The 144,179-nt window shown below is 37.1% G+C and overlaps 2 pseudogenes; both read left to right on the top strand.

Moving 5' to 3' along the window:
• The first annotated feature begins 35,055 nt into the window (after window positions 1–35,055).
• LOC149263364 (uncharacterized) lies at window positions 35,056–136,485 on the top strand (annotated as a pseudogene).
• Window positions 55,032–56,498, top strand: LOC149263365 (uncharacterized; annotated as a pseudogene).
• Window positions 136,486–144,179: the final 7,694 nt, after the last annotated feature.

Genomic DNA, 144,179 nt, shown 5'->3' with positions numbered 1-144,179 from the left:
AACTACCCTTTCATCGCTTCATGCAGAGGTTTGAAGATGATAGATAAAACCATTCCAACACTCTTGTTTCCATTGTTTATAGTAGTCTTCACACCAGGTTCATTGATTTGTACTCTGAGGCCATGGTTTGGGAAAGAGGTAGGGAAAGAATGGGAGGTAGAGACCACAAGAATCCTCCTCACAATCCCTTGCACGACAAACACATGGGATTGTTGGACCTTGATACCCCTATCAACATTTGACGCAGGGTAGCTTCAGTAGAAGTAGAAGAACTAAGACGATTGGATGATGGCCATTAGCTGGTTTAGAACCTGATCACATGCCACTTTTGGAAAATAGAGTTATCTAGAGAAAATGCAGAATTAAGGGTGGATGAGATGAATTTTTAGCTTAACATAACTCACCTCTCACTACCCAATTTATCTAGGTCTATTGGTATTGACTTTGCACTTGCTCCTGTATCTTTGACGTCCTCAAGTTCCTTGGATAGCTCTAAGAACCAAAAATCTTCTCACTAGCCTGGCTCCCCTCCTCCCGCTGATTCCCCAGCTGGAGAAATGCTTGGTAGTGGTCTAGTAATTCTTGGCTCTCCATGCTATAAGCCTAAAGATACTACAAACAATTTGAAGAAGCCCTTCACTAGCACTGACCAGTCTGCTACATGAGTGCCATCCTGTTGAGAAATCTAGGGCAACATTTAGATTAGGGTTTATTAAATGATTTCTCTTAACTTGACAAGTTCTTGTGATGTATTATGGTTCTTATTCATTATATTAGTATTATTTCCATCATCAAGACAAATTCCAAAACAAATGAAGATCACAAACACAAGAAAAAGGACATAAGATGTAGGCACTCAACCAAGGCAAAACCCCTAAGAAGGGGAAAACCCAGTCAAACTCTTTACTAGTAGAACCAAATGAAAATGAGACAGAACATGATCATGACACAATCTTTCCTCCTTTCATCAAGTCCGCCTCTTATGAAGATAAGTATAACTTCCAAATTCAACAAACATATGCTCCTTAGCTATTGATTTTAGTTGCTTCAATACAAACTTGAACCTTTGACTTCATCCTCTGCAATTACATTGTTTTATTGTAGACTTTGATCCTTGTAATTTCATTATCCTGTTATAGATTTCGACCCCTGCAATTTCATTGTCTTGTTACATAATTTGACCCCTGCAATTTGGTTGACTTGTTGCAGAATTTAACCCTTGCAATTTTGCTGACTTGTTGTAGACTTCGACCCTTGCAATTTCCCTGACTTGTTTCAGATCCGAAATATCATCTCTACCCAAATTAGGTCAATTTCACTTTTCTATATATAATTGTTTCTATTTTTTCTATTGGGGCCGACATGAATGGTAGGAGAGGTCGACCTGATAGAGGGCACATCCGACTTGATGGAGGAGGATAAGACATAATTTTTGACATGTAAAATTTTCTTTATTTGACACAATGGGCCCAAGAAGGGTCTCTTATGTAATGAATTTGACTGAACAAAAAATACTAGAGCACTCAATGGGTGCTTTGACCTATTGACCCAACCATGAAACCCATGCTTTAATAAGTCAATTTCTTTTACAATAAGAAATTCCTTTTCCTTTCTTTTGAGAAATACAATTATGAATCCCTACACTAGTTACATTCTTCAACACTCCCTCTTAACTAGGGAAGTATTCATAATTACATATATACGTAGGTACAAGGAAGATCTCAAAATGATAGGTTCTAAGAAGAGTCATAGCACACATAGTGCTACCGATTAGATACTTGACCAAGGAATCTAATCGGGTGGGACTAAGGTGTGTTCCAAGCTTCTGCCTCTATAGGTACCATTAGGATCCATTTATAACACCAACCCAGGGATATAGGTATCGTATCAAAGGTCAGAGATGCATAAGGCCAACAATACCCTCCCTACTTCAGGATCTAGACATCATCACTGGTTGTCTAGATGTCCTCCCAAGCATCTTGTCACCCCAAGATGCTTCATCTGTCCTTATCAACTAAATCAGATATATCCACAAGTCCAAGCATGCTTCAAAACATTCAACCTTCTCATGGAGATATCCTGCATAATCACAACCCCAATTAGTAATAAACTTTCAATATATATATAAGTTAACTCAAACTTCTAGGGTTCTCAAATATACTGATGCTTCTTAGGTCATCATCATATTTTCCAAACACATCTTTGTTGGAAGCTTTCTTATTTAACTTCTATAACAACACCAAACTCAACCTTAGCACTTCTTCCAAAACATCCAAGTCTTGTTTACAACTTTTCAACTCATGAATATATATTTGTAATTCTTCAGCCATGATCTTTATTCTTTCTTCAAGGTCTTAGTTGTCACATTATGCCCTCCCTCTCAACTAGAGAGATATACACTTTCTTTCATCCAAGCTCCCTCTCAACTTAGAGAGATAAACATCTTCATATCATCGTAGAAACTTTATTCTTTCTCATGGAAACAAGGTCATCTATTCATCTTTTATGTCATCATCATTCCCTTTATTCATCATGATTATTATCAAGTCATCTTCAATTATGAACATCTTCAACATCTTGAAGATTATGTACCTGCAAATATTCAACAACAAGTACAACCAAGTACAAATATACAGAAGCATGAAGTCAACTATATCAAAATCATGTCATTACAATGGAAGCATCAAAATAATCAAGCTTTAGACATCAAATACCTAAACCTAGTTAGGTTCATAGTCAACAAGGGTTACATATTTTATATTCTAGACTTCAACAACTTTATAGAGTTTTTATTGTTAACCCTAGATTCCATCATCGAGACTTAAAGTCTTGGATATCGGTGACTAAATCAAGATATCATTCCTATCATAGCAATTTACATCAAGGGTTCCAATATTATGCTTTTAGAATTTCATGTCAAATTCTACTAGGGTTTTGTCACAAACCCTAGATTCCATTACTAAATCATATATATCAACAATCAAGTTAGCATTTTATCATTTCATTTCTAGGGTTTCATTATTATTCCCTAGAAACTTATATCAATCTCTACTAGGGTTTTATCATAAACCCTAGATACAAACATCAAAACTTTAACGTTAGTTATACAACAACTTGACCAAGCTAGGGTTTCAACGAAAGCATATATACCTATGGTTTCATTCCTAGGAATTCTTTTGCAAGGGTTTTGTCCTAAACCTTAACTTATCAAACACTAAAGATCTAGGGTTTCGATATATAACTTGAAAGACTAGATTTCTACCATAACATTACCAAAACCCTAAACATTAGAAGAGTAAGATTTCATCATGAGTTCTAAACCCTAAGAAGACTAGAGCTTCATTATTAACATACCCTAAGAACCAACATGCTAGGGTTTTGTAGCCAAACCTAAAGCTTAAGGTTTTACTAAAGTTAACAATATATAGAGAATATAACAAAGGTTGATTTAATCTGAAGATTAATCACCTTAAACAAGAATCTTAATGATTCAAAAACCTAGACATGAGAAGGTTAGTAATATAAATTTAAAAATGATCGCACCTTTTTATATGAAGAGGACTAGTTACAAATCTTTATACATAACTTGAGTTTCTTCCTTTACAAACCTTGTAGGATTTCCTAATTGAAGGACTCCCTCTGAATTTGTTCCCTTTTGAGAGAAGATGGAGGCTTCTTCTTGAATAACTCCTTTATAATATCAACTTTTCTATATGTACCTGCAACCCTTGTTTGACAAGTACTACAAAAAATATACAAGTATAAGAATCTGATTTAACCTAGGGTTTTCAAATTCATACCCAAAAAAGATTTCAAATCTAGGGTTTTTCAATTATATATTAGGGTTTCTATTCAAGAATCATCTAGGGTTTATAATTCAAAAGTCTTTCAACAATTCGAGGTTCATAAAGACATGTATCAATAATCTAAAGCATCCTATATACATTTGTTCATAAAAAAAATTATACATACCTCAAAGAGAATGATTACATACCACAATTTTCTTCAAGATGCCACGATCTTCTTATTTTGAAGACTTCCAAAAGCTTCCTTCAAAGGTACTGCAACCTTTATTGTTTGTTATGATTTTTTCAAGAGTAATGCTAAACCAAGATATTCTTTACAAGGTGGCCAATTGTATCTTCTCAAACTTCTAATGATTATACTACAGATCACAACCTTACAACATACTTCTTTTGTAGCGAGCTTTCCTCAATGTGATGGACTACTTTTATCATGATTTTCTTCAACGAATTTGTATTAATACTGCAATCTAGATGATACTGTAACTCTCAGATCCTTATGTTGAGGGTGGCTTGCAATAAGGTCTTCCAATAATGGTTGATTGTTGTAGATAATGGATTATATACAAAAAAATTCTTTTTGTATCATTTTATTACAGACTCGTCCTTTAAACTAAGGCTTTTTATTTTTATTAAACTGTTAGTCTCCAATGCTGCTTTGATCATTGGAATACAACTTTAGATGGAGCTCTACAATTCAGATGGAACTCTGCCTACACTTCAAATTTATTAATATGTCACCTCCTGTTGTATACGGATCTATATTTGATGTTTCTTACTATAGTTTTGATGATATGTAGTATTGATGTGCCTTTACTTAGAATTTTTATTTTTTTTGGATCTCAGAGGTAAAATAAAATTAGATTTTGATAATAATTTTTAGTCCTTGTAGATTTGTCTTAGACCTTCATTATTTTTACCAATATTCTCAGCCTTTCATACCTCTAGGAGAGATCCTTTCAAAAATTATTTGCTCTTTTTGTATGGGTCTGCAGTTTAGTCATTGAGGTGAGGGCTAATATATGTGCCTAGAATTTGGTTTTCTTTCCACTAGGAACTTGGTCCTAGATAATTTCCTTTATTTTCTTGTGTTGAAGCTAACATGACCTTCTTACTACCCTTTATGCAAGTGAACCAAGCTCTTATACCATGTTGAGAAATATAGGGAAACATTTAGATTAGGGATCTTTAAACAATTTCTCTTAACTTGACAAGTTCTCATGATGTCTTTCAGTTCTTCATTATATTAGTATTCTTTCCATCATAAAGACAAATTCAAAAAAAATGAATATCACAAAAGCAAGAAAAAGGACATAAGGTGTAGGCTATTAGCCAAGGAAAAATACCCAAGAAGGGGAAAACCCAGTCAAACTCTTTACTAGTAGAACCAAGTCAAAATAATACAGACCAAGACCATGACACAATATTTCCTCCTTCCATCAAGTCAGCCTCTTATGAAGATAAGTCTAACTTCCAAAGTCAGCACACATTTTCTCCTTAGCTCTGTAATTTAGTTGCTTCAATACAAACTTGAACCTTTGACTTCATCCTTTGCAATTACACTTTTTTGTTGTAGACTATGATCCTCGTAATTTCGTTGTCTTGTTAAAGTCTTCGACCCCTTCAATTTTGCTGTCTTGTTGCAAACTTCGACCCCTGCAATTTCACTAACTTGTTGCAGATTTTGACCCCTGTAACTTTGTGACTTGTTTAAGATCCAAACTTTTTTCTCTATCCAAACTAGGCCAAGTTCACTTTGCCATATATAGTTGTTTCTATCTGTTCTATTGGGGTCGACATGAATGGTAGGAGATGGCGACTTGATAGAGGGCACAATCGACTTGATGGAGGAGGATAAGACATAATTTTTCATATAGAAACTTTTATTTCTTTGACACAATGTGCCTAAGAAGGGTCTCTTATATAATGACTTTGACTCAACAAAAAATCCTAGAGCACTCAATGGGTGATTTGACCTATTGACCATTGACTCAAGCATGAAAACAATGCTTTAATAAGTCAATTTATTTTACAATAAAAGATCCATTTTTCTTTGTTTTGAAAAATATAATTATGAAGACCAGCACTAGTTACATTCTTCAACACATCCTAATAGGATACAAGCTCATATGGCTGCTAAATAGTTGAGGAAAAGGAAGATGAAGAAGGCAACAATGAAGTGCAACCTGCTCCATTTGGCTCCAAGGGTAAGTAGGTGATTTGATCAAATGCAGGCCTAGGTGGAAAAGTCGGACCAAAAAGGCATCAACTCAATCCTAACTTAGCCCAAACATGACTTCTCTCCAGGTTTCGACTCTCTCAAAAGTTGCTTTGTTTCTTCTTTATTGTTGATGCCAATTTCTGGTAGCATCGGATGTGCTCTAAGCCTCAAAATTTGTAGGGAAGATTAGACACATGCATTCTCCAATACCCATAAATCATTTTGGGAAATTCCACTCAGAGACAGTTTTATTGAAATAATTAACTAATTTGAATGGGACCCTAAGTCTAAACTTAGGAAATTAAAATAATTAATGGGTATTAATCTAAATTGTGGGTGAAATTTCTAGAAGAAGGCAAAGATTAAGTCAATATGATCCTAGCCATTGATTAGGATCTAATCTGGGCCATTGACTAATCAACGAGAAGATTATAAGAGGAGGCTTGATGGGCACTTGGAGAAAACACCAGAGGCAGATACTCAGTTACCTGAGTAAGATCGATTTTCTCACTGGTCGAAGTTCGGCAAGAGAAAATCTAATCAGAGGGAGAGTTGTAGGTGAGAAAGAAAGAGAGGGCATCAACATCAGTGGAGAGTGCAAGACAAGAAGAGGTAGAGTAGGGAGAGATAATGCAAAAGCTGTGACACAAAAAGAGGCAATGTAGAGGTACGTTGATGCTGGGACTGCGTGGGTAGTTTGACACTGGGCCAATGTGTGAAAATTGATGCAGAGGGATGCATAATGACTCAGAGGAAAATGGGTACTTCTCCAGGATCAGAGATTTGTCAGGAAGCGTCTGTAAATTTTCTCACTTCTGTTATGCTAGATATAACTTGTACATGAGATTTTGCAAAACCCTCATCTGTTGCACCGATTTTCCCACATTGGGTTTTTTTCAGGGACGATTGTCCAAAATATCTGTGTCATTGTGATTGTATTTGTGCCAGTATTTTTCTTTGCATTTACTTTCCGCAATATTTTTAATTGTGTGGGTTACAGTAGAATTTATTTCGATATTTGCCATAAGAACACTGTGAATAACTTATTTATGAGTTAATAAGTAGAATAAATAATACTAATCACTGCAGTTGGATTTCTATTTAGATTTTTTCACAGTTGCATCATCGTTCTTGTAGGTATAGTTCTAGTTATGTTCATTTTGAGTTTTGTTGCCTATGTACTATATCTGAACTTTTTGGGAAGCCATTTGGTTTCCCAGTTTCTGGCAGATGGCTCTAGCATCAAGCTTCCTAGTTTATTTTGTTTCTATGTTCACAATCAGACTCTAAGTTTTGTGGGAGATCGCCTAGTTTCCCTCTTATGGGCAAACAACCTCCCCTTCATTCCCCTACTTACAGTAAGATGTACTCAGAAAACTCCAAACATACATGCCTATAATCTATTTATATTTTTGATAATATTATATATATATAGAAATTATTTAAAATAATTTTAATTTAGATACCTTAATAAAAGATCAAAAGAATTTAAATATAATAGAAAAATAATAAGTAAATATTTATTATAAATTAAAAACTAATAAATCAATATCATATATTTTTAGGCCCCTATAATACTAGTGATTCCCCCATTGCTATTGTCATTGTATCCCTTATTGTTATTATTGTGCCCCTATTGTCCCCATATTGTTATTAGTATGACCCATAGAAACCCATTATTGTTATTTTTGTGCCCTTATGTTATTACTGTTATGTCGGCTTGATTATATTATGACCCCTTAGACTCCTATATATAGAAGGGAGGTTTAGTCATTTTTATCATCCAAGAATTGTTCATTTGTGTAATGTAAAGGAGGTTTCCCCCTCGAAGAGGCTGAATTCTAAGGCATTGATCTATATTTTCTATCTTTTTGTGAGTTGGTTTCCTAGCATTTGGTATCAGAGCTTTGAATTCTAGGGTTTCGTTGCTCCAAACAAGTCATCATGGCATTTTCGCTATAATTTTTTATGCGACATTTTAGAAGCTACAAAAATAACCCATTTGAGCCGAAATCATTCTGAACTTCGGTTTCGAATTTCAGAGCTTGTATCGCTATATTTGCGGAGATATGATCCGAGGAAGTTAGGGTTTTTGCAGACTCCCGAATTACATTCCAAACAGGTGACCTGGGGAAAATCATCATAACTTTTGTTTTGAGCATCAGATTGAAATTTCATAAGAAGTTTTAGAAAGAGGACAAACAGTAGTTTTCTGTGTATTAGTTTCAGGTACTAAGGTTGAACACTGACACGTGGCACGTCGTACAAGTTTGCTCTACTGAACTAGTCTATAATCAAGTCACTGTGGATGAGATTTCAAATATTTGAGATCTGCAGCTACAGAGATACAACAGATTCAATATCAAGCTCTTACAAAGTAAAAAAAAAAAAGGTGTGTAGTTTTTTTTAAATTTTGCATAAGATTGCCTTGAAAAATTAGTTTGAAGGAATTCAAAGGGAATAGTGAATAATTATTAGTATTAATTAATGCCTCAAAGAAAGAAAATAGAAACACCTAGTAAGCAACCTGAAAGCTCTAGCATGACTCGTGAAGAAGAGGAAGAAATGCAACATGATATATCAAAATTACAAGACCAAGTACAACAAATTTCACTCTCACTAAAGGTAAATGAAGCCAAGATGAATGGTGTGGAAGCTAATATGAATGACATGCAAGTTAATATGGATGGCGTGGAAGCTAAGATGGATGGCATGGAAGCTAAGATGAATGAAATGGACGATAAGATGGAAGAATTGAAGATAAATTTGAATAAGTTGCTACAAGAATGGTCACTAATGGTGAAACGGTAGTAAAGGAAACTCATGATGAGAACAAAATAAATGTAAACATGATTTCATAGACTCTAATGTTGGATTGAAGACCCACCATGTTCCAAAAATCGATATGAGGAAGTTTGATGGCAAGGATCCTGGAACATGGATATTACAGATGGAGTAATTTTTCGATCTCCATAATGTGAAAAACACACAAAAGGTACGTATTGCAACTTTATATTTGGAACCAAATCAGTTTGTATGGTATCGATGGCTTTTCTCTCGTAAACAAATTGTCACTCGGGCAATTTTTACGAAAGAAATTATAGCACATTATGAGGATACAAAAAACAACACTTTTTTAGCCAATTGATAAATCTCAAACAAAAGGGTTCAATATGGAGCACATTGAGGACTTCCAAAAATTAAACATAAGGGTAAAATATATTCCAGAGGAGCATAGGATTGATGTGTTCATAGGGACTTTAAAGGATAATATCCAACATGAGGTCCGCCTTTGGGAACCTGATTCATTGGAGAAGGCATTCAGGTTAGCAAGAAAAATGGAAAGCAAAATTATGGCAACCAGGAAGCCTAACACTCACAACTATAAAGATGGAAGTGTTGTTGCCCCTAGCCTTCCACAACCTACAAGGTTGACACCACAACAATTGGAAGAAAAAAGAGCAAAAGGGCTTTGTTACAGTTGTGATAGCAAATACCCTAAAGGCCATAAGTGTGCTGAGAAGAAATTATGCTACATAGATTGTGAAGAGGAGGAATAAAAGGAAAAAGAAATGTCAAAAGAAGAGGATATACTCCAGGAACAAACCCTAGATAAAGAAGAAATGAATCCGACCATATCTTGTAATGCATTGGCTAGAATTACCACTCCTCAAACTATTAAGATAGAAGGACATATCAAGAAGAAAAAGGTAATAGTGTTGATTGATTTGGGAAGTACCCATAATTTTATTCATTGTAAGATAGCAAAGGAATTGAATTACTTCCTATATCCAGCACCAGAGTGTCAAGTGATGGTTGCAAGTGGAGGAACCATAAATTTCTCTGGAAAGTGCCATAATATCAAGATATCCATGGGAGAATATGTATTGAATAGCCCAATGCTTTCCATTCCAATGGGTGGTGCTGATGTTGTACTAGGAGTCCAATGGCTACAATCCTTGGGTACACTAGCTTTTAATTTTCAAGAACTTTTCATGAAATTTTGTGCGGAAGGAAAGGAAGTTGAATTAAGGGGTATTGCAAGGAAACCGAGAAAGATAATCAACTCTAATGGTATTGTAGAAATTTTGAATAATATAACACTTATTCACAGAGATTATCTTGATTATACACTATTTGCAGAATTCATGCATAATACATAACCTCCTCTACGTTGATCATCAATTTTGTGGAATTAAAAACAATGAAACATCAATCGCATGCACACATTAACACAATATGTACTAGGGAAAGAATACAGCTGAAAACCCCCAACTATCTGTATATTATAATGATAGAGAACATGTAACAATACATAGTACAATACTCCTCACAAGTACTCAGTGCTATCTCCACCTGCTACACACAAACTAGCTCAGATCTGAGTCAAGTCACAGGTTCAAATCTCCTCCGCTGTCTGCCAGCCTGTACTGTGCAATCCAATGTGAGAATAGGTATGATCCAAGCTCGTTTTCCTTTGCTTGTACTGCACAATCCTCATTGGTAATCTCTATCACTGATTGTGAAAATCTCATGCACAACTATAGTCACAACTGATAGCAGTCTCACTCTTTCACCCACCTCTAACACTTGTCTCCACTGAACTGTCCATGCATTGAGTTAACTGATGTATTCTTTAGTTGATTTATGAGTTAATAATTAGTGAATTAATTAATAATTAATTCACATCACTCATCACTAGTGTATTCTGCAGTTAGATTAAATACAACTAGTTCAACCAAGTCAAACTGAACACAACTCCATCAACTCCTCAATCAACTCCACCAAACTTAATCACTTGAGTTCTAATTGAATTCCATCATGCAATAGCTCAACTGACCCATAAGAAAAGTGTATTTCCTTCTGGCAGTTGCATGTACCACATCCGTAACTCGAACTGAAGTGCTCCAAGAGGATAAAATAATGTTTATAGTCCAAATATTATTAAGAGCTAATAATATTCGACTGTTCTATTTTTAGCCTGGCAGTCTAAAAATAGACTCCGCACATATGTCTAAAAATAGAAGTCCATCTATTTTTACCAACATGACCAATCATCCACAAATAGCATCCTGCAACTCATAGACCATGATCCATATGTATAAAAATAGACATAGTCTAAAAATAAACTTTGCGCCAAAAATAGCCTGCGGGCCCACTTAGTGAAGGCGACTTCTTTTCATTAAGCTCCATCGTATTGTTGCATTTTCAACAGGTATGACAAAGCTTCTAAAGAAGGAACAACGAGGTGTAATTGCACAACTATGTTCGCTAGAGGTTCCCACATCGAAATCATCTATTTCTCTAGATCTCCAAAAAATCTTAGACAATCATTCCAAGGTATTTGAGACTCCCAAAGGTCTCCCACCTATTCGTGATCATGATCATGATATTCATTTGATTCCAAGAAGTGTTCCTCCAAACATCAGGCCATACAGATATCCCTATGCCCAAAAGAGTGAAATTGAACATATGGTTGCAGAAATGCTAAAGGCTGGTATAATTCAACCTAGTCAAAGTTCTTTATCTGCTCTAGTAGTATTGGTGCACAAGAAGGATGGATCATGGCACATGTGTCCGGATTATAGGGAGCTCAACAAGCTTGCTATTAAAGATAAATTTCCCATTCCTATCATTGATGAATTATTGGATGAATTGCATGGATCAATTTACTTCACCAAGTTGGATCCTCGTTCAGGATATCGTCAAATCTGAATGAAGACTAAAGACATTCTGAAAACAACATTTAGAACTCATGAGGGTCATTATGAATTTTTGGTCATGCCTTTTGGCCTTACCAATGCACCTTATACATTTCAAGGTTTGATGAATTCCATTTTCAAACCCTTCCTTAGAAAATTTGTGTTAGTATTTTTTGATAATATACTAATCTACAGCGAGTCCTGGAAAGATCATATTGAACATGTTGACAAGGTGCTCAAACTATTGGAGGAGAAACAATTGTATGCAAAAAGCTCCAAATGTTTCTATGGAGTGCAAGAGGTGGAATATTTGGGTCATATTGTATCTCATGAAGGTGTTAAGGTAGACCCTAGCAAAATTAAAGCCATTAAGGAATGGAAAATCCCCACAAAGCATCTGCGAGGATTTCTCGGGTTGACAGGGTATTATCACAAGTTTGTTAAGAATTATGGGAGAATAACAACGCCTATAACACCATTATTGAAGAAAGATGCATTTTCATGGACTCCAGAAGCAACAAAGGCCTTCGAACATCGTAAAGAGGAAATGTGCCAAGCACCGGTCTTAGCTATGCCGGAATTCACAAAAACCTTTATTGTGGAATGTGATGTTTCAGGAAATGGAATTGGTAGCTGTTTTAATGCAAGATGAAAGACCCATTTCTTTCGAAATTCATCCAACCAAGGGAAAGTATTTACACAAAGCTATTTATGAGAAGGAAATGTTGGCAATACTACATGCACTTAAGAAATGGCGACCCTACCTAATGGGAAGACACTTCAAGGTAAAAATAGATCATGATAGTCTTAAATACTTTTTAGAACAAAAATGGGTCACAAAGATGTTGGGTTTTGACTTTGAAATCATCTACAAAAAAGGGAAGCAAAATGTTGTGGCAGATGCACTCTCAAGAAAGGATGAGGATGTTGAAGCATTGTTGTGCACCATTTCTATTATCCAACCAGATTGGATAAATGAAGCAAGGGAGGAATGGAAGAATGATGAAGAAGTGTGGGCACTCATTCGAAAGTTACAACAAGATCCCAGTACATCTGATACATTTAGCCCTAAAAATGATTGGTTATGGTAGAAAGATCGCTTATACCTATCTAAGAATTCCCAACTCAAATAAAAGATTCTTATGGAATTGCACACTTATCCCTTATGAGGGCACTCAGGATTTTTAAAAACTTACCACAGGGTTAAGAAGATTTTTTTTGGGATGGCCTTAAATCGGTTATTCAAAATTTTGTGGTGGAATGTTTGGTTTGCCAACAAAATAAAGTTGAAACAATTAAGACCCCATGTCTATTACAACCTTTATCCATTCCAAGCCAATGTTGGGAGGAGGTTTCAATGGATTTTATCACAGGTTTACCCAAGTCTGAAGGAAAGAGTGTCATCATGGTGGTAGTTGACAGACTTACCAAGTATGCACACTTTTGTGCATTATCACATCCATTTAAATCCAGTACAATTTCTATTGCATTTATGGAAACAATTCAAAAGCTACATGGAAACCCAAAGATTATTGTAAGCAACAGAGATCCCATTTTCACTGGAAATTTTTGGACAAAATTATTTTCTTGTCTCGGTATTCAGTTAGCTCATAGCTCATATTATGATCCTCAATCTGATGGGCAAACAGAGATAGTAAACAAATGTTTGGAAGGATATATTTGTTGCTTTGTATATGATAAACATACACAATGGGTCAAATGGTTGCCTCTGGCTGAATGGTGGTATAACACTTCCTTCCATACTGCAACCAAAATGACCCCATTTATGGCTCTTATGGATATCATCCACCATCAATCACATCATATTTAAGAGAAAATTCTAAGGTTCAAGCAGTGGAACATCACATCGAGCATCAACAACAGGTTCTCCAACTCTTAAATGATAACCTCACATTGGTGCAAAAAGAAGTTTTGATGTAGGTGACTGGGTATTCCTATGGCTACAACCATATAAACAAATGTCCCTCAAGCAAGCTAAGAAGGATAATAAATTATCAACAAAGTATTATGGTTTGTACAAGGTGTTGCAAAAGATTGGTACTATGGCATACAAATTGGAGCTTTCTGCAGCTTCCCGAGTGCACCCACTTTTCCATGTTTCATGTTTAAAGAAGGTTATAGGTGAAAAGCTCCTAGTTCAAACAATATTGCCAGAACTTGACGAGGAAGGAAAAATCATATTGGAACCGGAAGCAATCATAGAAACAAGAACTCGACAGCTACGAAATTGATCAATTTCGGAGTATCTCATCAAGTGGAAGAACTTATCCGCTGAAGATTCCACATGGGAGGATGAGAATTGTATATAGAAGCATCCATAACTACTCAAGCGTTACGGACAACACTTTTCGGAAGGAGCGGGGCATGTTAGGCCCCTATAATACTAATGATTCCCCCATTACTATTGTCATTGTATCCCTTATTGTTATCATTGTGCCCCTATTGTCCCCATATTGTTATTAGTATGCCCCATGGAAACCCACTATTGTTATTTTTGTGCCCTTATGTTATTACTGTTATGTTGGCTTGATTATACTATGACCCTTTAGACTCCTATATATAGAAGGGAAGTTTAGTCATTTTTATCATCCAAGAATTGTTTATTTGTGTAATGTAAAGGAGGTTGCCCCCTTGAAGAGGCTGAATTCTAAGGCGTTGATCTATCTTTTCTATCTTTTTGTGAGCTGGTTTCCTAACATATATATTTATTGAATTTATACTAATTTTTTTATTATATATGTTTGTATTCTTCTATTATCATATTTTTTATAGTCTTATTAATTAACTTTCACTTCAAGTTTTGTGACTATTAATTATTTTTTTGAATTTAATGTTGGTTATATATTATATATTAAATTAAATTTGTACCAAATAAAAATGTAATTTTTAAAATTTTGAAATTTAATATTTATAATTTTTTATGGCGTAGTCTAATTTATAGACAAAATGATTTTTTCGTCAGAATGAAGCAATATAATCTCAAGCAAGATTGTGATTTTGTTGTTTAAAATACATTTTTGAATGCATAAATGGATTCAACACCCTCAAAAACTTAGGAGAAACTTGAATTTTACAAATTAAACAAATTAAACTCAAAATTTTAAAAATGTTTGCTAAATTTTGATTAAAATTAATTAGAAATGTGCTCTGAAAAATGCCATTTCATTTATATGTTAGATTACGCCATTTTTAATTGATGAAATACTATATTGTGATTTGACAAATTTCTTCTATTTAATAAAGTATTTGTTAGATAAAAAAATTAATTTAAAAATATAAAACTTTTAAACTTTTAAAATTTAATTTAAAAATACAAAATTTTCTATGGGACAAATTTTAAATTAAAAAATACAAAATTTTCTATGGGACAAATTTTAAATTAATTAAAAAATATGAAATTTCCAAATATTCTATTGGTTCACAATTTCCTCTAGCGTTGAGGGGACAAATTTAAATGACTTTGGATTTTTTTGGATTTTTCATACAAGGGATGACATTGAACCAAATTGATTTATATGTGACATGTACTTGAGCTCTTGACTTTGGTAAGTTGGTATTGATAGAAAAAGTATATAATGGTGTTTGGGTGGATTGGAATCCGACAAATGTGTTCTACTTCCACCTCAAGCATTGTGATAGGCATGTGATTGGATGTCCAATATGAGCATCAAATGGTACAATCAATGCATAAGATACATGTGTTTTTGAGCAATTATAGTATTACTTTGTCAATATCAAATGTGAATATTATGCACTGGAGGATATATTCTAAAAGGATGGCATTGCCATTATTTGGTTTTTGCAATGAGGCATTAGAAACAATATCTAACTAAACCCTTTTCTGGTATAATTTTGAACCATAGATGAGTTGATTTTTTTACATATTTCTCATAGTGATGAGGTTTTAAAAATATACTTAATCACCTAGAAAGTTAAGTGATGAGATTTTAAAATATACTTAATCACCTAGAAAGTTCAGTAATGTATATTTAAGGATTAGGCTACCCATTAGTGATCTAAGTCATTTAAATGGTAGTGTTAGAAAAAATAAGAATTTGATAAATATTATGGAATATAAAATTAACAAAATTTCCTTATAATCTTTAGGAAATATGACTTTAGTTATCTTGATTTATCTAAAGTTCTAAGTGGATCTGATTTCATTTTATCATTACATTTTTTTTTAAAGAATGTATCAACTAGTAGTGTGACACTTCTACATTGAGATTGTAAGTCTCAATTTAACTAAAATTATTGATCCTTCAAACCAAGTGAATCTTTTATCAATTTTAGCATTTTTAACAAACAATTACTTATTTCTTAATAAAGAACAGGATTTATATTCTAATAGCCTACCAAGCTAATTATTATGTCGATAAACGTGTTTATTTTGGAATAAGGTTTATAAAATTTAATTTAATTATCAATAATTATTAGGTGGAAGGTATGGGCCTCCAAATTAGACATAAATTAAGGCCCATCTGTCCATCCTTCAACACATTAAACCTCTATTTTTTGCATTAGATGACATATTTTTAGCTTTTATATGTTCATTTGGAAGGTTTAGAGATAATTGCATATTTGTGCCTAATATTATTTATTTTTGTAGAATATTGTGAGAATATTGGGAAAATTATGAAGATTTGGAGGAGGAGATAATCTAGGGACTTGTTCCCTACTAAAAGAGGATCAAGATTGGATAATAAATGAACAAAATATCATGAAATTATTGCAAATTCTAGAGCTCTAGTGATTGCGAAAATCTAGGAATGTGTTCCCTATCATTAAATGCAGGTTCCTAGTGTTGGGAACCAAAATCCACTATTTGAGGGATTTTGGAGGGGAAAGCTTCATCCTTTCAAGGATAATGCTTCCTCATCATTTTTTATAAGTACCAATTCAAATTTTCCTCTAGAGTCATGTATTTCCTAGTCTTCCTGTGGAGAAAACTTGTTCTTTAGCAGCTCCACTTTCATTTCTAACAGGGATGTACTTGGATTGATTCAAATGATGGAGTTTGGTGCCATTTTTAACTTCTAAATCTTGGTTTCCTTTATAGGACTCTAAGTTTCCTTGGGCTTGGACATCCTAGGAGCCTCAAAGCCCTCTTGTATAATTTCTTGATGTCTTTTTCACTTGCATTTCTTATTTCTACATTTACTATTCACGCTTCTTTTGTTGTAGGTTACATTGATTAAATGATTGAAATGAGTTTTTTTTCAGGTTACTTATAGATTCACAAGAATGATGCATCCTTAGAATAGCTTTGAAAATTCATCTTCATCATTAAGCTACTTGGATTGGGTTATTAGTTCATGAATATAGAATTTCTGGAAGTCCCTTGTAGAAAAATAGTAGTAATTTTATGATATTTTTTAGAATGTGTTAATGAACTTCATTTGAGTTGATTACACTTGCATTGGATCATAAAAACATTCAAGTTAATAACAAAATTTACCCCATAAGATTTTCACTTGATTAGGTTAGGAATTTGGTAGGTTAACTAGCTCATTATTACTTGAATTTCTAGTTTTTAAAGTAGTATTTTTTTGTTATTTTTTAGCACGTGTTAACAAGGGTATTTTGGAGTGATTCCAGTTGGAATAGAGTCCTAAGACATCTACTTAATAATTTTTTTTCCCATCCAATTTTCATTTGATTTACTTTGGGATTTGGCAAGTTATCTCCTCGTGTAGCAAAATAGGGTCTCCTGTAGCACCTCCTGTAGCATGTGCAAACTTGACCAGATCTTCTCCAAAAGCTTGGTTTTTGTCCCTTAGGCTTGAATAGTGACATCTAGGCTTTGAAACATGATCGAGTAAGTCCAAAAGGCCTCTTAAGCTCTCTATTGAAATTCACCTTTGCAGTTATGGTTAGTGGACAAATCCATGACTTGAAGAGCATAACGATGATTTTCATGATTACCTTATGAACTCTGTTTTGAATGCAACGATTGAAGAATTTTTTCATGATTAGTTTTTGTTTCATACATCTTAAGCTAGGGTTTTCATTTCTAACATTGTTATTTCTATTACATAGAATAGGTTTCTTTTCTATGCAACAATTACATTTTGCAAATAGAATAACATTTACATTCATGTAAGTAGGTTAACCTTTACATTTATGCAAAGTAGAGTAACATTTCCATTCCTGCAAATAGATAAGAATTTCCATTTCTACAATTAGTTTAGGCTTGATTCCATGATATTCACTTCATTTCATCATATCAACGAAAGAAGGAAAAATTGCATGTTGCAGATATAGTGTCGACATCTCTTAAGTTTGTACGAACCCTAGGTTGATAATTTAAGTTGGTAGCCTTGGGAGTTGCAACATTCTTGTTGCAATACTGGGGCTCATCAGATGATAGTGATTTGACCTCCACAAAATATTTTAGAATATTCTTAGTTGTAGTTAGAGATCAAAGGTTTATATTTATCTCAAAAGTAGTTATGTCCCTTTTTCCTTTTTAATTAAATCGATTAATTAAAAAAATGTGATATGGATGATTTATGGTATTTTGGGCATGCAATATTAGTAATGTATTGACCATGGAATTGTAATGAAGCCAATTTACAATTTAATGATCTCCATGGTTAATAATCTTGCTACATGTATTTTTTTTTTCTAATGTATATATGATTAACTCATATTAATTATTTTCATAAATAATAATAAAGTGGTAATTTAATTGATTTCTATGATATTTTTCAACCTTCACAATGTGAGATGTGTCATGAGGTAAGTGTTTTGATACCTATAAAAGTTTACCAACCATTTAATTTATATGGTTGTGTGATATATTTTTAGTGGCCTAATAGTTAAGAATGTGGGTTTTCTTCTCAGAAGTCACATGTTGAATTCCAAAGTAGGGTAGGGCCTATACACATGAGCAAGCTATTGTTTGCATGTATTTGTGTGGTGCTAGAAAGGTACCAATACTCTCATTCTCACCTTTGGGCTATATTATTAGATGATTTATATTTCTTTAAATTGAGGAGATGCCAATGCCCTAAATTTTACCATGGAAAAAAACCTACCAAGTGAGTCAAACTTTTATGGCCAAAGTAAATTGTCACCCAAGAATGAAACCTTCCATGAAATATGGGAGGGTAGGAGTTGATTATAGACATTATACACCAAGCCCAAGGCTGATTGAGCAAAATAATAGAATCCCTAAACATGTTTGATCGTATCATTCCTTAGATAGATTTAGCACTCATGGTAAGAAATCCCATATGGTGGAGTTTATGGTCCAAAGCTAATCCACCCAACATTAGAGATATAATTGTTTTTCTCTCGTTTGGAATTGATGAGAGGTTTCTAGAGGGATTTAATGTATAAAAACTGAATCTTTTACTTGGAGATGGTCTCTATAGCTAGTTGAGCATATGATATCAAGAATTTGTTAATGATGCAAGCAATAATAATCATCAAAGAGCTTATAGTTTTAAATGGAAAAGTAAAAATTAGCCATAAGCAAGATTATACTTTTTAAATGCCTTAAAGTGTTTCTAGCATCATCAATAGGCTTATACTTTTAAATGTCTTAAAAGTGTTTTTAGTGTTAATTTCTAAACCTAGTAACCTAGCAATTTATTTCCTAACATATTATCTTAGATATACCAAATAAAAGCACGACTTGGATCTTAACATAAATAAAAGTATTTAGTGGAAGCAAATAATACAACCAATATCAATCACATAAGCACACAAATTATCTTCCTAATAAACATTTCTTCATTAAATCTTTAGAGCCTACTTTGGCTCTCTTACGAGGAAAATGTCCCTTTGAGGAAATCACATATACAACAAAAAACGTGGAGTTATCTAATTAATCAATCCCTAGATCTATTCTTCAATCTTCCTTGATTGATCTGGATCTACCTCCCTTATTTCTCCTTGCACGTTCCTTGAACTTGGAACACTTGAATGGAAGTCCTTCTCTAGATAATCACTGAGATGCCCTTCTTTCAATGTCTTATGTTCTTTGTGCATTTTTCTTGCTTCCCCCATTAGCCTAGCCACTCTTTTATAAGCTTGATCTATGATTGAACCCACAACCTCAAATTTCAAAGTGATTAATGGTTGAGATTATATCTCAATATAACTTGAGATAAACTCTTGAGATTTATTTAATTCACTAATGAAAATAACCTTTTCATTAGATTACATTAACTCATTTTTGTCTTTTAAAAGAATTATTTTATTCACTAAAGTAATTACTAAGGTTAAATATCTATTAGGCAACTTCTTCATGCCTAGACACTTAATCGTATGCAGAAGTACTTACCCAAGCTAAAAAAATCAACACTCCCACTTAACGAGGGAGGTACTTCCTAAAGAGCCACTTGGAACTAGTTGTTCCTCCAATCTTGGCCCAATGTCCTCCTTTAGAGGTTTCTCCATAAATGTGCTCTTAGGAGCCTCCACATGCTCCTAAACATCCCTCTACACCAAATATTTTCTCCAAACCCTTTAGTCTCCTACCATATCTATATTTATAACCCATGTGATAAATCCTTAGAGAGCACTGTTGTTAGTTTATAGATCCACTAGAATTTCCTTGTGGATTTGTGTTTCAATCATTTCCTTGTGGATTTGTGTTTCAATCTTTGAAAGATTGAAACACCCATGAATATCTATTTCTAATCCTTCAATTATTACGATCTCCCTCTGAAGGTTACCTTTGCCAATCCTGTTGGGTGCACTGACAGAAAACAAGGTAGTAGTCAAGACTCAATATTTCCCCTTTGTCCCTGTTTCCCACCATACAACTATAATGGTTGTTCTTATCGTCCATATGACTGTTGCAACTTATCACCACGGCACTCTTCTTATCTCATGACACACTCTGGCACCCTCTTATGCACTTTGGCCTGGCATTGACAACCCACAACTACCTGACTCATGCGTGGGCCTCGTACTCAACTCATTTACATGGGCCCTTCCTAGCCAAGTAGTGGAATTCACCTCGCACATTGATTGAGTTTATCCCATGAATGAAAACTAATAGTGGTTGTTGGCTTCATGTCACTGTGGCCAGTCTTTATTAGCTGTTGGCCTTCTACTAGTTGCACAATGGATGCTCCAATTGAGTTTGAAAGCTAACCCGACTCATCTGTTGGTATTGTCCTGTCATTTCCGCCTTGCTAGTGGCTCCCACTTGTAGCATCCCAATGAATTTATTCTCTACTCCTTGTAATGACCCCGCATTTAGGGATAAATATTTCTATAACCCTCGACTCCCGTTCAGCTCTTGTGGCCTATCGACTAGTCCTACAATGCAACCACTGACCCTCATGCGCCGTGGCTCACTTGCGGTTGTTTTTTATAACGACTGTTGGCAAGGGTTGCAATAGTCCCTCCATTGATGGTTGGGTATGAGTTACTTCAATGGATGTCGACTGGTCCCTCGTGGGTCTTGTCGTGAACCACTTCCACTCAGACACCAAAACTTTTATTTAATAAAAAAAATTAACCCTGTCTCTGCTTGTGACTTGTGGTTTTTGACCTTGCAACTAGCCCTTTGGCCACTTAACCCTTCTAATCTTCAATTGTTGTGCATGCAGACTCAACATAGCTATGTTTTATTTTCAGTCCACTATATAGTCCATACTCTCAGTCTACTGAGAGAAGAATTTCGTAAGATGTACTATTGTTGAATAGCCTCAAGGGTGAAAACTATGGCCTGCAAGTCAAGCTGACATTCTGTAGAGACAATTCTCAACATCTTTTGATAATATCATGTATTTACATGTCATTCATTACTGCTGTTAAATTTTACAGTTCACATATTTCCATGTATTTATCCTTGGGTTTCACCAAGAGTACGCAGACTTCCTTCAGCAAATGAAATTACTCAGTTGTTTTTTGCAATTGAATTTGTAGTTGTTTATTCACAAATGTATGCATTCACAATTATATTTGTGAGGTTTAAGGTCAGAAAGCATGGTGACATCAAGGGATGAATGCCATGAAGTTAGGATGGTGTTCCTAATGTGGAAATAGGGTCACAGACAGTTTCTCACAGTCAATGCCATGGATGCCTATTTTGTGAGGCTTAAGGCAACTAGAATAAAAAATCATGATGACATCAAGGGATGAATGCAACAAAGATAGGATAGGGTGCCTATTGTTGTTGAAATAATGATAAAAATTAATGAAAATGATGCAATTATGGGTAAATCTATTTTTACCATTCAGTTAGTTTTTGTAACGATAATAAGTTATGTAATGAAGTAGCCCATATTAATTGGTGAGTGCTCGAGAGGCTTGTGACATGGAAAATCATATTTGATTAATAAGATTTCCAATCCCTTTCCCTGTGGAGGTTTCCTTGACACACTGTCAGGGTTTTACCACGTAAATTTCTTGTGTTAATGTGTGTGATTCAGTTTCTCGGTTTTACGCATTTCTTGCTTATTTGTTTGAATGATTAATGGATCTCCATAGACCAACAAGTGGTATCAGAGTAGTTGGGTCATTGAAGTAGTTGAGGAAGTCGTGAAGTCTGTGTAAAAATCAAAATAGAGTTGAAGCTGCCGAAAGTGTAGAAGCCCAGTGAGAAAGGATTGTTACTGCTGCGTTTGAGCCGCCCATTCACCGTGAATTAAGGAGCCATGAAAATAAGAGAAGCTTGAAGGTGGGTTGGTCATTGAGAATGTTGAGTATGCTCGCTCGATGAAGATGGAGTTTGCTGCCGTTTAGGAGCTTGTCGCCATTGTTAGAGGAAAAAGAGAGAAAGGGGTTTCTGTCGCTGCTGATTTCAATTTTCGAGCCTTGCTGCCGAGGACACTGAAGAAGAAAATGTCTACTCTTCTACTGTCGCTAGAGAGAAAGGACGCTTAAGAAGAGAGAGCTTGTCCCAAAGTTTTTTTTTAAGAGTGAGCCAGAGTCGCTGCTGATTTGTTAAACGCAGATCTTGCTAAAGTTGCCAATTTTTTTTATGTAGAGCTGCAGAGATGCTAAGTCCAAGAAGAGGAGGCCGAGTCAAAAAAATAAGAGGCCGTTGTGGAAGAGCCACATTTATGGAGGAGTCCAGTCTAAGAAATTCAGGTATAGAAATGAGTTCACACATAAATTGGTTTACTTCATATGAAGTTGTGAATGGTAGTTTTGTGTTTATGGGAAATAATGTATCTTGTTAGACTGTTGGGATGAGAAATATCAAAATTAAAATGTATGATGATACAATTAGAACACTAAATGATGTTAGGCATGTATTTAAATTAAGAAAAAATTTGATTTCCTTGGGAGTGTTGGACTCAGAAGGTTATAAGTTTACAGACTCAAAATGGAGAAGATTAGAAACCTTTATAGAATCAAAGGAAGTACTGAGGTCATTGAGGCAACAACTCTATCTGAGAAGGCAAAAGAAGGTACTCGCCTATGGCACTAGCGACTGGGTCACATGAGCGAGAAGGGTCTTCAAGTACTGATGAATCACAAGTTGCTTCTTGATTTGAAATCCTTGAAGTTGGATTTTTGTAAACATTGTGTGTATGGAAACACTGTAAACATAAATTTAAAACTCTAAGTCAGAATAGTAAATAAATTTTGGACTATATTCATTATGGTCTATGAGGGCCATCTCCTACTATATCTTATGGAAGTGCATTATACTTCTTAACATTTATTGATGATTTCTCCAGGAAAGTTTGGGTCTATATGTTGGAAAGAAAATCTGATGTAATTAATGTTTTTAATCAATTTAAAGCTATGGTGGAAAATAAAACATGCAAATCAATTAAATGTTTAAGAACTGACAATGGCGGTGAATTTAATTCCTTAGAAGTTGAACAATACTGTAAGGGTGAAGGGATTGTTAGACATAAAACTATCGTTTATACTCAGCAAAATGGCGTTGCTGAATGTATGAATCATACTCTTATGGAAAGAACCAGAAGCATGATCAACAATGCTAACCTACAAAAGGAGTTGTGGGTAGAAGCAATATCTATTGCTTTTTATTTAGTTAACAAATCACCTTCTGTTTCCATTAATTGTAGAATTCCTGAAAAAGTTTGGTCGAGTCAGTCTTGTGATTATTCACATTTAAGTATTTTTGGTTGTGATCCCTATTCTCTTATTCCATAGAATCAACGTTCAAAGTTAGACCCAAAATAAAAATGTTATTTCTTTGTTGGGTATGACTATGTAGTGAAAGGATATAGGTTGTGGGATCCTTCTTCATGAAGATAGTCATTAGTAGAGATGTAACATTTGATGAATCTTCTCTTATAAAATTAGATGTTGAAAAAGTTGAACAGGAACAGGTATCGCCGAATCAACAAATTCAGTTGGAGGCTGAATCTTTTTCAGAAAGTCGAAAGAAAGGAGAGAATTATGAAGAAAAAGGTGAAAACGATGCAAAGGAAATTGTTGAAGTTCTAGAACCAGTTCAACAACTAGTCACTCTAAGAAGGTCTATAAGGGAAAGAAAAACACCCAAAAGGTATGAAGATTCTGCTTCATCTATTTCATTGATTACTAAAGATGGGGAACCTTCTTGTTATTAGGAAGTAGTGGATGATGCAGATAGCGAAAAGTGGAAAAGGGCTATGGACGAAGAAATGGATTCCTTAGCCAAGAACAAAACCTGGGATCTTGTAGAACTTCCTGAAGGGAGAAGTGTTGTCGGATGCAAATGGATCTTCAAATTGAAGTGAAATGCTGATGGAAGTATTGAGAGATATAAGGTGAGATTGGTAGAAAAAGGGTATTCTCAGGTTGAAGGTATTGATTTTCATGAGATTTTTTTAGCAATCGTAAAACTTGTTTCTATTCGTACTATATTGGCACTAACTACATTACTTGATCTTGAGTTAGAACAATTAGATGTTAAAACAACTTTTCTACATGGTGATTTGGATGAAGAGATTTATATGGAACAATCAGAGGGTTTTTTTTTTTTCCAAAGAAAAAAACGAACTTTTTTATAAGGAGTAAAAAAGTTACATGCAGATGAGTTAACATTCTGTAATGTCTGCCTAATAAATAGGCCAGCCCCTCTAGTGAGGATCAACAGCGCACCTACATCGTGCAGCTCAGAAGGATAAACCAAAACACTCGGCCTAGACAGCCGAAGACAAAAAAGAGAGATTTTAATCCAGATGTCCAAGATCCAGCTGGGCCTCCTTTCAAGAGGAAAACGACCCAACTGATCCGAAACCAAGACTCATAAACCAAACAGCTCAACAAAACCGGAGCATCCATGTATCTGAAAGCAGTAATAAAATAGAGGATTTTAGCCTATGTCTACCAGTTCATGAACAACAATAGAAAAAACACTAGAGCATGAGTCATAAGGATGAAACTATGAATATGGAGGGAGATCCGACACACGGATCTGTTCCTGGATCTGTTCAGCTATTCTCCACGAGCCCATAACTTGTTGTAGACCTGCCTTAGAAAGCCCATCTGCGACTTCATTGAATTCCCCGATTGATTGCAGGCATTTTCGACCGTCGGCGGCTCCATTGAAATGGCTTCCATCGGCTGGCAGGTTGAAGGACCCATCGTAACTTCTTCCTCCTTTGATAATTCTACCACCGACTGATGCGGCATATCCTCCCCTTGGTTCCCCGCGCGCACTGGTTCCTCTGCCTGAACCTCCTCCTGCCTATTATGCTCGTCCCATCCCTCTGGCTCCTTTTGAATCCTTCTCCTTCTTCTTCCCAGCGGGCAATCGCGCGCCAAGTGACCATATTCATGGCAACAATGGCAACGAAACGGAAGATGTTCGTAGTCAAGTTTTTGCTCAATTCTGTACTCCTTGTAGCGTAGAGGAATGGTTTTTGCAAGGCCTTCCTTCGGATTGAGCTTAACCAGTATCCGAGCCACCCTTTTCTCAAAAGTTTGCAAGTATGATCTATCTGCGTCCAAATAAGTCCCCAACACATTCCCAATTGACCTGAACACCGAATCCGCCCAGAGGTATGGGGGCAGATTTGGAATTCTTACCCAGACTGGAAATTCGTCCATCCTCTCTGTTTCAGCATCAAAGAGAGGCGTCCACCTTTTGAAGAACACCGGCCTGTTTCCATATGCCCAATTCTGACCTTCGACCCACTCCATGGCCTCTTTACAGTCGAATTTGATCATGAACCAACCCTTGACCAAAGCATTCGATTTGAATGTGGCCGCCATAGAACCTGCCCACTGATTCTCCGCCCAGCGCCTAAATGCGACACCAGAAACAGGCTGGCCTCTGATTCTGCCCACCAGCGTGACCCCATCCACATCTAACACCTCCTCGACCTGCATATCCATCTCCAGAACCACCTCTTCAAATTCCCTTGTCTTCAGAGGTCTTGATTTCTTTCGCTTCCCCCCTAATCTTCTAAACTCAGAAGCATCAGACATGCCTCCAGGCTCCTGTGTTTGCTCTTCCACCCTTCTTCGGCCTCCATCAACCGCACCTTCAGCATGTTCGATCCTTGACTGGGTCTCGACCAACCCCTCAATCGGACTGCCATCCTTCCCTTTCCCGGCTTGATCATGAGATAAGTCAATACCCTCACCCGAAATGTGCCTGGTTTCTCTGGCCGCTTCCCCTACATTCGGCCCCGAGAAACCCTGATCCGAAACCTTAGGGAACAGATCCCTGATGATCGCACCCTGCTGTGGTCTCTTCCCAGAATCATTCACGGAGGATTTTAACCCCCCAACAGGCCTCCAGACGCCAACGTTTTGAACCGAATTTATGATATCTTCCAAACCCCCAGATGGGGAAAAAACTTTGGATGGAGAAAGAAACTTACCAGATAGCGGATTTGCGCCCTTAACTTCACAGGATGGCTTCGCATCTAAGGGGGGGTCATTCGCAGAATCTTTCCCAGGAATTCCCAACAGCCCCGACAGGTCCCAGCTTGTTTCCGGCAGCACTTCGACAAAACTTGGGACACTGGTTATATCCCCCACACCCGCATCAGCTCCTGACCTTCCTTTTTTCTTTCCAAAAGACTCACCGAGAGCCTGTGCAGCGAACTCCCTTCCCCAAACGGTTATCAGGTCTTCCGGCGAGGGTTCCAACTCCAAAGCTTCACTCGAGTTTACCATGGTTTTTGATAACACCGAGAATAAAGTCTTTCAACCACAGCCCGAGACCGACGCTGAGCAAACCGCTTACAACTTGTGCTCGTAGGGTAGCAGCTGTCCAGAACAGTGAAAATCTCCTCGAAAATTACTGAAAGGTAAAAAGTCTTGAAACCGCCCCCGTGACCAGGAAAAACACAAGCGCCAAACCGCTGGTTGAAAAGAGGGTTTCCTTTCCTAGCTGTCGCCATCGACTGCCTCCCACGCTGAATGCTGTACTGACGCCAGCTGCCAACGCCGTACCTGCGTGTCGCCTGGTGCAGTCTGCTCTACCTAGGCCTAGGGCCTAGGGTTTCAGTAACGAAACCCTCCCCTACCATCTCCTCTCCGAATTCATCTTTGGTGGAACTTGTTCAAGATTGGAGGTGTTTTAGATGAAATCAATTTAGTGCAATTGCGAGCTTACCAACAATCAGAGGGTTTTGTACAAGGTTGTAATAGAAGATTAGTTTGCAGGCTCAGGAAATCATTGTATGGCCTAAGGCAGTCTCCTAGGCAGTGGTACAAGAAGTTTGACTCCTTCATGGTGAGCCAGAACTTTACTATAAGTGAGTATGATCATTGTGTGTACTTTAAAAGTTTCAATGGCATATTCATTATCTTGGTCTTGTATGTTGATGATATGTTTATTGCAAGAAAAATCATGGAAGAGATCAACAGGTTAAAGGCTCAACTCTCTAGGACATTTGATATGAAGGATCTTGGAGTGACAAAACATATATTGGGCATGGAGATACACAAAGATAGGAAAAATGGAAAGATTTGGTTATCACAACAGAAGTATGTGGAAAGAGTACTTGGAAAGTTCGGTATGAACAATGTAAAACCTGTTAATGTTCCATTAGCTTCCCATTTTAAGTTTTCTTTGGTTTTGAGTCCTAGAAATGATGAAGAAAAGAAGTATATGTCTCATGTACCATACGAAAATGCGGTAGGCAACTTAATGTATGTGATGGTATCTATAAGGCCTGACATTTTACATGTAGTTGGAGTTGTCAACATGTTCATGGAAAATCCAGGAGAAGAACATTGGCGAGTAGTTACATGGGTGCTTCGGTATTTGAGAGGCACAAGTGACCATTGTATCATCTTTAATGGTAGTGAAGGTTCAGTCTGTGGATATGTGGATGCTGATTATGCATGTGATTTGGACAAGAAGAGATCTACTACATGATATGTCTTTACTCTTGTAGGCGGAGCAATTCGCTGGATGTCAAAGCTTCAAGAAATAGTTTCTTTGTCCACTATTGAAGTTGAGTATATAGCTGCTTCAGATGCCAGTAAAGATGAAATCTGGTTTAAAGGTCTACTTGATGAGACTGGAAGGACGCAGGAGAAAGTGAATGTATTTTGTGACAATCAGAGTGTTATTCATTTGGCTACAAATCCAGCTTATCATAGAACTACCAAACACATTGATGTCAAGTACCATTTTGTGAGACATGTGATTGATGGCAGAAAAGGAGAATCGTGCATACATATTCATGAAGCCAATTTAAGTAGAGAAGATGCGATGACGTTTGGATTCTCTTGGCTTGTAGAAGAGATGATGAATGGGCACGGGCAAGAGATTAGGAAAATTATTGTCAAGGTGGAGATTGTTGAAATAATGACAACAATTAATGAAAATGATGTAATTATGGGTAAATCTATTTTTACCATTCGGTCAGTTTTTGTAACGAAAAGAAGTTACATAACAAAGTAGCCCATATTAATTGGTGAGTACCCGAGAGGCTTGTAACATGGAGAATCATCTTTGATCAATAAGATTTCCAATCCCTTGCCCCGTGGAGGTTTCATTAACACACTATCAAGGTTTTACCACGTAAATTTCTTGTGTTAATGTGTGTCTCAGTTTTACGCATTTCTTGCTTATTTGTTTGAATGATTAATGACTCTCCATAAACCAACAATTGTGTAAACTGGGCTACATAATGCTAATGTTTTCAACACTCTTGTTATGAATGTCTATTTTGGAAATGGGGATTTGCATCTCATAGTGGAATTACTTAAGTTAGGCCATGACATGTTTGAATTTTTAGTTGTTGATAGGTTAGAGCATAGTAAACTATGTCAGTGAGATAGCCAAAAGATGATCTCATTTAGATATTGAAAGATTTGCCTCTAAGATGAGGGTGCCACATAAACTTAATTAGCAGTAGTTACATTTCAAGAGATGAGCTACAACATTAAGATAAACTAAACGTTAGCTAAAATATTACCCTTGTGCTGCATTATAAAATATCATCAAAGAGTATAAAATTTCTGTGCTAACTGCAACAGAGACATCTCTCATGAGAATAGTTGTATTACTATGATTGGGTGGTGAGCTGTTGCCGACATTTCCATATAATAATAAAAATTCACATAAAAACATTACTTAGAAAAATTGCCTACAATACTGCAACCTTTTATCTAATTAAACCCAACACAATCATCTCGTCAACATTTTTAAATGAAGAAGAAAATCATGCTATGCAATTATAGCTACATTTCTTAATGGTCATAATTATTCACATATCTTATACAAAGCTAGTAAAGAAAGGGCTATTCATCTTTCAAGGCATGCTAAAGGTCAAAAGAGAAAATCAATATTATAAAATATATTACAAAATGTTACATATTCAAATCCAACATCACATAATTTTTATGTGAGACATAACTAATTCAACACCCATCCACCAACCACATACTTATATTATGGGCACTGTTCATGCATGGTGGAGTAGGGAGGGGGGCCATTTGCATAGTTGATTTCCCTCAATATATAATAACATTAAAGAATCAATATGGGGCCATTCCGTTTGGAGCAGCCACAATACCCTTATGCACAAAGAAGAAAAGATAATATCCTGGAGGAGCGAAGAGGTGATATGCAACAAACTTGATTCTACCTAATAAAAACCTCTAATCCATAGAAAAATCCTTGGCTTTGCATGTGCAACGAAATTCCCACATAGCTCTAGAGGGGTCGAATAGTGAGCACCTCTCTCCATCCACATGTTCATAGTATTTAGTACTATTTATATATTAAAGGTTCCAAGTACATCCAATGAATAGAAATTTGGGAAGATCAATCTTGAAAAACAAACCCATTATCTATATATCTATATCTATATATATATATATATATATATATATATATATATATATATATATATATATATTTTAATGATGAACCACACTTGTTGGTTCGAAACGCGTTGGCCAAAAATTTCTCTTATGTGATTTCTATCGAAATAATTTTCTTAATTCATTATGGATCACAGAGGCCTAAATTCATAAATTTATTTTTAGTTAGAAATAAATAATAGGCAGTAATAACATACTGTAATATTGTTATTTTTGTATTGTTAATGGAAACTTTCTCCTCTATTGACCAAAAGAAAATGCATTCTTAATTAAGATATTGAAGACTTATCCCTTTTTGAAAACCACAAATAATATGCTAGAGGTATAAGTTTGTATTCTCTCAAATCATTTCACTAGATAAGTTATAACTTAATTTCCTAGGTTGGGAAAGAGCCAAAGAAAACCATGTAATAGGTAATGTAAGACACATGCATTACAAAACAACAAATGTACATGACAATTATACAAGTACTCTACAATTATTGTGATTAAACCATTATGTATAAGAAAATTTGGTTACATTGAGATGACATATCATGTTGCAACATATTTTCAGCTAGTAATTAGGCTCAAACAACGACTAAACACAACCACTAAAAGAACAAAGTGAAGTCTCCTTGGTTTGGAGTGGATTTGTTTGAAATTTAAATTTCAAAGAAACATGCAGTATACAATGACTAAATAGAGCATAGAATAAGTTTATATATCCAATTCCAAGAAAATTTCATCAAAATGTCTTTTAGATCAGTGGGAAACGCAAAGCAAAGAATTAAAACAAATAATAAACATTACAAGTTTCTTCATACTCAAGGATTATACTCACAGAATTCCAAATAATTGCAATTGTGGTTGCATTAAAAAAAGACTATAAATGCCTAAATTCATATCAATATCAAATGTTTGGGCAAATCACAATTTTGCAAAAAGGTAATTGCAAAACTTGAACTCAAAATTAACAACTTGAATGTTACTATAATTTAGCTTGGTATATCCAGAGTTAAATGGATCTAGGTTGGTTTTAATATTAAATTGTGCTCAAGCTAGAACCATCTCTAATGTTAAATGAAAGCATAATGTGTCCAAACACTAAATACTATCACCAAATTATGTAAAAATTGATCAAATTTGAACAATCCTATAAATAATATAGTTACCCTGAAGCACTTGGCTTTCAACCTCAACCACTCAAATTTAAATCTAGATTTGAATTAATACCTCATAAAACTAAATCCTTTTTTTCAAACTATCTTCTTTTCCTCATTTTTTTCATTATTTTATTAACTTTTAATAAGAAAAAGGAACATAGGAAAAATTGTTCTTTCTTAGTGATAGTAAAATTGTTTTTCGTTCACTTGTATAGTTAAAAGTAAGGAGGAATCATATTATTATTTCTTAGTAAATATATGATTATCATATCATTATTTCTTGATAAATATATGTGATCATGTTTTTCACATCACCCCAACCTACTTCAAATTGGTTTTATCTCTTGGATAATTTGTTTTTTTAATTTATTTTAATAGTTATATCACATAATATTTCATGGGTAATTCAAATGATCTCTTTAGTTACCTAGTTAAATTCTTGGCAATTTTATTTTGTATTCTCTCTTGTTTTATTGTAGCTAGTTTAATACCTTTTCACACGTAGATCTTGTGCAAGTGGTTAAAATATAACATTCTGTTCAACTTTGATTGAAACTATAAACATCCTCTACCCTCCTTGCCTCAAGCTCTTATCTTTCTACCATATATCAAAGGTGCCATCAATCATACCTCAATTTTTTTTTTTTTTTTTTTTTGGGTAAAACCAATATTAAAAATAAATTTAATCCTTTTAGGAATATGCAATAATTATTTAAAAGTGCTAAAGATAATTTTGATCCAATGCCTAGTATGAACGTTTAAAAGATTCCTTGCTTTTATGGAAAACCATAAATAAATGGATCTGGGAATTTACTTAAATCTCATCTTATGGAACATATAGCTAATATGACCCATAACTACATCTCCAAATCAAAGATCACTAAGAGCTCCTTTAAATCCAAGCACCCAATTTCTTTAATGCAAACCAAAGTCTAGATACTATTCTACACATCTTGCATCATTTGAGAAACCTTCCGAATTGAAAAAGATCCCATAAATTTAATGTGGAAAATATCCCCTTATTCAACGTCTAAATCGTTATATCTCCTCATTGATTTATGTTCATCTCTCTTACCACATACTCTTGACATACACCCACCCCATCTATTTGGGTTTTACTCACTTTCTTATTCCTCTTAGTCCGCCTTCATATCTCTCTTGCAAATTCATAATCCTTGTTTTGCTCCTCCCTCACATGAACTAGGTTACCTAATCAGTTTTTACCTTATAGTCATTGATTAATTAATTATTAATATTTCATACATTTTTCATGATTTGGCTTCCTCTCTTGCTTAGTATTAACTAGTAATAATTAATATTTCTATATTTTCTTGTTTTGCTTTCCCTTCCCTCTCCAAAATAGTACTCAAAGTTAATCATCTCCCTCACCTATATTTTCACCTCTTTGCACACTTTTCAAACATTACATTTTTTAGACATTAAGATTCAATACTATGTGATAATATAATAATGGATGGAATGTCTATTTGAAACACTGAACTTCCAAACTCAATACACAATAAAATTTCAAAAAAAAAAAATTCAATATGTTGGCTTATTATGAAAATTTACATACTAATTTTTTAATTATATACATCAATTTTATTGAAATTGATACATCATATTTAAAGAGAAACCATAATAATAAAAAAGTTTTAATATAAATATTTAAATAATAATAGTTGAATATAAAATTTTAATAATAATATTTTTATGTGAAATATTATTATTATTTTTTTTATATGAAAAGTAATTATAAGTGAAATTAGTAAATTCTTTATATATTTATATATTTTGAAAGAAAACAAAAAACAACCATCTTCTTAAAATGAAAACATAGTTTAAACGAAAAAAAGAATAGTGAAGACAAGACTATACATTTTTTAATCCTTTTAACTCATTATATATTTAGAGTGAATAAATTTTAAGTTAATAACTTTGATATTATATTTAAATTAAAATGTTAATAATGTATTTAAAAATTTTAAATAACATATCTTTAATTTTAAAGATAAATAATATATATTTTAATATTTTTTAATTAAATATTTATATTTTTATTAAATTACAAATTTAAAACAAATAAATCACCAGTTTAAAATAAATAAATAAATTTTTGTCTTGAAGATAAATTATATTAGTTAATTTGAAAGGTCCACCAAATTTTAATGATATAATTAATCTAAAAAACATTTATATTTACAATATAAAAATCTAAAATCTAACAAAAATAAATTATTTTCTATAAATCATTTAAATATAAAAAATACACAAAATCACAAAATCACTAAAAATATTAGTATGCCACTCCATTAATGCTCAAGTAATATGAAAAGTGTTCAATATAATAAATTTACACAAACAACTCACACCACACATACCATTCAAGTCAAACCTAACATGACCAAACCTATAACAATTCGGCACTCTATCAACAATTTGGCACTCTAACCAGACTTGATAGGACAAAACCTAGAATAGCTCAAACTTTAAACAATAAAACTTAACCAAATAGCTACAAGCAGGGATCAAAATTGAACACATCAGAGCCCTTCAAAGGGTCTCTGGCACGTCAGAGAAGTAGGGAGAAAATTTTACCAGTCAAAAAAATTTAAAAATTGATTTTTGTCATTTAAAAAAAAATTGGAATAATATCTTAAAATTTTTTAAGAAGTGTTGTCAAATTGTCAATTTTTTTTTTAAATTTCATTTTTTTTGAAATTAGAATTTTAGGAATGTTGAATTTGTAAATTTTTTTTCATGTTAAAACTTAAATCCCATTTCAGAAACTCCCATTTCAAAAACAACAGTTTTCTTTTGAGTTGTTTTTTCTAATTGTGCATATGATGCAAGTTCTTATTAATTATTATGTCACAATTATTTTTTCATACCATTACATTTGGCAGTTTCTGAGTTGCTCCCATTTCAAAAACAACAGTTTCTTTTTGAGTTGTTTTTTCTAATTGTGCGTATGATGGAAGTTCTTATTAACTAATTATTATGTCACAATTACCCTTTGATACCATTACATTTGGTAGTTTCAGTTGAGAACGACTAGATGTCAATATGGGCCATGTATTAGGTCTGTAATTTCACTGGGTTGTGCTTGAAAGCTGCCCAAAGCAAGGTTTGACGACGATTTAAGCTGGACAGGAGCATAGATTCATCATTCAGCAAACGCCTATCAAGCAAGAAAGATTTATGATTGGAGAGGAGCGCATTCAACAGGCTTCCTAACATACTGGATTTGACTTGTTTGCGGATTCCCAATTCCTGGTATGTTTTCATATTAAAAAATGATATACCAAAATCATATACACCTTTGTACACTCTTTTGTTGAATCCTAAACCTGTTTAGAATTTTACTGAAATTTTTTCATTCATGCAATAAACTTAAATTTAATTGAGCTACTTGTACATTGGCTTGGACTTTCTGGTCACAAAAATTTCCTACAAAATTAATCCCTATCTGAACTGGAGAGGAATATAGGTCTCCTATTTATCCATTAATGGTAAATGCATCCGATATATTAGTTGCGGCTCATATCAACCCTGCCTTATACACAACATCCACGGGGTTGTTGTTCCACCATTCTCCTGTGAAAAAATAAAAAGAAATTTTAAATAATTCACTGTTGTCAATTGAATTGCTCTTTTTTTTTATGCTTTTCATTATAGAAGTGCAACCTGAATATGTGCCCTTCTAAATGAAATTAAGACATGCCCTTCAAATTTGATCATTGACTACAAGCATACCCAAATAATACAACCCAACTTGATAAAATAAATGTTGAATTGCTACGCAAATGACCTAGAAATCTTATTTGCAAAACCTATTTTTTTTTTTTTTTTGGGCGCTTATCGCATTCCCTTGCTTCTTTCAGCGAACATAATTTTAGAGATGGGAATGTGTATAACGGGGAGTTTGCTTCATGGCAACATTGATTCCTGCTTCAAATCGTCGCATGGCAGCAGAGGTCAAGCAAACGGAAAACAATATTCCATCCACGCCGCTTGTATTACGAACAACGATGAAGAGGTTGATGAGGCTCGACACTACACCCACTCCACATTTGGTAGTTCCTGCGGGGAATCACTGGCTCTTCACGTTCGTCAATTCATTTTCAGTGTCCATTCCACACCACTAAACTAGTGAATGGTTTTGAAATTGTTGTTGTCCTGCAGATTATGAAATTGCAGGAATATAATATGGCTTTGGAATGACTTAGAAAGTCAACGGAAGCATCTTTGCTCGATGCAAAGCCCTTTGACAAAGGCTTCAATGGTTCATGGTCTTCAAAACAAGAACCAAGAACTAGTGAAACAGATTGAAATTGTCAGGTATTGTTTCTGTTGCAGTTTATTTATCAATATTATGGAACTGTGCAATGTACTTAATGTGAATGTTGTCCCCGAATTCTTTAAATTAAATTTTAGGTATCTATGGTACAAAGATAACAAAATTTTAGACAAACTGCACCGTGAAAAAGAAGTAGAAGCCAAATTGTTTGTGAGATTGAGGAAGTTGTTCTTGCTAGGGGAGCTGCTGCAAATCTAGTGTGTGATTATCAGCGGAAAGTTCAAGAGTTGAATGTAAAAGGATCACCTTTTTGTTTATTCTGAATGTCATTAGCTCTGAGCTATAATAGAATTTAGTTTTAGCAATTCCTATATGCATTCAAAATTTATTTTGTGTTTGATTTGTTCCTGTGTTATGTTGTTTAGGAAGAGAGGAAGACGTTGGATAGCAAATTGGCATGTGCAAAGTTTATACTGCGAATCGAGTTGCAGTTGTAGTTACAAATGAATGAAAGGATGCCAGTGATAAAGTTATGCCGGTAAAGCGATGGCTTGAAGAACGACACTTCATCTAGGTGATTTATTCAGTTCAATTACAGTTCTTTCTTTTAGGAATTTAAGGGTTGTTGTTCTTGTCTTTTTATGAGTTTAATGCATGGAAACCCAGAAAAATAACAATGCATACCCTCTTGCACACAACACATTTCGTTTGTAACTTTGATACCTTCAACTGCTTTCTATGGGTAGAATTTTAAGGTTTCAAAGGTTGGCATTAATTTAATTTCAGGGAGTAAGTATAATTGACAATGAAAGATGAATAATACACCCATGTGAAGATTTAAAGGTCCACTAGGCTTGTCATTTTGCTTTTTAGGTCCACCTTTCATATGAAGTTACTGAATGAAGTCTGCTTTTTGCTTTTTAGTTCCACCTTTCATATGAAGTTACTGAATGAAGTCTGCTTGATGATGTTGGGGAGTATACAATATATTGAGGAAGTTGTTTTGATAGCTCAGGGTTAAGCACCTATCTCACACAAAATCCTACATGAGTTTCTTATCAAAATAACATACTACCAACAACTACATTACATAACTATAAGACAACATCTAGGTGGTTTCAAACCTTGGATGCGGATGTTATTGGATGAATCTGCTCACCAAATAATTTGGGAGAATATGACACACATTTTGGCATGTTTGGGCATATAATTACACATTTTGGCACTTCAAATCCGAATCAAAGTTTTTGTTAAAATTCCCGAGGAATATTTAAAGGAGAGCTCAAAGAAAGCCAACATGTATTACATAGACTTGTAGAACAATTCAACAACAAAACAACTGTTACAACCAAGTGATTTTTCCAATTCCTTTGAAGCATAATCAAGACAAATGGCAATCATATTATTCCCAGTTGAAGGAGTGCCCACACCTATTGTTTTGTCTATCCATTTGAAGAGGTCAATCTATCCACATATATGAAGATCTGTTGATGGTTATGTAGGACAAGGTTTCAACTTTGAGACCATGGTTTTATCCTTGTAATGGAGCCCTCTCATTGTTCCTGGGATGTTTACACACTCATGAGGGGTGATCTAGCTTAAAAGGTCCACTTACCACATCTTTTGAGCATTCATTCATGGAGTAGTTTGTTTCTACTTGGTTCATATGTGGATATATCACCTATGATGACGCACCTATGACACTTGTCGTGTCTAATCCTCAATAAAAAAAAGTTGCCAATACACATCTTCATGCATATCCATAAGGGCATCCACCTATTTCTTTTGTCTATTTGGTAAAACAACACATCATCTACCTTGGATGAGCCACACATGCCATCTTGGCTCATTACAACACATCTATTGAGATCGTTCCATTAATCTGTGCATGTTTATCTCACATGTGGACTCACTTCTCGAAGGGCCACACATGTGGACAAGTCATCTTTTGCTATTTTTGGATCCATGACTTGGTCTCTCATCAAATAAAGGAGGCACCCTTATCTATTGGCTCTATATTTGGAAAATAGTAGCAACTAACTCCTTATTTATTACACAGACCTCTAGAACAATTCAACACCAAAACAATTGTTACAACCGAGTTTTCTCCAATTCCTTTGAAGCATAATAAAGACAAATGACAATCATATATTTCTGGTGTAAGGAGTGCCCACACCTATTTGTATCACACATACCTGTAGAAAATTCAACACCAAAACAACTGTTACAACCAAGTTTTCTCCAATTCCTTTGAAGCATAATAAAGACAAATGGAAATCATATTATTTCCAGTTGAAGGAGTGCCCACACCTATTTTTGTGTCTATCCATTTGAAGAGGTCAATCTGTCCACAAATATGAAGATTGGTTAATGGTTTTGCAGGACAAGGTTTTAACTTTGAGATCATGGTTTTATGCTTGTAATGGAGCCCTCTCAGTGTTCATGGGACGTTTAAACACTCATGAGGGGTGACCTAGCTTAAAGGTCCACTTACCACATCTTTTGAGCATTCATTCATGGAGTAGTTTGTTGCTACTTGGTTCATATGTGGAAATATCACCTAGGTGGGTGAACATATGACACTTGTTATTTTTGAGGCCTAGAAATGGTCAAATCCTCAATCAAAGGAAGTCACCTACACACATATTCATGCATATACACAAGGAAATCCCCCTATCTCTTCCGTCTATTTGGTCAAACAACACATCATCTACCTTGAATCAGCCACACATGCCATCTTGGATCATTCCAACACATCTATTGAGATTGTTCCACTACTCTATGCATGCTTGTCTCACTTCTAGAAGGGTTACACTCGTGGACAAGACATATTTTGCTATTTTTGGATCAATGACTTCGTCTTTCATCAAAACAAGGGGGCACCCTTATCTATTGGCTTTATATTTGGAAAATAGTTGCAACTAAATCCTTATTTATTACACAGACTTGTAGAACAATTAAGCACCAAAACAACTATTACGACCGAGTTTTCTCCAATTCGTTTGAAGCACAATAAAGACAAATGACAATCATATTATTTCCAGTTGAAGGAGTGCCCACACCTATTTGTATTACATAGACCTGTAGAATGATTCAACACCAAAACAATGACTACAAATGAGTTTTCTCCAATTCCTTTGAAGCATAATAAAGACAAATGGAAATCATATTATTTTCAGTTGAAGGATTGCCAACACCTATTATTGTGTCTATCCATTTCAAGAAGTCAATCTATCCACATATATGAAGATCGGTTGATGGTTTTGCAGCACAAGGTTTCACCTTCGAGACTGTGGCTTTATCCTTGTAATGTAGAGCTATCATTGTTCCTGGGATGTTTACACACTCATGGGGGGTGAACTAGCTTAAAGGTCCACTTAACACATCCTTTTAACATTCATTCATGGAGTAGTTTATTGCTTCTTGGTTAACATGTGGACATATCACCTGACAGGGCACACATATGACACTTTCTATTTTTGAGGCCTAGACATGGTCAAATCCTCAATCAAAGGAAGTCACCAGCACACATCTTCATGCATATCCATAAGGGCATCCACCTATCTCTTCTATATATTTGGTCAAACAACACATAATCTACCTTGTATCAACGATACATGCCATCCTATCTCATTCCATCACATCTATTGAGATTGTTCCACTACTCTACGCATGCTTATCTCATCCATGACTTGGTCTCTCATCAAATCAAGGAAGCACCCTTATCTATTGGCTCTATATTTGGAAAATAGTTTCAACTAACTCTTTATTTTATCATTGCAGGCTTGTCCATTGGAGCTAACTAGATATGGTCTTCACTGAGAATTGTTTAATAGATTATTTATAGTAACTTCCTAGAGGAGATTATGGATCTCAACAAACTCTTTCTACTTTTAGTAATACCTTTGTTGGAGACAATTATTTTATCATTATTCTTAGGAGAACTAATGGATATAGGGAAATAATTCATAGTTTATTCTATGAGGGAGATTGAGCTTAAACATATATAAAGGTTTTCTCTCTCTATTTTCAACTCCAAGTATTGTAATGGAGGTAATTTTTGTCTAAGTTATCTTTGTCACTTTTGTGTCATAGATATGTCATAGGTGCAAAAATGGTAAATTTCATATGCAAGATGCGAATGTTAAAAAAAATTCTATGAGAAACCTTGTCTTGAGGAGAGGAGTTAAAGTGTTAAGCATTCATTGTGGTTAATAACTTGTGCCTTACCTTAGAGAGAGGGGGTTTAAAGCCTTAACATCTTTTGTGAGTAAAGTTTAACTGCCCTTATCCTCAATTTAACTATGGAGTTCCTATTATGAGTTCCTTCCTTTCTCACCTTGTGACCCATGGTTTACCAAGTTAGGGGTTATAGTATTTGTAGATCGATTTATTACTAACTAACCCTTAATCCATTTTAGAACAATTTCTTAGGTTGCATGTATGACTTAATAGCCCAAGCAATAATGCATTTGATTCCCTTTCGTCCATCACCTACAAGCCCAACTCTTTTAAATTTCTCTGTCTTTCATTTTTTTTGTATTTGTTTCTAAACTCCCTTTACTCACATTTCACACTATGTGAATTGAGCCTAATAGTCATAGCCAAGCCCCCCTAACTTAGGTCCACTCTTCATTTAAAATGTAGAGTAGTGTTGGGTTAGGTAACAATGTTTAATTTCCCAGTTACATAAATCTCCATTTAGGTGCTCTGGATTTTCATCTTTGGTTTTGAGATTTTGTGGTAACACCACCCTTCCCCTCATGTCAAAACTTTAAAAGCCATTCCCCAAAATAAGACAAAAAGAGTAGTCATTATGTTACCTAAAGCTGCTGCCAACACTGATATCAATGCCAAAGCTAACAATATGAATGCATAAATCCAAGGTATGCCATGAGTGTTACAATTTTTTTTGAATGAATCTATAAATTTCCAAATAAGGTTAGGTGAAGGTAGATGAACAATCAAAATTTTCAAAACTTAAATAACTATAAAAGGGCAAACAATAACAATAAGGAATTCAACATCTCCTAGAAGAAGGCTTTCTGCTAGTAAATTGTCTCAGGCTATTAGGGATTGCGGTAAGAAGAAAACGATGGTCAATGGATCGAGGGTGATGATGGGCCAACCTCAGAATGCTAGGCCATTGCAAAAAAACTGGGAAGGTCCCACCCTGGGATTGAAAGAGTAGAAGGAGAAGTGTTTTGACAAGAACAAAGTGGACCTTAAATAAACATTGTGCACTAGGGTTAGTTCATACATGGTTTTTTAAATCCTTTTTCATTGTTTCAAAGAAACGTGTTGCAAGGGTTGTGTTGCAAACAATGGACTTCCTGAGGATTAGCTTTGTAGGATTTTAGGAATATGTGAAATCTTACTGTTTGTGTTTGGGGGTGTTGGAACATGGCTTAAATCTGCAGTCTACTGTAAAAATAATGGTGGGTGGGGAGCTATTTTTCTTTTTACACTAGTAGAAAATAAGAAATTAGTGACTAGGTGACTAAAAAAATTAGTCACCACATCTTTTCCAAGTGAAATAATACCAAAAATGAACAATATTAAGTGACCCAACTAAAAATGACTACATAAAAAATTAATTTAGTCCCCAGTTAAAATATATGACTAGCTAATAAGTAATACAACTAAGAATGACTAACACAAATGACTAATTTAGTGTAGGAACAAAAATATAACTATCTAACAAGTAATACAATAATATGAATAAGTTGTTTATGTTAATCATTTTAATTGTGTCACTTCAACAATCTAAACTTACAAGTGATAGGGGATTCAAAGGCTATTATAGATTGGCTAAAAGATTATACTTCCTTAAACACTTCTTTTTGATAGCCTAACGTTGTACTTGAGCTTCAACATTCTACAAACTAATATTAACTTTAAAAGGTCATATGTTCGAATCTTAAAAAACAAAGAAAAACACTATTAAACCAACATAGAAGTTTCCCATAATTTTAATAAAATGATTAACCACAACACATTAACATAGTCAATATCCTTGTCACAAACAGAAAAAATAATATATATATATATATATTATTTTTCTGACTAACACAAAATGACTAATAATGACTAACAAAAATGACTAATTTAGTGTAGGAACAAAAATATAACTATCTAACAAGTAATACAATAATATGAATAAGTTGTTTATGTTAATCGTTTTAATTGTGTCACTTCAACAATCAAAACTTACAAGTGATAGGGGATTCAAAGGTTATTATAGATTTGCTAAATGATTATACTTCCTTAAACACTTCGTTTTTATAGCCTAACGTTGTACTTGAGTTTCAACATTCTACAAACTAATATTAACTTTAAAAGGTCATATGTTCGAATCTTAAAAAACAAAGAAAAACACTACTAAACCAACATAGAAGTTTCCCATCATTTTAATAAAATGATTAACCTCAACACATATTAACATGGTCAATATCCTTGTCACAAACATAAAAAATAATATATATATATATATATATATATATATATATATATATATATAGATATAGATATATATATATATATATATATATATCTATATATATATATATATATATATATAATATATATATATATATATATATATATATATATATATATATATATATATATATATATATGGGTTTCTTCTCAATGAATATCATGACCATCCCATTTTCACTCTAATTAATTAATATTGATTCAATCCAGGGGAACGAATGGCATTTTGAATATCACAGTGCTTATAGTTCACTATTATATGCACAATCAAGATTTCTAAATCAACATATGTTCATTCTAGCAGCAATCCCCTGCCCAATTTCAAGCAATGGGGATTGCACCATTGTGTATGATGCATGGACCATGTCCTTGACTAGGAGGGCCCCAATGCTCTTCCCAAGGAATAATTTTATGTATTGTGTGATTTTAAATAGGATTTTTGTTGTAGGAGGTGCCCATATAAATGACTCACCCAAAGCAGCCATTGTGGATAAAGAGGAATATATTCTAGGGCTTGACATATGGAAGCCCATTGGAAATATGCCCCAAAAGAGGTATGGTTGTTTAGGCGGTGCTGTGAATAACATCTTCTATGTTATTGGTGGGCTTAATTTTGGAAATATGAATGCATTCTCTATACATTGTTATGCTTATGTGAATTCTATAAATTCTTTCAACCCAAAGACAAATAGTTGGCTTAAGATCAAGGTGTTCGCTATGGGGATTTGTGTGGTTGCTTGTGCAATGTTTGTGTTATCTCTTAGAGGAAACTCAGCTGCGGGAAAACCTCTAAGGTAATCTCTAACCTCTTTGAGGTTGAAAGCTGACCCTTCAACCTAGAGAGGGATCTCTCCCTAAAACACAACTACTCTAGGTCACTGTAGTAGTAGGTTTTACTTTAAGCTCTATGGCCAAATTTGTCTATGGAATGATGAAATTTGGTTGGGTTGTATAGAAAATAAACCATTGGGCATGGAGTCTAGGCTTATCAGATGATGCTACAGATTTAATGAGCAAGGCACAAAAATCAGGGTAGCAATAACTCCTTTGACAATTTGAGAAATTTGGAAGAAGAGAACTGAAGAAAACAATATTTTATCTATCTAAATAACAAATACTAATGCCCGACAAACAACGAAACCAGAGCATAAAGAATCCCAATTTCAGATACTAATTTTTCCATACATGAAGAAGGCTTTTAAATCAGAGAAAAAATGGGCAGGGAACTACCACACAATAATTTTTTGCAAATGCTCATCAAACACTGTATATATTTAAGATTTGCTTAAATAATACACTAGAATGCTATTATTTCTAGTAAAAGCCAACCCTCTTCCATTCTTCAGAAATTGTCTTTATAGACATTACATCAACTGATCACAGGATTATAGTTTCAAACTTAATTACAATAATACAAAAATATCAAAATATTCTAAGTTCATGCATGTGGAAAATATCTTTAATTACATTAAGCTTTTTCTAACATGAAATATCTGCTAGAAAATATGCTAACATATAGGCTAAGAAAAAGTATCTTCAGAATCTCGTCTTCGAAAATAGAAATAGGTCCCTGACTGATATAATTGAATCTTCGCAGCCAAACAGGTCCCTCTGCAAGCTAGTTTAATCCTTCACCAAAAATTTCTTTTCTATTAGAGTTCCTTTTCCCTCAGGCTTCCTGGTGAAATTTGCTGATACTACCATTGCCAGCTTCTTTGGTTTCCTGAATTGAATATTTTGTTGATAGACTGAATGTCTTCATTTCCTTTCTGCCTATTTTTTAGAATTAGCTGACAGTGGGAATGTCAGCATTTCTCTTTCCAAAATTCGCTGACAACATAGATGTTAGCGCTCCCCTTCAAAATCGCTGACAACAAAGATATCAACTCATGTTCCTGAAAATTGCTGACAATGGAGATGTCAGCTCCTGCTTCTTTGAAAATCGCCGATAGTGGGAATGTCAACTACTCCCTATGCTATTGTATGTAAAAAATTTGTCAAGCACTTTGTCAACGATAAAGCCAAAATTGTTGTTTAAGTGCATAACCAAAATTTTAAAAATGACCCAAAGCCTCCACGCTGAGGGTGGTGGCTGCTTTCAGAAGCACATTTAATTTCTCCATTCTCTGTCTTTTTATTTTCCTAGTTTCCATAGGACCTTTCCCCTTGGTTGCTTTATCTTTGTTCTTTTTAGAAACTACAATCTTTTCCTCTTGATTATAAGGTCCTTTCATTAGGGGAATTTTGAGATCTAAAATGGACCTCCTAAGAAAAATGTACAAACAAAATAAACTTTGTAAGAACTAGTAGGATTCAAGATGATGAAGTCAACCATGGGGGATGATTCACCATTTTTGGAGTAAAAAGGTAAAAACATAAAAAAATAAAAAAATAATAAAACTACTTTTTGAACTCGTATTTTCAATTTATCTCCTTAAGTTTACTCAAATTTCGAGTGAGAGTACTCGTTGGATGCAAAATTTAATTCCTCATCCAAGGAGTACCCATGTTGCATACTTTTGATGGATCCTACTACACGAAAAATGAGAAATACATGAAAAAACGTGATTGCATTCATGCTTTTCATGTATTTCTCATTTTTTGTGTAGTAGAAAGTATGCAACATGGGTACTCCATGGATGAGGAATCAAATTTTGCATCCAATGAGTGTTTCTGCTCGAAATTTGAATAAACCCATAGGGAGATAAGTTGAAAAAACGAATTGAAAAAATAGTTTTTCTTCTCTAAAATTTGATGATGTAATCTAATATTATTTTATTATTTCCACTATCATTTTATAACTTCCTTATGAGGCCCATTTTAGACCTCGAAATTCCCCTAATGAATGGCAAATTGTCTACGTCAATTACCTCCTTAACCAATTCTGGAATTGCTTCTCAGCTTTATTTTAAACCTTAATTTGTTTGTTGGCCTTATATGAGGTCTTTTGCCTCCTTTAAAAGTTTCAAACAATGGAGTTTCTTCAATTTGACTCTCAACTTCAATTTCCTTGCCTTTAATATTTTGTTGTACATTTTTGTTTGCAGGGAATGCTTCAAGGGGCAGACTTACAACCTAAGGAGAACTGATAGCAGAGGGTAAATTTTCAGGGGATGCAGGGTCTATTTTCTTGAGCCTAGTACTCTTCCTTTGATAAAATTTAGGGATCTTAGGACCGGAGGATGATGAAGGGATTTTTGTGTCTTTGTGGCTAGGGGTTGGCTTAGTGGGAGCTCCTACATGAGTCTTCCTCCCCTGTTTAGTACCTTTCTTCCTTCCTCTTCGAGATTTAGGGGGTTGAGGTTGGAAACCTCCCCAAAACAAGAAATGACTCCAAGTTCTCCCTGCTTTGGCTAATTGGTTTTCAATCAACAATTTGATCAGAGCTTTATGGTAGACAAAATGAGGAGAAGGGTCGTTTCTAGCTCTAAAACGAGCGACCATGTGTTTTAAACTCTCCAAGTGTTCATCCTAACCTGACCAACTAAATGTGTTAGGAAATGAAAGTGGTAAAGATTTACCTGGTTGAAACGCCCCTCACATGTGAAGTACTGCTGAGTAATGTGAAGCAGGCCATGTCATTTATCCTCCAGCCACGATCTTTCCACCCGTGTCTTCCAATTTTTGTCTTTGAACTCTGTCTTCAAGAAAAATGGGACATCGATCCCAGCTAATACATGGCTTCTAAAAACTCGCTCTCCATCTGTAGGTAGGGTCGTAGCCTCTACTATTAGCTCCTCTGTAACTGAAAAAGAGAGACCACCAATTTCCACCTAGTTTCCATCGAAACCTTAGTCAAAGATATGAGATATGACATTGTGATAATCTATGCATCGGTGGAAGAATTATTCCCACCTTGCGTGCTGAAATTGCTGTTAGATGTTGGGATAGATCATAAAAAGGTTAGGAATCTTAGGCTTTGTTCTGTTAGCCTTGCTGCTTTTTCCCATTTTTTTGTGTGCTTAAACAAAGGAAACTTACCGATATTTGATCCTGGATTTCTATGGAAAATTCAGATGAAAATCTTGCCGAGTGTAACCAATTTTCAAAGCAAAATAACCAAACTTACAAACAAAATCACCGATTTACAAAGTGAAATGAGTTTAATCGGTGGAGAGGGGAAATCATTACAATTTGGGGAAATAATTACAAATCAGGGTGAATTCACATTTTAAACCATGATTAATTGATAAAATATACTGATGGTGATAGACAAATCAATGATTTAACATTACACTTACCTGTGCCTCGCTTGCAAACCTTATCATTGTTGCTGACGTGGTCATCGTAATTCCAAAATTTAAATTTGAAATTCATTTTTGGCATTGGTAGTTGATCTGTCAATTATATCGGAAATGCTTATAAGCCCGTTGTCAGCAAATTTATTCAGAAAAAATTATCGAAACATTAAAGCACTAATAGCCCCGCTATTGATGATTTCCCTGTTTATTACAACTAAAATGATGACACTGAAACTGTCAACATTTTTTGAATTTTTTTAAAAATAGAGTTAATGTGATAACAACTGGCTACATGGGGATGCTGTCGATCAATGATGGCAGCAAGAACCCCATAGACCAGTTGCCTATTTATTACAAAAAGGTTGGTTCAAAACAAAACTTTACTGACTTAGAAATAAAGAACTCATCTTTCAAAATATGCTCTTTTTACAGACTCTGAACTTTAAAAACATAATTTCTTATAAAACAACTTTATTCTTTGATAAACATTATCAGAACCTCAGGGCCTTCTCTTCGGGCTTCAAGTTCCTCAAAATGCTCATCCACACTTGCAAGTTTTTTCAAAAATATATGGATATGTACAATGAAATTTGAAAATCATTCTTTGTTTAGGAGATGTAATGTTTTAGGAAACGTCCATTGACTGGACCTCTAGGCAGTAATACTCCTTGCAGATCTTCTAGGATGAAACTGTTCTTACCACGAAAAGCTGCAATTTTGTATGGTCCTTTCCAAATGTTGTCAAACTTCCCATGCTTACCCTTGTCCTCAATTCGAGCATCCCATTTCAAAACTAAATCTTGGCATTTAAAGTCATCTTCTTTTGTCTTTTTGTCAAAAACATTCTTGATCTGATCTTGAACTTCTTGAGATTTTTCATAGACTTTCTCTCTATTTTCTTGTACCTCTATTAATTGATTTATCCTCCTCTGCAGATGATTTGGTTCTTCTCCTAATTCCTGTAAATATTTCATAACAAGAATTCCAATTGAAATAGGAAATGTTGCATCGACACCATATACTAACTGGAAAGGAGTAGTGTTGATTGATCTCTTAGTACTAACTCTATCTGCCCATAAGGAAAACTTGAGTTTTGTATGCCAAGCCTTCTTGTTGTCTTCTAACAAATTTTTAATAATTTTGATTAGACTTTTATTTGAGGACTCTGCCAATCCATTACCTTGAGGGTAATAGGTTGTGGAATGGCTAAGCTTGATATGGTAGTCTTCACAGAATTTTACTAGTTTCTTGGATTTGAAACACTGTGCATTATCAATAATAATTCTCTTTGGACAACCAAACCTAGAAAGAATATTTTCTAATAATTGAATAACCACGAGATCAGTATCTTTCCTGCTTGGAAGTGCCTCAATCCATTTTGTGAAGTAATCTGTCACCGTTAAGATCCATCTGTGTTGTGCTAATGATGCCAAATGAATTTCACCTATGAAGTCAAGGCCCCATTTCTGAAAAGGAGCCTCCACAGAGATAGGTTTCAAAGGCAAAGACATTAATTTTGACTTACCCTCAAACAACTGACATTTATGACAAGTTGCTGCTTCTTTTCTAATATCAGAAAACAAAGTAGGACAGTAAAATCTAGCTCTCAAGATTTTATCTACTATGGTTTTCTAGTAATGATGTCCTCCACATACTCCTTCATGAAAGAATTTACTCATTTCCTTGGCTTCATCTTCTAATAGGCAATTCAATAAGATACCCTGAGGGTATTTCCAATATAAATAACCATTTAAAAGACGATAATTAACAGATTTTAGTCTAAAAAATCTAGCTCAAGTCTTATCTATTCCTGGGGGTACTTGTAGATTATGCAGAATGTAAACAACATCATCATACCATAGACATTATTTGAAACAATCTTCTGCTTTAACCACTGATTCTTCACTTGACAGATCTGATAATTCAAAAAAAGAATTTATACCAAAAGTGTCAAGATTTGTTTTAGTCATTAGTCTAGCCAAACCCTGTCCTTTAATTAACTTGGTAGGCTTGATTTCCAAGTCAATCTCTAACATCTTAGCAATCCATGTCCCTCTACTGCCATCACTATCCGACTAAACTATATACTCTTTATTGTAGCATTTGACACATATGCAATTACGTGAGAATGCAATATAAAGACTCTACAATTTTTAAGTGCCTTGATTAGCACATATGCCTATTTGTCCAGTATGTTGTACTTCAGTTCATCATATCTCAATGCGCTACTGAAAAGGAAATGGGTTTTTCTTGACCTGCCTCATTCTTTTGAAGTAAAACACCAAAGATGGTGTGCTTAGAGGCAAAAGAAAAAATCACAAATTCTTTTGAGAAATCTGGACTAATGAGTAAAGGTGCTTGACCTAAAGCTTTTTTGATATCATTAAAATAACTCTTTGCTTGTTCAGTCCACTTAATCTCACTTCCTTTCTTAAGCATGTTTGACATTACTTTCAAAATTTATGCAAAATTTGGGATAAATCGTCGCAAAAAATTTACTTTACCTAGAAATGACTACACTTCTTTCTTGTTTCTTAGAATTTCAATATTTTGTATTTTCGTACTCTGCTAGGATGTATTAGAATTCCCTCCTTTGATACTATGTGTACCAAAAACTTGCCTTCTTTGATAGCAAAATGGAATTTTTTCAGATTCAAAGAAACTTTGAATTTCCTGCACTTAGTGAAGACTGTCCTCAAATGCTTTAAGTGACCAGATTCAATATTTGAAAAAACAATTTAGATAAATTACAACAAACTTATCTCTTTCATCAACGAAAGTGATATCCATCGCTCTCTAGAAAGTGCCTCCGACATTCATGATTTTGAAAGGAATTTTGGAATACATAAATTCGCCCCAGGATGTGGTGAAAGTAGTCTTGCCCTGATCTTTTGGATTAACCAGGATCTGATTATACCCAAAAAACCCATCCAACATGGAAATCCTTTCTGAACCAACCACCTTTTGCAGAATGTGATCCATTTTCGGTAAAGGATAATTATCCTTCAATGAGGCTTTATTTAAATTTTTGAAATCCACGCACAAGCGAATTTCCCCGCTCTTTTTTTTAATTGGTACCAAGTTTGCTACCCAATTTGAAAATCTCAGTGGGATGATGATTTTTGTAGCCAACAATCTCTTCACCTCTTTTTCAATCAGCAGAAGTAGCTTTGGGTTAATCCTCCTCAAATTTTGTTTAAAAGGCTTCTCATTCTCTTTGAGTGGTATAGTATGTTGGATGACAGTTTTGTCATAGACCTTCAAGTCTTCATATCTCTAGGCGAATACATCTGCAAATTCCTTTAACAATTCTGCATACTTCAGCTTCTGCTTTGTTTTCAAAGTGTTAGAAACTTTGACCATTTTTGGATTATCTTTAGTTCCCAAATTATAATCTTCCATCTCCCCATCATCTGGCAGGATTCTAGGTTTTATTTCCACATCATTTGAATCAAACAAACACTCTAAAGGAACTAAGCCTCTAGGGATTATGTTATTACTTAACTGAATTATATCCTGCCCAACAACAGTGTTCAAAAATCCTGTTGTTTCAACATATTTTTCTGTGTTCTCACCTTCATCTTTGTCAATTGGAGTGCTGAGAAATTCATTTGTTCTTTCAAGAAACCTTTTAATTTGTTGGTCATCTTCAAACACTTGCCAGTGCCTAGTGTTATCCAGAATAGATGGCCTATGTTTAACATTGATTTCATATTTTTCATTAGGATAAATAGGAATTCTGAATGCACTAGTTGTTGTTGCTAAAGAGTCTGTAATTCCATTGTCTTCTATGGGAATGAGAGAAATTTCATGCTTAGAGAAAAAAATTGAAAATAAATCCCATAACTCATTTCGGTAGACCCTCATCCGCGGATGCCTAGTTTGATAAGTACCTTTGACTTGGTTCAAAATTAGCTCCGAATCCACAAAAATATGATTTTTCTTTGCTTTCTGGTCTCTTAACAGGTTCAACCCAATAATCAGATATTCATACTCTGCCACGCTATTTGTAAATTCAAAATATGGTTTGTATGAATGCAACTGAATAATACAATTTGGTCGAACAATCCAAATTCCTGCCCCATACCCCTTCTCACAAGTGGAGCCATCAAAATTAAATTCCAAACTTCATCTGACAATTCTTTATCCTGTTTTTTCTGAACATCAACCCCAACCTGTTCTGACAATTCCTCATTAATATAGGCATCATTAAAAAAATTTCGTGATCTTACCTATGTGTCTACGTCATAAATGGGATGATTATCTAGCTGAGTTTTACTTCTTACCATGTAGGCCATTTGGACTTCTTGATACAATCTTTTCAACTCACAAAACAAAGGGATTGACGCATAAGTCATGTCCATCCACAATGTTCCTCCTAATCTTGCTGCCCAAGACCGAGACAATAGCATGCAAAACCTAGCTAGAATGTCCGCTACCACTATGTCCATCATTACACTCTATACATGCATCTGTTCCAAGGTTACAACTAAGAACTTTATGAGGCCTAAACATTTTACCTTTTGTGAGTCAAATGAGAACAAGTCTTTGTAAGGTTTGGTAATCTGGAGTCCTAAATGGTCCATGACTAATTTTGGCATCAGGTTGTGGGAAGCTCTAGAGTCTAACATAGTGTTATGAAGAATCATATCATGTATGTTCAGACTTACATAAAAAGGGGGAACATCATCGTTTATGCTAGTGACATGTGGGCAAAAAAAAATTCAGGAGCATCATCATCTAGATTTAGGGAATCCTGTGAATTTATATTAATCTGATCACTCTCTGAACTCTTAACCATTGTGAAGATTATTTTTCTGTACTGTTCATTTCTTAAAAGTTCAGAAAAGGAATGGAAACTTTTAACTTACTGATTTCATTTTCCAGATTGAAAATTGACTGTGTTTTTTCCAATTATTTAATCTCCTTTTTGGCTTCTTCCATTTTTTTGTTTTGTTTTATTTGTTTGTTTTTTAGTTTAGTTTAGTTTAGTTTTGTTTTTGTTTTGTTTTGTTTTTTGGCCCTTCTTAGAATCCTCTAGATTTTTCAGTATTTATTTCCTTGAATCAACTTACTACTCAACTGATGTCTTTTGTGGTGGAGTCTTGATGGGAACATTCTGGCTCCTGAGATTGTACTGCCTTTGAAAATCTGCTACTACATTATTATAGCCCTGTTGATAAACTATTGAATCACAAATGTTAATGTTGTCCTTCTCGCCTGAGCATCCAACAGAAAGGTCATGCTCCTCATTGGTAGAAAACACTTGTGTATATTTATCATCAAAACATCCAATTTGATGATCTTCTTGTTCATTGACCTCCTCATCAACAATTCCTTCCGAAAAAGGAGGTCGAACAACAACTTGCTGATCATCAACAACCTTCTTCTCTCTTGGACGGTTCTGAGTCCTTTGAGGCCTCCTAAGGTTCATATTTCTCACTTGAGGTTGATTCTCGACCTTGGAAGTAGTTAACTTATCAACCATTTTTTCAATATTTTTCAACATCACATAAAATTCTATATCAGGTGAATAATATGACTCTTCTTTGAACACTACCCTCTTCTCAGTTTTCATTGTCGCCTTCTTAGCCAACAAATTGGCTTCTACTCCGATTGCATTACTCTGCATTTCTTCGAAAGTGACAGGATTTCTTTCCCAAAGTTGATAGGCCATTTCGACATCATAACCATCTGGATAATGTAACAAGGCTAATCCAGGGGGAGGTTTTATCTCACATGGAATTGAATTGTAAATCTTGTTAAATCTAGCTATGAATTCTTGGACAGATTCCCCTGGATTCCTTTTTAGAGTGTCATATTCAATTAAAATTTGCAGGGGATTTTTCTTCACCTCCCATATGGCGAGAAACAACTGTTAAAACTACTGGAAAGTATTGATACTTGCTGCAGGTAAATATCTAAACCATTTCTTTACCTCTCCTGATAGACTTTGTGCAAAAAGTCTCAATTTGACATCCTCATGGTCAACCTCCTCTAGATATATAAAGTCGTTAAGATTGTGTACATGTTGTTGAGCTGTATAATACCGAGTACCATCAAACTGAATCAGGCACTATCCATAATTTAAAGGGAGGTCATGTATTTGACCTCCAAGATTGAAAGGTGCATATCAGACAACCATAAGGCTGGGTTATGAAACTACACCAAAAACATGAGTTAGGACAGCGAATATTAGAGGCACTGAGACTGTTGCGATAACAGTTGATGGAAAAGGATTTTGGACACCCACAAAGGGAAAATGAGTATTTCAGGAAAATAAAGATGGGATGAAATAAGGAAAAGTTGGAGATCTAGCCACAACTTCTTGGAGTTCCTAACTTTGTGTTCTTATTTTTGAAAATGAGACCAAATCTTGAAATCTTGTGGTAATAGCTCTAATTATGGGATAGAGGGCCAAGGGGTAAAGGTATTTAGATATGTTGGATCAAGAACAATATCCAATAGACTACTTTCATACTTAGATCTGAGTAAATTACTTTCAAATTTAATATCTAACACCAAATCTTCAAAATCTTCAATCTTTGCAGGTAGAGAATAAGACCTTTCTAAATTGACCGTACCTGATTCCTTATGAGATTTTTCCTAAACAAATTTTCTAGACTTGAAAAAATATGGGGTGGATTTGGATCAGGGTTCCTCCAAGTATAAACGCCTATACGAGCCATAACTTTGTTAATAAGAACACTTCAGATTGTAATGTGGAGTCGCCAGAGAAAACATCTTGCAGCCAAATGGATACACAAATATTTGTTTTCCCTCAGAGATATGATCTTCAACAATCAAATTGTTTGGGGAAAAATATGCCTTTCATTCCCTCTCAACGGTGCCAAAATGTTATCTCTTAGAGGAAACCTGGCTGTGGGAAAACCTCTAAGGTAACCTCTAACCTCTTTGAGGTTGAAAGCTGGCCCTTTAACCTGGAGAGGGATCTCTCTCTAAAACACAAATACTCTAGGTCACTGTAGTAGCAGGTTTTACTTAAGATCTATGAGCAGATCTGTCTATGGAATGATGAAATTTGGTTGGGTTGTATAGAAAATAAACCATTAGGCATGGAGTCTAGGATTATCAGATGATGCTACAGATTTAATGAGCAAGACAAAAAAAGAAGGGTAGCAATAAGTCCTTTGACAATTTGAGAAATTTGGAAGAAGAGAACTAAAAAAACAATATTTTATCTAATTGAATAACAAATACTAATGCTTGAGAAATAACGAAACCAGAGCATAAGGAATCCCAATTTCATATACTAAGTTTTCCAGACATGAAGAAGGTTTTTAAAACAAAGAAAAAACGGAGAGGGAACTACCACACAAGAATTTTCTGCAAATGCTCATCAAACATTGTATATATTTAAGATCTGCTCAAATATTACACCAAAATGCTATCTTTTTCAGTAAAAGGCAACCCTTTTCCATTCTTCAGAAATTGTCTTTATAAACATTACATCAAATGATAATAGGATTATAGTTTCAAACTTAATTACAATAATCCAAAATATCAAAATATTTTAAGTTCATGCATGTGGAAAATATATTTAATTACATTAAGCTTTTTCTAAAATAAAATATATGCTGGAAAATATGCTAACATATAGGCTAAGAAAAAGTATCTTCAGAATATCTTCCTTGAAAATAGAAACAGGTCCCTGACTGATAGAATTGAATCCTTGCTGGAAAACAAGTCCCTCTACAAACAGGTTCAATCCTTCACCAAAAATTGATTTTTTGTTAGAGTTCCTTTTCCCTCGGGCTTCCTGGTGAAATTTGTTGATACTGCCACTGTTAGCTTCTTTGGTTTCTTGAATTTAAGATTTCACTGAAAGAATGTGTTATCATTGAAAATTCTGTTGCCAAAATTGCTCAGACTAGCTTAAGGACAAAATGTTTTTGCAGCGCATAAATCCTTTAGCATTTTCGCAGCGTAACTTGTTTTAGTGATTTCGTAGCGAAAAACACCGACTTTGCACTAACTGCGCTACGAAATGGGGAATTCGTGCTGATCCACAGCACATCTCACACCAGCTGTCATATTTTCTACAAGAATTTTACGGGAATAACATGTGTAAGGTCTTACATGTCGGTCTTGACACGTGCAGGCTCTGTTGGCATCTAAGGGGATAGCGGTAATATAAATTATTATGAAGTCGAATGGAAGTCAAGGTTGCCTTTGTCTGCATATGTTTTGACGGGGATCATTCTCAGGAAGCAGCTTTTGTGATGACATTGAAGGCCCTTTCTCAGTCAGTCTCCTCTATTATAATGGAAATCTAATAGAGCAGGAGGATCTGAAGGAGGGCAGACACTATGCTGTCTGGGAAAATCTTTTCAAGAAGCCGTGTTATCTATTTACTTTGGTTGCTGGCCAAGTAGTCAGTAGAAATGATACATTCATTACACGATAAGGACGCCAAGTTTCACTTCGCATTTGGACTCCTACAGATGATATATCAAAGACTGCTCATGCCATGTATTCCCTTAAGGCGGCCATGAAATGGGATGAGGATGTCTTTGGTCTGGAATATGACCTTGATCTATTCAACATCGTGGCAGTACCTGATTTTAACATAGGAACGCTGGAGAACAAGAGCCTTAATATATTTAATTCAAGGTTTGTTTTGGCATCCCCACAAACTGCAACGGATGCAGACTATGCTGCTATCTTGGGTGTTATTGGTCATGAGTATTTCCACAACTGGACTGGTAATAGGGTAACATGCCGGGATTGGTTTCAACTAAGTTTAAAGGAAGGACTTACAGTTTTCAGAGATCAGGAATTCCTCCTACACCAGGTCCAACTTTTCTTCTTTGCCATTCGTTCCTATTATTCTGGGAAAGGGGTTGAGGGTTCATTCTCCTGGGTTCCACCTGCTACTCCGAAACCCTCAATTCCCGCAATTCCAAATACAACGATACGTCCGGGGATTGGCAGATCCACAGTTGAAGAAGAGCAAGAGAAGAAGGCAAGCTGGGAAAAATGTTTTGGCGGATGACTGGTTTCTCGCCCCCTTCAGCGGTGGATTCAATTTTGGACAAAGAAACATGTACAGTTGAAGACCTCTTTGCCGAGGAGGAAATTATTCAAGAGTGCAAGACTATCAACAATCGCCTTATTAATTTTCTTCGAGGAAAGGAACAAATGCAACAAATGCTATGTTACATTGTACAAGAGCCACCAGATGGTGCAGAAAGTAAGCGAGCTTTCAGGTTTCCATTTATAGCGTGTGAGATATTCTCTTGTGAAATTGACATTATTCTCAAGGCACTGGTTGAAGAGGAAGAGTTAATGAATTTACTGTTTTCCTTCTTGGAATCTGACCAGCTCCATAGAACCTTGCTGGTTGGATACTTTAGCAAGGTTGTAATCTGCTTATTGTTAAGGAAGACGGTAGCCACCATTCGTTATATTCAAGCACATCAAGAGATACTGGCTAAATTGGTGAATTTGATTGGTATTCCATCGATCATGGAGGTATTGATCAGGCTAGTTGGAGCTGACAATCATATGTATGCATATCATGTTGATGCTTTGCAATGGTTAGCTGATACTAACTTGCTAGAAATGCTTGTAGATGCATTAAGCTCAACGAATTGTGCTGCAGTACATCAAAATGCAGCAGAAACACTTTGTGCTATAACTCATCTTGCTCCATCTGCACTGGCCTTGAAGCTTTCCAGCCCAAGCTTTGTGGAACGACTTTTTTGTAATGCCTTAGAGAACCCACAGTCGAAATCTACATTAGTGCATTCGTTGTCTGTATGCATTTCATTGTTGGACCCAAAAAGATCAGCATTGGGAGCAGCTGGTTCAGCATGGGGAAATCATATCATTGAGCCAGTTATAACTCCAAATCCTGAGACAGTGGATGGCATGCTACACGGCCTTGGTAAACTGCTAGAGCTGTTGAATGTGTCTTCTGATGCAAATGTTCTGCCTACCACATATGGAGAATTAAGACCTCCTTTCGGAATGCATCGTTTAAAGATAGTGGAATTCATTGCAGTCTTGTTGAAGAGTGGGAGTGAAGTTGCTTGGCAGGAGTTGGTTCGTTTGGGTGCTCTTCAGACAGTTATCAAACTTTTTTTTCGAGTACCCCTTCAACAATAGTCTGCATCATTATGTGGAGTGTATCATAAGCTCATGCTTAGAAAGCAACAATACTACTGTTATTGATCACCTGTTCCAAGAGTGTGATTTGTTAGGGAAACTTCTGGTAGCAGATGAAAAGCCCTTAGTTATTGATGATCCCAGCAAGCCAATAGCACCTACATGTGGGAAATTACCTCCGAGGACAGGAAATATGGGAACTTGACACACAGATGCAAACAACAAGAAGCAGAGTTACAACAGACAGCAAAGCAAGCACAAGAGGCTATGTCTTTGGCTGCTGCAGAATCTCGCAAATGTAAAGTTGCAAAGGAGGCAAATTTAATAATGCAGAAAAGCCTGAGGGGAAGGATTTTCGAATTGGACAGCCCATATGATGATTGGTATATGCTGCTTTTCAATATAATTTTGACATCACTGCCAGTCATATCTTTGGGGTTTTTTGAGTAAGAGGTTTCATCTGAAGTATGTTTGCAGTTCCCTGTTCTCTATCAGCAGGGCCCAAGGAATATATTTTTAAACTGGTACCGTGTACTTGGATGGTTGGCAAACCATGAGATTATTTATGATATTTGTTAACAACCACTTCAGTTGCCTCTGCCAAATGTTTCAAGTACAGTTCAGGAATTTCAGAAAGTGGAGGACTATTTATCTATGGTGGAACAGTAACCTTCTGAGATAATGCAGGATGCAGTGATTCCATCCATGAGTGCATTGGTAAAGCCAGAGTTTCTAAGGCACCAAGACAAAGATGTCAGGCTCATTGTTGTTACTTGCATTAGTAAGAATCACACTGAAAACGTATCTGCTTCAATGCAAACAATTAGGAGTTCGGTTTGAATGAAAAAAAGACTGTGTTTTTGAAATTACACAGCAGTTTCGTAGCGCGCTACGAAACTGCTGTAGGTGTTGTTTTTTAACGCAGACAAACAATTTGATAGGATGATCAGAAACTTTCAAAGGAAACATCTGAGGGACATTTAAGAGACCAAATGAAGATAGCATAGCCATTCAAATGATGACAGGTGTACCTTTGTAAAAGTGAAATATTTTGGCTCAAGTTAAAGTTTTTATTATAAAGGCACTTTATTACCGGTCATTAGGGTTTGGAAGGAGTTGCATACGAGGAGACTTGGCTTGCACACTTGTCCATCAACGAAGCCTCCAACACATCTGGAAACATGGTGGTGCTCTACATTTTTGGGATATTAAAGAGCTGGAGACATGCTGCTGCATTTTCGAATAAGTGGTGGAAGACTGGAGCCGGAAAAACAGGGGTTTTCTCCTAACATCACTGAACCATCAAAGCATTTAGCATCCAAAGATAGTATGGGACATTGAATCCTTTTCTCAGCCATCTCGGCCAAACTAAAAGGAGACAGGTGTCAAAGAACAAGAAAGAATCATTCTACGAGGAGGATAGAATTAGAGTTATAGTTAAATTAGGACTCTTTAAAATTCCAGTTTAGCACTTATTGTATTTAATTAGTTAGTTCAATAGTGGATAGGGGTAATTAGTGGCAGTCATCGAGCTCCCCTCATGCTGGAGGAGGAAGCTCAAAGTAGTTAAAGTTATGTTTCTATATATAGTTGAAACTTTTATGTAATGAGGGTTGGATATTTGAGAAAACAGAGTGTTATTTTGGCTTGTGTACAAACTTATTTTCAGTAATACAAGTGACTGCTTTTCTTCTCAGGATTCATACAGTGTTTCAAATGCTCAAGATATGTGGTTTTGTTTTATCCTTTATGTTTTTACAGTTGTATAGATACACAATCACTCAGAATTCACTTTGCTGCTCTGATTTCCTGTGTGTATTTATAAGCTGAGGTTTCTATGAGATGTGTTTTGAGTATTTAAACATTACATGCCCTGACTTCTATGAATGAGTAGTGTTATAGTTTACTGAAGGATGATTAACTCCATAAACCCAATGGAAGTCTGTGTAATGCCTGTCCAGCCAACATATTTGTTAAATTCACTTTGCAAGAGTTAGCCATCTCAACAATAGTCAAAATCAATAACCTTTTGAGAGAGCCCTCTCAGGCTAAGGAGGCTAAGCCTTAGTCAAAAGATTGGTCTGAAACAGTTACACAGAGTCTACCTGGTCAGCAGCCTTCCAGTGCTTGATTTTGTGATAACAGAATGAATGGTATCATTTCCTTTCTTCCTATTTTTTAGAATTCACTGATAGTGGGAATGTAAACATTTCTCTTACCAAAATTCACTGACAATGGAGATGTCAGCGCTTCCCTTCAAAATATCTGACAACAGAGCTGTCAGCTCTTATTCCTGAAAAATGTTGATAATGGACATGTCAACTCCTGCTTATTTCAAAACACAAAACAATGGGAATGCTAGCTACTCCCTACTCTATTGTATGTAAGAACGCTATCAAGCACACTGTCAACGATAAAGCCAAAATTATTGTTTAAGTACATAACCAAAATTTTCAAAATGACCCCAAGCCTCCTAGCTAAGGGTGCTGGATGCCTTCATAACCACATCTACTTTATCCATGCTCGATCTTTTGCTTTTCCTGGTTTTGATAGGACCTTTTCCCTTGGTTTCTTTTTAGAAACTGCAATCTTTTTCCCATTGATTATAAATTCCTTTAATGCCATGTTTTCTACATCAATTACCTCCTTAGCCAATTCTGGATTGCTTCTCAACTTTATTTTAAACCTTAATTTGTTTGTTGGCCTTCTACGGGGTCTTTTGCCTCCTTTAAAAGTTTCAAACAATAGAGTTTCTTCAATTTGACTCTCAACTTCAATTTCCTTGCCTTTAATATTTTCTCATACATTCTTGTCTGTAGGGGATGCTTCAAGGGGCAGACTTACAACCTGAGGAGAATTTATAGCAGAGGGTAAATTTTCAAGGGATGCAACGTCTAATTTCTTGAGCTTGACACTCTTCATTTGATAAAATTTAGGTATTTTAAGACTAGAGGATGATGAAGGGATATTTTTGTCTTTGTGGCTAGGGGTCGGCTCAATGGTAACTCCTACATGAGTCTTCCTCCCATGTTTAGTACCTTTCTTCCTTCCTCTTCAAGATTTACGTGGTTGAGGTTGGGAACCTCCCCAAAATAAGAAATGGCTCCAAGTTCCCCCTGCTTTGGCCAATTAGTTTTCAATGAACAATTTGATCAGAGCTTTATGGTAGAAAAAATGAGGAGAAGGGTCATTTCTAGCTCTAAAACAAGTGACCATGTGATTTAAACTCTCCAACAAATAGAAACAAGTGTTCATCCTAACCTGGCCGACTAAATGTGTTAGGAAATGAAAGTGGTAAAGGTTTACCCGGTTGAAACACCCCTCACATGTGAAGCATTGTTGAGTAATGCGAAGTAGGTTGTTCCATTTATCCTCCAACCACGATCTTTCCACCCCTATCTTCCAATTTTTTTCTTTGAAATCTTTCTTCAAGAAAAATGGGACATCGATCCCAGATAATACATGGCTTCTGAAAACTCGCTCTCCATCTGCAGGTGGGGCTATAGCCTCTGATATTAGCTCCACTAATTTCCACCCGAATGCCATCGAAACACTGAGAAAATGCACAAGCTACAACATCATGATAATCTGTGCATAGGTGGAAGAATTATTCCCATCTTGCCTGCTAAAATTGCTACTGGATGTCGGGATAAACCGTGAAAAGGTCAGGAATCTTAGACTCAGTTTTGTTAGCCTTGCCTCTTTTTCCCATTTTGCTGTGTTCTTAATGAAGGAAACTTACTGGGATTTGATCCTGGATTTCTGTGGAAAAATCAGATGCAAATCTTACCAAGCGTAACCAATTTTCAAAGCAAAATCACCAATTTACAAAGTGAAATGAGTTTAATCGGTGGAGAAGGGAAATCATTACAAATCGGGGTGAATTCACGTTTTAAACCACGATTAATCGATAAACAATATATGGATGGCGACAAAAAAATCAATGTTTTAACATTACACTTACGTGTGGCACACTTACAAACCTTATCATTGCCACTGACGTGGTCAACGTAATTCCAAAATTTAAATTTGAAATTCATTTTTGGCACTGACAATTGGCCCACTAATTATATCAGAATGTTGATAAGCCCGTTGTCAGTGAATTTCTTCAGAAAACATTATCGGAACATTAAAGCGTTGATAGAACCACTATCAATGATTTCCCAATTTATTTCAACTAAAATGCTGACACTGAAACTATCAACATTTTTTGAATTTAAAAAAAACAGAGTTAATGTGGTAATAGTTTGGATCATGTATATATGATTCTATAAGTTGTCAAGTCATGCAATTGAGTTATTTTTTTGGAAATATATTACATATACTAATTCTTGGACTAGGATTAAGAAACCTCCCATTCCATCTCCTCTAAGGATGGAAAATGTATTGAAATTTAGATGTGTTACCTTGGGGAGTTTGGTTTATATTATTCATGTTGGAGGGTTTATTGATGATATGTTGAGGAGGAGTGGGAGGAATGCATGAGGATTTAAAGAAGGGTTGGTTCTCATTTATGATACCAAATTCCAAGAATGATAGTGAGGGTCTAATTTACCTTATGTACAAAATGGAACAACTTTTGTTGTTGTTGAGTGTTCAGAGTAAAATTTGAGTTGAACTAACTATTTAGGTTTGCAAGATAGTTTCCACTATCTGTTGTGGACCTCTTGAAGTCTTGTTGGGGTTACCTACTACAATTAATTCTCTAAGCTCATATATATTTATTAAAAAGTATAATATAATTTTCTCAATAGGTTATGGTCTCAAGCATGAAACTTTGAAGAAACATGCCAAATTTCAAACTGGAACTGAAAATGAGGTTCATGTAAGAGCCCTTGTTTCTTCCTGCAATATATCACCATTGTAGATATGAAAAATCCATTGAATATACTTTTATTGGCTACAAATTTCAACTACAAAACCAGTTAATAGAATGTTTCTACCCGTATGGCTATTTTCCCTAACCACAACATAAATATATGCGCAGAGTAATCAAAATGTATCTATGATTACTTGAATATCAATGATTAATATCCATCATCTGGAGATCTGTATGCCTCATATGTGACCCATCAAAGGCACTATAAGCTATGCTTTTAAGGTTTCCATGAAACTTCTGTGTGCTCTTTTATTAAAAAATGATGTAATATTCCAAAGTCTTTCCCCTATAACATTCCAATCTGGTTTCCATCTAATCTACATGTAATAAGAGGTAATTTTCTTATGTATGTCTGATGCTTGATTAGACATATAAGTGGAGAAGTGGTTTTAATGTTTGGGTTGAAATTTAACAATATTTTACACATTTCTCTGAATAGAGATATCCAATTTCAATTTTTTTATCCTAGTGTAGTTTTCATTAGTTTGTGTCTTAATAATCGAGGGAGAAACCAGACTCCTCATGCCACAAATATCAGTCACTGAGCCATACATAGATACACAACAAAATCCTTCTCAAAGTTTATGAGAATAAAAGTGTAAATAATGCATCTATATAGAAATTGGGAGAAAAATTCTATCTTTGTATTAATTTTAGAAGAATTGTGAATACAATAGACTTTACAGGAACAATATTCAACTCTAGATTCAATCACTATACTAACTCACACTACATAAAGTTCTACAAAATCTTTGCAACACACAAAGGTGTCTCGCCAATCTTCTTTTAGACCTCTACTTATTTTCTCTTATTAGCCTCTCTCACTAGTCTATACTCTGCAACTATTCTCCCACCATATTTTTCTTCTCTCAAACAACTAATTGGATCTCTAAGGCCTTTATTTCTCTCTCACATAATTAAAAAAAGTTTACTTGCACGTGACTAGATTATATAGGCCTCTGTTTGGGCCATTCCTTGAATATGACTTTCCCTCCTAGATATGTTCTTGAATCTCCAACCCTAACTTAACAAGGCATATGATTTCCTTATTGACTCAATAAATAATGCTTCCAGTGTCATTTCCAAGATATCTTGTCCGAGGTGTGCCTTTTGGACACAATAATCAAATCCACTATCCTCTATGGCTCCAAGGTCTAGGGATCTATATTGCCTCAAATCAACTAGACCAGTATGGATGGGGACTGAACCCTTCCACTACAATACATCATCCATTTCAAATGGAAAACTCCACAATCCATCATCAAGGTAGATTTTTAAGCTCACCCTTTACACATATAGGCCATCTTTAGACACATCTCCTTCCTTCACAAAGTTCAGACCTTGAGAGTCTCAACATCCAACAGAGATCATAATCCTTATTAAGCTCTAATATCCTTGAATGATACTGCCTTTTCGAACCCCCCAGAAAGGAGTTGTTGGTTTTTATAGGCTTCTCTATTTGTTTAATGGTTGTTTTTTCCAATCAACTCCCCCTCTTCAACATTCTTGAGGACCTCTATGTCACCTCCTAACTTCTAAACAAGATCGAAACCTAGTGATTAGGAGGATATCCCCATCCAATAGACTTAGACTACCCCTCAAAGGGTGCTAGCCCTAAGATGGCATTCTATATCTAACATTTCATGCAATTGAGGGACAATCATATTGTCAAAATTGAGTATACATGCCCTTAGGATCCCCTTGGCCAATTCAAAGTATGATCCCGTCCACTTTAATTTGAGACATATCACGACACTTCCCAACCCAATAAGTCTTTCCAACTCTAGCACCTTCAAGACACGAAGCCTAGGAAGCACCTCACACACCAAGCCGAAGAAGAGTCTTCTATTGCACTCGTGTTTGTTCCTAAGTAAGAGTATTTTTACCCTTTCAGTACTTATTGATCTAATTATTTTGACTTTTTTTTCCCTTTTGAATTCTTCTAATGTCTGTGAATGTGATGCTTGCAGTCACCATGGTGAAACTGCTACAGAGTGGTAGCATCCAAAAAGTCAAGCCTTGATATTGAAGTGGGTGCCTGCCGGGAAAGTGAGATCATTGGTGTATCATAGCACATATGTTGTACAAGAATGTCTTTATCAAAAGGCTTATGCATGCATTTTGGGAGTATATCAACCAACTTCTCAAAATAAAGGAGGCCATGATATGCCACATCTTGGTGTGAATGCTTTCATCTTGATCTTATTTCTAATCAAATTGCGTGAATGAATATGATTTGGTCTCCTCTATATGATCATATATTATTATCCCACTAGGCCGACCATTCCAATTGTTGTTCAAGGAGTTATAACTGGTAGTTCACAGGCTAAATCTTCTAGCTTGAATATTTATTTCCCAATTATTCAATTCATTGAATTTACTTTATTTCGTTGTTATTGAATTTATTTAAGGAATGTTGAAACTACCATTTCTTATGTTTTGGAAAAGCAAGGGAATATTCTATTCTTCCATTACTAGTGTTTGAATATTGTTTAATAAAAATTCATTTTTGTGGTGAAATGTTTCTAAAATGTGCCAAAGCAATACTTGTAAAATTTAATGCAGTAATGAGGCATATCAAACCTGTTGAAGCTAGCTCATCAGGGGACATTGCAACACAGAGAAAAGGTGGATGTAGTGTTTATATCCAAACCTTATAAAATATGCATTTGTGTTTTATAAACACATGTCACAGATCACCATTGTAATAGTGGGCTCTCAACAATACATTTTTTATTTTATTTATTATTATTATTATTATTATTATTTTTTATTTAAGTTGAAGTGGAAATATTGAAGGTCTCACAATACACTAATAAATAAACAATGTTGGTCTATTGTTTATTGACTAGTTTTGATGTTTAAGTGTCATTCTCAATTTTGTACAAATCAAAACACAAAAATTCAAATTGAGATTAAATTGAAATTGACATCGAGAAGGATTCAAAAGCTCTTTCAGGATTACAATTCCAAATTTATTGACCTCAGATAGTATTTAGACGTCTGTTAATTTGATCCCATAGGTGTGTCAATATCATACATGTTGTACGCCTTAGGGAATGCTTCATGTCATCCTATGGTATTACCGATGTCATTAATATTGGTGTTGGCGTTGTTGTGGTATTGGATACTTTTAAGCATTGGTAAGTAATGGGAGGAAATTTAAATTTTAGTCCATGAATTTGGAAAAACTGGCACCTCTAGGTGAGATCATAGCGTTGTTGATATGTAGATTATGTGAAGAAAATCCTAGTAACTTCTCTAGGTTGTGACTTTAGAGGCTTATGATGCACTTGTTACTAATATGATAACCTAGTGATGGTTCTGGTAGAGTGATTGTTCAAGTTCAAAAATTCTTTGCTTTACTTTTCCATGACAATCCCTGTCATTTTATCCTAGAACATTTGTATCATGCCCTATAACTTGATCCTCCAAGTTGAATATTTTTTTTTTCCTTTATGTGAAATCCTGTGGGCATATGTATCTACATGTAAGTGGAAAATATCTTTTAGGTTTTCCCAAAAATACAAGAATTTGGGAGTATAATTATTAATTGTCAGTGGAAATTTTGTTCGATCGTGGATTGTAGGGATGATGGGTGCCAATAATTGACTAGATTATTTGGGATTTTTCTTTATCAAAATCAACATCGATAATAGTGCATGCAATACTAGATGTGCCTATCCACTCAATAGTGATTGTGTTTCATTTGTACTGTTGCAATTATTTTAGGATCATGGGTCTTTATCAGGAAGATGGTTGCCATGACTAGACCATTTGGGATTTTTATTCTTTCAATCAATATAATCAATAATGCATGTAATGTATGATGTGGATATCCTCAATAGTGATTGTGTTTCATCTCCACTGCTGCAATTGTTTTGAGAGGTGGCAAGTGTCATTGTGGGATGCAACTGGAAATAGTTTGGATGCCAAAGTTTTTATATTATACATTTTGGAGGGTTTTCCAACATATTTTATGGCCTAATTTGCTCAAAATCTGACAGGGATTTTTTTGAATCACAAGTTTAGTTGTGAACTCTCCACAATATGAGTTCCCCAACAACCATTGCTGCAATAATCCAATACAATACAACAAGAGTTCCAAAGGCTTTAGAAAACTTGTGGTTTGTTTCAACACCAGAAACACAACTCTATTGAACAACAAAAAGATCTACTACAACAATGAGCACTGTCCGAGGCCTCAAGTAAATTCCGCTCACCTGTTTCATACACCTGTCCTATGTAGACATTTTATTTTATTTCAACTGCCTTCTGATTTTTTTCCTTGTCATATTGCTTTGTATAATAAGTATGGGATGTGCTCTCTAACAAGGGCATAGTAGATATTGCAGAATCAACTTAGATACAAAGTTGTTGACAGTGATGGACCTGCCAACATGTCAAGGGGATCTCCTTAGTAAGAAGTCCCAATTAGACTTTAGACCGTTTGGTGTAGGAGTCCCAGCAATGGGTCGTAAGGTAATTCCTTGACCGCGATGTCGCACAGAGGCAAGTAGAATGACTCTGTTAGTAGCAAGGGTGTGATTGATGCAGTGGGTCAAGGAAGGTGTATGAGAGGTTCCAACACTTCGAGGGGGGAAGGAGGTGAAGATGAGTTCTAGGTTGAAAGGGATCAGTCCCAACTCGGCTAGGAATACATGACACAAAGGAAATGCACAGCTTCTAGTGGAGCAGTCCACTCAGATGCAGCAGTCACATCATACAAGGTAAGGTAACACATACAACACTCATGGATCAATCTGAGACGAGTGCGATGATTGTTATAGCAAGGTTCAAGTGAAAGGTCTATCTAATGTCTGACAGAGCAGTCGACACGGATGGTGACAACATGTACAACATATGCAACACATTAACAACAAGATTCATATAATTGCATGTGAATCAGTTCATACACAAGTACGTAAGTTAAACAACATATATCATTAAAGCAATCAGAGCAGTCCAACTACAATAACAACATATGCATGAAAATGTGCTGGCTCTTATTATATAAAGAAGTGTAAGTCACAATCATATAATACATCCATGTAAACCTGCTAGCCCCAACAATGGAACGTTACAGCCACATCTGCCTACTCCTCCAAAGAGATGTACTAGCTCTGTGCAGTGGAGAAGCCAAGGCGCATTACAATACTGTCCAAGCCTTCTTCAAGATAGTCTTAGTAGAAGCTTGGCTAAACAAAAGCCTATACAATGAGTTATGAGGGAATATTTATAGCAAAGGGTGGGGTGACCCTTGACATTCCCCTTTGTGACCATTCAACTACCCTCACGACTCTTCACTTACTCTATGACTATTACATCCACTCTTGACACTTGACTTAAAATTGACATGACTCAACATTACAATGCAGATGTACCCATGTGAACAATGGCTTGGATGAGCCAAACTAGACATCATTCAGACTTAGACAACCATAGAAGTCCAACTGCTCAACATCCTCATGCTGATCAACAATGACATATTGATGCATATATTTGTAATCCTTGAGAGTGTCTGTGTGTTCAATTGTGACATCCGTCTGAAACCTAAAACTTGCCTCCATAACATCTGGGTACACTGCTCGGGCTCCTCTATCCAACTCGTCTATGAGCATGCACATCATTGTCTTCATTGTGGTCGGACCAGCAACGTACTTGCGCATGATGTATGCACTAATAGGAAAGTTTGGGCTGGTGGCGGTGCACATCAACTCGTCGAAGTACGAGTCAAGCTCTTGTCAGACCTGCTTCTTGGTCTTCGCCTGGGTGAGAGTCCTAAATGATGGGATTGCATGAGTGTGCACTATAACCTCCATGCTTTTGAATACTCATGCATGGGAAGCCTGTATGCTAGAGATGAGTTGTGGTAGGTCTTCATAGTTCCGAATCTGACTTCGGTTACATGCTTGCAGCTCGACTGCATTGGCCTTCATCATCTTTTGCAAGTGAAGCAGGGATCCCTTGTATTTCATCGTCCATGCTTGCATGTTATCAACAACAGTATGTATGTTCTTCAAGATGCGTGCTCTTCTCGCACATCACTGCTGCCATCCGTGGAGATGAACGACTACTTGATGCACGGTACCAAACTGGAGTACAATTCTCGCATAACTGTGTCCAAGGACAATACTTCATCCAATATTGCCTTCTTCAGTTCAGTTCGAGTGGACATTGTCACCAAGTCTCCTCCTTGCTTGGAAACTTTTAGTTCCTTCGTCATTCGCTCATTCTCAGCTATGAGAAAATGAACACTTGAGCTAGTGGCTTCGACATACAATCTAGTTGCATCAGACAAAGCAGCTGGATGCTTGTGCACATAAGTCATGATCACTTGCTCTTCAAATTGCGCAGGGGATGTTTGGTCCTTCGGAGTCGGTACTCTCTGAGATTGCACAATTCTATGATGAGATTCATCAAAGGAGATGTTGTGCATCTCTGCTTCTAGTTGACCACCAATGATCTCAGTGCTATGCTCTTAGCCTGCAAAATGATACCCAAATACAGAATATGCGAAGAAAAGATACCCAGAACACAGAATAGCAATGATTTTATTATTCAGAAAGTAATGTTCACTTGCCTCTTCGAGGGGGCAACCTCCAATAGAGCAGAGATCGATTACAAAATAAGACACGACGCTCCTCGCAGGGAGTCTCTATCCTTTATATATGACTCATACATGCAATACCATGGGCCAATACCGTGGGTTTTATTAATACCATCTATCTAATACTACGACCCATTTGCAATTAACTGTGGTTTCGTCATTAATTGCGGATTAACCACTTACAATTATTAATATGGGCTTTATTGACTCTTGACTATGACGTGATCCCATTAGATAAATAAGGGGGTTAGGGTGGGACCCTAACATGCCCTCCCCCTTAAGACTAGCCTTGTCCTCAAGGCTGAAGCTGCGGATACTGCTGAAGAATAGTGGCTGGTTCCCAAGTTGCATCTTCCAGGGAGGTGTCTTTCCATTTGACGAGGACTTCCTTAATCATGCGGCCGCGCAGTTACTTGTCGCGTGTGTCTAGGACTTGTTCAGGTTGAAGCCAGATGGACCCTTCTTCGTCCAATTCAGGTAGACTGGTTTGAATTCTGTGATTGTTCCCAATCACTTTCTTGAGGCATGAGACATGGAAAACTGGATGGATTTTTGCAGTAGGTGGCAAGGCCAACTTGTAAGCCACTTCTCCAATGCACTGAAGTACTTGATATGGTCCGTAGAATTTGGGAGATAGTTTCTGACACCCCTTGTCTTTGAGTGATGTTTGCTTATATGATTGTAGCTGTAAAAAGACCTGATCCCCTTCTTGAAATTGGCGCTCTGAGCGATGCTGGTCTACTTGTTGCTTCATGCGGTTCTGAGCTTGATGAAGATTCTCTCGAAGATGGGCAAGCATGGTTGCATGGTGTTGTAGGAGTTGATCCACTGCTTGTACTTTTGAGCACCCCTTGAGATACGAAGTAGGTGAAGGCGGAAGTTGGCCATATACTGCTTCATAGGGAGTCATTTTGGTGGTGGCATGATAGTTGGTGTTATACCACCATTCAGCCAGAGGTAACCACTGTACCCAAAGGTGTTGCTTTTCTGAAGTGAAACACCTAAGGTAGGTTTCTAGACATTTGTTGACGGCTTCGGTTTGACCATCTGTTTGCGGATGATAGGAAGTACTGAGTTTTAGTTGAGTGCCTTGTAGTCTGAAGAGTTCCTGCCAAAAATTACTGGTGAAGATCGGGTCGCGGTTAGACACAATAGAAGTGGGCATGCCATGCAATTTGAAGATCTGATCCATGAAAGATTGAGCGACCAAAGTTTGTGTAAACGGGTGGGGTAGGGCGCAGAAATGAGCATACTTCGATAGTCGGTCCACAACCACCATGATGACTGACTTGTTCCCTGACTTTGGAAGACCTGTAATGAAATCCATAGAAACCTCTGTCCAAATTGATGCCGGAATGGGCAATGGTTGTAGTGTGCCTGGTGTGTTGATGGTTTCCCCTTTGTGGCGTTGACAGACATCGCATTCTACTATGAAATTAAGGATGTCCTTTTTCATGCCTGTCCAAAAAAATGATCTTCTAGTGCGAGCATACGTCTTCTCAAAGCCCGAATGTCCTGCAATGGGAGATGAGTGCAATTCTGCCAAAATGCGACTTTTGAGGGTGGATGTTGGTGATATTACGACTTTGTCCTTGTAGCGAAGAATATCATCCTGCCATGAGTAGCCCTTGGTGGAATTTGGATCTACCTGCAATTGAGAAATGAGTTGGGAGAGCCCGGGGTGTGAAAACCATTCCCTGCGAGCCTCTTCAATCCATTCTGGAATGGGGAGGGAAATTGCTAGCAGAGTACTTTCCTCCTCAAATTGGCGAGATAATGCATCTGCTACACTATTGTCTTTCCCTTTCTTGTAAATTATCTCATAATCATATCCCAACATTTTGGCGAGCCATTTATTTTGTTGTGGGGAGGATAGGCGTTGCTCCAAAAAATATTTAAGACTGTGATGATCGGTGCGGATTTGGAAACGTCGCCCCAATAAGTAAGGTCGCCAGGTCTCGACTGCATGTAAGACGACCATCATTTCCTTCTCGTAGGTAGATTGGCCCAGATTCCCCCCACTTAGTTGTTGGCTTGTGAAGGCCAACGGTCGCCCTTCTTGCATTAAGACCGCCCCAATACCTGTACTCGAAGCATCACATTCAATGACAAAAGATTTGGTGAAGTCAGGTAGTGCTAAGACTGGAGTGGAACACATGGCATTTTTTAGAGCTGTAAAGGCCTGTTGTGCTTCCTCATTCCAGAAGAATGAATTTTTCTTTAGGAGTTGGGTGAGGGGCTTCGCTATGCAACCATAGTTGTGGACAAATTTACGATAATAACCTGTGAGACCCAAAAATCCTCTCAAGCTCTTCAAGGTCTTAGGTTGAGGCCATTCCTGCATTGCCTGGATCTTTTTGGGGTCCACCTTGACACCTTCACACCCCACAATATGGCCCAAATACTCTACTTCTGCCATGCCAAACGAACACTTGGACATCTTGACAAATAATTTATGCTTGCGGAGCAGTTGTAAGAGTAGATCTACATGCTGAAGATGTGCGGCCCAAGTGCAACTATAGATGAGGATGTCATCGAAGAAGACAAGGACAAATTTCCTGAGATATGGTTTGAGAATGTGGTTCATAAGGCTCTGAAAAGTAGAGGGGGCATTACAAAGACCAAATGGCATGACCAAAAATTCATAATGGCCTTCATGAGTTCTGAAAGCAGTCTTGGGAATGTCTACTTCCTTCATGCGAATTTGGTGGCAGCCCGAGCGAAGATCCAGCTTAGTGAAGAATTGAGCCCCATTGAGTTCATCCAGCAAATCATCAACCACCGGGATGGGAAATTTATCTTTGACTGTCAACTTATTGAGGCCATGAAGTCGGGACACATCCGCCACTCCCCATCTTTCTTGAGCACCATGACCACTGGGGATGAATAAGGACTAATGCTGGGACGAATGACACCTGCTTCCAAAAGTTCCTTGATGATTTTTTCTATTTCATTCTTTTGGGTGAACAGATATCTGTATGGGCGCACATTTGGGGGTTGGGCCCCTGGAACTAAGGTGATGCTATGATCATGTTCCCCTCGCGAGGGTGGAAGCTCATGAGGCTTGTCAAAGACCGACAGATGGTTATTTAAAAAAATCTGTTGCATCTCAGGAGGAATTGGCAGAGGCTTGGTTTCGACTGCCTGGATGGCATTAAATTGAGCTACAACTCCATGATTGCCCTTTTTTAACAATTTCCATCCTATGCGAGCTGATGATAGAGGGGGCTCCCGCCTGGAGTCCACGGAGGGTATGTGTGTAGTTGTTATGCTTAAAACTCATATGTAACTCCTGGAAATCCATTGTGATTGGCCCAAGAGTGCGGAGCCATTCAACGTCGAGGACAATGTCGCAACCCCCCATGTGTATGGCAAACATGTGGGTTTTCAACTGATAATCCCCCATTTGAAGTTTGACATTTTCACAGCGGCCTTCACATTTCATTGTGCCTCCATCCGCAATTTGAACTTGGAAGTTAGAAACTGCTCGTACAAAACAATGCACTGCTTCTGCGACTTTTTCATGGATGAAATTATGTGTACTTCCACTATCAATCAAGACTACTACTGGGCGATGTTTAATAAAACCTCTAATTTTGAGAAATTGAGGGGAAGAAATTTCTGCCAAAGCATGCAACGAAATAACTGGTTCGTTAGAGACATTGTCCTTTTGGTTGTCTTCTTCTAGCTGCTCATGTTCCGCTAGTGGTGGATCTTCCTCTGTTGAGCTGTAGTCAGTGGCATCAATTTGAAAAAATTTGGGCTCCTTGCATTTATGACCTGGGGAGTATTTTTCATCATAGTAGTAACATAGGCCTTGCTTTCTTCTTTCGGCCATTTCTGCAGGTGACACCTTTTGGACCTTAAGTGTTCGAGTCGTGTTGTGAGCCTGTGGGGGGCGACCTTTAGCGGAGAAATTTGGGCGACTGTATTGGGTTGCTAATGCACTTTCCACGTTACGAGCTACCTTGCAAGCCTCTGTCCATGTGGGAGGGTGGTGCAGTAGGACTTGGGCTTTGATAGCTTCTTTAAGACCGCTGATAAAACATTCCGTGTAGAACACATCTGAGAGACCCCAAGTGCGGAAGGGTAAGGCTTCAAAAGCTGTAATATATTCATCCACTGTACCAGTCTGTCGGAGCTTAGTAAGACGACCCAAAAAAGATGATTCCTGGTCAAAGCGGTCTTGAAGAGCTTTGGTGAATTTGGTCCAAGTCCTAAAAGGTCCAGTGCAACGTTGATGCCATTCCCACTTGATCTGAATATGAAACTACTTGAAATTCATTTGCAAGGTATTCAATTCAGAAATAAAAATATTTAAAAGCTTCCCATGTCTTGCAGAAATGAAACACATGAATTTTTCAGCTGATTACAACCCATTTAAGCATAGCAGAATTATTTTCTTTTACTGTTTAACACATAAAAATGAATTTGTTCTGCAAAATAAACCAACCACATATGCACAAGAAGTTTATAAAGCAGTTCACCCCCTCCAGGGCTACGTCTGCTGGGTCCAAAGCCTCCAAATGGGCTTGTCCTTGTTTTTATTAAAAGCTCAAATTGAAAATACAGCTGAATAGAAGCATCTACAGGAGAAATAGATGGTATAAATGGTTTCAGAACACATGAATCCTTCAGGATTGACTATTGGATCACCTCCAATGGATACGTGCAACCCTGTACAGTCTCCCCAATACTGGCCCCTGGTGGCTCCTAGAATTTTCACGGCTTCAAAACGTATGCAAATGACCTCTGATGGCTGTAAGACCTGCACCAATGGCTTCAGAAGGTCGAAATCATCCAAAATAAAAAAAAAATTCGTCCAAAACCGACTTTCTGGGCCAAAGTTATGGCCATTTACTCCAGACTGCCAGTTTCCCTTAAAAAACTCAAGTTATCTTTAGTGGAGGCCAGTTAGGCCTGCCAAATATGGTGGGTCCGCCAAATATGGCGGGTCCGCCAAATTTGGCGCCACCGCCAACTCACTACTGTTAGATTTAATTTTTGCCTCGGAGTGCGTGCCCGACGGTTGGTGTGCTGGCGGTTAATGCTTAGCTCTTGGTTCCCGGCGCTGGTCGTATGGTGTATGGGGGCTAGCCCACTTTGGTTTCCCGCCCAAACAATCTTAAAATTTAAAAGAGCTTTTCTCCGCCCTTCATACACAGCTCACACCATTGGTGCGATGGTAAGACGTTGCCTTAGCTTTCATGAGGTCGCGGGTTCAAACCACAGATCTTGCCATATAAATTTCTTTTAACCATGCGCCCATATAATGCGTGCTGACGTCATCTGGGGCCACGTGGTGCCCTCCGGGCCTGCCACGTGGTGCCCTCTGGTTGGCTCCTGAAAGGGAATATTCCCTAGAATATTCCAAGGAATATTCCCTGGAATATTCCAAGGAATATTCTACGGAATATTCTTTTTTTAATTTTTTAAAAAAAATTCCAATTTTCTAATGTACTGGACAAAATATTCTTTTGATCATATCTTCTTCATACGGCGACCGTTTTCCGAACCGTTTGCGGCGCCGGAATCGTGAGGACGAGCAATTTCCGGTCATCTAGCTTTGAACCAGTTCTGAGCACTTTGAATTTTGAGCATTTTTACAACACCTAGGACTTGAGCACCTGATCACGCCTCCCCATTGGGAAGCTTTTGGACCCCAAAAGCCTTCAATTACCTGTTAAAGAGGTGAGGGTACAGCTCCCTCACTCTGTCCACCTCCATCCACTTTGCCTTGTTCAGTTTGCTGCCTTTCAAACCAACCCGAACATAATCTACACTGCCCCTCCTTGAAGTACGTGTCCTTCTGTCAAGGATTGTATCTTCTTTCAGCTCATCTAAGAATTCTGGCGAGAAATCTTCTATAGATGGCAGCTGAACAGCACTTTCATGATCAGCAATCAAAGGAGGTTCATACAAACGTAAGTTCTCCACATTGACAACAGAATACATTTGCATGTAGGAAGGCAAATCTAATTGAAAAGCATTATTTCCAACCTTCTTGAGGATTTTGAATGGACTATAACGAATAGGCTTCAGCTTTTTACCTTCTCCTTGCATCCTTTCCTTACTAATGTACAGCCATACCTCATCCCCTTCTTGAAACTTGTGATCGACTCTATGCTTGTCGTGTCTTTCCTTGTACTTGCTTTGACTCTTCTCAAGCTGTTCTTGAATTTGCTGATGTATTTGCTGAATGAACGAGCTTTGTCAATGTCACTATGTCCCTCAATGGCGACATCTTTCTCAAGAATGAAATCAAGAGGTGATTTTGGCAAGTAACCAAAACAAGCTTCAAACGGTGAGGTGTTGGTGGAGGAGGGCTTGGCACGATTGTAAGCATGCTGTATGTAGTGCAAATGTTCATCCCAAAGCTTGGGATGCTTGCTGCAATAACCTCTCAAGAGTTGCACAATGGTTCTGTTCACAACTTCGGTTTGTCCATCTGTTTGTGGATGGAAAGCAGTACTTTTCTTCAACTTTGTGTCCATCATCTCCCATAGGTTGGACCAAAAATTCCCCACAAATCTGGAATCCCTGTCACTAATAATGGAAGTAGGCAAACCAAAGTGAATCCATACATGATGAAAAAATAATTCAGCAGTTTGTTCAGCAGTTATAGTTTTCTTACAAGGCATAAGTATACACATTTTGCTAAAACGATCAACTACTACATATAAATAATCATGCTGCTTTCTAGATGTTGGCAAACCTCCTACAAAATCCATAGAGATGCTCTCCCATGGTCTAGAAGGTACCGGCAAAGGAGTATACAAACCAAGCTTCCTATTGCTAGGCTTGCTTGTAGCACATAATGAACAACCTCTTATGAACCTTGAAACAGAATCTACCATGCGAGGCCAATAGCAATACCTCTGTAGATGTGCAACTATTTTGCTCACACCAAAGTGGTCAGTAATAAGAGAAGAATGAGCTTCTCTCATGACATTTATCCTCTCCCCCTGTGGTATACACAACTTGCCCAAATGAAACAGCAAATTGTTATGCATGTGATAATCATTTTCCTCTACATGATTCCCTTTACTCAAGTTAGCATACACATCTTTAAAGTCATCATCAGATGCATATTGTTCTATGTAACTATCATGTACAATGGAATCATTCTTAAGTAAAGTAACAGCACCAATAATAGGCCTCGAAAGCATATCAGCAACCTTATTCAAAGTACCTTTCTTGTACCTTATTACCAAATGGAACTGTTGCAAGAAGCCCATCCATCTGAAGTGTCGTGACTGTTGTAACTTGCTTTGTGATTGCAAGTACTGTAAGGGCTGATGGTCGGTATGTATAACAGTTTCTTTGCCCATCAAATAGTGTTTCCACTTTTTGACGCTTTGTACCAACGCATACAACTCCTTATCATATGTAGGATAATTTACAACAACACCATTAAAAGTTTCAGAATGAAATGCAATAGGCTTACCATGCTGTAGAAGAACTGCACCCATAGCATAATCACTAGCATCGATTTGTATCTCAAATGGCTGTCTCAAATCCGGTAATGCAAGGATTGGAGCTGAACTAATCTTCTCTTTCAAAGATTCAAAAGCTTTTTGCTGCTTGCCTCCCCATTGGAAAGCATGCTTCACACTTGTCACTGCATGCATAGGAGCTGCTATAGAAGAGAAGTTAGAGATGAACTTCCTCCAATATTGAGCTGCACCCAAAAAACTTCTTACCTCTGTTATGGATTTGGGAGTAGGCCACTTCACAATAGCCTCAATCTCAGCAGGATCAATTCTCAAAGCACCTCCTCCTACTATGTGTCCCAAATAAACCAAAGAAGTCTTTCCAAATTCACACTTTGACATTTTAAGAAATAACTGATTCTTCTTCAAAACATCAAGTACTTTTCTAACATGCATGACATGATCTTCTCTAGACTTGCTGAAAATTAAGATATCATCTAAGTAGACAATAACGAAATCATCAAGAAAAGGACGCAAGACATCATCCATTACCCGCATGAAAGTTGCAGGTGCATTGCACAAACCAAATGGCATCACAAGCCACTCAAAGAGTCCTTGTTTGGTTTTAAAGGCTGTCTTCCATATGTCACTTTCTTCAATTCTTACTTGATGATATCCACTACGCAAGTCTAACTTAGTGAAATATCGAGCATCTTTCAGCTGGTCTAGCAAATCATCTATCCTTGGGAGTGGGTAACGATTCTTTACCGTTATCTTGTTCAAGGCCCTGAAATCAACACACATACGCCAAGTGCCATCTTTCTTTGGAATCAATACAATCGGTGACCCACATGGCGAAGTACTTGGCCTTATGAAACTCTTGTCCAACAAGTCCTTGATTTGCTTCTTTATTTCAGCATTCTCCATAATAGACATGCGGTACATGCCTATGTTTGGAAGAGGACAATCTGGATGCAAATGGATTTCATGCTGAATCTCCCTCTTAGGAGGCAAACCTGTTGGCTCCTGAAACATCTCATGATATGCATCAACTACATCATACAGATCTGATTTAAGTTTTGGATCACAATTGTCAAATGACTCATGATTCACATCAACCTTGGGCTTAATCATAAGAAGAACAAAATTCTTACTTGAATTGACCAGCCTTTTTACCTGTCCTGCATTTACCATCGCTATATTTGTCTTCTTGCGATGAGCTCTAACAATGAACTCCTTGCCATCTTTGAACAAATGATACTTGTTTTCATGGCGATGAAAGATAGCTTTCCTGTCAAACAAGTAAGGACTTCCCAAAACAATACCTGCTATATCAAAAGGTACCACATCAAGTTCAACTGTATCAATAAAATGTGCAGTAATTGCAAAGCGCAATGTGCACTTTCTTGAAACTTGTAAATTTGCATCCTTGCAAATCCATCCAAGTGGATATGGCTTCGGATGTGGAACGGTCTCAAGTTTAAGCTGCTTGACCAAGTCCTCTGATATAAGGTTTGATTGTGACCCACTATCAAAAAGTGTGTCAATTTTAGTATGTTTTGAAATCACCCTCACATGAAACAGTTCAATTCTTTCTTCCTCATTAGGAGCTTGTACATGGCAGTTTGAGGTACTAGTGCTGGCTTGAGTTTCAATTTCTTTTCCCTTCAAGTTTTTCAAACCCATGGCTACAATTTTGGTTTCATCACCTGAATCTTCCCCTAAATCTTGTGGTGTAGATGTAGTAGCAGCAGTTTTCTGTTTCCCTTTGGATTTGTTAAATTGAGGTCTTTTTTCAGGATATAGTTTCCAACAGTTTTTCTCCTCATGGCCTGGTTTAGAACAATGTTTACATATCACTTTCTCACTCTCCTGTTTGACAGATGCATTCTTTTTTCCCTTTCCCTTGGAGGTTTTCTCTTTGCTTTTCCCCTTGGGGGGCTTGTTTCTACCCTCTTCAAATGTGTTTTTTCCCCTTGCCTCTAAATGGGTAGCTTGGACACAAACCTCGTCCAGGCTAGTAGGGTTAAACATCAAGATGGTGTGTCTAAGGTAGCTATGCAAACCACCAATGTATTTCAGCAAGGTGTCTTGGGACTGTAAATCTACCCCTAACAAGAGAGCTCTTCTCCTGAATTCTTGGGTGTAGTCTTGGACACTCTGACCCTTAAGTTGTCTGAAATTTTGCCAGTTCATAATGGCTTTCTGCATGTGAGCAAGAGGATAAAATTGCTTTTTAATGGCTAACAGAAATTCAGGCCATGTTAAGGTAACCTTACCAAATTTCTTGATCTCCTCTTTAGTCTTGGCTTCCCACCAGACTAAGGCTGCTCCATCCATTCTCAAAGAAGCCAACTGAATATTTGTGGCATCATCATGCATATTTTGGATCCTCAAGTAAACTTCCAACTGCCTAATCCAGTTGTCAAGCTTTTCTGCATTCACTTCACCATTAAACATAGGTAATTCGAATTTTACATCAAGCTTTAAAAAAGGACTTTTTCCAGAGGATCTATGCTTATGAACAGAAGAAGACGAAGATGAAGAGGAAGAAGGTGAAGATGGGGGTGGTGGATCACCATTACCTCCATGTCCTTTCTTGGAATGATCATCATCCTTCTTCCCTCCTGAAGAGCCTTCTCCTTCAGGTGGATGTTTGGACCCTTCTCCAGCCAATTTCTCATTTCTTTCTTGGTACAATATCCTCACCATTTCAGTGAGATCTAAGAAAGCCTTTCTGAAGATTCTTTCTTCTTCTCTTGGATCTGTCTCTATAGGAATTTCTCCTCCATGCTCAGACATCCTTGAAGCTTTTGCTGAGACTCTTGAGGGTGAAATTGAAGGTGGAGGTGATGGCTCTCTGGCCCTCCTTGACTGAGGATTCTCTCGTTCTCTAGTCAACTGTCCTTCCCCTCTTTTAAGTTTCAACCTGGTAAGCATCAATACTTGCAAGACAATTAGAAGATCTTTGCACAAAACCCTGAGCTCTGATACCAACTTGATCTGAATATGAAACTACTTGAAATTCATTTGCAAGGTATTCAATTCAGAAATAAAAATATTTAAAAGCTTCCCATGTCTTGCAGAAATGAAACACATGAATTTTTCAGCTGATTACAACCCATTTAAGCATAGCAGAATTATTTCCTTTTACTGTTTAACACATAAAAACGAATTTGTTCTGCAAAATAAACCAACCACATATGCACAAGAAGTTGATAAAGCAGTTCACCCCCTCCAGGGCTACGTCTGCTGGGTCCAAAGCCTCCAAATGGGCTTGTCCTTGTTTTTATTAAAAGCTCAAATTGAAAATACAGCTGAATAGAAGCATCTACAGGAGAAATAGATGGTAGAAATGGATTTAGAACACATGAATCCTTCAGGATTGACTATTGGATCACCTCCAATGGATACCTGCAACCCTGTACAGTCTCCCCAATACTGGCCCCTGGTGGCTCCTAGAACTTTCACGGCTTCAAAACGTATGCAAATGACCTCTGATGGCTGTAAGACCTGCACCAATGGCTTCAGAAGGTCGAAATCATCCAAAATCAAAAAAAAATTCGTCCAAAACCGACTTTCTGGGCCAAAGTTATGGCCATTTACTCCAGACTGCCAGTTTCCCTTAAAAAACTCAAGTTATCTTTAGTGGAGGCCAGTTAGGCCCGCCAAATATGGCGGGTCCGCCAAATATGGCGGGTCCGCCAAATTTGGCGCCACCGCCAACTAATCCGCCAACTCACTGCTGTTACATTTAATTTTTGCCTCGGAGTGCGTGCCCGACGGTTGGTGTGCTGGCGGTTAATGCTTAGCTCTTGGTTCCCGGCGCTGGTCGTATGGTGTATGGGGGCTGGCCCTTAGGGGCTGGCCCCCTTTGGTTTCCCGCCCAAACAATTTTAAAATTTAAAACAGCTTTTCTCCGCCCTTCATACACAGCTCACACCATTGGTGCGATGGTAAGACGTTGCCTTAGCTTTCATGAGGTCGCGGGTTCAAACCACAGATCTTGCCATATAAATTTCTTTTAACCATGCGCCCATATAATGCGTGCTGACGTCATCTGGGGCCACGTGGTGCCCTCCGGGCCTGCCACGTGGTGCCCTCTGATTGGCTCCTGAAAGGGAATATTCCCTGGAATATTCCAAGGAATATTCTACGGAATATTCTTTTTTTTTTATTTTTTAAAAAAAATTCCAATTTTCTAATGTACTGGACAAAATATTCTTTTGATCATATCTTCTTCATACGGCGACCGTTTTCCGAACCGTTTGCGGCGCCGGAATCGTGAGGACGAGCACTTTTCGGTCGTTCAACTTTGAACTAGTTCTGAGCACTTTGAATTTTGAGCATTTTTACAACACCTAGGACTTGAGCACTTGATCACGCCTCCCCATTGGGAAGCTTTTGGACCCCAAAAGCCTTCAATTACCTGTTAAAGAGGTGAGGGTACAGCTCCCTCACTCTGTCCACCTCCATCCACTTTGCCTTGTTCAGTTTGCTGCCTTTCAAACCAACCCGAACATAATCTACACTGCCCCTCCTTGAAGTACGTGTCCTTCTGTCAAGGATTGTATCTTCTTTCAGCTCATCTAAGAATTCTGGCGAGAAAACTTCTATAGATGGCAGCTGAACAACACTTTCATGATCAACAATCAAAGGAGGTTAGGGGCTGGCCCACTTTGGTTTCCCGCCCAAACAATTTTAAAATTTAAAACAGCTTTTCTCCGCCCTTCATACACAGCTCACACCATTGGTGCGATGGTAAGACGTTGCCTTAGCTTTCATGAGGTCGCGGGTTCAAACCACAGACCTTCCCATATAAATTTCTTTTAACCGTGCGCCCATATAATGCTTGCTGACGTCATCTGGGGCCACGTGGCGCCCTCTGATTGGCTCCTGAAAGGGAATATTCCCTGGAATATTCCAAGGAATATTCTACGGAATATTCTTTTTTTAATTTTTAAAAAAAATTCCAATTTTCTAATGTACTGGACAAAATATTCTTTTGATCATATCTTCTTCATACGGCGACCGTTTTCCGAACCGTTTGCGGCGCCGGAATCGTGAGGACGAGCACTTTCCGGTCGTTCAGCTTCAAATCAGTTCTGAGCACTTTGAATTTTGAGCATTTTTACAACACCTAGGACTTGAGCACCTGATCACCACCATTGCCACCTTTCATTGTCCAAGTACGTGCTCCCCAACATAAGCTGAGTCTCATCATTGAAGATGTGATTCAGTTTGAAATACTGCTCCATTTATGCTATCCATGCCGACGGGTGAGAACCGTCAAATTTATGCATATCCAACTTGGGAGGTCGCTGAATGGGTTGTTGGTGGGTGTGCTAGACGTGAGGAGAGTGGCTAGACTCACCCTCATTGTGTTCATTGCCATTATAAGCCTCCTCATGAGCTTGCTCCTTGCCCTTCGGGACTATTTTCTCGACCATGCTACATAGTCCGGTAAGTTGAATGTGGAGGTTTTGCACTGATTCTTCAAGTTTGTCCATCCTTTCATTGGCCATCGCTTGAGCTCTTGTTTCTACCATACACCAACCTGATTTTTTGAAAATTGGGACCGCCTAAAAAGTTTTCACTAAGAAGTGAATGGTACCACCGTGCTCAGCTCGTTGTCCTGATTCTGTGGGCTAGATCACCAATAAGCTCCCCAAAAGATCTCAGACTCCTTCCTTATCAATACTGCAGTGGCCAATTTAAAAATAATTTTTAAATTGTTTTAAAAATTATTACAAATGCTTTTAAAATATTTTTAAAACATCTTAAAACGGTTTCAAAATAATTTAAAATGCTTTAAAGACATTTTAAAATGCTTTGAATTTTTTTTTAAATAATTTAAATACAATTTTAAACGGTTTAAGATGAATTTAAGGCTTTAAAAATAATTTAAAAAGCTTTAAAATTGTTTGAAATGTTTTTAAAATGCTATAGAAACAATTTAAAATTCTTTAAAAGAAATTTAAAATGCTTTAAAAGCAATTTGAAATTATTCAAAGAACCATTTAAAATGGTTTTGACACAATTTAAAACGTTTTAAACGCTTTTTAAAATAGTTCAAAATAATTTAAAAACAATTCAAAAAGATTTAAAGTACTCTAAAATGTTTTTAAAATGCTTTCAAAACAATTTAGAACGCTTTAAAAACAATTTAACATGCTTTAAAAATAGTTTACAATGCTTTAAAAACAATTTAAAATACTTTAAAAATAATTAAATTGCTTTAACAACATTTTTAAAGGATTTTAAAATGCTTTAAAAACAATTTAAATTGCTTTAAGAACAATTTTAAATGATATTAAAATGCTTTAAAAACAATTCAGAATGTCCTAAAACCAATTTAAAATGCTTTAAGAACAATTTAAAAATAGTTTACAATGCTTTAAAAACAGTTTAAAATACTTCAAAAATAATTTAAATTACTTCAAAAACAATTTTAAACGATTTTAAAAACAATTTAAAATGTTTTAAAGACAATTGAGAATAGTTTACAATGCTTTAAAACAATTTAAAATACTTCAAAAATAATTTAAATTGTTTTAAGAACAATTATAAATGTTTTAAAAACAATTTAAAATCTTTTTAAAACATCTTAAAATGGTTTCAAAATAATTGAAAATGTTTTAAAGACACTTTTAAATGCTTTAAAAATAGTTTAAAAACAATTTTAAATGCTTTAAAAACAATTTGAAATTCTTTAAGAACAATTTAGAATGCTTTAAAATTGCTCTTAAAGCAATTTAAATTATTTTTAAAGTATTTTGATTTTTCTTAAAGCATTGTAAACTATTTTTAAAGCACGTTCAATTGTTTTTAAAGCATTTCAAATTGTTTTGACAACATTTAAAAAAACATTTTCAAGTACTTTAAATCTTTTTAAATTGTTGTTAAAGCATTTTGAAAGCATTTAAAATTGTTTTTAAAGCATTTTAAATCGTTTTTAAATTATTTTGAACTATTTTAAACTATGTTTAAAGAATTTTAAATCGTTTCATAACCATTTTAAAATGTGTTTAAAGCATTTTAAGTTGTTTCTAAATAATTTTAAAATGTTTTTAAAACATTTTAAATTGTTTCTAAAGAATTTTAAAATGTTTTAAAAACATTTTAAAGCACTTTAAAGCTTTTTAAATTGTTTCTAAAGAATTTTAAATTCATTTTAAAGCGTTTAAAATTGTTTTTGAAGTATTTAAAACGGTTTTTAAAGCATTTAAAAATGTCTTTAAAGCATTTTAAATTATTTTGAAACCATTTTAAGATGTTTTAAAAAGATTTTAAAAGAATTTTAAAGCATTTCTAATTGTTTTTAAAGCATTTCTATTTGCTTTTAAAGCAATTGTAATAGTTTTTAATGCATTTTAAATTGTTTTTAAAGAATTTTAAATTCTTGTTAAAACATTTTAAAAGGTTTTTAAAGCATTTTAAATTGTTTTTAAAGCGTTTTAAAATCGTTTAAATTTTTCTTAAAGCAATTTAAATTATTTTTGAAGTATATTGATTTGTTTTTAAATCATTGTAAACTATTTTTGAAGCGTTTTAAATTGTTTTCAAAGCACTTGAAATTATTTTTGGAACATTTTAAATTGTTTTTGGAACATTTTAATTTGTTTTGAACATTTTAAATTGTTTTTAAAACATTTTGAAACAATTTATAATTGTTTCTTAAAGTAATTTAACTTATTTTTAAAGTATTTTAAATTGTTTTTAAAGCATTGTAAACTATTTTTAAAGCATTTTTAATTGTTTTTAAAGCATTTGTAATTGTTTTTAAAGCATTATAAAGTACTTTAAAGCTTTTTAGATTGTTTTCAAAACATTTTAAGAAGGTTTTAAAGAAGCGGGTGGGTCAACCTTTTTGTGGTGAGGCATGAGGTTGGTATCCTATTCCAACTCTTAATGCTCCATGTCTGCATATAACTGTTCAAGCACCTGTTTTATCTCATGAGCAAAGTCTTGCCCCTACGATGGTTCACACTATTCGCTTGATGCCAGCTGTTCAGATGAATCAACTACTTATACGAGCACTGCTTCGTCTATCTACATGTGATGCACCCCCTACTGAATTTGCTGTTTTTGCGCTTCCTTTTGTTGTTGGCGCAACTCTTCTTCTTTTCGGAGTTGCTCCCTCAGCTCATGCAACTCCTTCTCTACTTCTTTCATTCTCTTCTTATCCCTCTGCTGATCCGAATTGACTGAACTCCCGGATTTTACCAAGATCTTTTGCTTTCATGATGTGATTAGAATTGCATTTAAAAGAGCATAAAGGAACATATATGCATGTTGTAAAGAAGAAGGAACATGACAAGAATTAGCAATATAAGACATGAGACGTTGATAATGGAGTTTGTTTAGGAGGGACTATGTCTCTGGGCCCCAGTGTCAAGATGCTGTAGGCCGCTGCATTAAGTGCTGGAAAGAGTGATGATGTACATGCATGTGTTTTCTCTATCATACAAGGAATATGCCCTCATGTAGGAGTGGCTCCAAGAGATGTTCTGTTGTAAGAACTCTCATTCAAAAAAGGACTCCTATCAGCATGATATAATTTCGCGTATGTTAATAATGAGCATTCGATCAACATGATGACAAAGGGATCTCAATCAAAACATGACAATAAGTACATCTCACATCAAGAACAAAACAAGATCCCACATCAAACATCAAACAGGGATCTATACAACACAATGCATCTCAAGCAAAGAGACAAAGAAGTACATGATCACACTGCATATACCTCACATCAAGGAGTTATCTGAAGAAGAGGATGATAAGTTGCTGGATCTGGCTGTACCATCAATCTTGTGGCATCGAATATCATGGAAATGACTACTCACACATTGAATGCTGACACCTGCACTTCACTTTGAAAAGTCGCAGAAAAATGGAATGATCAAATGGAAAATCTGATTACACCATCAGACTCATGGCATCAAATAGTGTAAAATCGACTGTCAAATTTATGAATTCTGACAAAGTGAAAATATGGGGCTACATGAATCTTTTAGATTCCCCCTAGATTCCTCAAAGATTCCCTCCTCTGGGTCATCTGAAGATTTGCTGCTCAGATCAAAATTCTGTCTACGCCATCAGGTTCGTGTCGCTGAGGGGTGTAAGATCAACATAGAGTTTGTCCAATTTCGACACTGGCAAAATTTCGCCCTCCTGAAAATTGGGCTCAATCATGGTTCCGCCTACCTCTGCTCCACACTCATGGTTCCACCTGCAATTAAAAAATTGTCTCGAAATGTGTGTCAAGGTTCCGCCTACCTCTGCTCCATACTCATGGTTCCACCTGCAATTAAAAAATTATCTCGAAAAGCGTGTCAAGGTTCCATCTGAGTATCTGTGTCATGGTTCCACTCCTGGTTTCATTACTCATGGTTCTGCAATGTGCACTATCCATTCCCTGTTCCGTGCCTCCGCCCCCCGTGCAAATGAATTTGAAGGCTTATGTAGAGTTCGGGGGCGGAATTTTCAAAGAAGCACCACTGGCATGTTGGTAAAAATGGGCAATTTGTTAAGGGGAGGTCGGGGGATCAAATCCCGCCTCCCCACAGAATTCGCGTGCATAATTTTGTAACAACGGTTGTTGTTTTTTGATTAAAAACGGGTAGAGTTTGTTTTGGGTCATAGCCGTTGTGGTGGTGATGTGAGGGCGCTCGGAAGGCGGGTCGACCAAACCGGCCGAGCGAGTTCAAGCCCCGCCACCCTTAGAATTTATTTGTTATGTGGCACATGGTGTGGGCCGGGCCACCGAAGGTGGAACGCCCTTTATAGAACACAATATATATGGTTATGTTTTGATTTTAAAATAAGTTTGGGTATGGAGGTTGGGGCAGACGGGGTAAAAATGTTTTTTTGTTTGTTTAATGTATATGGTATTTGGAGGGTCCGGCAAGGTCATGGCCGCCGACCCATTTTTTTTTAATATAATTTTGTTTAATATGGTTTGGGATGGTGGCGGGGGTCATGGCCCTCCACCTCATATATATATATATATATATATATATATATATATATATATATATATATATATATATATATATATATATATATATATATATATATTAAGAATAAGGTCCTTTTTCCATTTTGTCTAATATAAGGGCTATTAGACAAATTATGCATCCAACAAATTTGCCCGCTCCTCGGGAGCCAAATCCCATGTCCCGAACTCGGTCAATTTGTAGGACCATTAAACCTGGCCCACATGACAACTTTGACCAAAACTTTGAATGGCTCTTTCTTCCTCATACGAGCTCGGATTTGAGTGTCGTTAGCACTGTTGGAATCAGGGTGACGACACTTCGATTTGGTGCTGGTTTGGGAGCTATTTGACCACTATGAATTTTGACCCTTTCTGAGTCCTCTAGGACTTCGGCATGTGTCTGGAGCCACCTGGATCAATCCTCCCCACTGAGGAGCTTTTGGTCCTCCAAAAACATGAAAATAATCTGCCACTTCTTTGTACCTTGTCTGCACTTACAAGTGTCTGATAAGTCACCCTTCCTTCTCCTTCACCTTTGTCCTTTGGAGCCATAAGCAATGAGCCGACACCTGCAACCTCTGCAAACCTGTAGTACAATTTTGCAAATTACATGCTTAATTTACAAGAACAACTAATGACCCAAGCATCCCATACTTGCCACGAGTTTATAACACATACTCGGTGGTAAAGTTTACATCAAAATGGAAGCAATACCCCAACTACCAAAACAATGCTAACATATCATTGTTTCTTAACAAGTGATGGAAAACACATTATCACTGCAACACATGATTTACAAAAATAAGGCCAAACACTATTGTTGCTTTAACAAGTGATGAAAACACAACATCACTTCACAGTTTAACATGCAACACAAAATAAGACCAGACATCATTGATGCTTAACAAGTTATGGAAAACACAACATCACTTTTACATTTTAAAATGCAACAAATGATTTACAAAAGCATGACCATGACAAGCTAACATATCTAGAAACCATTTTTCACTTATTGATGTGAATGGGTCATCTCCCTGTGGTGGTTTTGCTTTTCGAACAACTATTTCATCTGGTTCATGCACATACGCTTTGTTTTTAAGGTGCTGCTCTGGATGGAGCCTCCAACACGTGGCTCTTTGATGACCACTTCTGTCACAATGATTGCAACAGGTCTTCTTCCTCCATATCTGCTTTACCTTCTTCTTTGCCTTCTGTTGAGAGGGTATTTCATGCCTCATCCTTTTGTGTGCTACTATTCTTTTCCAGTACTCAACAAATGTATGGTTATGTAATCCACAAAGGGTACATGTTTTTCGATGCCTTGATTTATGTCCAACATTAGCAACATGATTATAATTGAAATGAACATTCGAATATCGAGACTGGTTATACCTTTCCTTGCTGCTCTGGTGTCATTATGGTGATGGGAGCTTGCCTCAGCCCTTTCCCTGCAATGGGCATTGCCAGGGGATGATGGTGATGTGTTCCCATCATTCTCTTTTCTTGACGATTTCGACGATGTCTCAAAAGAATCTGACACCTTCGAGCATTCTCCTTCGGTGTATCCCAAGCCTGCAAATCGAGTTCTTTGCACAACCTCCAATGGCTTAGTTATGCCTTGGATTTTAACACCAAGTTTTTCTTCCTCCTTGTAACTCATCCTGGTAAGGAACCTCATATTTGTCCCTGTAATTGGTATCTCCACATTTCCAACAGAAATCATACTATGTGAAGATGAAACTAAAGGGAAATCAACATTTTTTACCTCCACTGTCGAGTTGGAAAAAATTGATGAGGGCTTTTCATTATCTGTTGTTGGTGGTTCGTTGACTGTCTTGGTGGATTCCCCAACTTCCTTTCTGACATACCCAAGTCCTGTTCAACATGGTAATTCCTTTACTTTGATGGGGTTGAAAATGCCTTGGCCATTAATGCCCAAGCCTTTTCCTTCATACCCCATTTTCTTCATCATTTTGGAGCCAATTCCTGTGGTATGATTTTCAAAAACAACAAAATCATCATCAGGAAACATACATGAAGGCGAAGAATTACTTTTTACCTCACATGGGTCACGCTGCAGCTTTTCCAAGGCCTCGTCCTTAGGTTGCAGCTGTTGTAGAAAACTCTGTTTCTCCTCTTTCTCTTCATGTAGAAGCATCTTCAATTCAACGTTATCTACTTGAAGACTTTGGCTATGGTGCTTCAGTTCTTCTAGGGCCTCTTTCGTGGCTCGCAACTGAAGTTGCAATCGCTCCTTTTCCTTTGTCTCTTTTTGTAGAGCTTCATACATTATTTCCACCTTTTGGGAAATTATGAGCATGGTGTCGTACATCGCTTTGTCATCCTCCATCGTTGCATGTTCCATTGTTCACGCTCACAATTCACATCCACGCAAAGATCGCTCTAATACCAAACTTGATCCGAGTTGACTCAACTCCCAAACTTAACCAAGATCTTTTTCTTTCATGATGTGATTAGAATTGCATTTAAAAGAGCATAAAGGAACATATATGCATGCTGTAAAGAAGAAGGAACATGACAAGAATCAACAATATAAGACATAAGACATTGATAACAGAGTTCGTCGAGGAGGGACTGCGTCTTCGGTCCCTGGTGTCAATATGGTGTAGGCCGCTGCATTAAGTGCTGGAAAGAGTGATGATGTACATGCATGTGTTTTCTCTATCATACAAGGAATATGCCCTCATGCAGGAGTGGCTCCAAGAGATGTTCCGTTGCAGGAAATTTCATTCAAAAAAGGACTCCTATCAACATGACATAATTTCACGTATGTTAATAATGAGCATCCCGTCAACATGAAGACAAAGGGATCTCAATCAAAACATGACAATAAGTACATCTCACATCAGGAACAAAACAACATCCCACATCAAACATCAAACAGGGATCTATACAACACAATGCATCTCAAGAAAAGAGACAAAGAAGTACATGATCACACTGCATATACCTCACATCAAGGAGTTATCTGAAGAAGAGGATGATAAGCTACTGGATCTGGTTGTAATATCAATTTCGTGGCATCGAATATCATGGAAATCACTGCTCGCACATTGAATGCTGACACTTGCACTCCACTTTGAAAAGTGGCCGAAAAATGGAAAATCTAATTACACCATCAGATTCGTGGCGTCGAATAGTGTAAAATTGACTATCAAATTTGTGAATTCTAAAAAAGTGAAAATTTGGGGCTACAGGAATCTTTTAGATTCCCCTAGATTCCTCAAAGATTCCCTTCTCCGGGTCATCTAAAGATCTACTGCTCAGATCAAAATTTTGTCTATGCCATCAGGTTCGTGTCACTGAGAGGTGTAGGATAGACATAAAGTTTTTCCAATTTGGACACTGGAAAAATTTCGCGCTCCTGAAAATTGGGATCAATCATGGTTCTGCCCACCTCTGCTCCATGCTTATGGTTCCACATGAAATTAAAAATTGTCTCGAAAAGAGTGTCAAGGTTTTGCCTTAATATCAGTGTCAGGGTTCCGCTCCTGGTTTCATTACTCATGTTTCTGCAATGCACGCTCTCCGTTCCCCGTTTTGTGCCTCCATCCCCCGTGCAAATGAATTTGAAGGCTTATGTAGAGTTCGGGGGCATAATTTCAAAGAAGTGCCATTGACATGTTGGTAAAAATGGGAAATTTGTTAAGGGGAGGTCAAGGGATCAAATCCCGCCTCCCCACAAAATCCGCATGCATAATTTTGTAACGGCAGTTGTTGTTGTTTGATTAAATATAGGCAGAGTTTGTTTTGGGTTGTAGCCGTTGTGGTGGTGGTGTGAGGGCGCCCGGGAGGTGGGCCGGCCACACCGGCTGGGCGGGTTCAAGCCCCGTTGCTCTTAGAATTTATTTTTTATGTGGTGCATGGTGTGGGCTAGGTCCCTTGGAGGTGGCCCACCCTTTATACAACACAATATATATGGTTATGTTTTGATTTTAAATAAGTTTGGGTATGGAGGTTGGGGCCGACAGGGTTCACGGCTTGTCGGCCCTTTAATAATTTTTTTTTTTTGTTTAATGTATATGGTAGTTGGAGGGTCCGGTGGGGTCATGGCTTCCAGCCCGTTTTTTTTAATATAATTTTGTTTAATATGGTTTGGGATGGTGGCGGGGGTCATGGCCCGCCACCTCATTTATATATATATATATTTATAACAATAAGGTCTTTTTTTCGATTTTGTCTAATATAAGGGTTATTAGACAAATTATGCATCCAACAAATTTGCCTGCTCCATGGGAGCCAAATCCCATGTCCTGGACTCAGTCAATTTGTAGGACCATTAAACCTGGCCCACATGACAACTTTGACCAAAACATTGACTGGCTCTTTCTCATACGAGCTCGGATTTGAGTGTCGTTCACACCGTTGGAATCCGGGCGTTGGGTACTTCGATTGGTGCTGGTTTGGGAACTATATGACCACTTTGAATTTTGACACTTTCTGAGTCCTCTGGGACTTCTGTAGGTGTTTGGAGCCACCTAGATCATCTGCCTTCACGCGATTCACTTGTCACGCTATTGCCTCTTTGCCTGAATAGCCATAGTTTCTTGTTCTACAAGTGTATCTGCTCGAAACTTGTAGCTTTTCTCCTCCTCCATGCTATCAACAATCTTCCTCTTCCCTTTATCGCACACAAGGATGCTTGGCTCTACTGTCTCTGCTACTACTGTTGGTGCTCTTTGTGGTGCTGCTTCACACTACTTTGCTAACCACTCTACGACGAATCCAACCTGTTCATTGGGTCTGGAGGAATTGTAGTAGTACCTCCATGAGTGCTCCTCGACCCAATGACATGCCCCATGGATCTAGTTGAATTGAAATCTCGCGTAGTGATCCTTCACAATGCAATGTGGGTCATACGGGTTGAAGCTTCAGAGGTCGAAAGGATACTTCCTCATCTGTTTTGCTTCGACATCCACTTGCTTCATACTCCGGATCTCATATAACCAAATCTGCAATGAAAGAGCGGGCCAAGGTGCCTTCTTCTTTCGCTGTAGTCTAGCTGTCAATCCTGCCAAGATGTGGTACGCTACTTCCTGCATGACAAGCACGTCCAAGGCAAACTTTGGCAAAACATGTGGAGACTTCTCCGCATTGAACACTCGGATGAACATGATGGACAGTGAGGCATACTAATCTGTAATGCCTAGTAATGCCTTCATCGCTTCCTCTGACATGTAGGGTGGATCTTGTTTGAATATCAATCTGTACACTGGGTTGAAAAAATGGTCAGACAACCGTATGATCACTCCTCTGAATATGCATTCGGACAACAACTTGAAATACGTGTTCACAACAGTCTCCGCCAGTGACCATGCCCACTCCAAGCCCGGGAACTCATTTCAGTCACAGACTGCATCTAGAATGTAAGCGGACATATAAATCTCTGCATGCATACCATCAGGTGACTGTCGAGCCTTCAAGACTTTTTCCTTTCGCTGGTGAGACAGTATGCCAAACCAGTTGCATGGTCTTCCTTCCCTAACTAGTTGGTCCAGCACGATCACCGAACTCTGAGGGAAAGCTTCAATGCTTGCTTGGCCACTCAGTCGGCATGCGAATATGACCAAGTATTGGTACGCCTTCCTTAATATCTTTGTCTTGTAGATATGGTTGGGTGTCATCCTGAAGCGAGCTGGCTTCTTTACCCAATCCTTCAAAATGTCTCTGGAGTGAGCTCTGCTATTGGGCAAGCTGAATGGAGGAGTCATGATAGTCATGGGCTCGGTCATCTGATACATCTCATTGTAATCTCATGCCCAGAAGGTTGCAAGCTTTGTCCCATTGACACTGCTAAAGGTCATCGTCTCGAGGTTAGTGTGAGAAATGATCCAGTGAATCATGTTTGCGCATGGGAACAGGGGGTATTTTACAAGCTGGACTTATGAATGTTCACGTACACCTGACGGTCTTCAAGGTATTCCCCAAAAGTACCTGTGAATGTTTCATTCACCTCTTGCCACTTCAATTTGATGTCCTTGTCTAGATACAACTTCGTATCTTTGTAGATCGACAGAATAGAGGACACCTGCTCAACTGCTTCTCTAGCTGCAATACCGTCAGTGTCCTGAGATCCTGTCCTCTTGGAAGCCATTGAGATAGATGAACACCTGAAAGATATGGAAACAAGCAACATGCATGGAAATAAATATGTCAGTGAAAACAAAGCAAATTTGGGGAAGGAGACAACACATACGTGGGGAACTGATGAGCGAGATTGTGCAAGTTTCACTGGGAGACTGGGTGACTGGCTGCTAGAATTGCACAAAAGGGAGTTTGGGTTGTCTAGGAGGCTGGATTGGCTGCTTGAGCTGTGAAATGCATAATAAAGTCAGGCAGCTGGTTGCTGGGATTGCGCAATGCACAATTCCAGTTGGGAAGGACTGCTGGCCCAGGGACAGATTTGAGCAAATTTTTGGGCCAAGTAGCCACTGTCCTCCAGAAATGTGCAAAACAGTCCTGGAGGCTAGTGCTAGTCAAGAATGCGCAAATGTGGAGAGAAAGGTGAGCCTTCCTTCCCCAGATTGCGCAATACAACCTTGGTGAAGGCAGAGCCTGGGCTAAGGTTGGCCCGACTCCCCGACGAGCAACTGAAAGCAAGTAATACAATGAAATGCATGGCGACACTAAGTGATAGCAGAAGTGATTAATAGTGCATGAAAAACATGAATGAAAGAATTAGCAGACATATCAACATGCATGTGGGTGAGGCAGTTTGCTGGTTGGGCGAACGTTCGTGCAAAATAGTTTCACGCATGCGATAGCAGTGAGATAGAAACGAAAACTGAAACAGAGCTAGGACAAGCTAGAATATATGTAAATGAAAATAGGTGTTCAAATAAATCAAGCAAACAACACTCATACAAGCGAATACTCAAAAAGCGACAGAAATGCTGAAAGGGCAAGTTGATGTCACTTACCCATGAATAGATGAGCCGGATGTGTCGAAGAGTCTTGGATGTGCTGTGGGATTTCGGAGCTCTAAGATCGATGTGAATGAATGAGCTCTGATGCGTCGAATAAATAAGTTGGTCTCATGATGCGCATGCCACAAATCTAGGAAAAAGTGACACTTGGAGGGAAAATTCTAAACAACTTTGCATGTAACCAACGAATGCTAAAAATAGCTCCCTGAATCATGGGATGCCTTTTACATGTTGTCTCTTGCTATTCCACGAAGATCAAGTTATCAATGCATGCAAGTTACGTTTCCTCGGTCTCGGGTGGAACTGGTCAACCAGACTGTCCATGCATGCAAGTGCTCAATTGCTTGGGAAAAATGCACATTCCTGGATGGGAGCTGGGCTGACAGCCCAGGAGGTTTGCGCAATTTCTGGGTAGAGCAGTTCACTACTACCCAAATTTGCACAAATATTGGGCTAAACAACCTGCTGCTGGGAAAATTTGCGCAAATCCTGTTGGGAGGGTTGGCTAGTAGGATTGCGCAATCCTAGAGCCCAGTAGGCTATTAGAGTGGATTGCGCAAATCCTAAAGGGAAGGTTGGTTTCCCTCCAGAAATGCACAAATTTCAAGGGGAAGCTGCTCAACCTGAAACTGGAACAAGTCTGGGTAAGCAACCTATGAGGGGAATGGATCAACTGTGATCGACAGGCTGCCTTTGTGCAAGGAAAACACTGAAGCTTGAGTACTTGACGAAGCAAGACACAATGCTATGTAAGGTTGGTAGGGAGGCTCCAAAACAAGCTAAGGAAAATTTTTGGAGGGTGGTTGTAGCCGCTACAACACAATTCCTAATGCTCAAGAAAAAGCTTCACTGGTACTTAAAAAAAAACTGTCAACAACAATATATATGAAATTTTATTTCACAAGTGTTCAAAATACTTGAAAAATGCATGAATTTGATCTTAGACTTATAATTTTTTTTCCAGGGATTTCTTACTCTATTTTGATTTAGAATTAGACTTGGAATTTTTGTCCAGGGACTTGGAAGTTGGATTCTAGTCATTGCCTGATCTAGATTTTGAGCATCTTAACCATGCAAGGAATGCCATGTTGTAGGGTCCAACATTTTGTTCCATGTTCATATGGACTTCTAAAATTAGTTTGGTATTCGTATTGACCTCTCCATTTAGTTTGATGTTCATGTTGACCTCTCCATTTAGTTTAATGTTCATATTTACCTCTCCATTTAGTTTGATGTTCATATTGACCTCTAAAGAAATGCAAAGGCTTACTAGAATGCTATTTCAGAAGAAAAATATAACAATTATATTATATCAAAGTCAATAAGAAATTCGCGACAAAAATCCCAGAACAGTTGAGGTGCATGACTCTTTGGATTCTTATAAGGGGTATTTAGATCACTATTTTGTAGCAATTGAAGTGTTTTCTTCAGTATTGGGGTTATTTAGCAGAAGTCTTGATAGAAATTTCTTAGAACTTTGAGGTATATGGAATTGTTGGGAATTCATGTTGACAAGTTATTACTAATTATATGGTTAATTGGGTAATCAAATCCTTAGTTCCCTCAATTTTTTGACTTTGTTTATTTGCAATCCCAATATACAACCATCTTCAGTTTCCCAACTTGCCTATTGATTGCCTTAATTGATCTACTCTTGTTGTCCTCCATTGTATCTCAATATTGATACTGACAAAGCTCTAGTTTATTACAATATTTTAGTAATTTTAATTGTATATATATATTAAAAAACCCTTTTTTATAAAATGACATCCAACATAGACAGGTCCCTCGACACACTCGACATTTGGAGAGATACTCAACCTCTGAGCTTACCTGACTAATTAATCCCTAATTTCTAGTGATATATTGAAAACCCTTCTATTTCAAATGTTCATATATATATATATATATATATATATATATATATATATATATATATATATATATATATATATCTATATTTGAAGGGTAAACAAAACCACAAAACACTATCATTGTGTCTTTGCACCTCTCAGTGCAAATGCTAGTTTTATCTTCTACAATAATTTTGAATGATTTTTTTTTTTAACATTTTAATCAAGCAATAAGTTTTTTACATTTATTATTTTTTGGATATGTAGTCTAAAATAATTGTATATATATTATTTTTTAAATATTGTATTATGAAAATTAATTTTTAAATTTTTATATAATTTTTATTTATTTTATTTTATTTTATTTTTTTAAATATCACATTATATTCATTATTTTTTCAAAATATCATATATTAGTCAAAATCTAATCATGAAAATGATAGTATTATATATTTCATGATGTTAATGAGATATTATTATATTTTATGATGATAATACTATATATGTCTCATCTTAAAATATTAAAATATTGTATATTTTAATATGTTACATTTTAAAATATCACGTATTTCTCATAATATAAGAGGATAAGATCTGAAAATAATCAGCAAAGGGGGGGAATATTGCAAGAACCCAGTGATGACGACAACCCTCATCAGGGATTCGAGGATTAACGATTTTAGGTTGCTAATGTCTCTTATTTGTATTCATCTGCTTCTGCCTTGGGGGGTTTTTGTGCTCGTTTATTTGTGGCATTCTATCTTAGCGACCACAGCTGGTTTCAATGGGCAGCTAGATGGGCTCTCCGAGCATTATGGGTTTGATTTTTGGACATCTTTATTCTATTTCTTGCGTTGTATTGTATAATTGTATGGAAGTTGAGGAGCTCATAGATTACAAGCCCTATGATTCCCCTTGCTACGAAATATTTGTGTCTTTTCTACGCTGGTTGGGAACATCCTATGACCTTGTAGGGTCTTCGTTGTTTAAATAAGGAAATCACTCTCCTCATCTCTTTGTTCCGAATATGGATCGTGAACATTCCCATGAGGTTGTGGATGTTATGGTGTCATTAACTCATTTGGTTCCTTGCTATAAGGAGGATACCCGACATCTCTCGATAGGTTGGAGTCTAGACTCGATTGGTCCAATATAGCATTTGAGACCATTAATACCAGTTTCATTATCAGATTTCCTGTTGAATAAACCTCCATTTATTGCTTTGAGATATTAGGAGACAACTGACTTTGGTTTTGGCATGGGAGTTACAAGTGGTTTCATGTAAGAAGTGTGTAACCACGTCTCTATTCTAGTATAGGATTTTAGCTGCTTCTCGTTTCCAAACCCCATTGGAACTAGTTCCAATCATCCAAAATGTTCCCAATTTATGGTCTCTCAAGTTGGGTCAATAAAATCTAGGGATTTCCCATTGGAAGCTAGCTCACAATTTCATCTTAGCAAGAACTCAAGACTGGCCCCAAGAAACCCCATTACATTCCTAAGAAATCTTGCCCTAAAGTGGCTCTAGTGTTGGGGGGTGACATTTGTATGGAGAGGGCTTCAACCATGGTGAAGACATCACTCGTCAAGAGGGTTCAAGGCTGTCATTTTTCAATTCAAACCCTAAAGGAGTGGGTTGCTTGTGACATTTCTCCTTTGGTCAGGGCTCAACCAAAGGTGGAACTTCTTGTAAAGGGGTGGATCCATTTAAAATTTGCAGATTTGGGGGATGCAAAAAGCATCGAACAAAGGGTTTGGCACATAGACTTGTCTAATGTTATTTTTAAAATTTTGGATGCCTCTCTTCAATGATTGCAAGGAGTGGTTAGATCTGGTTCTTCTTTGGGTTCGATTGTTGGGTTTGCCATTAGACTATTGGTCAGATGAGATTTTTCAAGATATTGGGAACACTATTGGTACTCATTTGGCACATGATTCTTCGTATCTCACATTGGGGATTCTAATTATGGCTCGAATTATGGTTAAGGTGGACCTCAAGGATGGTCTTCCTAAAGAAACTGACCTTGGTGGTGGGGAAAGTTTTATTCAGGATCCTGATTATGATGGTATCCCATTTCGTTGCTGTAAATTTCATCAATATGGTCACCTTGTAAAGTATTTCCCATTGGTTTAGTGGGCGTTGGCGCACAAGGATAATTTATTTTGGTAAGATGTATGGCTTCTGAACATGATGATTTTTTCTAATAGGAAGATAAGTGCACCTCCTAGGCATTTGAAGGAACTGGTTTACATGGAAATTTCTCATCAACTGGATCTTATGCATATGGATGGTGGTTCTCTAGAACCCTTGGAACATCCTGCTCCAGGCACCCTTCTTGTCTCCTCATTTTATTTATTTATTATTATTATTTCGTGATAATAGTATAAATGCATTAATTGATAATAATCATGGATTCCCTTCCCCCTCATCTTTATGGGTACCCCCTCTATCAATTCTTGTCTCTTCTATCTCTCCCTCCTAAGCCCTTTGTTATTTCTCTTTGCCTCAATGCGATTTTTTTTCCCCTGTTATCACCCCCTCAAATTCTACTTTTAGGGCGATGGTTCTTCTTCTTATAACCTCTGACCTCCCTCAAATGGTCATTTTATAAAACCCTTTGATTTAGGGTTGGGTCAAATTCAAATATTATGCCCATATTTTAGGGGTCAGGGTAGGAAGTCCAATATCACCAAATCCATAGAGCATGCCAAGGTTGATATGGCTGCAAGTATACAATATTCAATTCAAGGGGCCCTTAGAGCAATTGAAGCCCCCTCAAATGTGCCCTTATGAAAATCCTCTCATTTAATTTTAAGGTCTTAGTGAGTCTCCCGAAACGACTCACTCTAAAAACCTTATCGAATCTGAATCTCTTAGAGTCATTTTCCTCCAAGAGACCTTGGGTCCCAAATCATTTATTATGCAGAGTCTTGAGAAACTCTTATGTAGGTCGATTTTTCAAAGTATTGATGTTATTGATCGCTCTAGGACTTTGCATAGAAATGTTTTCAGAGGAACTATCCAAGCCATTTTCCTTGCTCAATGTATATGGTCCTATACAACACAAATTTTTTTATTAGGAGTCTTTCTTCAATAAGGCATTCATAAATCAACCTTCTCTCATCATTGGTGGTGATCTAAATGTCTCCATGGGCACCTCAAAATCCTGGGGGAAAAAGAAAATTTTGATCCTCTGGCTGATTTTTTTCATGGCATCTTAGTCAATTGGTTCCTTATAGATGTGGCATCTTTGAAGCTCCGTCCCATTTGGAGAGATAAGCTATTGGGTCTGGACCATATAGCTAAGAGGCTGGATTGGTTCATTGTCTCTGAAGATATCATGGATCAATTATTTTCCATTAAATAATGGGTTGACACCGGAGCGACATATGGCCATTCGCCTATTGTTATACAAAATATACGACTGTGGACAAAAGTGTCTTCCCTAGGCCTATTGTACTAAACTAGAACAAAAAAAATCAAAGGTCACAATGTCTTCCTTAAAGAAATTGGATGATGGGATGAGGCCTACCTAGAATTTGTCACAAGCTTCGCTCCTTCCTCGGCTTGTACGCTCCAATCCTAGCTCTAATTGCTATAATTAGAACCTGCATAATCAAACAAGACAAGCCAAATATCTATGACATATATGTAGCATAATCTAATCACTTCATTCAATAGATCAACATGGTATTGAAATACATGAAATCATAACATCATATATAGCAAAACAATCTAATATTTGTATTAATAGAAATGGAGAGAGATACAACCAAAAATAGGAGTTGATCTTGTAGAAGAGCTCCCAGAGTTGACTTGTCCTTCTCTTGCCACAAAGTATGCCTCTATGTCACCCTAATGCATGGAATAAGGAATCTCAAAGCAACAACATGAGGGTAGAATCAATCTCCAAAATCCAACCCCTTGCCTATGGATGTATGTAAATATATAAATGAGGGAGGTAGTTCATGAATTCTTATCCATTTACCAATATAGGCTTGAGATCCACTTGAGATGGGAGGATGAGCTCAAGGGTTAAGAGGTGAAAACTCCAAGGTATGATCATATAGGATTCAAGACTCTTATCGAAGGTAAATGGTTGAAACAACCTCAGGAAGAGGAAGCTTCGAGGTTCTTTTTATTTTTCCAAAATTTATAGAATCAACACACCCGCACCAAGGGACAACCTACTGGTGATCAGCGCAGGTGAAGAGAGGGTAAACCTAGTGGTCAACGCTGGTCCCTAAAGGGCCAGGATGCGATGGGCCTTAAAATCTTGGAAATTCAAATGTCAAACTCATGGATTCAACAGAGTCATGCTTAGGGCTTTGTGTAGGGATGATGAAAATATGTGAAAGGATGTGAACTGGTCCCATTTGAAGGCCTATTGAATAGATGTGACAAAATGACCTATAACACCTATATTCCTTGAAATTAAAGGTGCCACACATAAGCCAACATGCCTTTTCAAATTGATTTCCACCTAGTTGAAGGAGGCCTCCTTTGTAGAGATGGTAAAAGAGAAATGGTCTTCTTATTTGCCACTTTTAGGGATTTCTGATGGAAATTTTTTTGTACGAGACCTCAAGAACATTAAACAAAAAACAAAATAATGGGATTTGGCAAAGAAATAGACATATTCTATGGAACATACAGAGATTGATGACAAACTTTGGGAAATTGCATTAGAAGAGGAGACATGTTATGAATCTATTGAATTGAAAGACCAACTCCTTAAGTTGGAAAAGAGAAGGAATTTTTTTTGGAAAAATGTTAGGCTAAATGGTGATTGAAGACAAAAGCTATTTTGTTGGAATGGGAGAACAACACAAAATTCTTCTAGGCTTTCACCAAAGGTCGTAATATGGAAAATATGATTTGGTAATTAAAAGATCAACTGGGAAGGGATGTTGCTACGATCTCGGACATGGCCCTATTGGGTGTTTGTCACTATGAAGATCTCTTTAAAGATTAAGAGGAAGCCACCATAGTTGAAATCATTCATATGCCTCTCCTTTCCCCCCAATTTCTCAATGAGGAGGATACTCATGAACTTGTGGCTGAAGTTTCAGAGGATGAATTAAAAATTGTTCTCCACAGTTTCCAAAAGGACAAGAGCCCTGACGCGAATGGATGGGGAAAAACATTCTTCCTGGGTCTATATGAAAATTTGGGGAATGATTTATTAGTTGTGGTTGAGGAGTCTCTTAGGAATTGTCGTATGCTTCCTGCATTAAACTCTACATGTATAGCTCTAATTCCTAAAGTGGAATCCCCTACTTCTTTTGATTAATTTAGACCCATCTCTTTATGCAATGACATATACAAGGTTATCATGAAGGTGAATACTATTAATCTAAAACTGATCCTCTTTGACTCCATTTCTAAAAAACAATTTGGTTTCCTTGAAGGTAGGTAGATTCATGAGGCGATTGGGGTGGTGCAGGAAGGTTTGCACAATCTTAAGACGATGAATCTTAAAGGGGCTATCTTCAAACTTTATTTATTGAAGGCATATGATTGGGTTAGTTGGATCTATCGCCGATTACTTTTAACTCATGTGGGTTTTGGTCTCGATTTTATCTCATGGGTTATGAGTTGTATTCAAATGGTATCTTTTATTGTATTAGTCAATGCTGTTTAATCCCATTTCTTCCATGCTCAGAGGGTCTTCATCAAGGTTTCCACCTCTCTCCATTATTATTTTTGTTAGTTGTTGAGGGTCTTAGCAGGTTCTTGTAGGAAGCTAAAAAAAATGGGGATTTCCATGGGGGCTTGGTAACCCATGCTCTAGCTATATCTCACTTATTATTTGTGGATGATATTCTCATATTTTGTAATGTAGATATCACGAGGTGGCGGTATTGAAGAACATTCTTTCATTATTTGGGAAGGCCACTAGTATGTCTATTAATTTTCATAAATCCTCCCTTCTTATCTCAAATTTGGAGGAGGATGAGATTTATCAAATCAGTGTATTGCCTTTCATGGAAAAATCTCACCTCGACAATGGAATTAAATATATGGGATTTCACCTCAAACCTAATACTTATAAAATGGTGGATTAGCACTGAATGATCTCTAAGGTTGAGAAAAGTAGCAACATTTGGTGTCACAAATGGATTTCTCAGGCAGGTCAGTTGGTTTTAATCAAATATGTACTTGAAGAAATACTTGTGTATTGTTCCTCACTTTCTTGGATTCCAAAAGGTGTATTGGAGCACATAAGGCATGTATATTACAAGTTTTTATGGTATGGATAAAATTCAAAGGTGACCCTTCCTTTGGTGGGTTGGGATAAAATTGCTAAATCAAAGGCCCTTGGTGGTTGCGGCCCCAAGAACATCTTCATATTTTATCATGCTCTAGCTGCAAAATGTGGTTGGTGCCTTCTTAGCACACAAATCCTTTGGACAATGGTTGTAATTGATAAATACATTTCACCCCTTTCAATGGAGGATTGGGTGAAAATGTTGGATAAACCTCAGCACAACATCTTTGTTATATGGAGAGGTATTTAATTTCTTTTTCAAACTATCCATTGTGGTCTTGTCTCGAGGGTTGGCTCTAGTTTATGAGTATTTCTTGGACAAGACCCTTGGCCTGACTATTTTCGTGATCAACTTCTTCCTTTCCCATTAATTGATTTTCTTCAGGATTGTCGTTTTCCAAAGTTGGAACATTGACTACCACTTCTATTTGGTGTAAATGTTGGAAATATGCTTCTAATATTGAAATCTCAGAGCCCTTCTTGGAACATTGGATTAATTATATAAATTCTATATAGACTGGTCATGTTCGCATAACTAACAGGGATGATGAACTTGTTCGGGCCGATGCAAAGTGTGGGCTATATTCCCCAAAAGATTGATATAAATTTATATCTTTTGAGTGTCATCTGATTGCTTCTCAATGGTGGTGGAAGATCGTTTGGAAATCCAAATGGCCACAAAAGGAAAAGATTCTCACGTGGTGTATTTTAAATGGAAAAGCCCCTATGTGGGATGTTCTTTAAAGGTGTTTCTCTATTGGCCCTAGCTGGTGTGCTCTCTATTAGGCTAAAAGTGAAATTATATCTCACATTTTCCTTTATTGTCCACTCAGTCTGCAAATCTGAGATCATTGTAGGTCTGCAGAAGCTCAAATTGGGCCCTGGCATGGTCTATCTATTGAATCTGCTTGGTGTTATTGACTCTCTCTCTTGGTCTCCTGCACATTCAAAGCTCTTCCGTTAATCATTTGTTGGGGTATTTGGATCGCTCATAATCGAGCTATCTTCCAAGACTTTGTCTCTTCTCCATGGAACATCACTACTAAAGTAGTGACGATCCTTTGTAACTTTCCTTAGGAGAAAGACGCCTGCAGGGTACACGAAATTATGGCAGAACAACTTGAAAAGTCTAAATCATGGGCATATTTCGACGATGCATCAATTGATTCAGGTGGTAAATGTGGGGTCGATTTTATTTTCATCTCTCTAATGACATATATTTTCATGTTTTCATGGCTTTGCGTCCTAGATCAAATAAATATGTTGAACTTCTTGCTTGCCATAACCTTCTTGCCTTTGTTATTGATTGGGGTTCTCTTCACATTCAAATGTACAGGGATTCCAAGATTATGGTCAATTGGTTGAATGGCACTCAATCTTGGAGAAATTTTCTATTATCTCCTATTCTCGATGATATTTCGAGGTTAAAAAATATGTTCTCATGTTTCTCTTGCCAACATATAGATAGAAAACTCAACCAGACATCTGATGGTCTCTCCAAGCATGATTTATAATTGGTTCAGGATTGTCGAGAGATCTCTGAGTACCATGAAGGCACAATATATTCTTATTCTTATAGTCAGGTCACAGGTCCTCTCCATAGGAAGATTATTCCACCCAACTCGGGCAGATAGTTTGTGAGCTTCTATTTAACTCTTCTTGTTTTTGCATAGCAACATATTTTTGTTGATTATGGACTTTATTCAAGATCACTTATGTTAAGATATTGATATTGTATGAACTCGCTGATAGTGAGCTTCATGGATTTTTTTGCTTTACTCTGCTTTTTTGTATTTGTATAATTTGCGTTACACACCTATGAGTGTGTTTACAAAATGTAATTTTTATTACTATTAGTAAAAATTATGATTTTTTTTCCTCTCAAAAAAAAGAGAGAGGATAAGATGAATTTTAATATGTGCATATAAAAAAAGATTTCTACCTAATTTAGTTATATATTCAATTTCATTGACAAAGATTATATGATGATAAAATTTAAGTATGAAATAATATATTCATTTAAAATTATTCATATAATCTAATAATTTTTTTATATTTTCCCTAGATTTAAGTGACCCTTTGAACATTGAGCCCAAATTAGACATGGGAGCTTCGCTGGGGGAGAAATACCATAACACATGCATTCATATTGGGGGATATATTTTGAGAAAAAAAAGACGTAATATATTGGGGAATATATAGGGGATAAAGAGCTTTTATATTGGTACATATAAAAAATGGAGCTCAAAGTTAATGGAAAATATAAAGGGATATAAAAATGTTAATGAAAAAATGGAGACCTACAATATGTATTGAAAGCAGGGGTTTTTTAAATTGGGAAGGTGTATTGGGTTCGTATTGGTAGTGATGTAGGAGCATCAACCCACCCTCGAATTTTTTATAGCAAGAACGAGTTCCAGAAGGTGCAATTATCAAAAAGCAAGGTAATAACTATTTTGTAAAGGATTAAAAGCTTGGAAAATTATATACGTGAGGGATATTAGGAATTCATTGAGGGATTTGTGGAGAAGATCATGTTGAGATCTTTGTGGAGAGGATCATGTTGAGAGCTTTATGGAGAAGATCGTGGATCTTGAGATAATCCATGATATTGAAATAATCCACAATATTGTAATTTTCTAATATAAATTGTAAACTTGTGTGTGTATTAGGGGCGATCATAAGAATGAAGATCTCACCAACCAAGGCACCAATAGATGCTATGTAATAGTTTAGTGGTCAGATTAATGAAATTTGATTTCTACTTTATGTAATTTTATGTGTGTGCATGGTGATTTAAAGCATTGATGTCTTGATGCATAGACCGTTGACATTGTTTGATGAATTAATTTACATGTAGACCACAACGTTCTTCAATTTTCAATGGAAGCAAGAATGAGTTGAGTTTGTTGGATTATAATCCACAGGTCCTAGGATCGAGGCCATAAGAAAACTTAAAATGATAGACCCCCATAAATAATTGACATCAAGTGGTATCAAAGCACAAAATATTCCTGTGTGTAGTCTAGAGGAGAATCACAAAAGAAGGTACAAGTTAATTAAAGATATGGTAAGAAATTTGTTTTCTCTATGCAAGTGACAGTAAAGGAAGGTGAGAATATTTGCAACATCCTAGAGAAAGGAGTGCTCGAATGGTTCTAGAGAAGAGAACCAAGAAGATGCCAAAAGACCAAACTTAGGAGAAAGTTTAGTGAGGTATCATGTAGCAAGGTGGAGACTTGTTACTGTGGAGGCGTGTTGCAACTCACGAATTGAAGTTGTTACGAGAATAATAGATGAATATGACCAAGAGGTCATAAATTTTCATACCTTGGGAGACTGAATGTAGGAGCATTGACCCATCGTCCAAAAAAAAGAAGCAATAACGAGTTCTAGAAGGTGCAATTGTCAAAAAGTAGGGTAATAACTATTTTGTAAAGGATTAAAAGCATAAAAAATGAGATCCATGAGGGATATTAGGAATTCGTTGAGGGCTTTGTGGAGAAGATCATGTTGAACACTTTATTTTGAGGATTATGTTGAGGTATTTATGGAGAAGATAGAGGGTCTTGAGATAATCCATGTTTTTGAATTTGAGATGCCGAAAATTAAATAGTAGTCATTTTTGAATGTCAACGTTTCGAGTCTATACCAAGACTCATCGTCAGAACAATGGTCAATACCACGATATTATAATTTTCTAATATAAATTATAAACTTGTGTATGTATTAGGGGTGCCATTAGAATGAATATCTAGCCAGATAAGGTGCCAATAGATGCTATGTAATAGTTTAGTGGTTAAATTAATGAAATTTGATTTCTACTTTATGTAATTCTACGTGTGTGCATAATGATTTAATGGATTCATGGCTTGATGCATAGATCAGTTGACTTTGTTTGATGAATGTTACATGTATACCATAGGGTTCTTCAATTTGAAATGGAATCAAGGATGAGTTGATTTTGTGGGCTGATAATCCACAGGTCCTAGGATCAAGACCATAAGAAAACTTGAAATGATAGACCCCCATAAATCATTGGCATCAGGTAGGGGATTAAATAATGCGATTTTTAGAGGTATTTTCCAATATGTAGTCAAATTAAGGGTATTGTTTAGTATGCCATGAATGCACATGATATTTTAGAGGTTCATTGAGTGAAGCCCCTGTGAGATCAGGTAGGACAACATTCATTCACACCATGAATAAGACCTCTAGTGGAAGTCATACATTATTTTTAGTCTCTAGGTGATTGAAAAATTGAGTTGAGGCAGAGTGTCAGGTGCAATCCTCCCGCATCTTCTTTGTGATCAAGCTTAAAATCACTATGATGCACCAATTATTGTACCTGCCTAAATCTAGAGACCTACCCCATTCATCCATTCATACAGAGGTTTGAATATGATAAATAAAACCATTCCAACACTCTTCCTGCCATGGTTTATAGAATTCTTCACACCAGGTTCATTGGTTTGCACTCTGAGACCATGGTTTGGGAAAGAGGCAAGGCAAAAAGGGGAGGTAGAGGCTGTGGGTGTCCTCCTCGCAATCCCTGGCATGAGGAACACGTGGAATTGTTGGACCCTGATATCCATGTCCACATTTGATGCAAGGTAGATTTAATGGAAGTAAAAGAACTAATATTATTGGATGCTGGCCATTGGGTAGTACAAAACCTGCTCGCGCGCCACCTTTGGACACTGGAGTTAGGTAGAGAGAATGAAAAATGAAGGGTGGCTAAGACAAATTTTCAACTCAATATAACTTTCCTCTCACTACGTAATTTATCTAGGTCCATTAGTATTCACATCCCACCCGCTCCTCTGTCTTTGATGTCCTCAAGTTCCTTGGATAAAACTAAGAACACAAATTATTTTGACCAACCTGGCTACCCTCCTCCTACCGATCCCCTAGCTGGAGAAATGCTTGGTAATGGTCCAATAATTTTCGGCTCTCCATGCAAGAAGCCTAAAGATACTACAAGCAATTCTTAGAAGCCCTTCACCAGTGTTTCCCAGTCTGCTATAGGAGCACCATCCTATTGTGAAATCTAGGGGGACATTTAGATTAGGGTTCTTTAAATGATTTCTCTTAAATCAACAAGTTCTTGTGATGTAATTTAGTTCTTCATTATATTAATATTCTTTCCATCATCAAGATAAATGCCAAAACAAATGAAGATCACAAAAAAAATAAAAAGGACACAAGATGTAGGCACTTAGCTAGGGAAAAACCCATAAGAAAGAGAAAACCTAGTCAAACTCTTTACTAGTAGAACCAAATCAAAATGAGACAGACCAAGACCATGACACAATATTTCCTCCTTCCATCAATTCAACCTCTTATGAAGATAATTCTAACTTCCAAAGTCGACACACATGTGCTCCTTAGATCTGTAATTTAGTTGCTTCAATATAGACAAGAACCTTTGAATTCATCCTCTGCAATTACACTGTTTTGTTATAGACTTTGATCCTTGTAATTTCGTTGTCCTATTACAGTATTCGACCCCTACAGTTTCATTGTCTTGTTGCAGATTTCATCCCCTGCAATTTCGCTGACTTGTTGCAGACTTCAACCCCTACAATTTCACTGACTTGTTGTAGACTTTGACCACTGCAATTACACTAACTTGTTTCGGATCTGAACTGTCTTCTCTATCCAAAGTAGGTCGAGTTCATTTTACTATATATAGTTGTTTATGTTTGTTCTATTGGGGCTGGCATGAATGGTAGGAGAGGCTGCCTTAATAGAGGGCACAACCAACTTTATGGAGGAGGATAAGACATAATTTTTGACACATTTTTTTTCTTTCTTTGACACAATGATCCCAAGAAGGGTCTCTTACATAATGAATTTTACTCAATAAAAAATCCTAGAGCACTCAATGGGTTCTTTGACCTAATTACCATTGACCCAAGCATGAAACCCATGCTTTAATAAGTTAATTTCTTTTACAATAAAAAAATCATTTTTCTTTCTTTTAATAAATACAATTATGAAGATCGACACTCGTTACATTCTTCAACACATACCAATAGGATACAAGCTCATACGACTGCCAAATAGTTAAGGAAAAGGAAGATGAAGAAGGCAACAATAAAGTGCAACCTGCTCCATTTGGCTCCAAGGGTAAGCAAGTGATTTGATCCAATGCAGGCCCAGGTGGAAAAGCTAGTCCAACAAGGCGTCAAGTCAATCCTAACCTGGCCCAGGCATGAATTCTCTCCAAGATTCGGCTCTCTTGAAGGTTACTTTATTGCTTCTTTCTTGTTGCATCATCATTCTAGTAGTTCTAGTTCCGACTATGTTCATTTTGAGTTTTGTTGCCTATGTACTATATCTAAACTTTTTGGGAAGCCATTTGGTTTCCTAGTTTCTGGCAGATGGTTCTAGCATCAAGCTTCCCAGTTTCGTTTATTTATATGCTCACCATCAGACTCTAAATTTTGTGAGAGACCGTATGGTTTACCTCTTATGGGCAAATAACCTTCCTTCATTCCCATGCTTACATTAAAATGTTTTACTCAGAAAACTCCAAACATGCACGCTTATAATCAATATATATTTTTAATAATATAAAAAACTAATATATATATATATATATATTAATTATTTTAAATAATTTTAATTTAGATAAAAATACCTTTAATATAATAAAAAATAATATATTTATGGAATTTATACTAATTTTTTATACATATTTGTATTGTTTTATTATCATATTTTTTTTGAGTCTTATTAATTAATTTTCACTTCAAGTTTTGTTACTATTAATCAATTTTTAAAATTTAATCTTTGTCATATATTATATATTAAATTAATTTTTTGACAAATAAAAATGTAATTTTGAAATTTAAAATCTATAATTTTTAATGGCGTAGTCTAATTTACATACACAATGGTCTTTTTATGGGAACCCAATGATACAATCTCAATGGTTTTTTTTGCGGTGTATGTTTATGCTTCTATATACTAATGAAAATGGTTTTTTTCGTTGTTTAAAATAAATTTCTGAATGCATAAATAGATTCAACACCCTGAAAAACTTCTATAAAACTCCAATTCTACAGATTAAACAACTTAAACTCAATTAAAATGTTTCCCAAATTTTGGCTAAAATTAACCAGAAATGTGCTATGAAAAAAGGGTTATTTTGTTTATAAATTAGACTACGCCATTTTTAATTAGTGAAATATTATATTATAAGTTGACAAATTTCTTTTATATGTGAGATTAAAATTTAATTTAGGAAGGACAAATTCGCTGTGTGATAAAAAAATATAAAGTTTCTAAATATTCTATTGCTTCACAATTTCCTCTAGCATTGGGGGGACATATTTAAATGACTTAGGATTTTGCGATAAGGGATGAAATTGAACCAAATTGATTTGTATGTGACATGTACTTGAGCTCTTGACTTTGGTAAGTTGGCATTGATAGAAAAAATATATAATGGTCTTTGGGTGGATTAGAATCCTGCAAATGTGTTCTACTTCCACTCAAGCAACGTGATAGACATGTGATTGGATGACCATTAAGAGGATCCAATGATAGAGTTAATGCACACAATGCATGTGTCTTTGCGCAATTCTAGTATCACTTTGTCAATATCAAAGGTGGCTATTATATACTAAAGGATATATTCTAAAATGCTGGCATTGACATTATTTGGCTTTTACAATGAGGCATTAGAAACCATATCTAATTGAAGTGTTTTTGGTATGTTATTGAACAATATATGAGTTGACTTTTTTACAAATTTCATGAGTGATGAGATTTAAGAAATATAACTAATCCCCTAGAAAGTTTAGTAATGTATATTTAAGGATTAGCTTACCGATTAGTGATCTCACTCATTTAAATGGTAGTGTTAGAAAAAATAAGATTTTGATAGATATTATGAAATTTATTATTAACCATTTTTATTTTTTTTTTGGTAATTTTTAGGAAATATGATTTTATTTATCTTGATTTATCTAAAGTTTTAAGTGGACTTAATTTTATTTTATCATGGTATTTCTTTTAATTTTAATAAGAATGTACCAACTAGTGTAGTGTGACATTTTTACATAGAGATTGTAAATGTCAATTTAGCTAAAATTAGTGATCCCCCAAACCAATGAATCTTCTATCAATTTTAATTTTTTTGAATAAATAGTCACTTATTTTTTGAATACAGAATAAGATTTATATTCTAATAATCTATCAAGCTAATTATTAGTGTCTATTTTGGAATAGGGCTATAGAATTTAATTTAATTATCAATAATTATTAGGTAGATGGTAGGGATTTAACCTCCACATAATATTATAGAATATTCTTAGTAGTAGTTATAGATCAAGGGTTGAGATTTATTTGAAAAGTAGTTATGCCCCTTTTTCCTTTATAATTAAATTGAATAATTAAAAAATGTGATATGCATGTGTTATGGTGTTTGGGGCATGTAGCGTTAGTAATGTATTGACACATGGTATTGTAACGAAGCCAATTTACAACTTAAGAATCTCCATGGTTAAGAATCTTGCTACATGTATTTTTTCTAATATATTTATGTTTAACTCATATTAATTCTTTTTATAAATAATAATAATAATAATAATAACAACAACAACAAAAGTGATAATTTAATTGATTTTTATGATATTTTTTAACCTTTGCAATGTGAGATGTATAATGAGGTAATTGTTTTGATACCTGTAGAAGTTTACCAACCATTTAATTTATATGATCACGTGATATAGTTTTAGTGGGCCTAATAGTTAAGAACGTGAGTTTTCTTCTCAGAAGTCACATGTTCAATTCCAAAGTGGGGCAGGGCATGTACATATAGTAAGCTATTATTTGAATGTATCTGTGTGGTGCTCGAAAGGTACCAATACTCTCACTCTCACCTTTGGTCTATTATATTGGATGATTTATATTTCTTTAAATTGAGGAGATGCCAATGCCCTAAATTTTACCATGGAAAAAAGCCTACCAAGCAAGTCAAACTTTTATGGCCCAAGTAAATTTGTCACCCAAGAAGGAAACCTTCCATGAAATATGGCAGGGGAGGAATTGATAATAGACATTATACAACAAGCCCAAGGCTCATTGAGCAAAATAATAGAACCCATAAACATGTTTCATGGTCTCATTCCTTAGATAGATTCAACACTCATGCTAAGAAATCCCACAGGGTGGAGTGTATGGCCTATGCCAATCAACCCAACACTAGAGATATAATAAAAAAATATTGTTGGCAATTGATGAGAGGTTTCTAGAGGGATCTAATGTAGAAAAACCAAATCTTTTACTTGGAGATGGTCTCTATAGCTATTTGAGCATATGCTATCAAGAATTTGTTGATGATGCAACCAATAATAATCATCAAAGAGCTTATAGTTTCATACGGAAAATTAAAAGTATCCATAGACAAGATTATACTTTTTAAATGCCTTAAAGTGTTTCTAGTATCATCAATAGGATTCTAATTTTAAATGCCTTAAAATTGTTTTTAGTGTTAATTTCTAAACCTAGTAACCTAACAATTTATTTCCTAACAGATTGTCTCAGATCTACCAAATAAAAGCACAACTTGGATCTTAGCATAAATAAAAATATTTACCGAAAGCAAATAACACAACCAATATCAATCACATAATCACGCAAATTATCTACCTAATCATCATTAAATCTTTAGAGCCTACTTGGTTTCTCTTATGTGGAAAATGCCCCTTTGAGGAAATCACGTATACAACAATAAACTTGGAGTTATCCAATTGATCAATCCCTAGATCTATTCTTCAATCTTCCTCGATTGATCTGGATCTACCTCCCTTGTTGCTCCTTGCACCTTCCTTGAACTTGGAACACTTGAATGGAAGTCCTTCTCCAACCAATCACTGAGATGCCCTTCTCTCAATGTCTTATGTTCATTGTGCATTTTTCTTGTTTCCCCCCTTAGCCTAGCCACTCTTTTACAAGCTTAATCTATGACTGAATCCACAAATCTAATTTGCAAATCGATTAATGGTTGAGATTATATCTCAACATAATTTGAGATCAATTGTTGTGATTCATTTTATTCACTAATGAAAATAACCTTTTCATTAGATTATATTAACTCATTTTTGTCTTTTAAAAGAATTATTTTATTCACTACAGTAATTACTAAGGTTAAATATCTATTAGGCTTCCTAGACACTTAAGCCTGTGCATAGGTACCTACCCAAGCTTTAAAAAGCAACACTTCCACTTAATGAGGGAGGTACTTCTTGAAGAGCTGCCTAGAATTATAAGTTGTTCCTCCAACCTTGGCCCAATGTCCTTCTATAGAGGCTTCTCCCTAAATGTGCTTTTAGGTGCCTCGACATGCTCCTAAACATCCATCTACAACATGGCATTTATCCAAACCCTTTGGTCCACTACCATATCTAGATTTATAACCCATGTGATAAATCCTTCCAGCATTGTTCTTGGTTTATAGATCCACTAGAATTTCCTTGTGGATCTGTCTCAGTATTTGAAAGTTTGAAACACCCATGAATATCTATTGCTAATACCTCAATTATTTCAATCTCCCTCTGAGGTTACCTTTTCCAATCTTGTTGGGTGCATTGGGAGAAAACAAGGTAACAATCAATACTGCAACTTTGTCTCTGTTTCCCACCGTACAACTATAATGGTTGTTCTTATCATCCATATGACTGTTATAACTTATCACCACGACACTCTTCTTATGTGATGACACATTATAGCACTCTCTTATGCGCTGCTGGCCTGACATTGACAATCCACAACTATTTGACTCTTGCATGAGCGTCAGAATCACATTAGAAAATTTGAGGTCTAAAATGGGCCTCGTAAGAAAAATTTACAACTAAAATAAAATTTATAGGAACCAATAGGATTCAAGATGATGATGTCAACTTCTTTTTTTTTTTTGAGCTCGTATTTTCAACTTATCTCCCTAAAGTTTTACTCAAATTTTGAGTGGGAGTACTCGTTGGATGCAAAATTTAATTCCTCATCCAAGGATTACCCATGTTGCTTACTTTCGATGGACCCTGCTACACGAAAAATGAGAAATACATGAAAAAATGTGATTGCAATCACGTTTTTTTTTTTTTTTTTTTTTTTTTTTTTTTAATGTATTTCTCATTTGTTGTGTAGTAGAGTCCATCGAAAGTATGCAACATGGGTACTCCTTGGATGAGGAATCAAATTCTGCATCCAACGACTGCTTCCACTCGAAATTTGAGTAAACCCATAGGGAGATAAGTTGAAAATACGAGTTAAAAAAGTAGTTTTTTCTTTTTTTCCCTCTAAAATTTGATGATGTAATCTAATCTTATTTTATTATTTCAATATTATTTTATAATTTCCTTAGGAGGCCCATTTTAGACCTCAAAATTCCTTTAATTACTCCTCTACATGGGCACTTCCTGGCCAGGTAGTGGACTTTACCTCGCATATGGAACTGCTTGGTAGCACTTTACGATTGGGTTTGTCCCACACATGAAAACTACTAGTGGTTGTCAGCTTCATGTCGCTATGGACTGTCTTCCTTAGTTGTTGGCCTTCTACTAGTTGCATGATGGATGCTCCAATTGAGTTTGGAATCTAACCTGATTCATCCGTCAGTGTTGTCCTATCATTTCCGCCTTGCTAGTGGCTCCCACTCGCAGCATCCCAATGACTTGCTTCTCTGCTCTTTGCAATGACCCTTCTCTTGGTGACAACTATTTCTACAACCATCGACTCTAGTTAAGCTCCAGTGGCCTATAAACTACTCCTATAGTGCGACCACTCATCCTCATGCGTTGTGGCTTGTTTGTGACCACTTTTGATGGAGTAGTCTAACGAATCGACGAAAAAACCTTCGTGTTTAGTGCTGACTCATCGCCGGTGAGACCCTATGGAAAAATCCTCCACCCACGTCAAGACCCATAGGCTACGTCTCCTTGAAAATATTTCTCTATCTCCATCCATCATAACTTTCCATCTCCTACTCTAGTTCGTCACCAACAGCTCCATCATCATTAGCATTTGCACGGAACTGGTTTCGTTTTGCACCCCCACCGACGTTGTCCTTGCAACAGGCTACAACACAATATCTCTCCTACCACACGTAACAAAACCCAAAAATTTCTATGGCAGATTAATGGGTAGTTCTGGACCAGTTTGGCTAGCCTTCCCACCTTCTCTTTTTTGAATTCCATGTTCTCCATTCTCAAACACCCTTGTTCTCAAGCCTGTTCATTTTCAAATTTCCTGCACCTTCAGATGGAATCCAAAACTTTAGAGCAATGTTGTTCTTTGATGGTTGTCATTGATCCAAGTGGATATTACTAGCCACTTGCCTATTCCACCTAGACCCCCAGTCGGTTTCATTAGTTTCCTTGTTTAGAGCATCATTTACTATTTTTAGCGGTTTTTTGGGTCTTGAACTTCCGGAGTAGTTTTGACCCCCTAAACGATGTTTTTTTGAGGTTTGCAACAATCCAATAGCTATAGGTAGGGGCGTGTAGCAAATCCTATAATACTCGGATAAATATTTCGAATGAGGTATTGTACACACCAAACAAAGATAATATGACCAAGTTACAGCCCTGGGAAGTTGGTTGCCCAACTAACCCCAATAAGGCTCACAAAGTGTTGACGTTCCATTTCCTGGGGTTAGGGTTTTGGTTGTTTAGGGTTTTCCCTTATTGTTTAATAATAAAAATGCCCTTGAGCCTCATTGTAACACATTTTAGAGGCATGTAGCCGCCACATTGTTTCTGAAAGATAAGTTACCATTGTCCAAGCTAGTTTATTTCCATTCTGTTTGTAAGCATATCAATTCTTTGATATTGATGAAATGAAGTGTTATTTCTACTGCATCTCTGTATTTGTGGTTATATCTGTATTTTTTTGCATTCCTGTTTAAGCTTGGATCAATTGTTTTTCACTTTCAAATCCCTTGCACCCTCAGATATAATCCAATTTCCCTAGTTGGGTTTGTCGTTTTCCATTTTTGTTTACGTGCGCCTATAACCAGAGCAACGAAGTCTGGCGTCACCCACATTGAAGTGCAACAGTAAGTTCAAAATTGAGTTGGTGTTTCCGTTGTTTGTTCATGTAAGAAATTACAAATAAGAAACTTCTTTTTCATGTGTTGGATCAGATTATTGTGCATAAGTTTTGTCTTTTCTGTTTATATTTAAATTTCTGTAGCAGACTTAAACGTAACCCCCAAATGGTGCACCATTATATTTTATTTTATTGAGCTATGGCCTTTATAGGCTCATAAACCTATATTTAACCTGTAGTTATCATCCTGTCCTATTCTACCTACGAAGGTTCCAACTCTGGTTATAAGCATAATGTTGTTTTACTGCATATCAATTCCCACTATTCATTGTAAGATAGTCATTAATACTTGGTCATTGTAGGAAACTTGGTGAAATTTTCTTACTCTTACTCTATTCCATGTTTTCTCACCCAAATTTTATTAAACCCTCCACCTATAGCAACTCAAAGTGGTTCTCATAAAATCAGATTTCCTTGCATTTCTGAGCAAGAATTCAACAATAGGGGATTCACCTTATTATTAATATCAACTATTTAGGTTCATCCTCTACATTACTAATTTAGATTCTAAAAATAAACATTGGTATATATATTTGTTCTTATACACACATTTTCTATCATTTTTGCTACAAATATAATCATCCAATGCATTTGTTTCTAACAATTATATCAGTGGCCTTGTTGTATATCAGAATTTACTCTAGAATTCATAAGTACATTCTTATGCATGTACTACAATTTTGTCTAAGTTACATATCCATCAAGCAACAATTTTTTTCAAAATATACATGAACTATGGAATACTTTTGATGAAAACACATCTAACGATTCTAGAAAGGAAATGTTGATGATGGGTTGCTTTTTTAATTTATGCACTCAATTCTATGTGAAAGGAAAACACATCTTACTGTTCTGGAAAGGAAATTTCGTTATGGGTTTCTTTTTTAATTTATGCAGACAATTTTGTAATGTTTGACTAGTTCCTTAGCAAAAAGATGAGAGCACACAACTAGTTGTTGCTTATCAAGGGATAGGAGGGCACCAAACTTGATTGCCAAAAATCCTTGGTTCATTGTTGCAGCAACAAATTTTTTAATCAATATGAAAACTCGCTGGTTCGATGTTGCAACAATTCACTGGTTCAGTTTTGCAACAATTCACTGGTTGAGAGTTGAGGCAACTCGTTGGTTGACCATTGTGACAACTCGTTGGTTCAACTATGTAGTGCCTCGCCGGTTCATAGTTGCAACAAGTCACTGGTTCACAGTTGTAGCAACTTGCTGGCTCATAGTTACAACAACTCGCTGGTTCACCATTGTGGCAACTTGCTGGTTCATCGTTGCAACCAATTTATGGATCACCGTTGCAACAACTTGTTGGGTCACTGCTGCAGCAACTCCTTGGGTCCTTAGTAATGTATATTTAAGGATAAGGTTGCCCATCCATGATCTCACTCATTCAAATGGTAGTGTTAGACCAAAACAAACCACTTGACACATAAATAAATGTACTCAAGGCAAACAATGGGTCAAGATTGGATTCAAAATATGTGCACAACCTATAAATAATTCCTTTCACTATACTTGATCCAGGTGGATATTGGTGGCGACCCACCTATTCCACTTGTACCCCCACCATTGTTTCTTCCAGTTTTTCAGTTTCCTAAATTGTAGCACAATTTACTATTTTTGACAGTTTTTCGGGTCCTGAACTTCTGGAGCCGTTTTGAGACCCTAAACGAAGTTTTTGGGAAATGGGGGCCAACAAGGGGTGTGGCCTGATGTTGGCCACTCGAAATTTGTAGTCCTCAGATAGATATTTCTAGCGAGGTATTGTGCACGTCAAATGAAGATTGTATGCCAAAGTTACGACCCCGGGATGTTGATGTACGAATTTACCCAAACAGGGCCCATAGTTTACGCTTCATCTCCTAGGGTCAGGCTTTTGGATGTTTACTGTTTTTCATTGTTTCTCAATAATAAATAGGCATTTGAGCCTCATTGTGACATAGTTTAGAGGCATGTAGCCTCTTCTTAGAGATAACCTACCATCGCCCGAGCTAGTCTTATTTCCATTCTGTTTGTAAGCATATTTCAGTATTTGATATTAATGAAATAAAGTGTTATTTCTGCTACATCTTTGTATTTATGGTTATATATGTATTTTTTGCGTTCCTGCTTAAATCCGGATCAGTGGTATCAAAGCGGTCTGCTTTTTCTCTATTTTTCTTTGCATGTCCCTAACGAGGTCGAGATATAAGGAGTTAGGGATCGATTTGGTTGAACCTTTGCAAGATTAGCCTTGAAAACCCCGATGGCCACCCATGGGTGAAGGAAATAAATACGAGGGAGTAGGAGATCCTATCAAAATATTGCTTGAGGAGGCCCTCGGGAAACAAAGGAACGCGAAGATGGATAAATTTGCCCAGATCTATCAACAGTATCCCACTGGCGGCGCATCCACATCCAACAACCACTCTGGAGGTGCCACTCCTTTTAAGGTACAAGTAAACTTTGGCATTCCCATATTTGAGGGCCAAATAGATGCAAACGCCATATATAAATGGTTAAATATGCTAGAAGGATATTTTTCTGTTCATGATTTTTCCAGTCGGGAAACAATTACTTTTGCTCTTCTCAAAGCCGCCCCCCCATCAAGGACTGGTGTGAAACCTACTGTGAGCAGAAGGATGGAAGCATGCCCTCACTATTTTTAGCCACACCCACTTGGAATTCGTTCTGGGATGCCATCAAAGAGAAGTACTACCCTGTCGGGAGCTATGAGGATAAATACATAAAGTGGACCACTCTGTGGCAGGGAAGGGACCAAGGCGTGTCAGAGTTTACCAATGTTTTTTGGCATACCCTTTGCACGAAGTTGGGTATCAAGGATTTTGAGAGACATTTGGTACTCAAGTATCACGACTGCATACACAGGTACATCCAGGATGAGATGGAGTTCCTGGACATCTCCTCACTCGACAGATCGTACCGATACACTGTCAAGATTGAGTAGAATCTTAAACAGAAAAAATGAGACTTTGGGTCTGCGAATCCGAAGAAAGGGAAAGGTGCCCCAAAACGTAGAACAAAGGATATAGCCAAGGCTGGGCGACCCAGGAAAAACCACCAAATTTGTAAGAAAATAACAACACACGAAGCCGAAGAAGGACACGGGAAAGTGGTGTGAGTTCCATAAGAGCTCCACTCACAACACAAGTGAGTGTCGAGCCAAGCAATCACTAGTGGCCGAGTTGAAGGCTTCTGAATCAGATGCATGTTTCGACTCTGAGTCAGAACTCGACAAGGGGAATGACAAAGGGAAGTAGATTATTGGTGCGGAGCTCAACGCCATCGTTGCCACCACGAAGATCTAGAAGGAGGAACCCGAAGATCCAGAGGAGGAGGAGCACCTCTTCCACTCCTAGATGTGCATAAAGGGTTCCCCACTACAATTCATTGTCGACAGTAGAAGCCAAAAGAACCTCATTTCAGCTGAGGTCATGAAGTGGTTGGGCTCACTGAACATAACACACCCACTACCATACACCATCGGGTGGCTTCACCAAGGACGAGATCTTCGCGTCAGCCAGCAGTGCTGCATTCCATACATCATCAAGCCCTTCACAGATGAGGTACTATGTGATGTTGCTCCTCTTGATGTTTGTGATGTATGATTAGGCCAACCATACTTGTGGAAGTGACATGCTATGTATGAGTCAAGGCCTCACATTGTTATTGTTACCTTGGGAAATAAGTTGTATTGGATACCAGAGGTAGCACTGCCTACCACACTCACTTTGGTTACTGCAAAATAATGTAGTAAGCTCATTTCAAAAGCCAGGAAATTTGTTTTCCTGATGATACACCCTCAGGGAAAGAAGAAGATGGTGGCCACGACCCCGAGATAGGGCCCCTCAGCACGACAACAACAAATGGACAAGGTCATGGAGGAGTATGAGGACACCTTCACCTCCCCCGTAGGGGTGTCTCTACACTGTCAGGTCAAGCACTCCATTGATTTGACCCGAGGTGCGTCATTGCCTAATGAACCAATCTATCGGCGCTTTGTTTTGAAGAACAATGAAATCAAGAGGCAGATTCAAGAGCTGTCATAGAAAGGTCACATCCGACCGAGTTCATCACCCTATAGGAGTCTGATCGTGTTGGTATAGAAGAAGGATGGGACTTGGAGACTCTGTATTGACTATCAAGCGCTAAACAAGATCACTGTCTAGAATAGGTACCTAATCCCATGGATTTTTGACCTTTTGGACCAACTCATGGGGGCCAGATATTTCAGCAAGATTGAATTGAAGTCTGGATATCACCAGATACCAATTGAACCCTATGATGTGTGGAAGACTACCTTCAAAGCCAAAGATGGCCTTTTCAAATGGATGGTTATGCCTTTTAGGTTGCTGAATGCTCCTGCAACCTTCGTGAGGCTAATGTATGACATCTTGCGACCATTCACCAACTCATTTGCAGTGGTATACTTAGATGACATCCTGATCTTCAACCAAAGTTGGGAAGAGCACCTCCACCACATCTGGCAGGTTCTCCAAACACTGCGACAACACAAGTTGTGTGCCAATTTGGATAAATGCACTTTTGGCTTAACCCAGGTTCAGTATCTAGGATACATTATTGATGAACGAGGGTTGTGTGTGGATCTAGCGAAGATCCAAGTCATTTGGGATTAGCCAGCCCCAACCACTCTGACAGAGCTCTGCAACTTTCTGGGTCTTGCCAATTTCTACCGCAGGTTCGTGTTAGGGTTCTCTCATGTCACTTGGCCCTTGAGTCAAGTCACCAAGGGAGGAGCAAAAGAAAAATTATTTTGGTCTGAATATCAACATAAGGCATTCCGAGAGTTGAAACATCGCCTCTGCTCTACACTAGTGCTCACATTACCAGACTTGCAACAACCATTTGAGGTCGAGACAGATGCCTCTGACTATGCTATTGGGGTAGTCCTCACTCAACAGGGGCATCCAGTGGCATATCATAGTGAGACACTTTTAGAAACAATACGAAAGTATCCCAATTATGAAAAAGAGATGTATTCCATTGTGCAGGTCTGTCGACAATGGAAGCATTACATTTTGGGGAAGGAAATGGTCATCCACACAGACCACTGAACCCTACAGTTCATATAGATGCAAGGGAAGTTGTAGAATGATCACCATCAGAAGTGGTCCACATACCTGAAACAGTTCCATCTGAATATCACGTATAAGAAGGGTAGCACCAATAATGTTGCAGACTGCCTCATCTGACCACCGATCATGGCGTTACCCACCGTGCTCAACTCTTGTGGGCATGAGACTTCTGATTGGCCACTTCTCTACAAAAGCAACCCATATTAAGCCACACATACCAGACACTCTTGGAGGGTAAGCAAGTTCCATATTTTCACCTCTAGGATGCATTGTTATGCCACCTAGGACACCTTTGTGTTCCTTCAAGTGAGTGTGCCAAGATGATTTGGGAAGCGCACTACAGTCAGTTCGCTGGGAATTTCAGGGTTGAGAAAACAATGGCAGTACTGCAGAACTATTTATATTGGCCGAATCTTCGAGATGATGTCTGGAAGTACATCAGATCCTGAATTACCTGCACCATTCCCAAACTGACCATCAAGAAGAAAGGCCTCTATACTCCGCTACCTACCCCTAGTTGACCTTGGAAATCCATCTCCGTGGATTACATGTTGAGCCTTCTGATGAGCCCCAAAAATGTACAATTATTTGGGCTCATTCAACCTCCTAATTTGGCTTAGTCCACCATTCTCATTTGTTTATTGCATGTTTTTGATTATTTTTATGTTAATAGAGTGAATTTGGTTAGTCATTATGCCAACAAGTCTAATGGGTGCTTTGTGTAGCCTTGTTGGTCAACTTGGAGACAAAATGGAAGGTCTTAATGTGCACTTGGCAGCCAAATTCGTGGGAGAACAAGCTAGAGGATTTGTAGGAAGGTGTCCCCCTCATTTATGGAACCTTACCTCGAATTCTCCACCATCAGCTCGGAGTTCAAAGGCCACCAAATTAATGAGCACAAGGGCAGCCAAGCAAGTCAAGTTGGACTGCTGTTAACTCCAAGTCTTGGGCAGCCAAGTCCCTAACTTTTAGGAGGACTGTTGGGTCCTCAAATTGTATAAATAAGAAGGCTTGGGGCCTCATTTTGGTTAGCTAGTTAGTACTCATTTTGGTTAGCTAGTGGTTGGTCATTTTTGTTAGCTAGTTGGTAGTCATTTTTGGTAGCTAGTAGTTAGTCATTTCGTAGCAGCTAGTTAGTCAATGTGGTTTTAGCTCTTTGTAAGCCAGTTTTGGCATGACATTAGACTTTTGATTATGAATAAAAGCAAACAGTTTTGGATCAGATTTTGAGTTTTTAAAGGAGCCTACAGCTCTCAGGGTTGGGCCCAACCTGAGAGCTCAGGCCTCCTTCCTTTGTATCAATATTGTTCCTTTAGCATTTCGTTTCCATTTTCCTTTACATGCATTTGAGTATAGCTGCTGATTTAGATTTCCTGTAGAAGTCAAACAGATTGGTTTTTATTAGTTAGAACTGCTGTAGTTGTTTGGAAGTAGGCTGAGGCATTACTTAGATCCATTCATGCACTTTCATATTTAACATTGCTTCTTCATTCCACTGCCATGCATGAGTTTCCTTCACAATTTATATTGCTGTTCATTGATTTTATGTCACAGGTAGCTCAGGTTGAAGCATTCTCGTTTTGGTGACACTCACAAGCCTTTGTTTCATCTACACTACTTTCTCTTGCTCCATCACTTCGTCCTCCACCTTGATCACACCTGCAAACACATCTTTGATCCCTGCTCCACTTTGTCATCTCCCAAATTCTTTCACTCCTCACGTACTTCCATTCTCTAGCCCTTTCGCTGACATAGCCCTTTGCCTTCCATCCACCTCCCTACACTCACTTCCCATCCTATTCTTCCACTTCTAAAGCCATCACCAGCCTTATTCCTACCTTACACATCTCCCCCTATCATTCCATCACTCCTCCATCACTTCAAACACCCACGGTAGGTCATCCTGTAGCCATTTGTAAACATCCTGTAGAAAACAGAGTATCCTGTAGGATCCTCCACATCCATCCTGTAGGAGGCCACTCTCTCGGTTTCTGAGCATCTGAATGCGAGGAACCTCTGTGGATGGATGCCAAGGATCCCTAGGGACCTCTTCTAGCCTCCCCAACCTATCCCACGCTTTCCTTCCTTCTCCATCCCATCTGCACAACCAAACCCTAGTTAGCACAAGATCACCATCATTCCACACACTTAAAAGAAAAATACAAAAACATAACTTTCATGATGCAAGTAGTTTAGATCCATGCATTCTCACTTATTAGAGGTAATGACAACATTGGTAGAAGTTGCATTTACATTCCTTGCATTATAGAGGTCAGACTAGTTAAATTAGGGTTTCCTAGGTTTACATGCTTTGATTTGCTTTCGGTTCATTTTTGTCAATTAAAGTAGCCTTTGTTTGAGATTAGCTTTCGTCCATCAATTAGCAAGCTTCTTCTAAGAGCCTATAGAAGTTGGCTTGAGCCCTAGCGGACTTGTGCCAGCTGACCAAGTGACAGCTGCGACAAGAGCTAGTACTTGTGCATATAGCACCGCCGCTTCCAAGTTTGTACGAACTACCGGGTTGATAAAATTAAGAGACAGGAAGCCCCAGGAGTTGTAGCATTATTGCTACAATACTGGAGCTCACCATATTTTTGGCGCCGTTGCCGGGGACGCGGCAGAGTATTGGTGATTGTTGCTATTCTTCTATTTTCTACTACAACCTTCTTCTAAGTAGTTTATTTCATTTCCATTATGCAATTTCATTTATGCAAAAGTAGATTAGCCTTTCTTGCTTTCCTAGATTAGTATTTCCCGCTTTCATAGATTAGCATTTCCTGCTTTCCTAGAATAGCCTTTCAATTCCGCATTTCAATTCTGCAAGCGTAGATTAGTGTTTCAATTTCGCAAGCGTAGCCTAGCATTTCATTCTTGCAATTTGATTTGAGAAAAATAGATTAGTCCTTTCCTGCTTTCATTTCAATTTCGCCAGATAGTTAGTTGCAGTCCAACCTATTTCATGCCTTGTAGGAGTAGAGATAAGTTAGAAAAATGATTGCAAAACACCCCCACTGCTTCACACAGCCAACGTTCTTCTTCGATGGCTGTGATGAAAGAACCCCTGGGTGGACATCAAGACATATCTGAAGAACCTCTAGGGGAGAAGAAGAAGAAAACATTCCTCTGGAGCAAATGGCTACAAGCAGAAATGTTGGGAGCAGTCCCTTATCCAAAGATGAATTTGCAAATCAGATCGAATATTTCAAGAGTGACATGAGGCAGTTCCTTGCCATGCAACTGGATACCTTGCGGATCCAAAAGAAGCAAGAAGAAGCCAAGAGGGCTTTGGTCATTTTTTGCCCTAGGTGCCTTAAAAAGCATCCTAGGAACAAATGTCCAATGCACTCCCTAGAAGTGTGTTTTGTATGTGAAGAATACCATCCTACAGATCAGTGCCCTTCCTTGCCCAGAATCAAAGCTACATATCAAAGAGCCAAGAGAGCCACTGAATCACTCTATTATATGAACCAAAGGAGGCCACATGGACCCATACCCTACCAGCAGGAACTACAAGGGACACCCGAGATCTATTATGACCCTTACCAAGCCACCTTCATGCCTTCTTGGGGTCCCCCTGTTCATCCTTCCTGGTCTACACCTCCTCCTTGGTCATATTCTCCTTGTTCCTTCACAGATCCATATTATGCCCAACCAGTTGCTCATTCATTTCACTCTTATGCTCAGCCACAACCTCAGTGGAATGCACCTTATCAGGAGTGGAGGCCCCAGTATAACTCTCATCCCGCTCATTTTCCTCCACCACCTGCTCATCCACAACCATCGCCTCCTCCTCCACCAAGGCAACCCCAAATGCCTACCCAACCACAATGCCATCCATCTCCATCTCAATTTCACACCTCCACTCAGCTACCCGTACCTCCATTTCCAAAACCATACAATGGAGCAGCTCAACCCGATTGCAAATCTGAGGCACAACATGTGCAAATGATTCCTCGTGAGCTCAATGATGTTCACCAAAGCTCGAGAAAAGTAATGCAAAAAAGAGATCATCTTGAAAGCACTGAAGGACCAAAAGCAAAGGAAGATTCAAAAGAGGAGATCAAAGAACCATGGGCTGCACTTAATGAAGAGAAGAGATCAACATCAAAGATCGAGAAAGATCCTTCATGGTTACCATCAAATCCTCCATGTATTCCAGAGAAAAATCAACAACAAGAGGAAGATCAGAAGGTCATGATAGAAGGTGACATGAAGAATGATCCAAATCAGCAAGATGACCAAGGATATCAAAGCTATATTGAGATATGGTTTCAGAAGGTCACTAAGTTGCAGCAGTACTCTCCTCCTCAACTATGTTTTGTACTTTCAAAGTCAGATCATGTTGTCTCTGAAAGTTGGATAGTTGTCAAAGCATGCATTCCGAGCCTTCACATCATTTTGTCTCTAATCTTGATGTGCACATGGCTCCATTGGAAGTATTCTTATACTTGAAAGTGATTTTGTTTTTTTCAAGTAGGGTAGGGTAGGAAAAAAGAAAAAAAGAAAAAAAAGAGAAAAAGAGAAAGACAAAAAAATGAAAAAAGAGGAAAATAGAAGTCTAAGGTGAAAACCTCCTCGGAGGCGCCTTAGATTGGCTCATTGATTGAAAACCTCCATGAGGCGGTCAATGGGTTGGAAAAAAGAGAAAAGAGAAAAAGATCTTTGGGTGAAAACCTCCCTTGGAGGCGCCCAAGGCAGGCAATTAGGGTGAAAACCTCCATGAGGCGCCCTAGTTGTTTTTCAAAAAAAAAAAAAAAGAGAAAAAGAAAAGAAAAATAAAGCTAATCTCCATTGAATAAGTTCATGTTGCAGCAATGACATTGCAGGTTAAAGGAGGACGTTTCATGATAGGAGGAGCACTCAAATCAAAGACAAAGGAGTTTTTGTGCCTTCTACAGGAAGTTTCGTATCTTCTACAGGAAGCTTACAAAAAAGCCAAATTGATCTCCAAAGAGGACCTGAAGGCTTGGGATATGTCCATGGGGCCTACACTCATCTATATTTCCACTCCTCACCCCTTTTCCATCATTCTTTTCATGTCATTATGCTTCTTTCCTCAAAACTGTGTTTTCTACAGGATGCTCTATATTTCTACAGGAAACATCCTGTAGAACCTTTGGACGAGCCAAATTCAATCTCAAAAATGAATCTAATGGTGGGAATCTGTTGATTAGGCCTACAAGCACTGGTGTGTCCATCCCTTGCCTTTCTCCATCATTCGTCCACCTCCTTGTGCCTCTCATTGTGCTTCTACAGGATCTTCCTGTAGAAATTGTGGGAAACTAGGCATGCATTTCAAAAAGTGGTGTTGCAAGCATGGTAGCTTCCTCAAAGGTTCAAGAGTCCTCCTACAGTCTTCCAACTCATCCTCCACCATCTCCATACCTGCATCACAAACAAAATTCATTTTGTCATCCCATGCAAGCACATGCAAAAAGCCTTGAGGCAAAAATCCATAGAACCAAATTTGTTTTTGCCATAACTTGAAAACCATTCATCCATTTGACAAACCGCTTTATGGGGAATTCTACAAGGTCGATGACAACATGCCTGAGCAGTTTCATGCAATTCCGGTGCACGGTTTCCAAGGAATCAGCCTCCATCACCATCAGCCATTTTTGCATTTTCTCCATAACCGTGCATCCGTTTCAAAACCTGTTTCATGGGGAGATGCACATGGATGATAGTAGCCTACCCAAGCAGTTTCAGCCAATTCCGATGCACGGTTTCCGAGAAATCGAGCTCTGAAATCTTCAGCCATTTTCCAATTTTCTCGAAATCCGTGCATCCATTGATCACGAATTTGCTATGGGAGATGCATCATGATGGTAGGAACATGCCCACCAAGTTTCAGCTCAATCCGATCTACCGTTTGGGAGAAATGGCAAAAAGAAGGTCTGGTTTTGTGACCATGCAGCAGCAGCAGCTTGAACGGGCAAAGTTGAACGTGGAAATGATTGCATGCACTCAGATCCGGCCAGAGGACACCTGCACATGGAAAAAAACAATCAAAGATTAGCAGCCAAGCCACATGCAATCAGAAAAACTAAGCATGCAACAACAGAATCAGAGCAGGCAGCAGCAAGAAGCTCCACAAGCAGCCGTTTGGCTTCAGGTACGTGACAAAACCTATTCCTCTATTGCATGAATCTAATTCAAGAACTGCATGAACGAATGGAATGGTGAAATTAAGCCACGAATATAGGAAGGATCACTTGACATCCAGTTCTTGAGAAAATCACGCAGCATGATCAGTCATTCACGTGGAAGAAAACACAGTTAGTGGCAGATCTGTTGAACTCCAGTGAACAGGGCATCCGTTGATTAACAAATAGAAGGGGACTACAGTTCATAATTACACTGCAGTGGAGACAACAGTTGCATGGGCCAGCACACGTCTCGGCCACCTCACTCAACCAAAAATCACGCAGTAATCTGAGCGCTCAGCTGAACCTCACGAACTGCTGGTCATCTGCACTTGCCACATCATCAACTGAAGTCTGCACAATCTATTAACTTGTCATCCTCCACCCAGCTCTCTCGGCCATATTTTTTAACCCACCTATGCAATCACGTTCTACAGGAAACGGGTGGGGTCTTCTACAGGAAAGTGCAGCAGAGTCTTCTAGAGCAGAGAAGCCTAAGGTTCTTCATCCGGTTTGAAGCTTGAAGAAAGCTCTGAGATCCGACACCATTGTGGAATAAATCCAGTAGCAATAGCAGGCCAGGCAATGCATGCAGAAAACTTGAAGTCAGCAATGCATGGTGAACCTATACATGGGTGTGAAGGCTTGATTTCGTAGAGTGGTTGTTAACTTGTGCAATTTATGTCATCCTCTGCAGCAAAAGAAATTTTTTTACAAGTTTTGGCTTCATCAAATCCTCACTGCAATTAGGTCTTTGAGGTCAAGATACCTTTTTGTTTACAAATAAGCAAATCTCCAGTCTCACGTAGATGAAGGTCTGTGATGAACCTGTTTGAAATGTGGTCAAATCAGTAGCAATAATTAGCTTCCAATTGATATGGCATGATGGTTATTCTGTTCGTCCACATCATGCAGAAGGAAATTTGTGTGAGGACTCATGGGTATAGCTGGCCACCTTCACCTGTCCAGTTAACCTCCCCAACGCTGCATAGATTATCTTGGGTTCTCGGTGTTATATATCTGCTATGATAAATGCACGCCTCTTGATCTGTAGCACAATCCAAGTCCATCCAGATTCCTTGCTCACCCATTGGAATTCCTCATATTTCTTACCTATGTTACATAAGTCTACTTGCCAGCTGCAACATAAATGTTTTATAGTAGCACATAAGTTGTTGGATACAACGAGTCCAAAGAAAAACGTATTCTGTTGCATGTTTCCCTAGCTCCATATTCCCATGGGTTCTAGCTCAGAGTTACAAGCAGCAGGCAGTGGGAAAGAAGAGCAGGAAGGAGGAGAAGATGAAGGCTGCCACAGCCCAGATGAAAGGAGAATCGTCCACAACCAAGCCGGATATAATGGTGCTGTCTGTCTCTACAGGAAGACAGAAAAAGCCACTACAGGACTTTCCTGTAGAAGCCAGCGAACAGTTTCTACAGGAAAGTTTGAAAAAAGGGCAGCAAAAGGAGAAATCGGCCGAGATTTTGGCTAAGGAGGTAGCACCTGTGTTGGCCACCCCAAGCACATCCATCCCCTCTATGAACTCTCATTTCTTTCAAGGTTCGAGCACAATTTAGTCACGGTTCAACCTTCTACAGGAAGCTACAGGACTTTCCTGTAGAAGCCTTTTGGCAGGCCAGAATCAATTTTGGAGAGGGATTCGAAGCTTGAAGTCTGTTGAGGAGGCATGCAGCCACTCTTTTCTTCTATCCTCCACTGGTTTCATCTCCCTTCACCACCATTTCCGCCATCAGATTGAATATACTTGCACAATCATACCCAAGCTGAGAATTCTTTAGGAAAAGGAGCAAGTAGTGGGAAGAAGCAAAGAAGCTTGGTTTCATGACAGAGAAGAGGACATCACTTCAGAAGCTTGGCATGACAAGGAGGCCATCAGGGCCATCAAAGACAAGGAGAGAGATTGGTTGCTCAGAGGATGAGCAACACCTTCAGTAGGGGGGTGATGATGAGCCCCAAAAATGTACAATTATTTGGGCTCATTCAACCTCCTAATTTGGCTTAGTCCACCATTCTCATTTGTTTATTGCATGTTTTTGATTATTTTTATGTTAATAGAGTGAATTTGGTTAGTCATTATGCCAACAAGTCTAATGGGTGCTTTGTGTAGCCTTGTTGGTCAACTTGGAGACAAAATGGAAGGTCTTAATGTGCACTTGGCAGCCAAATTCGTGGGAGAACAAGCTAGAGGATTTGTAGGAAGGTGTCCCCCTCATTTATGGACCCTTACCTCGAATTCTCCACCATCAGCTCGGAGTTCAAAGGCCACCAAATTAATGAGCACAAGGGCAGCCAAGCAAGTCAAGTTGGACTGCTGTTAACTCCAAGTCTTGGGCAGCCAAGTCCCTAACTTTTAGGAGGACTGTTGGGTCCTCAAATTGTATAAATAAGAAGGCTTGGGGCCTCATTTTGGTTAGCTAGTTAGTACTCATTTTGGTTAGCTAGTGGTTGGTCATTTTTGTTAGCTAGTTGGTAGTCATTTTTGGTAGCTAGTAGTTAGTCATTTCGTAGCAGCTAGTTAGTCAATGTGGTTTTAGCTCTTTGTAAGCCAGTTTTGGCATGACATTAGACTTTTGATTATGAATAAAAGCAAGCAGTTTTGGATCAGATTTTGAGTTTTTAAAGGAGCCTACAGCTCTCAGGGTTGGGCCCAACCTGAGAGCTCAGGCCTCCTTCCTTTGTATCAATATTGTTCCTTTAGCATTTCGTTTCCATTTTCCTTTACATGCATTTGAGTATAGCTGCTGATTTAGATTTCCTGTAGAAGTCAAACAGATTGGTTTTTATCAGTTAGAACTGCTGTAGTTGTTTGGAAGTAGGCTGAGGCATTACTTAGATCCATTCATGCACTTTCATATTTAACATTGCTTCTTCATTCCACTGCCATGCATGAGTTTCCTTCACAATTTATATTGCTGTTCATTGATTTTATGTCACAGGTAGCTCAGGTTGAAGCATTCTCGTTTTGGTGACACTCACAAGCCTTTGTTTCATCTACACTACTTTCTCTTGCTCCATCACTTCGTCCTCCACCTTGATCACACCTGCAAACACATCTTTGATCCCTGCTCCACTCTGTCATCTCCCAAATTCTTTCACTCCTCACATACTTCCATTCTCTAGCCCTTTCGTTGACATAGCCCTTTGCCTTCCATCCACCTCCCTACACTCACTTCCCATCCTATTCTTCCACTTCTAAAGCCATCACCAGCCTTATTCCTACCTTACACATCTCCCCCTATCATTCCATCACTCCTCCATCACTTCAAACACCCACGGTAGGTCATCCTGTAGCCATTTGTAAACATCCTGTAGAAAACAGAGTATCCTGTAGGATCCTCCACAGCCATCCTGTAGGAGGCCACTCTCTCGGTTTCTGAGCATCTGAATGCGAGGAACCTCTGTGGATGGATGCCAAGGATCCCTAGGGACCTCTTCTAGCCTCCCCAACCTATCCCACGCTTTCCTTCCTTCTCCATCCCATCTGCACAACCAAACCCTAGTTAGCACAAGATCACCATCATTCCACACACTTAAAAGAAAAATACAAAAACATAACTTTCATGATGCAAGTAGTTTAGATCCATGCATTCTCACTTATTAGAGGTAATGACAACATTGGTAGAAGTTGCATTTACATTCCTTGCATTATAGAGGTCAGACTAGTTAAATTAGGGTTTCCTAGGTTTACATGCTTTGATTTGCTTTCGATTCATTTTTGTCAATTAAAGTAGCCTTTGTTTGAGATTAGCTTTCGTCCATCAATTAGCAAGCTTCTTCTAAGAGCCTATAGAAGTTGGCTTGAGCCCTAGCGGACTTGTGCCAGCTGACCAAGTGACAGCTGCGACAAGAGCTAGTACTTGTGCATATAGCACCGCCGCTTCCAAGTTTGTACGAACTACCGGGTTGATAAAATTAAGAGACAGGAAGCCCCAGGAGTTGTAGCATTATTGCTACAATATTGGAGCTCGCCACCTTCCTTCTACTAAGCATGGAAATGACTGTGTTTTTTTGGTCATTAAGGTGGCCTGTAAGAAGAATAGCTCAACAGAAGCCACTACTAAACTCTTCTTTCAATGAGTGTGGGTACACTTTGGGATCCCACAATCTATCATCTCAGATCGGGAAAACAGGTTCCTCAACACATTTTGGTCCAGTCTCTGGTCGATGCTGGACACCAAGCTCACTAAGTTCACAACTTTCCATCCCCAAATTGATGGCTAGGTAGAGGTCGTCAACAGGATGGTTGTACACATTTTGCGCATGTACAACTCAAAGCATGCACGCACATGGGATGAGAGCCTCCCCTATGTCCAACAAATCTATAACCGGGCTCTCCACAACTTGACTAGCTACAACCCTTTTCAGGTGGGCTTGGGATTCTTGCCACTTTGTCCCATTGATGTGGCCATACCATTTGCATCTACTCAGGAAGATTCAGCTCATGTCCAGTGAGAAGCTGACAAGGCAAACAACTTCATTGAGAAAATTCAACACATCTACCAATAGGTCCATGACATATTGGACAAATCCAATGATAAGTACAAGCAATGACATGATCAACATCGGGTGCCACACAAGTTCTAGGTGGGCGACAAAGTTTGGCTACATTTGCAGAAGGAGCGCCTCGCTGGGCCCCACCGCAAGCTTTGCCCACTCCGATATGGGCCATACACCATCACCAAGGAAGTAGGGGACAATGCCTTTGAGCTTAGTATTCCACCATTCCTTGGTCTGCACCCAGTGTTCAATGTGGACTGCCTTCGGCCCTACTTTCCACCATTGTTGGACACATCCAACATTGCAAAACAACTCACACCAACAGAGTTAAACCCAGACTGCATGGAACAAGCCACAACTAATCGGATCATGGACACATAGATCAAGAACACTTGACAACAAAGGATCCAACTATATTGAGTTATCAAAGCAGGCCAACTCCTTCACCAGGGCAAGTGGCTCACCAGGGACGAAGTTCAACAAAAGTTTCCTCATCTCATGGAGGAACTCAACGCAATGGGGAACATTGCTTCCTAAGGGGGGGTGGGGGAATGATCTAGGTGGATATTGGTGGCCACCCACCTATTCCAATTGGACCCCCACCATTGTTTATTTTAGGTTTTTAGTTTCCTAAATTGTAGTGCAATTTACTATTTTTGGCAGTTTTTTGGGTCCTGAACTTCTGAAGCCATTTTGAGGCTCTAAACGACATTTTTTGGGAAAATGGGGGCCAACATGGGACATTAAACAATGTTTTCCACTCAAAAATTGTATTCCTCAGATAAATATTTTTAACGAGGTATTGTGCACGTCAAACGAAGATCGTATGCCAAAGTTATGACCTCAGGAAGTTGAAGTACCAATTTACCCAAACAGAGCCCATAGTTTGGCACTTCATCTCCTAGGGTTAGGTTTTTGGATGTTTAAGGTTTTCCATTGTTTCTCAATAATAAACAGGCCTTTGAGCCTCATTGTAACATAGTTCAGAGGCATGCAGCCGCCACATCTCTTCTCAGAGATAAGCTACCATCATCTGAGCTAGTCTTATTTCCATTCTGTTTGTAAGCATATTTCAGTGTTTGTTATTAATGAAATGAGGTTTTATTTCTGATGCATCTTTGTATTTATGGTCATATCTGTAATTTGTTGTGTTCCATTTTAAATCCGGATCAATTTTACTTTCCACTGTACGTTTCTCACTATCTTCCCCTCTAAGAATTTTTCTTTCAATAAAATGCAATATATGCCTCCTAATAGACATTCAAATCCTTCTATGGATTTTGAAAGAGACAATCCTGCATGCTTTTGTTGGCTTTTTTCCCCATAAAGTTCATGAAAAGTAGCTTTATCTTAAATTTTGAGGTCATATGGAGTTGTTGGTAATGTTACTATCACTCTCTGCTAAAATTATTGCATACATATGTTCTTGGACTATAGGATTTGGTTATAGGTGGCAAACTTTAAAGCTTTGAATCAAACATTACCAATACTCCTTAAAAGAACAATACATGCCAAATGTAACTTCAGAAGAGGTCATTTATAAAAAAATGTCAAATTGAAATTAAAACCTTTGGAATTTAGATCACTGGAATTACATGGATAATCCTTGTAGATAGGATCTTTTAGAAACAACGTAAAGACCACAGGTAGGGAAATTGTTGCAGCTATGGTAATAAATAGTTGACACTGAGAGAGTTAAGTGATATTTCTCCAAATGAATGAAACAAACCTAAATGAAATATACTATGATATGTCAAACAAAGAGGGAAATTAAAACAATGAGTACGCACTTCTTTCTGGGCTAGAAACTATATGATTTAAGCAATCCTTAAAAGTTGTCTACAACATATTGTCACTCTAAGTTTTTTGTATGGCTTATAGACTATCTTTTAGACAATTCCATAGACTATAAAACATTATATATAAAATAGGTACACACCCAAATTTTCTCTTTATTGATTTATTAGGTACAAATTATTTTTTTCCCTTTTTCTGATGAATGGAGAAGGTCCATGTCTGGAATAAGAAAATTCCATAGACTCTGAAACAAATGATAGATCATATTTAATATTTGGGTTATTATACTTAGTATTTATCTTAGAATTATTTTTATTTGAAGTATCACTCATGTCATCACTTCTGCCCAGACACATACGGGTTATGCCTGACTTCACAAGAACTAAAGAGTACACAATACCTAATTGTGAGATTGTAAACGAAATTAGTGAGTGCATGTATGAAATGAATGATTATTAATTGCAGAAATAGAATGTGTATACTAAGGAATATAATGCATATATTAAGTAGACCCTACCTCCACCTCTAACCATGCATAATTGGATTTATTAGCCACAAATTATTTTTTCCTTTTTCTGATGAATGGGAAAGGTCCATATCTGGAATAAGAAAATTGCATAGACTCTAAGACAACTAATATAGCATCCATGATAGTACAAACTATTGTGAAAAAACCGATAAAAATCATATAAAGACAAAGCCAAAAAATGTTTTGACACTTTATTCTTATTCTTATCTTCTTTTGGTTATCCACCTGGTTATGATCAAGCTTGAAGCTGTAGAACAACTTGTCATATTTTTCTTTGTCTATTCACTGTTGTATTTCTTTCTCCAAGATGAAGTTATGATACAATAGGATTCTTTGCTTCAAATGAATGATTATTAATTGCAACCATTTTCACGGGGGCATAATTCATACCTTGGTATTTGGGATGCACTAACATATTAATTGGAACCGTTTTCCTCCGGGCATCATTTATACCCAGTATTTGGGATGAATTTTAGTTCACAAGGGCTACTACAATAGTTTGTATTGGGTTCATCTTCCCTTTCCATGAGCTCAACGATTAATATATTAGTTTAGGATAATGTTGAATAAATAGTTGGTCAGATACATAGTGGGAGAACAAAGCCCACGGTTCAATCAACAATCAATGGTTCAAGGAATAACAGTAGGGAACATGACCCTCAATGCCAATTGGGGAGAGGTGACATGGGAACCTATTAATTACTTCACTCATTGGGAATTGCTAAATATATTACCCTTTTCTAATGGTGTTATTTAGGATAGAATATGATTCTCAATCATTCAGTTGGGTTGGGTCCAATAGAAAGGGAGAAATAAAGGGCTTAAGCTCATTGTGTGGTGTGAGAAAAGGGCCTAATCTCATTTTCCTTTAGTTCAGTGATCCCATCAGATAATGGTTCCAATAAATGAGCCATATAGAGCTATATATTGGACCAGGAAGGAGGATATTATGACCTAGAGAATGGGGTTTCTTGCCTATCAACCTCAGCCTTTATTTCAACCATGAGCATGAGCAATTCAACGAGTCAATCTCTAAGATGTGGGATTTTTTGATTTCAACTTGTAGAGACCAGATCAATTTATAAAACAATACTTCAACCAATATGAAAACAACAAGACATTAGTTGACAATTATGAGGATGCAGTTTAGAAATCCTAGTCAAGTATGTTATTTCAGTAGGGTATTATCATTTTATTAGGTCTTCCCCACTTTGGACATATGCGTATGATTTCATCATTTTTCATATTTCTATTAACTAAGCTTCATGGTGGATTTCTATTTTTGGATAAGCCTTACCCCATAGACTAGGATAGCATGCACCGAGTCTTACATTTACTTAGAAAACTGATCTGCAACCTGCTTGTAGGATTGTGAAGAGTGGATAAACTATTGTAAAGCCTTTGTAAAGGCATGGATCAACCTTTATTTCAACCATGAGAATGAGTGATTCAACGGGTCAATCTCTAGAGATATGGGATTTGTGGATTACAACCCACAAAACCAAGATCAATTTGTTAAATTTTAATGTGGCTAATCTTCAGCAAGAGAGCATTTACTTGGGAGATTCTTCAAAAAAAATATATTTCGAAGGCCCAACTAGGGGGAACACAATCCTTAGGGCTTATGTAAATTTACTAAAAATAACTGCAATAAAAATAATACAATTTTTTTCATAAATTCTTGTCTGTCTAGAGTCAGTAGGTGATGGTAGCTGCCTCTAACAGGTAGACGCAAACATAGAAATATTTAGAAAACACAAACCTAGTATTAAGGTAATTCATTAATAGTTTTTTGTAATCTAAAAATTTTGGAAAATGAACTGACATGCTGAACAAAGATTCTAGACTATGAAAATCTATCCAAAATGTACTCGAGTCATTGAAGTTAGGGTAGTGGGTGAATCTTTCAAGATTTTGTTTGTGTGCCTGCTTTGAATTTGTATAAATTTAATGATAAAATAATTGTTTGTGTAGAAATTGCAGGAACACTATTGGACACAGGAAGTGGAGATTATTGCTGGGCAACCTAGTCTCGAAAATTCCTTTGCACAAGAACCTCAAAGTATGTATTACTAATCCTCTTGATCATCTTGTTCATCTCAATTTTTCTAATATGTTGTAGGGAAAAATAAAATGATGTATTTATCTTATTCATAATTCTCCCTCTTGGTTTATGTTGTTTTTTGATTAATTGTTTTTCTATTTGATAGGCACTACCGATACATGACCAAGTGTTGATTTTGATAATGCGTAACTTTATAACATTTCTCTACCATTAAAATTCATTGATAAGTTTACCTCATAATATTTTACATGAGATAAGGTTTCTATGGAAGAACTTTACCCTCAAGGGTCTAGATATGTGTCAATATCTAGAAATAGAAATGGTGAAGCTGCCATAACTTATATGCATGCTACAAATTTTGAAGCTCTTATGCCAAATATTTGACATATGGATATGTGTCAATGTCTAGAAATACCTGTGATTTCATCATTTGTCATATTTCTATTAACTAAGATTCATGGTCGAATTTTGTTGTTGGATAAGCCTTACAACATAGACTAGGATACCATGCACCGAGTCTTAGGTTTACTTAGAAAACTGATCTACAACCTGCTTGTAGAATTGTGAAGAGTGGATAACCTATTGTAAAGCCTTTGTAAAGGCATGGATCAACCTTTCTTTTAACCATGGGCATGAGCGATTCAACGGGTTAAGATCTAGAGATATGGGATTCGTGGATTACAACCCCCAAAACCAAGATCAATTTATAAATTTTAGTGTGGCTACTCTTCAACAAGAGGATATTTTCTTGGGATATTCTTCAAAAAAAGGTATTTTGAAGGCCCAACCAAGGGAAACACAATCCTTAGGGCTTATGTAAATTTACAAAAAATTAACTACAATACAAATAACACAAAACAAAATTTCACAAATTCTTGTCCATCTAGACTTAGTAGGTGATGGTAGTTGCCTCTAATAGGTAGACATGAACATAGGAGGATTCAGAAAACATAGACCCAATATTCAAGTAATTCATTAATATTTTTTTTATAATTGGAAATTATGGAGAATGAACTGAAATGCGGAACAAAGCTTATAGATTATGAAAACCTATCCAAAATGTACTCAAGTAATTGAAGTTAAGGTAGTGGGTGAATGTTTCAAAATTTTATTTGCGTGCCTGATTTGAATTTGTATATATTTAATGATAAAATAATTGTTTGTGTAGAAATTGTAGGAACACTGTTAGGCATAGGAAGTTGATATTATTGCTGGACAACCTAGCCTTGAAAATTCCTCTGCATAAGAACCTCAAAGTATGTATTACTAATATACTTGATCATCTTGTTCATCTCAATTTTTCTAATATGGTGTAGGGAAAAATAAAATGATGTATTTATCTTATTTAGAATTCTCCCCCTTGGTTTTTGATGTTTTTGACTAATTGTTTTTCTATTTGATAGGCACTACCGATACATGGACAAATGTTGATACTGATAATGTAGACCTTTATAACATTCCTCTGCCATCAAAATTCATTGATAATTTTACCTTAGGATCTTTTACAAGAAAAAATGTTTCTCTGGAAGAACTTTACCCTAAAGGGTCTGGATATGTGTCAATATCCAAAAATAGAAATGGTGAAGCTGCCATAACTTATATGCATGCTACAAAAATTGAAACTCTTATGCCAAAGATTTAGCATCTGGATATGTGTCAATATCCATAAATACCTGTGATTTCATCATTTGTCAGATTTCTATTAACTAAGCTTCATGATGTATTTCTATTGTTGGATATGCCTTACCCCATAGACCAGGATACCGTGCATTAAGTCTTAGGTTTACTTAGAAAATTGATTTGCAACATTCTTGTAGAATTGTGAAGAGTGAATAAACTATTGTAAAACCTCTGTAAAGGCATGGGTCAACCTTTCTTTCAACCATGAGCGTGAGCGATTCAACGGGTCAAGCTATAGAGATATGGGACTCGTAGATTACAACCTACATAACCAAGATCAATTTATAAATTTTCGTGTGGCTACTCTTCAACAAGAGGGAATTTACTTGGGATATTCTTAAGAAAAAAGTATTTTGAAGGTCCAACTAGGGGAAACGTAATCCTTAGAGATAATGTAAATTTACAAAAAATTAACTACAATAAAAATAATACAAAATAAAATTTCACAAGTTATTTTCTGTAGAGTCAATAGGTGATGGTAGATGCCTCTAACAGGTAGACATGAACATAGGAAGATTCATAAAACATAGACCCAATATTTAGGTAATTCATTAATAATTTTTTGTAATCTGAAAATTCTGGAAAATGAACTCACATGCTAAACAAAGCTTCTAGATTATGAAAAGCTATCCAAAATGTACTCGAGTCATTGAAGTTAAGGTAGTGGGTGAATCTTTCAAGATTTTGTTTGCGTGCCTACTTTGAATTTGTATAAATTTAATGATAAAATAATTGTTTGTGTAGAAATTACAGGAACATTGTCGGACACAGGAAGTGGAGATTATCGCTGGACAACCTAGCCTTGAAAATTCCTCTGCACAAGAACCTCAAAGTATGTATTACTAATCTTCTTGATCATCTTGTTCATCTCAATTTTTCTAATATGGTGTAGGGAAAAATAAAAAGATGTATTTATCTTATTCAAAATTCCCTCCCTTGGTTTATGATGTTTTTGACTAATTGTTTTTCTATTTGATAGGTGCTACCAATACATGGCCAAGTGTTGATATTGATAATGCAGACCTTTATAACAGTCCTCTGCCATCAAAATCCATTGATAAGTTTACCTCAAAATATTTTACAAGACAAAATGTTTCTCTGGAAGAAATTTACCCTAAAGGGTCTAGATATGTGTCAATATCTAGAAATAGAAATGGTGAAGCTACCGTAACTGATATGCATGCTACAAAAAATGAAGCTCTTATGCCAAATATTTGGCATATGGATATGTGTTAATATCTAGAAATATAAATGGTGAAGCTGCCATAACTTATATGCATGCTACAAAAATTGAAGTTCTTATGCCAAAGCTTTGGCATTCTGACTACTATATGGAACCAACAATATAAGAATTAGCAGTGAAAGAGAGTGCGGAACCTGATTATTGTTGTCAGGTTAAATATTTTGTCATAGGTAGAAGAGGTTATGGATCAATGAAGTTTTTTGGGGAAACATATATGGCATTTTGACTACTATATAAGCGGTCGAAAATGTACAGTTGACAAAATTCAAGCTGGAAAAATTGTTACAGTTAGGGATTAATTAAGCATCCATCAAAGAAATAAGAAAAGAGAAATAGGACTTACCTCACACAAGAAAGAGAAAGAATTTTTTTGGAAGAAGAAGCGAATATGCTACCCTGAAATCTCTAATTGTCATAGAACAAAATTTCCAATCGTCACAGAACATAACAACAAATTTTCTAGAAGAACCAATGAATAGAGGAAATAAAGAAACAAATGGATGACTTTAAAGGAAAGTATGATAAACCTAGGAGACTAGATAGCCCTAACTAATAACCAACAAACCCAGCCATTGGGTGCGCCCCACTTCATCCATCCAAAACTCAGCTTCGTCGTCGTCAGTGGCTGAATAGCTACCTTATTCGGATATAGGGGCAGGTGCAAGTGACAAAGGAGGCTATCGCAGTTATCCTTCCACATATATGCTTTCTCTCCCACTACGTAGTTGACTGTTCACGCTGAGCAGGGGCTCTGCAATTTTTTGTTAAGTATTATTAATTTCTAACTATTTTTTTTTTTTTTTTTAATAATGCTTAATGTTTTAATCTAATGACAAACCATTGTTCAATCATCTAACAATGGATTTGATAGTGAATAATGTTGTAGAGTGGAAATTGGGGGAGTTCTTCCCAAAGGGAAATGCCTTACAACGTAAAAATAAGAATTTGATAAATTTCCTTGTAATATTTAGGAAATATGACTTATCTTGATTTATCTAAAGTTTTAAGTGGATCTAATTTTAGTTTATGATGACATTTATTTTAAGTTTAATAAAGAATGTATCAACTAGTGTAGTGTGACACTTCTGCATAGAGATTGTAAGTGTCAATTAGTTAAAACTAGTGATCCTTCAAACTATGTGAATCTTCTATCAATTTTAGCATTTTTAAACAAACAATCACTTATTTTTTGAATAACAAGCAACATTTCTCTTCTAATAACCTACCAAATCTAATTATTATGTTGATAGACATGTCTCTTTTAGAATCTGACTTATAAAATTTAATTTAATTATCAATAATTAGTAGGTGGATGGTAGGGATTCAACCTCCATGGAATATTTTAGAATATTATTATATGTAGTTAGAGATCGAAAGTTGAGATTTATCTCAAAAGTAGTTATGCCCATTTTTCCTTTTTAATTAAATTGATTATGATTAAAAAAAATGTGATATGCATGAGTTATGGTATGTTGGGCATGTGGTATTAGTAATGTATTGGCCCATGGTATTGTAACAAAGCCAATTTACAATTTAAGAATCTCCATGGTTTAGAATCTTGCTACATGTTTTTTTTTAATGTATATAATAATCATAATAAATTGATAATTTAATTAATTTTTATGATATATTTTAGCCTTTGTAATGTGAGATGTATCATGAGTTAAGTGTTTTGATGTCTATAGAAGCTCACCAACTTTATAATTTATATGGTTGTGTGATATAGTTTTAGTGGGCCTAATGGCTAAGTATGTAAGTCACATGTTCAATTCCAAAGTGGGGTAGGGCATGTACACATGAGCAAGTTATTATTTGCATGTATTTGTGTGGTGCTAGGAAGGTACCAATACTCTCACTCTCACCTTTGGTCTATATTATTGGATGATTTATATTTCTTTAAATTGGGAGATGCCAATGCCCTAAATTTTACTACAGAAAAAAACCTACCAAGCCAGTCAAAATTTTATGGCCCTGTTGACAAGGTTAATCCTCTCTGCAGATAGAGATGATCCCTATAGCCCAATGAGTGGGTCTAGAAACTGAAGTGACAACCAAATAGACATTTTTCTAGATTATAATTGAAAATTAGAACGAGATAGATGACCTACCTCATTCTGATGCTATTTCGATTTCCTTTGTCGAGATCCTCGAACTGCTTGTGTCATGGACTTGTTCCTACTTATTTCAGCACTTATGTACTTTCACAAGTGATTAAGAGACAACAAAGCATGCCAAAACCAATAGCAAATCCAATAGTAACCTACTTAGCTGATCAAGGAATGCCAAGCTAATACATACATGAACATATATATTTTGGGAAGATGAACCGGTAGTTGTATATTATTTAAATAATAAATGGAAGCTTACAACCATAGCCTTGATGTTGAAAGGCTCTCCTTGAGTGGTAATCCAAGTCCAAGCCAAGAAATTCTCCAAACACTCCTTCTCCAAGTCTAAAGAATAGCCTCTGAGCACAAGCTCAACATAGGGGTGCAAATGGACATAGATCAACCATTTGGGAATGGGAGAGGAGGAATGTATAGGCTAAGAGAGGGAGTTATGACTCTTCCAAAGATAGGATTAGGCACACATATGAAGGAGGTAGCTCATAGGGATGAGACCAAGAGGTTAAATTAAGAGGATTCGACTTCATCTATGCGGAACCACCTCCAGCTCCCCGCTTTGGAAGCTTCTAGATCACGAAGCTTCTCATCCTCTTTGGGAAAAATTCCGTTTTGAGACCATCGTGGGTATCAAAGGGAACAGAGTGATGCCGTCACTGGCCTAACATGGTGCAACAGGCGATCATCAGGGTTTTGAGCTTCATAAGGGTGATGACCCTCATTTTAGGGTTTTAAGAGCTATTTCTTCAAGGAAAGCACGAGATGTTTTCCAAGCAAAGTTAGAGGGATCTAAACTATATACATGGATGAGTATACTGTATAATGACCATGTTTGGGGCACTTCAGGGTATGTCATAGGGAAGTGCAGGAGGCATGACAAAATATTGTGTAAAAGATTCCCCCTAAAGCATGAAGACAGAACGAGGAGTGATGGCTGAGATGCTTTACGAGATTTTGGCAAGGACGAGGAGGTGCACTGTCAGAAGACCTGAAAATCAAGTACGCATACACATATACATATCTGAGATCAAGACATGAATCCAAGGCATGGACGTAGCCATCTGGATGATGAAGACTAGATAAAATATCCATGGTATGGGCACAACCATCCAGATAACAAGGATCATTATAAATATGATGTCTCACGGTATGGTCACAACCATATGTATAGTAGAAACATGTGTACAATCATGAATGTCATATAACTCCATGTAGCCTAAGTAATAATAGAGAAGACTCAGGGTCTTGCGCTTCATCCCGACCCGAACAATGTACGAATTCTAACATGCGAATAAAAGTATTGAAGTTGAACATGCTAGAAAACCACATGATTACCAACCAATGATGTGGACTATTAATAGGCATGAGAGAAACCACCAATAATGACAATGGATCTCAAGGTACAATCCATGAACGTGATAATGAAGCTAAGGTCGAAGATTCGTGGAATCACCTAATCAAAAGCCAATAATGAAGACCTGTCATTGGATGTGAAGAACTGGCCATTAGGGCATGCCAGCGCTAAGGTACTGAAAGGGATTTCCTAAGTCATCTTCCTGAATAATGAGATGAAGTCAACAGGAAAGGACCCGTTGAAGGAGGGCAATGATGAATCCCCAATCATCGACATGAAACAAGGAATAAGGTGGATTAATATTCATGACTGTAATAATGACTCAAACTATGTATAGGTAAATAACTGTAGATTGGACTTCTCTTAAACATATTGGTGACAAGACTTCGAAGTGTGGCAGCATCTAACTCAACATAGGAATAAAGGTCATGATGATAGTGTGGAATAGTAAAATGAGAGGCAAAATGGATCACCCAAACCCGGGAGGACAAGTGACTGAATGATGATATCCCAAACACAACACGAGAGCAGAAGAGTGTCATGTTCAAGATCGACACACTGCCTATACAAAGGATGTCTCATCTTCATTTTTCCCTGCTATTTCTAGCGAGTACCCCAATTATTTTTTATCACAATCTTGAAGGGGATAACATATGATTGTCATGTAAGTTCATTCTTTGAATGAATCCATCCTAGTAAGTTTTACGAGCCCTAGGAAGGAGAATCTCGGTCTCATCATGGTGACGAGTCTTTCATCGCAAAGTTTTAACGAGCTCGATGTAAGAATAGCTCGGTATCTTTTTCATATTTAGAGGGTTTGAAAAAGAAATGAAAAAGAAAACTCCATCATGTCCCTTTTCATAATTTGTCCCTTGAACCTGAAAAGATAGAAAACAATATCCAAGGGAACCTCTTGACCATGTTGACCAAGGTGTAAATTTTTCGTAAATAGTCAATCTTAGCCCGAAAAAGGGGTAAACGTATACTGAGGTGATCTCGATTCATTTACTTTAACGAGTTCAAAATGACAAGTACTTGACAATATTTTCAATTTTCGAGAGTCAGAAAAGAGCTCAAAGATGACTACGGTGGGGTTCCTTTTTCATTTATTTAATGAGTTTGAAAAAGATATAAAATGAAACTCCCAAAATCGGTCAATAATAATCACTGTTCACATTGAAGGCACCTGTAACTGCACAAGAAACACACCCATCACCGATATCGAGAGAAAATATTAAAATATTATGAAAATATTTGACAAAATAACCTTCAAAACTTATAAATAGGTAAAAGCAATTTCATTGTTTACCATTTTACCAAACTGAGCTCTGAAATTGCCTTTAGTGCCTTAATTCTCTTGATTTTCCAGTGGCTGTTGCAGGAGATCCAGGGTACCGTTTCATGAACCGTCTGCGAAAAGTAAGAGCCTCATCCCCGCTCTTGCATTTTATTTTTTTTTTATGCATTTTAAACGATATTTATTTATTTATTTTTATTTTATTTATTTTTTATTTTTTATTTTTATTTTTATTTATTTTATTTTATTTTATTTATTTGTTATTTATTTATTTATTATTTATTATTATTATTATTATTATTTTTTTTTTTATGTTAGAAAGAGGATTAAAAAAATTTAGTCTGCCGACGACCATCGCAGGTATGGTCATCGGACCCGCGATAGTCGCGCTTGAGCCTAAAGGCTCGCACGATGCCATCACACTGTTTGTAAAAACAGGCGTGATGGCGCCGAGGGAAATTTTTAAAGAAATAAAACTCTCTTTTAAGCAAAAAATGATGATTTTGATCCATGAAAAAGGCATTAATAAGTGTTTAAATGTTGTTTTGCAGGAGAATATGGTCTTGGAGTGGAAAGAAAGAGGCCATGAGGTTGAAGATCATCAAGCAGCTCAAGACCCTGCATGCATAAATGCTTTGAGGGATTGTGGACTGCTAAAATTCTTCAAGACCATAGGGTTGAGGGCTCAGGTGGAATTACTACCTTATTTGATTAGCCTTTGGGATGTAGATCAAGATATCTTCATCATAAAAGGGAAAGAACTAGAACTTGAGGAGATGGACATCTATTTCATCACAGGATTATCTCATTGAGGAGAAGTAGTTCAACTCTTTGGGTCTCGCCTAGGAGGCGAGAGCACAAGGAGTCTAGTCCAGAGATATTGTCCTGGTGCCGAAATAACCAACGGAGGTAAGGTGAAGATAGCAAAAATCACCAACAACCTCGTCTTGAGAATGATTTTGTTCACCATGGTGCGTGTATCCGACACACAAGCCTTGCATGAGGCTTCAAAGTCTCAGTTCCAATATGCTATCACATGTTTGACCCCCACTGTCTTCAACTGGTGTGGAGGCCTTTTGGCAAACATGAAGTGACAACTAAACAAGGGTAAGCATCAGTGCTATACTGGTGACCTTATTTTTGGAGCGAGTGCCCCTCTTCTGGTACCAGTGGGTAGAAGTACCACATCCTGCCCCCCGAGATTCGAGACTCGTGAGATGGAGCGAGCTCATGCCTCGAGGAGGCATGGGTCAACATATGCATTATCCACTACAATTCTTTGCTTGGCTTGAACACCAACTACTCGTGGTAGATGACTATGCTTATGCTGGCACAAATTTTAGGTGGGATCTAGATCTACCTCTACCACTAGGTGAACAGTGGACCAATGCAGGTAAAAGATTGTTTTTTTTGGATTTTTTCAAGTTTTATGATTTTAAAAAAGTGTAAACTGAGACTCAACTTATGATAAATGTGCAGATGTGGGACCAGCGAGACCACCAAGCATGTCGCCAATAGCACGACGAGCTCATCCGATAGTGGGTGCGGACTATGAGGAAGGGGTTGACCCCTTAGCTGAGATGGAGTGCAATCTGGAGGCAATAACTCGAGGGGTTCCAGATTATGCCACTATCGATGATGTTCCATTACGTGGGAAGAGACACACTGTGGGAGTGATCTGATAATTACCCTATGAGTGACCTCTGTTAAATATTTATTGAATAAAGGTATTATAGACTCAAGTTCTGGTGTGTGTTTATTTAGGCAACGGATTGATCAGATTGCAAATACACAGACACTTGAAATGGAAAACAGTAGAGAAATATAGTAAGCAATATAAGAACACAAGAATTTAATAAGGAGTTCACCCTATCCTCCAGGGCTACGTCTTCGGTCCAGCGCTCAGTGGTGGCCTTCTTTTATTGTTTCTTAAAGCAGAGAATTACAATGAAGGAGCTCAATATGAGTCTCCTAAATAGAATTTTCTTGGCAGGGTGGTTCTTGGATGCCCAAGCCACTAGAGTACATAAACTCTTTTCCTTACCAACTCTGTGACCTTTCTGGTCTTTAATGGAAAGAGCTCAATGTGGTGCTCAGTCTGGACAGATCCTCTTTGGGATGGCTTGAATCCCTCAAGCTTTCTAGTGCTTGATGCTGCCTTTGGTCAACTCGGCCCTCTATCTTCCATTCTACTTTGCTGCACTGTCTTTCCTTTGTTTTCTCTATCTTCTTCCCTTTTCCTTCCCATCTTCCTCTCTGGGTTCTGGTGTTCGATGTCCTCTGCTTTACCTGTGCATGGCTTTAAGGCCATTCGTTCCCATGGCTGTTCGATTCCGCTTCCACTTCTCATCAGATCGTCTACTACAGCTTTGCTTGGAGTTCCCTGTTTGGCGTCATCATCAGGCCCACAGGGAGTGGCCACTTGTCCTCTTGCAGCTGCGCCAACTCGCTTCGTCGGTTCGGTTCTTTCGTTACATCGTGGAATGAGTCTTCTACCACCTTGGTAGTCAAATCGGATGTCAAATTCTTATAAATTGTGGCTTAATCCCCCATTGATTCCACTTTCCCATCAGGCGTGATCTCAGTTGTTAGATCTGGGGCCTCCAGATCCGACACCATACGCATGTTTCGTGCGGTTGACTTGCTCGACCGTTAACATGCGATCAACGGTGGTTTTCTCTCTCCTTCGCTTGCCACGCGTCGGGTGCTGAGTGGAATCGCTCCATTTTCGCCAATTCCGCTTACCGCTTGAGGGTGCCCTCGATCAATACTGTCGGTTTTTAGAGTGTTGGTCCTGCCTTGTCCTTTAGCCTTTTCCCCATGGTTCTCCCAGCTCTTCATGCGAATGAGCACTCAAGGCCTTCCCATTTCAAGGGGTTTTGCCTTGTGATGCGCGATTAGCACTAGGCGCCG

The sequence above is a fragment of the Pinus tabuliformis genome, chromosome 6 (assembly GCF_031772625.1).
Source record: "Pinus tabuliformis cultivar Carrire ecotype Pingquan chromosome 6, CPIR1, whole genome shotgun sequence".
Lineage (NCBI taxonomy): Eukaryota > Viridiplantae > Streptophyta > Pinopsida > Pinales > Pinaceae > Pinus > Pinus tabuliformis.
Note: the sequence above shows the minus strand (reverse complement) of the source record. Positions and strands in the feature narration are given on the sequence as shown.